Source organism: Scleropages formosus, chromosome 1, assembly GCF_900964775.1.
Source record: "Scleropages formosus chromosome 1, fSclFor1.1, whole genome shotgun sequence".
Classification (NCBI taxonomy): Eukaryota; Metazoa; Chordata; class Actinopteri; order Osteoglossiformes; family Osteoglossidae; genus Scleropages; species Scleropages formosus.
The window spans coordinates 24,742,975-24,866,617 of record NC_041806.1 but is presented as its reverse complement, the minus strand read 5'-3'; the positions used below and the strand labels follow the sequence as shown (position 1 = coordinate 24,866,617).

Below are 123,643 nucleotides of genomic sequence, written 5' to 3'. Positions count from 1 at the left end.
CGGATATGTAAATATACACCTGGAGGTTCTGCATCAAATTTATTTCTGGAAATTTCTTAATACTGATATTCCTATACTGTACAAAGGTAAAACTGAAGGCTCAGTGTAAAGGTGTCATGTAAAATGACAAATGCTGTAGCTGAGTGCTACCTTTTCTGGTGGAATGTAGTGTTAACAATTATATTAATTGATGCACATAGTTAAGCTCTGGCTTGCTGCGACCTTGCTCAGGATGTGTGTGTTAATATATCTGGCTATTGTCACAGGTGGCAAATGGTCTTGCGGCAAGACACCATAAGTTTGGAGTCCTGGGTCACTTTTTCAGCTAAATTTAACAGTTTGAGTAATATTTCCGGATGTGTCCCCTCCTCCTTCAGCCTGGCCACGACCCCACTTGGGGCAAGCGGTTTGTAGACATTGTATGTGTGTGAGGATATTTCTATATACATAGCTATAACTGAAGATGCATATTTAACTCATGGTATTCTTCTCCCCCCCGAAAGGTTTTTGGTCATGTACACTTTCACCTGAGACGTAACTGGGAGTTAAGAAACTCGGGTTTGAGGGAGATGAGAAGATGGGACAACTGAGCCCCGGTTCCCTTCCTCTCAAGTGTATCATGCACTTACTTGTGTGGTCCACAGGGGGGTGTAGGTTCTGTATCATTTCTCTTGTGTTCATGACTCTTCTGAGTAACAGCCTGACTGGGGTGGTGGCAGAACCCTCTGGAAAATGGTACAGCCCTGCTGGTGATGTCCATCGAAACCGACCTGCTTCTAGCATGTTTTTCATTGGAGGTTCAATCTGACCGTGAAGTCCTGTCCCTGAGTTGCCTTTTTTGGGGGCAAAGCATTTCTGTGACCTGTCATACTGTCAAGCTTCACAGCAGTACCTACCTGCCACCTGTGTGGCCTGAGATGTCATTTTACAAGTGCACATCAGTCAGGCCTTGACGCTGTTTGGAGTTTGATGCTCTGGTTCTTGCCAAGTGCTTGTTCTAGGACGGCACTGCATTACGGTGCGGCAGTGCTCCGAGACCACCAGTGCAGAAATACGGTGCGCTTGTCCTAGCAGTAGTTACCGGCAGCAAGATAATTACAATCTCACTGTGTGTGTGTGTGAGACATAAAGAGCCATGAGAGCTGTTTTTACTGCATAGACCAGTAACATGTCTTTATACATGAAATAGCCAAGGGTTCATGCAGCTTTACTGCAGGCTTATAGATGAAACAGTGGTCAGTAGAGGAAAGTCTTTTGACGAAGCTGCTGTTGTGAAATGCTGTCAACTCAGTTAGCTCATTGACAGGTATATCAGGGGGTGGGGGGGTTATTGTTCTGGGTGGGTAAGAGGATTGGAGTTTGCGTGTCCTTCTCAGCACTACGTTCCCTAGAGAGTCCAGTCAAACCCCAGCAATGAGTCAGTTTTCCTCATCACTTTATTCAGTCTACTGAAATCACTGGAACCAATATCACTGTCCCAACACACATACTGGCAGAACATTTGCAATGGTGACCTGTGTATTCTCAAAGGTCTGAACCTCTTCATTAAGTAAAGGACACTGATGCTTCTTGTATCCCCAGGTCCCCACTACTGCCATTTTTCTCCATCAGAAGTCAATGAACTCAAAGGTCATTTGATCTCCTGATGCTCACAAACATCTCTCCTGTCATGTCAGTGTTGGGCTGCATTTGGCTGTATTTGCGCTAATCGACTAAGTCCTTCACCGGGCCTCTTCAACCTTCTACCTATCCCTGATACACCCAGCTACTGCTGTTTCATCTGAAAACTTTTGCAGATGTCATGACTTGGTGTTGTACCAAAAGTCCCAGATACTTTAAGTCCAAGGACCACAGAGAATACTTCCAAAATGTTCTTTCCTACAGTTGTGCTCTTGTGCTTGAAATGGATGCGTCTGTGTTTATCAAATCTGAGTCCATCTGGTTGATGGTGCTCCCTTTTTTTTTTTTTTTTTTTTTTTCCACTAGTCTTTTTGAAGGAATCTAGCAGCTTGTGAGACAAAAAAGGTCTGATAACCTCAGTCTTGTTATTTGTGCTTCCAGTGAGAGTTCTGGCATGATTTGATCAGATCCATCTGTTTGTTTTCCTGGCTCTCCATGGTATCCTTGAAATGCTCCTCCATTTCCACAGTTCAAAGGAGTCCATGTTTTTCTAGCATACTTTTTTAGTGCCCAACTTCGACAGAAACTGAAGCTAAAAATACCCCAGTTCAGCAGACCATTCTGTGGTCTTATTTATCAGAGGTCCAGCAAGAAAAACATGCCAGACAGTGTCAGATGATGTTAAGTACTCAAAAGTATGGATGCTGGAATACTATGGAGGAGCTCTCTGCGAGTCAGAAGACTGGAGAGAGATGGAGTTTAAGCTCGGTGGGGTAATATCAAGTCACATTTTTCAGGCACACCTGTGACCGCTCAAGAGGGCTGCTATGTGGACATGGCCGAGACCTGGAGACAGGACAGAAAAGGGGGGGATTCTCCCATCTCAACATCTCATAACCATCTGGTAGACAAAAAAAAAAACTCATATGTAATACTGCATAAGGAATTTTTCTTCAACTCTTAATATGTTTGAACATTCATGGTAAGGTTTTCCAGCCTGTAGACCAGCCTTTCGACCTGACAGTTTATTATGTGGCTCATTGAGAACGCTTTTAGCAGACTTTATGGGGTGACACATCAACTCACCATGCACTATTAAAGAATACACGAGTAACATATTCTCAATGTAGCACTGTAATAATTGTAATAAACGGTACAAAACAACCAACCAATATCAACGACAGCTTGTCCTGAGGGGGGTTGTGGCGAGCCGGAGCCTACCTAGCGGCGCAAGGCTGAGGGGGGAGGGGACGCACCCTGGACAGGACGCCAGTCCGTCATAAGGCACCCGGAGCAAGGCTTGGCCCCCAGATACTCCACACAACGGGCACCGGCCAAACCTGCCGAGCCATCATGCCCCCTGCACACTACAAAATAGTTTTTGAATGTTCCATAACTGGAGCTCTGAAATGACACAAATTTATTTGAAAAATGAACTAAATATATGTAAAAAAATAATATTTTCACAGCTAATTTGACCTTAATAAACTTAAAAAGGTTGTAAATGTGCATTACATAATACATACTTCAGTGGCTTAAACTGGTTTTGGCTGATTTTTTTTTCTGAAAGCCATACAGAGGCCAATATAACATAGCTTAGACTTTAGTTTTTTCAGTATAAAATGATTTTAATGCATGCCCTAGTGTATTAAGTCACAATCTTGATTTACCTGAATTAAAAGAAATTACTTCAGTGATTTTGCTAATCAGAAAAAAATCCTACAAGCTCAAAGGAAGGCAAGGTATCTATACAATGGCCTGAGTGATGGAAAGATTGATCTTGCCTTAGGACTGAATCATTGTACATTTATTCATTTAGCTGATGCTTTTGTCCAAAGTACCTTACAGTGTTAAGGTTACAATTATTTATCCATTTATACAGCTGGGTAATTCTACTTGAGCAATTTACAGTAAGTACCTTGCTTAAGAGTACTACAGCGGTACATGGGGATCAAACCTGCCACCTTTGGATCCCAAAGTAGTAGCTATAACCACTACACTACCAGCTGTCCTTCATTGTTGTAGGAATAGTACATGTTAACACCCCCCGTTCATGTTTTATTGTCATTTTGCATCACTCAGTTTTCTACTCTCATGGTTGCCAAAATGTTTCATCCCCTTTGGCCTAAACTGAAAGATATTACTGAGCTTCTTAAGACCAAGAACTGGGGGTTCAGCACTTTGGTACTTCATAGTCACCTTAGACATATGTTTAATGGTAGCCCCTATAGCACCATCAATCATACTAATTCTCTTTTTGGAGATTATAGCATAATACAAAACTGAAGATGGCAAGCAGCCATTTGTCACCGATAAGCAGTTTGAAGGTCTATTTATGTATTCAGAGTCACACAGTTTTTTAGGCGCCTTCTTTTGACTCTCTGTGTCAGGACTTGAAATGTAGAGCTGAACGAGTGCTGTGGTAGGAGGTATTGTGTCTTCCCCAGATGCCTCAGCAGATCTGAGATGCAGTGAAGTAATCAAGAATTTTCTGCCTGGTGTTTTCAGGGGATGGGTTTGGAAAGGAGAAGATGGGAGATGGAGGCAGAGGTAGTCCAGACTGGAGCTCAGTGTAAAAGCAAAACCGCTGTGCACTATTTAGGGCTGCAGTCATGCAGCAAGGGACAAACACGTTTCTTTAAAAAAAAGAAACATTTTTGCCTTTAAACCAAGAACAATGGCCCCTGCACACAGGGAAATTCAGCTGGTAGGAGATGCTGCAGCGGTGACAGCAGAGCCCATCAAAAAAGAGACGGTGACAGAGGACTTGCTGCTTTTTGCAAGCAGACTGTCTGTTCGATTGTTCTTAAACCACCCTGAGGCCACAAGGCACCTCTCTGAAGCTCCATTGCAGTACAGCTGTCGGTTCAGAGCGCAGGTAACAATTCTGCTTATATATTAGTATGTATAAGACATACAGCATGACGTGTTTATGTTATCATCATCTTTCTATGTCAAGATTATAATTCTTATGGTTCTAGTCATACACATATCCCAAAACTCCTTAATTAACACTCAATATCCAGATATTCACTTACATGAAGATGAAGAATGAATACCCATAGAGTGCTGTGAAAAAGTATTTGCCCCCTCCCTGATTTTTTTTTTTTTTTTTTTTTGCATATTTGTCACAGTTAAATGATTTGAGCTCATCAAACAAATTTTAATATTACAGAAAGATAACCCGAGTAAATACAAAATGCAGTTTTTAAATGATGATTTCATTTATTAAGGGGAAAAAGCTGTCCAAACCTACCTGGCCCCATGTGGAAAAAGTAGTTGTGTCTGACAAAGTGAAACACATCTCAAAAAGCAACACATCATGCTGCGATCTAAAGAAATTCAAGAACAGATGAGAAACAAAGTAATTGACATGTATCAGTCTGGAAAGGGTTACAAAGCCATTTCTAAGGCTTTGGGACTCCAGCAAACCACGGTGAGAGCCATTATCCACAAATGGAGAAAACTTGGAACAGTGGTGAACCTTCCCAGGAGTGGCCGGCCTACCAAAATTACTCCAAGAGCGCAACGATGACTCATCCAGGAGCTCATAAAAGAACCCAGAACAACATCTAAAGAACTGCAGGCCTCATTTGCCTCAGTTAAGGTCAGTGTTCATGATTCAACAATAAGAAAAGAAAGAGACTGGGAAAAAATGGTATCCGTGGGAGCGTTCCAAGGTGAAAGCCACTGCTGACCAAAAAGAACACAAAGGCTCGTCTTACATTTGCCAAAAATATCTTGATTATCCCCAAGACTTTTGGGCAAATATTCTGTGCACTGATGAGACAAAAGTAGAACTTTTTGGAAGGTGTGTGTCCTGTTACATCTGATGTAAAATTAACAAAGCATTTCATAAAAAGAACATTATACCAACAGTCAAACATGGTGGTGGTAGTGTGATGGTCTGGGGCTGCTTTGCAGCTTCAGGACCTGGACGATTCGCCATAATTGATGGAACCATGAATTCTGCGCTCTACCAGAAAATCCTGAAGGAGAATGTCCGGCTATCAGTTCGTGACCTCAAGCTCAAGCGCACTTGGGTTATGCAGCATGACAATGATCCGAAACACACCAGCAAGTCCACCTCTGAATGGCTCAAAAAAAACAAAATTAAGGTTTTGGAGTGGCCTAGTCAAAGTCCAGACTTAAATCCGATTGAGATGCTGTGGCATGACCTTAAACAGGCCGTTCATGCTCGAAAACCCTCCAATGTAGCTGAATTAAAACAATTCTGCAAAGAAGAGTGGGCCAAAATTCCTCCACAGCGATATGAAAGACTCAGTGCCAGTTATTGCAAACGCTTGATTGCAGTTGTTGCCGCCAAGGGTGGCACAACCAGTTATTAGGTTTGGGGGCAATTACTTTTTCACACAGGGCCAGGTAGGTTTGGACAGCTTTTTTCCCTTAATAAATGAAATAATTATTTAAAAACTACATTTTGTATTTACTCAGGTTATCTTTGTGTAATATTAAAATTTGTTTGATGATCTCAATCATTTAACCGTGACAAATATGCAAAAAAATAAAAAATCAGGACGGGGGCAAATACTTTTTCATAGCACTGTAAGTATTTTATATGGAAAAAATTTGGATAAGGAATATTTTTGCGACAAATATTTAAATTTATTCAGTTTTCAAAAGCAATAACATTCCTGTGAGTTTATGTTTTAAGGTGTAACATAACAATATGTAAAAAGATTTAAGATTTTCATGTATGAATACACCAGGCACCCACATAATTCTTTTTGGACTTTATATCTATGGAGAAAGGTTGTGAGGCAGTGGCAAACACAAAATAGCGCTACATCTCGCTGGCGGCAGTCTGTCTTTGACCAAAGCAGGACAATACACACAGTGTGTATGTGGACAAATACATGTCCCCAATGTCACTGTGATTGAGCCCAGAGAGGGACATCTCTGAATCCATCTCCAAAGGGAATAACCCACAGAATAACATGTATGACCCAGATAGCTGTGAAGTCTAAAGCGTCTTCAGGAGTGCTGGAACAAAGGGGGGGGGGGGCGGATGCTGGAGAATGCTGCAAAAAATGAGGCCCCCTGAGAGACTGACTGTGGTGCATCTTTAATTCACCTTTGATTCCATGACTTTGACTTAATGACTCATCAGTGCAGTAGTCCCCGTGTTATAGGAAGTAGCTCCTAGACAATCCAACTGCGTATAAAAGCCCAGATTTTGATCACTTCTGCTTCTTGGAATCATGTTCACTTGTAACTTGAATGCGGTGCATTCAAACTCCTGCTCCTGCTGTCATTGTTGTACTGTTGAGTAGGAACTCATACTGAATAGCTCTCGCAATGAATATCATGGTGGAAAAATGGGTAGACAATGTAGATGCCTTGGATAAAGGTGTAAGCTAAACAAACAAGACTATCTGTGGATGTACTGCAATGGACTGGCATCCCATCCAGGGTGTACCGGAGACCTTACAACCCTATGCTTGTGGGAAAGGCTCCAGACCGTCACAATCCTTTGACAAACAGTCATCAGTAGCAAGTGAGTGAAGACTGAATGACACTTGTGGTGAGTTTCTTTGACTTTTGTTATGATGTGGAAATCCCTGAGTGTTGTGAATGTGGCTTTTCGAGTGAGTGCCTGCATTTTCACGTTTATTTACTGAGTCTCTCAGAATCAGAATCTCTCAGAATTTCAGAATCTGAAGTCTCTGACCTCCTGATATCACACCGACCCACCACCTGCTTGCTAGATCTGATCCCATCCTCACTTCTACAGACCATCTCCTTGTATCTCTCCACCTTCATTGCTAAGATCATCAACTCCTCACTCTCCTCTGGCTGCTTCCTATTTGCTTTTAAAACTCCCCTCATTTCACCTCTGGTAAAGAAACCCTCTCTGGATCTTGACTCGGTCCAAAACTATAGGCCAGTCTTCCTCCTCTCCTTTCTGTCTAAAACTCTAGAATGAGCAGCCTGTGATCAACTTTCTGAATTCCTCACCTGGAACCATCTCTTCAATGGATATTAGTCTGGATTCAAACTTGGTCACTACACAGAGACGGCGCTTCTGGCAGTATCTGATGCTTTCCAGTTGGCTAGAGTGGCCTCCCTCTCCTTGGTCCTCATCCTCCTCGACCTGTCTGCAGCATTCAACACTATCAACCACCAGATAACACTCACCTCTCTCTTGGGATCAAAGGAACGGCACTAGGATGGTTTGAATCCTAACTATCTGACAGATCCTATAAAGTGGTCTGACGGGGCTCCTGTTCTCCTCTGCCTCTCTCGACTGGTGTCCTGCAGGGCTCGGTACTTGGTCCTTTGTTTTTCTTGATCTACACCTCTTCCCTCAACCCTGTGATTACCTCCCATGAATTCAAATACCACTGCTACGATGATGATACCCAGCTCTTCCTCTCCTTTCAACCTAGAGCATCAGACATTTCCAAGCTCATTGCTGCCTGCCTGACGGACACCTCTGCATGGATATCTGATCACCAACTCAGTCTCTCCAAAACAGAGATCCTACACCTCCTAGCCAGCCTGTCTTCCTGTCATAAACACTGGATCAAACTAGACAGCTCACTCATTTTGCTTACCTCCTCAGCTAAGAGTCTGGGAGTGATGATTACCTTAAGTCTATCTTTCTCTCAGCACATTGAAGCCACATTTGGACCTGCAGATACATCTTACATGACATCCGTAGGATCTGTCCTTACCTCACAACTGACTCTGCGCAACTATTTGTCCAGACCATTGTGGTCATGCCGTCTGGACTACTGCAACTCCCTCTTGTCTGGCCTTCCTGCTACTGCCATCAAACCTCTACAGCTGATACAGAATGCTGCTGCCCGAGTTGTATTTGCCGAAGCATTTGCATGTATCTCTCCTACTCATTTCTCTGCACTGGCTTCCCATAGCTACCCGGATCAAATTTAAGACCCTGGTTATGGCCTACAAATGCATCAAGAGAACTGCTCCCACTATTTCTATGACTTGATCATTCGCTACACGCTAACCAGACTGCTATGCTCTTCTACATCTGCCCATTTGGTGGTCCCACACACAAAAGATGAAGCACAGAGGTTCTTGGTTCTGACTCCAGTGTGGTGGATCAACCTCCCCCTCATGCTCAGAACTGCTGAATCTTTGTCCACATTTAAAAAGGGTCTTAAAACTCATCTCTTCTGGACTCACTTCACCCATGATCTCTTAAATTCATGGAAGGTATAAATGTTCACGATCATGGTCAGATCAATCCTTTACAGATCCACTCCTGCAATGTAATTTAAATGTGTACGTGTATCTCAAAAGAAAATATTTGGAAGGTGATTAGGAATCGACGATATTCTGGTTAAGTTTTATGCAGCTACTTGTGTGATGAACGTCGGTGCATATGGTGAAGGAAACAAACTAACTGTACTTAAGAGTCACACATCTGCAGCTATGTCTCTTTCTCCTGATGTGATGCACAAATTGTATTTTCTATGAGATGTACATCGCTTTGGAGAAAAGCATCTACTAAATGAACAAATGTAAATGTGTCTCTTGTATGGTTTTTCCCACACTCCTCTCCAGCTTGCTGTCAGGCTCTCTCTGCACAGCCACATGCTCATGAAGTTACAAGTAATTTTCAGCAAGGCCAAACCTCTACTTTCTGTCTGCTGTCCATTTTTCACAAGCTGAATGTCTTGAATACTTTCCCAACAACTGATTGACTGGCTGTATTTGAAGACCACTCTGATAGAAGCTACAAACCGTCACGCTATTGGATACATTTTCTCCAGTTCCCCTCTTCTTATGCCAAAGAACAGACAGTGAATTTTTCTTTTTTGGTGCTCTGCAAGGACATTGCCAGCCTAGATCTTCACAGGTGAGCAGCTCAGTATCCAGGAGTGTGTATGCCTTTGTGTTGCACCACAGGTGCTTGTGTGTGTGTCAATGCAAGTACATGAGTGAGAGTGTATGTCTGAATACAGATCTACATGAGTTTCTCTGACTGTATTGCTTATGTACATTTCACTTAGAAGAACATGCCCTCAGTGATACGTCTTTATCCCCAGTCTTTACAGATTTCGGGATATGAGCTCAGTGCAAGGACATCTTGAGAAGTAGCAATTTATCTTAATTACCATGTTTAAAACCTGAGCAAAATGTGCTGCTACTGCAAGATTATATCTGGGGGGAATCTAGAGGGTTGTGAAATACCTGGAATGAGCTCTACTGGACAAATGAAAGAGTGAGAGGAAGGAAACAGACTTACTAGCTGTGCAGATGGAGTTCATGATTTTTGCTGCATGCTGTCTGCATCCCTGGTCCTTTTGACAGGTGCTGTGGGGTCACATTGCTTTTTTTCCTTAGGTCAGAGAGACACACACTGCACCACAAAACACAAAGCCATCTAATTTCTCTCTTTTGCAGATTAAACTTGTATAGAATGACATTTCAGTTCCAACTGGGCTATGAAGATCTGTTTTCAGTTTCTTTTATTTCTTTCAAAACACAGCACTCACAACAACCGATTTTTGAAAAATAAATAATATGTCCGTTAGTCACATTGCACTGTGAAAGGTAGTTATTCTCTTTTTAAATCTTACGAGCAAGATGCTCTTCTGCCAGTTAAGAACATGGAGCCATCGACTGGATGATAAATGGTGCTTGTAACTAACAGCAAATTCTTCATTTAAGCTTTGTTGACACTGTTGATGTTGGCAGCCAGAATTTTGACACCAGCAGGACTTATAACAAGAGGAACATCTGAAAAGGAAATCAGACAGAGACCAATATAATGGTTATGGTTCTGGAAAGGTGGAAAGCCCAAACAACACTCTTACATTTATGCATGTGAACAAGTTATTGAATCTAAATATCTTGATTTTATATCTAATTGTGCTAATGAGAAACATGTCAGGTGATCTTTAAGGTGATTTTATTGTATCAGTGGAGCAGACACCTCAAGATCAAACAGTCAAAACCCATGGAACTGTCATTAGGATATTTGACAGAATGGAACCTGTGTTGCTATGGCCTCATGCTAAGCAGGATTTTCAGCCATTCTAACAGGGAATTAAATGGGTTCAGTCTAGAAAGTCAGTTAAATACATGTCTTTGCTGCTTGGTTGGAACAAAAAACCTCCTGGAGTCTCCAGTCTACAGACAGATACAGAAAGCTGCAGTAAACAGGCCTGCTCAAAAGCAAATGATGCATTCTTATTTTTTCCTACAGTCTCGGAGGGACTTGGAGTGAATGATAATGTCATACTGCGGCGATTAAATATGTGGCAGGTTTCAAAATGTTGATTTCTTGGAAAAAAGACTGGATTAGCCTTCCCTGAGTTCCACTCAGTGAAATAACATCTATTCACCAGCGGCTCCTGTTCTGTGTACTCTATGCCCTTCGAACTATTCGGCGCTCACCTAATCGGTGCCTTCAGCTGAAACAGCACCCGTCCATCATTCCCCTGTAAAATGTATTGTCACAACAATTGTGGAGTCTAGCGTGCAAAAAATATGTCATTTGGTTTAAAAGATAAGTGGTGAATGCAGGAAAAAAGAAAATATACTGTGCCTTGAATTTTGGTAGAATTAATCGGAAGGAAGGTACTACGGTGTCATTCCCTTCCTGCTTTGACTGACAAATAGTACATTAAAGTGTTATTGCTCACTTTTCTCATGTTTTTTTCATGTGTCACTCAAAAACGGTATTAGAGGACCATTCCTACACAAAGAAACGCATTTTTAGGTCAGCATCTCTATTTTGCCTTTAAGAAGATGTGAAGCCTAAAATCCATGATGAGGTCTTTCATCATGGAAATTTTTCTTTGCTCCTCAGGTCGGCTTTACCCCCGCAGTGCTAATCTGTAGAGTGATGAGAATAATGCAGAAATTTTACTTCTCCTTCAAATACCTTTCTTTGTTTTTCAACGCATGATGCCATCCTGGATAAGGCGTTGCTGTAGTTGAGAAGGTTTTTTTTCTAATGACTTATCTTCATGTCTTTACCTTATGCTGTTCTCTTACCTTGTAGGAGAAAGCTTAAACTCCCTCCACTTGCATGCCATCTTTGCTAGACATGGAAATGGGAGACACATTTTTGGGGGGCGGGGGGGAATTTCTCTGCACTGCTGTTGTAAAACCTCACCACATCAATAGTAATTATTGTTCACTCGTGTAGTTCAATAAAGGAGGATCTTGCTTACATTTTACAGTGACTGCTTATGAGTGTTCATGGACAATAAGATGAGGAATGCTCTCTGTGGGGTCTGGGGTTTGAATCCCACTTGGGGTGCCTTGTGATGGACTGGTGTCCTGTCCTGCGTGTGTCCCCCCCAGCCTTACACCCTGTATTGCCGGGTTAGGCTCTGGCTCCCTGCGACCCTGTATGGGACAAGCGGTTCAGACAGTGTGTGTGTGTGTGTGTGTGTGTGTGTATATGTGGTTAAAATAAGCAAATTCAAGCCATTTCTTAGACTTTTAAGGAACCAAACCTGTAAATAAATAAAGACGGATGGGTAGAAGTGCCGTTTAGTCGAGTTGAGCTCATTGCCAAGTGGTTTCCAAGGCAAAGGAAGATTTGAAGTGATTTGCTAGTGCCTTCTTCCATGTGTGTCTGGGGTGCAAACACAGGGAGAAGCATGAAAGCTCTGCACACCCTGAGCTGCAGCCAAACCCACACCTACTGAACAGCTCAGGAGTTCTGAGGTTCCAGCTTAACTGGCTGTGCTGCCGTCGCAAAAAAATCTTGAGCTTTTAGTTCTGTAGATAATAAAGGAAGTTGAAAATACGACAGTGTATACCTGCCCATGCCCTGCACCCAGTGATTCCAGGACAATCTCCAGACCACAGTGACCCTGACCAGCCTTAGCAGTTCTCAAAAGTGAGGGAGTGGGTGAGAGTACTTTTTTTTAAATTTATTATAGCTTTATCTGAGGTTTTTTCACATGCTAACCAGCTACTAAATCAATAGATGTCTCTTTCATTACACTCATAATCGATTAAGTTGAGGAGCCAGCAAAACCTCAGAAAATGAAAGTTGGTTATAAGGGGTGATTTTTTAAAATATTCTAAAAGAAATCTAAATATATCATTTAATTTCAGATCATGGCCTATGTTTGATTACAAAAAATAATCACTTAAATATATAATAACCCTTATAAAAGAGAAAAATTGGATGTAATCATTAGAGGTGAATGACATTGTAACTGGAATAGGAATTTTACTCTTAACCCAAAGCAGCTTTGGGAAGCTTTTCTGATGGGGCTGAGAAGAGGAGCTGGCCCGGATAAGAATAAAATCCCTCCGAGTTGGTCTCCCTTTGAGAAGCATTAGCGTGAAGAGGCCCTTTGAGGTGCTCATGTCTCCTATCCTCAGCCAGGCTGACTCAGAGGATGAGGCAAACCTGCATCTTCTCATTTCTAGTACAGCAGAAGTGTGGGTCCTCTGTCAGCTGGCCGCATTAACTCTATTAAGGTTGACAGGTCTTTGATAGCTTCTCCAGTCAGAGTTTGAAGCTGGAAGGGGTGCATGTGTAGCACTGAGGAAGGAGGGAGTTCAGTCTCTTTATATACACTGCCAGCCACATCCATGGATGAGAATTAAAGGGCTGAATTACTGCCTCTGTTAATGGTTGACTTTCCTGTGTCATCAAGAGCAAATTCCTATATGCTGAAATCCTAGTCTGGCATGTCTTGAAATCTATGAGTGCGAATCTAGCTCTTACATCCCCACAAGCTGGAACTGCCAGTCTACTGCGAGAAAGGCTGACTTCATACCAGCCTACACCTCCTATCTCTCACTGGACCTCCTGGCCCTAACTGAAACCTGGATCACCCCAGACAACTCAGCCACACCTGCAGCACTCTCCACTAACTACTCCTTCTCTCACACCTTTCGTTCCTCTGGCAGAGGTGGAGGCACAGGCCTGCTCATTTCTCCTCGGTGGGAATACTCTGTTCTTCCTCTTCACCTGCATGATCTGTCCTCATTTCAATGGCATGCTGTCTCTATCACTGCCCCAGTCACTCTTGTTGTGGTTGTTTTTTATTGCTCTCCTGGCCCTCTCAGTTGCTTCGTGGATGACCTTGACATCTTGTTGAGCTCTCTGCCAGGGGACAACACTCCGTTGATTCTGCTGGGTTGATGACATTCATGCAAGCGGCCTTCTGTTGTTCCTACAGTCCTTTGATCTCTCCCTGTCTCAATCCCCTGCTACTCACAAAGCAGGCAACTGTCTTGACCTTGTATTTTCCCGCAACTGTGGCTGTCCCGTCCTCTCTGTCACTCCGCTGCATGTCTCTGACCACTCCTTCATTTCCTTTCAACCCTGCCTCACCACTAACTCCTCACCTCTTTCTGCACCTGTTGTCACCTTTCGCCACAACTTAAAATCTCTCTCACCTTCCTGCTTTGCCTCTGCTACTCTGTCCGCTCTCCCTCTGCTGCACAATTCTCGAATCTATCTATAGATGATGCCACTTACACTTTCCTCTCTGCCCTATCTTCCTCCCTTGACTCTCTCTGTCCTCTGTCTTCTAGACCAGCATGCCCCACTGCTACCCCATGGCTGTCTGATATGTTACATGCCAACAGGATCAAACTGCGGGCTGCAGAGCAAAGATGGCGTAAATCCAAATCTCCACTGGAACTGGATGCCTACCAGTCAATCTTAGCTGCTTTTCAATCTGCTGTCTCTTCAGCTAAAACCTCCTTCTTCCACAGCAAAATACAATCTGCATCTAAAAAACCACACAGACTCTTTGCCACCTTCTCATCCTTTCTGTGTCCCCCCCACCTCCTCCTCCCTCTTTTCTCACTGCTGGTGACTTTGCTTTGTTTTTCAGAGACAAAGTCAAAGCAATCACTGACAACCATCAACCTGCCCGGTTCACGCTGGACCTCCCTGCGAAGCTGTCCTCTCCAAAATCAAGCCGCTCTCCGAATCTGAAATCTCTGACCTCCTGATATTGCGCAGAGCCACCACCTGCACACTTGATCCGATCCCATCGTCACTCCTACAGAACATTTCCCTGCAACTCTCCACCTTCATCTCTAAGATCATAAACTCCTCGCTCTCCTCTGGCTGTTTCCCAGCTGCCTTCAAAACCGCTCTAATTTCACCTCTGCTAAAAAAATCCTCCTTGGATTCCAATCTGGCTGAAAATTACAGACCGGTTTCTCTCCTCTCCTTCCTGTCTAAAACCCTAAAGCGGGCAGCCTGTGATCAACTGTCTGATTTCCTCACCTGGAAACATCTCCTCGATGGTTATCAGTCTGGTTTCAAAGTTGGTCACTCCACTGAGATAGCCCTTCTGGTGGTATCTGATGCTCTCCAAGCCGCTAAAGCTGCCTCCCTCTCCTCGGTCCTCATCCATCTGTCTGCAGTATTTGACACAGTCAACCACCGGATTCTACTCTTCTCCATTAACCAGCTTGGGATCAACGGTGTGGCACTAAAATGGTTTGAGTCCTACCTATCTGACAGATCCTATCAAGTGGTCTGGTGGAGCTCTTGTTCTTCTCCTCTGCTTCTCTCAACCAGTGTCCTGCAGGGCTTGTTATTGGGTCTTCTTCTTTTCTCGATCCACACCTCCTCCCTCGGTCTGGTTATAGCCTCCCATAGATTCAAATACCACTGCTATGCTGATGACACCCAGCTCTTCCTCGCCTTTCCACCTGGTGCATCAAACATCTTTGCACGCATTGCTGTCTGCCTGTCGGACATATCGTCATGGATATCTGATCACCAACTCAACCTCTCCAAAACAGAGATTCTTTACCTCCCAGCTGGCCCGTCCTCCTGTCGCAATCTATCGATTAAACTGGACAACTCACTCATTTTGCCTACATGCTTGGCTAAAAGTCTGGGAATAACGATTGACGTGAGTCTGTCTTTCAGCACATTGAAGGCACAACCCGGTCCTGCAGATACATCCTGCATAATATTCGTAGGATCCGTCCCTACCTCACAACTGACTCTGCCCAACTACTTGTCCAGGCCATGGTGACTTCCTGTCTGGACGACTGTAACTCTCTCCTATGTGGCCTTCCTGCTACTGCCATCAAACCTCTGCAGCTTTTACAGAATGCTGCTGCACGAGTTGTGTTTGATTTGCCAAAGCGTTCCCACGTATCTCCTTTACTAATCTCTCTGCACTGGCTTCCTATGGCTGCCCGAATCAAATTCAAGACCTTGGTTATTGTCTACAAATGCATCAATATAACTACTCCCAGCTATTTACAGGACCTTATCAACCGCTACACACCAGCCAGACCCCTTCGCTTGTCTACTTCTGCTCGCTTGGTGGTCCTGCGGGCAAAAGGTAAAGCTCAGAGGTTCTTGATTCTAGCTCCGTTGTGGTGGAATGACCTTCCCCTCTCACTCAGAACTGCGGAAACTCCTGTCTACATTCAAGAAGGGCCTGAAAACTAACCTCTTCCGGACCCATTTCACCCAAAATCTCTCCAGCTCACGTAGGGTGTAAATGTTCATGCACTCTAACTGTGGGGGCATCCCGAGATATAGCCTTTATTCAGCCACTACTTCGGCATTGTATTTGCTTGTTTGTGTATCTTCTAATATTTAAAAAAAAAAAAAAAATTGGTAGGATGGTATCGGGATTTGTCTATCCTGTGTTTTATGCACCTACTTGCACGATGAACCTCGGTGCAGCAAGTGGTAGGTAACAAACTAGGTTTACTTGAGACTTGCATGTCTGCAGCTATGTCTCTTTCTCTTAATGTAATGCATAAATTGTACTTTCGCTGAGATGTACGTCGCTTTGGACAAAAGCATCTGCTAAATGAATAAATGTAAATGTAAGTTAGTTTTATATCATACTGGGTTTATGAACCCCATATGGAGATGTGGACTGTAGAACAGTTCCACCACATGGAGCAATCATAGACATCCTCTGCTCTCTGTAAGACCAGGATTGCCTCTAGAGAGCTTTAACATCTGATCCATTGTAAGAATCTTCCACACTAAGGTTACACTGACATTCCTGAGCTTGCAGTTGCTAAGGTGCAGTGAAAGGTGGGGAGAGGCGTCTCTAGGGTACAGCTAAGACATGTCACTGAAGCTAGTGACTAGTCACATTAGGCTGGATGTAGTGAGGGTATGTGGTTGGCTGGGATGCACTTTGTACTGACCTTTCACTTTGTTTTAACTGTACGCTTTGACATTACTCCTGTTCTCATGTTACTGGTGCGTGAAGGAATGACCTAGTCAGCAGACATCTGCATCATTGCCAGGTTTTCTTACACTGCAGCTGGGTTATGTGGTTATGTTTTGAAGTACAGTCACACCATAATTGTGAACCTTGACCACTATAAAGTAACAACTTACTTAAAATGAGCTTTCTAGTTATATTTCTTCAATCTCACTGTAGATTTTGCTAAGTTCCTTCTTGCGGTACAGAATTTCAGTGCTCTTTTGTGAAAGAAGCAAACCAGGTAAAGTTTACATGTTTCAAGTTCTACTCCTTGAAGGTACAGATGGTTTTATTTGTTCCTTGAATTCATACTCAGAGATGACAAGTGTGCTGCTCTCTTCTCATACTGGGGAGGGAACTGCTGATGCCAGCACTTGTCCCACAAAGTCCCTATCGTCGAATTTGCTGACACCAGCTCCATTCTGTGTAATGCCATCAAAAATCCCATAAGCAATACTACCTGTTTCTTTCCGTTTCATTCATTTTCTGCCAATATTGTGACTTGGAGCTTCGGTTTTTCATAGTCAAGATTTACATGAATATAAGTCTGTAGCCCATTTTTTCTTTTTTCTTTTCTGGAAATATAAATAATGCATTTGTTTACACACATAGCCATTGTATAAATGATCTGTTTATCTATTCACACTTATATTTTGACTCATCTTTGACTGAGTTCTATAATTTCTACATTTCTAAACTTGATTTTCTGTTAAACACCACAAGATTAATAAAATAAGTAGAAAAACCTTGATACCTGTCAAACATAATTTTTCATAATAAAGTTGTTTAAGTGAAAGACCTTCTTGTATGTGTGTGTCTCTGCTTTCTCGGGATCTCTATGCTGAAAGCACTCGGTTATTCTGAGAGAACAATGCTGACAAAATGACAACGGAAAGAAAACTGCATTCCAACATGTGAAGATAACAGGGTTTTTCCCCACAGTGATCTCTGCAGATTTCATAGTGTGATACATGTACACAGGGAGATATTTGCTAAACAGAATTGCACGGCAAAATCATAAACGTAATTACTTCTCTGCGGAATAAAATTTTTATAAATTGTAAAGGCATTTCTGGGGGCGTGGTGGCGCAGCAGGCTTGGTTGGGTCCTGACCTCTGGTGGGTCTGGGGTTTGAGTCCTGCATGGGGTGCCTTATGATGACTAGTGTCCCATCCTGGGTGTGTCCCCTCCCCCTTCAGCCTTGTGCCCTGTGTTGCCGGGTTAGGCTCTGGCTCGCTGCGACCCTGCTCAGGACAAGCGGCTTCAGCCAGTGTGTGTGTGTAAAGGCATTTCTTAGGTTTCGATGGCAATGGCAACATTTACAAAATGCTTTGATAATGAGTTATTTGGTGTTCAGCTTTCCATTGGATTTAAAACACGTGTATGAGAGAAAAACTACTTGTTTCTTTCCATGAGCTCTTTGCGTGTCTTGCTGTCAGTACTCCTTTCTTCCTCTGATCATTTCCAGAATTTGCAGCTGTAGTAGTCTGACTCCAAATATGAACTAATTGAAAATTCTTGTACTAATTTGTGCATAAGACCACACACACGCGCACACGCACTTTCAGAACCACTTGTCCCATACAGGGTCGCGGGGAACCGGAGCCTACCCGGCAACACAGGGCGTAGGGCCGGAGGGGGAGGGGACACACCCAGGGCAGGATGCCAGTCCGTCGCAAGGCACCCCAAACAGGACTCGAACCCCAGACCCACTGGAGAGCAGGACCCGGTCCAACCCACTCCGCCACCGCACCCCCCCTTGCATAAGAACAATAAATTATATTGTTGTGTTTGGATTCTGGAAATTCTCTCAGAACTCTCTCTGAAGCCGCTTGTCCCGAGCGTGGTCGCGGCGAACCGGAGCCTAATCCGTCAACACAGGGCACAAGGCTGAAGGGGGAGGGGACACACCCAGGACGGGCTCTCAGAAGCAGCAAGTTCCCCAAAATATTTCATTAATCTCTTACTTAAATCCTTATTCAGTCTGCCAAAAATGTTCAATATTGTTATTATCACTAACATGCTGAGATAGTGGACCACTGGCTAATGTGAAACTGGTGTTTCCACTGGTATCAGTGAGGCTTCCTGACGAATTAAACTTGCGAAATGGACAGCAACGATGTCACAAAGCAATTGCCGTGTGCCTGACCAGCACCCTTCACACCCGACAAAACGGTTTAATTGTGTACCAAGTAATACAAACATCTGTCCTCCTTTCCAAGAAACAGCTGATTTGAATTTAAATAACCATCTTTATCTGGTAAACCAGACACAAGAACTTAGCTGCAACCAGAAAGGTGAAAGCAATATGTACGAGGCATCCTTTCAGTTTCTCTACTACCAAGCAAGGAAACCGATATTTTGCTTTCTGTAAATGCTTATTTGTGGTAGTTTATTTGTATTCACACCCTGTTTCCATAATGTGATATTTTATACCACAGTACTGACCTGCAGTGCCTGTATTTTTCTGATAGTACATATCATTATGATTGTGCCGTCCCTATTTTTCTCATCTGTTTGCTTCACAGGAGATGGTTCTGCAGCTTCTGACAGCTAAATGGATTAAACAGGGTGTGCTGACTGAATACATATCAAATCAGCAGAATGGGCCCAGGCTCAGACATCAGCAAGGTATGCAACTTAAGCAGAGCCTTTGAATCAATCATGTGTTTTTATTCCTCCTTTTTTGCTGTCACCAAAGAGCTGAGAGCGCTTGATCACCTACTTTGTCTGTGGCGAGTCACCTTGTCACAGTATGAATAGCCAATATGTGGAATGTAATCTGCGCACTTGCGGAAACGTCCTCCCATTTGCATACCTGCCAGTTCCAAGTGATGAATCTTCAACCTCATACCTGCATCCCAGAGCTGCGATGCCTGCTCCTCACCCCCACTGCCAAAGAACACAGGTGACATAATTCACCAGTGTACATCTACAGAAGCTTTCACCAGACCACTTTTCAGATCGCTGTTCTTAAAAGGAACATCTTTTTCAAAAGGTGTGATTTCATGTTATTTTATGTTTTATTCCGTATTCTGTCACTCAAATTGGACCATCTCCAAGCCCAAGCTGTGACGTGATGCGGGAGTCCAACCTTTGCATCTTTATACCTTCAAGGTAACCTCTGTCCAATCATTTATGCTTCTAATGGGAGTTCTGACTTCATTTTATCCAAAACATATTTGTTTTCTTGGTCATCCATTCATAACTTTCTTTGAAGCTATAGCAAATTCCCATCTTCCGCCATACACTATTATGGATAAGTACAAATAACAACCTATGCAGATTTTTTTTCCTAACACTCATAAGTGAAATAAAAAGTAATGGCTCAAATTCAGGGGGGCGTGGTGGCGCAGTGGGTTGGACCAGGTCCTGCTCTCCAGTGGGTCTGGGGTTCAAGTCCCACTTGGGGTGCCTTGCGACAGACTGGCGTTCTGTCCTGGGTGTGTCCCCTCCTCCTCCGGCCTTACGCCCTGTGTTGCTGGGTAGGCTCCGGTTTCCCGAAACCCCGTATGGGACAAGCGGTTCAGAAAATGTGAGTGTGTGTGTGTGTGTGTGTGTGTCTCAAATTCATAAATATTATAATAATATCATATTATTTAGTTACATCAAGAAGGAATAACATGAAGTAATATGATGCTCCCAGCAATGATTATTGTTTAATTCTATTTGGCTCCAATAGTGCACCTCCTGGTCCAGTAGGAAAGACTGATGACATTGCATCTAGACAAGGTCTTTGCAGTGGTAGGATTGCAATAGTTGCTGTCAATAAGCAGCCTCCTGTTCCTGAGTCCTGCACGAACAGTCTTTAATGGGCCATTTAAAACATGGCCTGTGGACTCCTTGCTTACCTGTTGCCATCTTTCTTGCTCCAGGCAGATATACTATACTCAATCCTTCAATTTTCAGGGATAGGCTCATCCTGAGCTTTCTCCATTTTGTCATACACATACAGGTTTGCTGTAAAGCTGCTGTCTTTCAAAGTGAAGCAACTCCTGCACTCTTCACAGCTGCACTATATGTTGTCCCCAACTACCACCTTTCGCTGATGTCATATGGGTGAGTTGTATGGATGCACAACCATTTTCCCTTTGTGCTTCCGTCTCCTACAGCCCAAGACCTAGAAATCCATTTGTGAATGTTATCAGAAGGCGGCCACAATTATGAATGTGTATTTATTATCAGGAGGTCAAGCGAAGACTACATCCATAATTAACAGGTTTTGATACACGTAAGTTGTATGAGTATTATGGTCAGATAAGTAAGTCTTGCGGATATGGGTGTCTGAAAATGAAATACATCAATAAAAAAGTGCTGCATCGTTTAATAATCAATCTTGTATTTATCATATAAAATCTACTTTACTGAAATGAAATGGAGAATAAATTAGAAAACATTGCACCGAATTCTTCCCATATTCATTGAAGCTGTATGATGTCTGTGGAAAAAAAATCATATTTAAATAGGCAATGTAAGCATATGACATATTCTTAAAATCTCACCCCTCATGTTTGAGTACACCGCCTGCCCTTCCTAGACAAAAACGTCAGTCTCATATATTGTGAAGTGCTCTTTGAAATGTTTGTTACCTGAAATTTTAGCAAATTGCCATGGTAACCACCAGAAGTTCTAGAGAGAAAATCACAGGCATTCTTTTTTGGCCAGGCATGACAGACTGACACTACCTAAAAGCATTTAATTTACAGCAGAAGCAGAGTGAGAATGTCATAATTGATTGAGCCAAATACTATGGCACTTTGTGGTAGCTATTAGATGTATTTAGTGTACATCAGGTGCCCACTTGTGGAGTGAAAGTCAACACATTTTTGGAAAATTAAACTCATTATCAATCATTTGAAAAATTATATGTGCACAGGCCTAATATTATTTTTGCTCTATTTGTAATAGAGTGGGAAAACTATGGACTCTTAAGCAATTCATCTCAATTAGTTCACACAGATATTACATGAACTATAGTGTATGTACTGTATACTACAGTGAAAGTGCATCTGTTGTTCTCGTTTCAGATGAACGCTTTAATCTTAAAGCACTGCAAATATCTAATTATGCCATGCATTTTCTTGGTGTTCTGATTCAAGAAAGTTGGTCATCAAGAACAATTTATGGTGAGCCTGCTACTACTTCCAGCATTCAAACCAGTTGGTGTTTTTGGTTTACCCATAGAGTAATTTTGTTTCTGCATAACAAAATGATATGAGTAACTAAGATTGCACATGCTTCTTTTTCACCTCTGAAGAAAATCAGAGAATCTCATCTACATCACTGAACCGTTTACATCTCTTGAGATGCTGCATATTCTTTTAAATGCATTGCACCAGAAGCCCATGAAACTCTAGGTTTACCTAGGATGTCTGCAGCAGCAGTGTTGTGGTGGTGACTTGTGGATAGTAGTTTACTCTACAGAGGCTGCTGTGAATGGGTCACCAAGCACACTGGAAACAGTGTAGGCTATCAACACAGAGATGGTAGCACTGGCTGGTTCAAGGGAGTCAGGACCGCCAGTAATAACAAGCTCATCTTTGGTCATACTGAATACTTTGCTGGTGCCAACAGCTGCCATGGAGAGGAGACCAGTGCCCAACATTGTTTCACAAATTTGAAAGGAGAAGCTTGTTTTCACATTTCTAACAGCTGTTTCTACTAATCTCTACATTTTTAACAAAAGATGTATTGATAATGATATAAATGAGGATCTCAGCAAGCAAGTTAGCTAGCTGACTAAACAATGTAAAAAAAAAAAAAAAAAAAAAATCCCAAACCTCCGGGTATATTTTACCCAGTTAGTCTTGAAGTGTGCAGTTAGATGTCTCTGGTTATTTTACAAGTCAAAGACTAAACTCTGAAAAGTAGCTTCAGCAAAAATTTTATTGAGACATTTGTTTGTATGTTACAGTCAGGACAACCAAATAGTTCAACTGGTTGTAACTGGAAGACGGGTTAAGTTGAGCCTCACCAGTGATGTGGAGCACACCTACCACTTTTGGGCATTTCAGCCAACAGTGCACTCTCTGTTGTCACATAAACACACTACATATGACTTTGACACACCTGTTAAATATTTTGCCCTGCTGCCAATAAACAAGTTTTATTCATTGTGCAACTGGAGCCATGTTAATCCAACCTAAGGGATTCTACTCTCAGTGCATATGAGGACAGTTTTGAATAAATCTAGGTGTTGACATAGCCAGTGCCAATTTCATGTCACTAGTAACATCAGAATGTTAAAGCACTATTTTATCATTAATATCTTTCCATGTAATGGAAAACAGATAATAAGAACATCTTATTATTGCTAATACTGAGAATTGTGCAAAATCACTGCTGTATCCGAGTGGCACAGGCTGCTCATCATTGGACAGCTGTCAAAACAACAGCTACTCCGAGATGCCCAGAAGCAATTTGAAGTCATGATTAATTAATACAGATAGTAGTCCATGCTATAGCAAATAAATTTAATTTCACACTTCACAATATGAGTAAAAAATGCCATATAGATATAACGCCACTCAAAATTTTGAGTGCACTTTCTGGAAACAAGTTTATTCATGAGATATTCAGTTAACAAGGAAAATGAACAGAAATGTCTCCTGAGCTCTCCTGCAGCATTTTCTAAAGATGTAGGACACTTGTAGGTTGTTTTGCTCTCACTCTTCTGTCTAGTTCATCCCATGCAAGTATTGCCCTGCTTTCCCATTCAGCTACTTAAACTTTTGAGTGGTACAAGATTTTCATTTGACCTAGCAACATAGTCAAACAATAAATGATGAAAAAATATTTTTGAAGGTACTGCATATCTATTTCTAACAAGTCAAATTATGGTGTATCAATTTACATACCATGGTACTTCCAAAAGTTCAGCAGCTCAAGCATCTTGTCCAAACAAGTATTTTGTAAAAACAGCAACAGCTCCCTTCTTGGGGATTAACCTCGACTTGTGTAAGGGTAAGCGGGCTTCAGAACCTGCCGCCCAGAAAAACCAAGTCAGATTTTTCAAAACACCAAGTTGGATGTGAGGCAACTGAGTCCAGCACTCAGATTTCTACTGTTGCCAAGGACTGTCAGACCTTAGTCATCACTGTAAAAAAGAAACAAGACATCCATGCACAGTGCAGGGCACACTTTGTACCTTGTTTGCTGCCCAGGAGTCTCATGTGACAGGGAAACGTTCACCTTGAGATGCTTCCATTTGTTTGTTCTCTTAAAAGGAAGCCTTAGTCCAGCTAAGAATGATGCTAAACTCTACATTCACTGTAGTCTGACAGATTTCAAGGACCCCATTTTCCATGCACTTAACAATTGTGACACACAGAAAGCTATCAGGATGGGTACTCTTCAAACTATGGACATGAAACATGGACTATCTACATGTTTTTTCAGTTATGTTCTTGCTATATCTTTAGTCACTGCTTATTGGATCCTACTAAAGCATGTCAAGAAGGGCCTATTGGTCAGTTGCTTTTGGCTTATTCTGAAATGGACCCAACAGAGACCAGCGTGTCTTCTGGCCCTCACACACTGATCAGATCTGCCGGAAGGCCATATGTCAAACCAGCATGTTGAGCAGTGAGATCTTGGCCCAACCCAGGCAAAGAAACCAAGTACAGCAATCCATGATAAATCTGCAGTATTTACTATATGAAAGTGAAAAAATGAAATGATTAAGAGCAATACTGCCTATCTAATATAGCACTACAACTGCAATGAAGCCATACTTAATTTTCTTTTGTGTTCCAAAAAGAAAAACATCACCATGACTATAAACATCACAATTTGAGATTTGTTTTAGATACAAAAAGCAGTGAAAGAGAAGTGGTGTGAAAAGTCAGACCTTCATGTAGTCTGGCCAGACCTGGCAAATGCCTATGGTTCAGTTCCTCATCAGCTTATCAGATTTGCTCTTGACTTCTTCCATATACCAGCCTGCATCAGGAACCTGATGGACAGCTGTTTTGGGGACCTGAAGATCATCACATGACACAGGAATATACAACTGACTGGCAGCAGCTAGAAAAGGGGATAGCAATAAGATGTCTCATCTCTCTCATCCTTCTCATAGCTGCATTTGAAGTCATCCTGATGGGCACAAGGCAAATGGTCTGAAGAAGGGTCCTTGGACAGGCGCTGTGCCCAAGGTGTGGTCTTCAGCTTCCCGAAAGGAAAGGGGAGAAATGGTGATCTCAGAAGTTATCAGGATGGAATATGAGTGGTATAAAAACAAGGAAGTAAGGCAACTTGGCAGAGTGTGATGAACAGAGTCATAAACTGATCTGACAAGTGGAAGATGCCACAGGTCAGGCTAAACTTCCTCATCAGGGCTACCTACAAGATCCTCTAAAGCCACAGCAACCTGTGCATGTGGTACAGCTCCAAAGAGAAGTGCCCCCCGTGATGCCTGAATGCAGGCCTCCAGTCCCATCATGTCTAGCTGCAGGAACGCACTGTCACAAGGTTGGCACAGGTGGCACCATGATTAAGTTCTGTGGGAGCTGGCAGAGGTCCTGGAGACAAGCAGACTAGAAGCAGTAAAAGGTTGCACTCTTCCATACAAATGGCTGAGCCACTTGGTCAAGCAAGGAGAAGTAGCACAGGGCAAAACACAAAAGGAGAGCAGAATGATCTTTGCTCATGTGAACAAGCCCAGACATTGTGGAATGGTCTGCAATAGTCAGAATGGTCATAATGATCAAGCTGATCATCCCGTGGGATGAAGGCTTGGAGGTAGCCCACGGGAGAGGCAGAAGAGCTTGCAGCTGAATGCAGGGGAGGACCATGGAGGGCAATCATCTATCTGATGGAGGTAGGATGCTGAGGCTTTGTGGGGACATCTACTCAGCATTACTGAGGAGTGTCAGAGTGACAAGAGCGAAGCTTAGGAACATAGTGGAGGGCATTTTTACGGTGGTCATGGAGACATAATACCACCTGGAAGGGATGAATCCTGCAGCCAACTGTAGAAGGTTTGAAGGAGATATCCCTGCTGCTGTTAAACCACCAGAAGATGTTCTAGGATTAAAGAAGCAAAACATCAGTGAGGAGCGACTCCCAGCTGATGACCCTGCAGCTGGTCCAAAGGCACCGGTGGAGGTGCGACAAGCAGTGTTGCTCAACAGGAATACACACCTACTTGTATAGGTAGCCAATAACCGTGAATATAGTGTTCTCAGAATCAGTGCAATTTTTAATATACTGTACTCTGATCTGGATTTACTGAAAATTTCCACCTGATTTTTGCAAAAAAGAAAATGCCAAATCATAAAACAGAAACTTATTTTTGGCTGTTACACTATATTTGTAATATTTTATTTTCACATACTGTAATAAATTCCATGTCCAAAATGACCACAGTAAAAATACCCTTCACTACATTCCTAATAGAGGTGGTGTGGTGGCGCAGTGGGTTGGACCAGGTCCTGCTCTCCGGGGGGTCTGGGGTTTGAGTCGCACTTAGGGTGCCTTGCGATGGACTGGCATCCTGTCCTGGGTGTGTCCCCTCCCCATCCAGCCTTTTGCCCGGTGTTGCTGGGTTAGACTCCAGCTCCCTGCGACCCCATATGGGACAAGTGGTTTCAGCTGATGTGTGTGTGTAATAAATTCCTCTGAGATGAAAAAGTTACAATGTTACACTGGTGCAAAAAATTCACAAACCTTGAGAGTGTTTGAAAATATGCTTGCTCTGGTTTGGCTCAGTCAGCAGGCCTGGTAAAAAAAAAAGAACTGATACTCAAACAGAACTGTAATGTAACCAAAACTCCATAACATGGAATAGGTGCAGGAGCTGCTTGGAACTCAGAATGATGTGACATCAGAAGACATAGCAAAATAAATGAAATCTTAAATAATTTCTCTGATTGAAAGAAAATGATGTTGGGCAAGTATGACATTGGGTGCCATCCTATCATTCCGGTTCATAATCCTTCACTGAAGAAAAACTCCATTAAGAAGGGTGAGAGGGCAGCTATTCTCACCACCCAACTCGTTTAGAAGACAAAGAACACATGTAATTATGCAAATATTTCAATTAGCGGACGTGTACTCGGCCAATCAGTATTTAATTAAGGCGATGCCAATGAAAGCATTTCGACACACGCCCACGGTGCCGCTTCCATTCCGTGTTAAAGCAGGTGGCGGGATCTTTGGCAGCGCGCTTGGTTCACGAAGCCATGATGATGGGGGGCTTTTCTTTCCACCTCGCCGCCTTTCATAGCCGTATTCGCGGAGCTTTCGGGTGCCCCGCGATGACCATTGTCTCGCAGCATCGCAAACTCTTGCGCACCCCCTGGTGCTTAGCAGTCAGCCCGAGTTGGGCGCGCGCGCTGGCTCGCTGGCTCGCGGATTGTCTTCTCGTCTCCGCGGTTCGCTCATTATTCAGACACAGACGGATCTCAGGTCATCTGCGGCTGCGGCGAAGGAGAAGCAGGGAAGATGGCGATCATTCAGTAGACCAGGCGTACGCATGAGACGCGCGGCAACTTTGGGCAGAAGGAGCATTTTTCTCTGGACGAACCCGTAAGTACAGCTGCCCGGAATCGCGGAGATCTCGGCTTTGGTGATGAAGCAGGAGCAAGACGTCTCGGTGGTGGTGGACAGGAAATCTGGACAGCGCCTCGGCACCGCCGGGCGAAAGGAGTCAAGTGTGCTTTCTCCTTTCCTTAGTTTACCACCACCAGCCTGGTGACCTGAGGTAGCGAGGGGACATTTCCGCCGAAGGCGCATGTTGGAAGCCGAGCGTTTAAGGTAGTCGCGTCCTGACCTTCATTTTATTTGTCTATTCTGCTAACCTCCTGTCCGTAGCCTCTTAGCTTGCTAGCTAGCTGCGTGCTTTTTGGAAGTGGGAAGCTAACGCGCTAACTAGTTGGAACGGAGCTCGCTGGAGCCCGTGCTGTGTGCTCTGTCTAGTCTAGCAGAGCGGGACTGCTGTCTCATTGTGAGCAGGGAGAGACGTAATAAGCAGGGATTATTGTCCGTCGTCGTCCGGCGTTTCGTTCGTCTGCCGCCGGGAAGCAGACGCGACCGCAGAGTTCGCTCTTCTCTCCCCCGGGCTCCGGCGCGAAACGTCCTGCGCCTCCATTAGTGACAGCACGGCTTCGCAGCTGGTCCAGGTCCAGAGACCAAACGCTCCGTCCAGCCAGGTCTGCGTTGCCTTCCCTCGCTAAGCTACGCACCGAAGCGTCGGCACTTGAACGCGTTTTATTATTTAAACTTTTGTGGACGTGCTGCGGGAGGCTTGTTTCTCGCAGTTTAGCCTTCTGTCCTTTGTGTTTGTGTGTGCGCGCGCGCACCCGTGTGTGTGTGTGGGTCCGTTCGTGGCCGTGCGCGAGCGCAGGGCTGGAGGAGGCTGCGCTGTCAGTGCCATGAAGTCAGGTATGTCACTGTGGGCTGAATTCACCATAAAATGGAGGATGGCGCTTCGGTCTCTGAGGAGCGAGTGGTCGGACGGGGCACTTCGCACCAGCGTCTCGACTCCTGCCTCACACGAAGCGCACATATCGAGCATTGACACCTGAAAGAGACCAAATTATTAGAGCTTTTTTTTTTTTTTTTTTTTGGAAACCAGGCTTCCCCCCTCCTCCCAATTTTGAACCTGTCAAGTTTCTCAGTTCTTCCTAGTGTGCTGAATCTGAGGAGAAAATGGAGGGCAGTGGGGCTCCCAAACTGATGGGGGTGTCAGCAGACAGTGTTGCTGGAGGAGACTGGATGAGACGGGAATGTTAATGTCCAACAGTGCGGTGCTGGAGCCTACAGGTGATTAACATTCAGCCGTGTGCGAGCAGCTCCCGAAAGAGGGGTGTTGAAAGTTACTTGCAGGTGTAACGCTGCCGTGGCTGCCGGCTCTCCTGCTTTTCCAAGGTCTTCAAGAACTTTTTTTTTTGGGTTCTTCTGTACTATTTGATTTTTGGGCCATGCACTAGTTTGGTCTTTCCATGCTACCATTGTGCAATTTAATTATTGGGTGAGCACTGAATTTCTGCTGTTAAAGTTCAGTCTGGCTCTACCACACACACGCTGTCTGTAACCGCTTGTCCTGAGCGGGGTTGCGGTGAACCGGAACCTAGCCCCTGCAACACAGGGTGCAAGGCTGGAGGGGACACACCCAGGACGGAATGCCGGTCTGTCGCAAGCCACCCCAAGCGGGACTCGAACCCCAGAGCCACGGGAGAGCAAGACCCACTCAAACCTGCTGCACCATCGCACCCCCCGCTGTCCAGCTCTACCATTGGCAGTTAATGCATTAGGTGCTGCAAAAAGTATTGGATTCTAGATCTATGATGTCTATACACAGAAATAGATTTATGGGCTACGAAGACCAGAAGGTAATTTTGGCTCATTCGCAGGTGGTATTGAAGGTGCAGATTTGTTAACAAAATTTATTTTATATGCATGCTGGAAGCCTCAGAATTGAACCGTAGGTGTTCAGAGTCCTTTTTTAGTGCTTCCAGAATGTGACAGAGAAGAGCTTAACAGTAAATCTACCACATCTGGGTCTATTATGTCATCATGGAGCAGGGTCCTGTGGGGACTGTGGGACTTCTGCAGCATGGCTGACTTCAGTGAAATCTTGCCAGCAAGGAGAGCAGCATGTCTGCCACAAACTCCTGACTGAAGGCAATCAAAATGGAGGGTCCTCTAATGGGACACCAGGCTGTTTACACCTCTCCTTGTTCACCGTCCTAGGCTCCAGGAGGGGGGTGTGTTCTGGGCTCTTTGGAATTGAGTGTAGTGGCCTTCAGATATCATGCTTTTTAGGCTTGACATGGTTGTGGAACATTGTTTGATATGAAGTAACAAGGTCACACACAAAGATCTTGTCTCTTTGAAAATATTATTGCATTTCTGTTACCCCTAACTCAAAGTGGACTGTTTTTACATGATGGAATGACCTGATGGGTGCTTAATCTTTTTTAAAGTAAAACAGTGCCTTCTGTTACTGTTAGCTGGAGTCTTCAAACTTGACCTTGACATTTAATTTGACAGGTCACTTGGCTTCCAGTTTATTAGCATGTTTGCTACTATATAAAGTCACCCTTCAAATTCACAAAGACCCTAGGGGGTCAAATTATTTGCAAGTTCTTGGATTTGTAAGGGGGCTGTGCCTCAGCCCCTTGCGAATAGAGGGCTGACTGTATTGTCAAAATTGGGCATTTCATGGAAAGTGCTGAAATTGTCTAACAACTGGAAAACAGGTTGCTTCAGAATTAGCCTGCTTAGGCCTTGTGGGGAATTTAACATTTTGCTGGCTTTGACTCTTTTAGGCTTGAAATGTAGACCTTGAGATGGTTACATGGCTAAACATTTGAACTGCTTATGGCTATGCTTGTAATACTTAAACTCCAAGACTTTTTTTAAGCTAAACTTGAAGCATCACTGCCTATGGTGTAGGATGATTGTGTGTTACTGCTAATCTGAACATGATTTAAATCAAGTCTTCAGTGAACAGGCAATGGAAGGCAGAGTGCACCCTACATGGTTGTAAGTTTGTTACAAGGTGTGTGCGTGTGTGTGGTGGTTAGTCAGTAGTTCACCTGAAATACATATATTTTTCCAGTAGAATGGAGCCAGACCATGCAGACAAAATTCACATGTAGAACATGCAAATTTGGGTTTAAAGCCAACTTAGTGTCACATGTGAATGCACAGTCCAGTTGCTGTGGGATGTCAGTGCTACTGGCTTTACCATTTTATACTGATTTTCCTTCTTAAATATTAAAAAGGAAAATGGCCATCCCAGAGATATGACCATCTGTTACAAGATCTTGACTTTAGCAGGAGTTTTTAAAATACCTATTTTGACTTGCCTTTCTTGTCATTTACAAGGACTGAGTCTGTGCATACCTTATGAGTGGATGGATAGATTACATAAAATGAAGATTAAACCTAATTTAGATGCTTTAGCCAAAGCATGTATTATGCAGTATTTCACTGACCACCATAAACAAGGTGAATTGGTGTTACACTGCCCTAAATGCTTGTCACTGGCATATTTGTTGCAGAGCAATGTAAGATGCACACAAGCAGTTCAGTCACCAGTCCACCTGAAGCATGTCTGGGCTGTGGGAAGAAACCCATGCTTTTTTACAGTACATAATGGCTATAGAAGAGCTGAACAAGCATGGGTAGGCAGATATGGTGCTATTATTAATGAAGGGGAAACTTCCCTGTTTACTTTAGTATTTAAGTTATGTTTTCTGCATAGAACATGTTCTGACAGCTAGTGAAAACTTCAATTTTACATTATTTTGTAATTAACTTCTAATGAGAAGTCAGTGTAATTTAGTTCAAAAGTAAAATCTTTGAAAATTACTAAATGTTAAATTCATGTGTTCCCCTTTTTTGCTTCAACAGTGTGCAGTCTATGCCAGCTCAAGTGCCCAAGCTGGTGCAAAACCTGATGATCCATGTTATCCCAGCATGACTTGAGAATGTTCCAAAAAGAATCTTATGATATTGAAAGCTTGGCTTTCTTGGTCTTCAAATTTACTGAAATGTTCTGTGGGGTTGTGGTCAGGTGACTGTGGGAGAAAGTTTAGGACAGTCAGTTCTTCCAAAGCATGGAGGTATCTTTGGGCTCATAATCCTGTTGCAGTATGAATACTTCTTTGCAAAGATCCAAACCAGAGGGTGTAATGTATGTTTGAAGAATGGAGTGGTGGTTTCCTTTCTCAGGGTGTAATTGATTCCATACAGGTATCCAGCTTCAGAGTAGGTGAAATGCCTTCAGAATTGAATATTCCCACTGCCATGTTTGACTCATTCATGCCAATGTAGCAAATCTGTTTTCTCTCTTTACATAAACCCTTCTGCAACTACCATAAATCTCAAACTTGGATTCATCAGTAAAGACTTTCAGTGATGCACTGAACTGCTGGTATTGCTTGCCTATGCCAACTGTTTGACCTTTTCATTTTAATGAGAAACTTCTATTAGGAAATAATGCAACACGGAAGCATTGTCACTAGTGGTCTTAGACTTTTGGATTTAGTATTGAAACTGTCTGAAATGTGTGGTGAGGGGTTTTCAGGAGTTACCTTTTGTATGGCAGGAGGAAGAACAATATAAACTTGTAGTTCTACAACTGGCTGTACTCAGATTCCCCCCTTTCCTCAAGGGCTGGAATGGGTTTTATAAACCTGCTCTACTGGCTAATTGGATGTATACATTTGCTCAGCTAGATGTCTACAACATGCAGGATTCCTTCCAAGGCTGAAGGTCTAATGATCCTTTAGGTCATATTTAAAAGTGACTTGTACACTTTAACAGGAAGGTGAAATTAAATTACACATTACCATTTCAAATTTACCTTTGTATAATGGCAACCATGCAAACATCACTGCTCCCCACTCTGTTTTGATGTTGCCTTGCTACTGGGAAACTTTGAGATCAGCACCATGTACTTAAATTGGTTAAGATGTCATGGATAATCTTAACTGGACTTTTAGTTATCCTTTGAAAACTTATTCCCATACTTGTTAAGCAACTTTACAAGGTCAGCTGTTTATGGAGTTATTCTCATTAGGAAATGATTGTACATTACCTTTTGACATTAGATTAAAGCTGCCCTTAGTATTCAATATCAGTGACTCATTTTCCTTACCTCATGAGTGCTGCAACTTTTCCCTAAAGCCTGACACTGTAGGTAAAGCATTGATTTCTATGAATTCAGTCATCAGGAACAGTTAAATGTATTAACTAAATTGCAAACAAGTAAGTTTCTTCTCTAACAGGTTATACCCTATTCAGGTAACCCTGTCCAACTTCTGTGTTTTAGAGCCAGTTTAGATTCAGGCACTCTAGTTTACTCAAAACCCAATAGTCATAGGTGCCCTTGACACTGAAGTGTTAAGGAACACCTCACCAGAACTGAATTCTACTAGTGATGGAGTGGTATGATGACACTAATGGTGAATATTACCTGGTAAGTACTTAAGTCAGGAGTTGGTGATAAAGGATTTAACAGCATCTAAGTGAAAAGGAGTTGCTCTTTTACCAGTTCTAATTACCAGAGCCTTCTATCCAGACTTGCAGGTCATAAGCATACAGCCTCATTTTATGCACTTACTGCATCTGTAAACATGCATCTAAGAAGGGTAATATGTTTAAATGCTTTCCTCTCTCTGCACAGAGGGTGGTCAGTTTAAATGATGCCATAATGCATCATCCCAGATCAGCATCCTGGCAAAAGTTGCATCTAAACTTGCTCATTGGACAAATGAGTTCAAAGTAATCCCTAAGAACAATTAGTTAAATCTTCACAGCAGTTTATCTAATTCAGACCTATGAATTTTTATTTGGAGGTCACCCTTAAGTGACAAGCTTAGTTTCATGGGACTGAAATGCTTGCTTGGAAAGTCATCACAGGGCCTATTTTACTGTTTTTGTAAGGCTTGATGTACTTTGTCATATGGAAGTACACCCTCTTTGAATTCTGTGGTTTTACATATCAGGACAAATCTGGGCCATAGCAGGTCTTAAAATTAGGTAAATACAACTTCAGATTAACATCTTGCACCGAGTCATTTAACAAAAATAAAGCCACAATAGAAAAGCCATGGGTGGAAAAACTAAGTACACATGATTCAGTAGCTTGTAGCACCACCTTTAGCAGCAATAACTTGAGTCATACAGAAAATGATCAGCCTCACATCACTGTGGAGGAATTTTGGCCTACTCTTTACAACATTTCTTCAGTTCATTGAAGTTTGCAGGCATTTGTTTAGGCACAGCTCTAAGGTCCTGCCACAGCATTTCAATTGGGTTGAGTTCTGGACTTTGACTGGGCCATTACAGCACCCCCCCCATTCTGTTGATTTGCTGGTGTGCTTGGGATTGTTGTCCTGTTGCATGACCCAATTTCAGCCAAGCGTCATCTGTTGGACAGATGGCCTCACATTTGACACTAGAATACTTTGGTTATACAGGGTGTTTATGGTCAACTCAATGACTACAAGGTCTCCAGGTTCTGTGGCTGCAAAACAAACCCAAATCACCCTTCCACCACTGTGCTTGACAATTGTTAGGTGGTGTTTGTGCTGATATGCTGCATTTGGCTTTCACCAAATGTGGCACTATGCATTATGGCCAAACATCTCCACTTTGGTCTTGTCTGTCCCAAGGACATTGTTCAAGAAGTTTTGTGGCTTGTTCAGATGCAACTTCGCAAACCTAAGCCATGCTGCCATCTTTTGAGAAGAGGCTTTCTCCTGGCAACCCTTCCACACAAATAACACTTCAGTCTTTTCTAATTGTACTGTCATGAACATTAACATTTAACATGTTGACTGAGGACTGTAGAGTCTGATCTAACACTTTTTTGGGGAAAAAAGTGGTCTGACCTTCTGGTGAATTCACTGGGATGTCTTCTCCTGGGAAGAGTGGCATCTGTCTTGAATGTTTTCCCCTGGTGAATCTTCCTCACTGTAGAATGATGATTTTAAATTGTTTGGAAATGGCCTTATAACCCTCCCCAGACTGATGGGCAGTAACAATTGCTTCTCTAAGATCATTGCTGATGTCTTTCCTCCTTGGTATTGTTACCACACACCTGAATGCTCCAGACCAGCAAACTGCCAAAACTTCTGCTTTTATAGAGGTGGTCACACTTGCTGATGATCGGCTAATCAAGGGCATTTGATTAGCAGCCAGGTGCTGCTACTTACACTCAATTCCTATGGAAGCAATAAAGGTGTACTTAGTTTTTCACACATGGCTTCTCCATTTTAGCTTTATTTTTGTTAAATAAATCATGATAGGAGGGGGTGCAGTGGCGCAGTGGGTTGGACCGCAGTCCTGCTCTCCGGTGGGTCTGGGGTTCGAGTCCTGCTTGGGGTACCTTGCGACGGACTGGCGTCCCGTCCTGGGTGTGTCCCCTTCCCCCTCCAGCCTTCCGCCCTGTGTTGCCGGGTAGGCTCCAGTTCCCCGTGACCCCGTAAGGGACAAGCGGTTCTGAAAGTGTGTGTGTGTGTGTGTGTGTGTGTGTGTGTGTGTGTGTAAATCATGATATGATGTCATGTGCTTATCTGAGGTTGTATTTACTTAATTGTAAAACCTGCTAAGGACCAGATTTATGTCCTGATATGTAAAACCATTTAATTCAGAGGGTGTACTTTTTTCACATGACTGGCTTTCTTATAATGTGATCCATGTATAACTCCTTTGTCAGTTCTGCTCACCTATTAAGTTTCCATGCACACAACTGCTTTTTTGTGAACTTTTAACCAAACTCTCTGCATGTATGAGTAACTCTGTGCTTGTTAAGGAAGGTAATACTATGGCTTATGAAGGTTTTGATTCTTGACCTTTTTTTTCTAAGGTTGTGCTGTCAGGTGGATCCTTATCTTTAATCTTAATTCTGAATATACTATTCAGTGTAATTTTTAAATTTTAGACCTAATTTCAAGCAGGCAACTTTTAAAATGCAAAAAATACTGCTGCAGTTATTTTATATATCTGTTTTTAGACTTAGTGTTTGTGAATGACTCAATTGTCAGTTCAGCCTTGTCAGGCAGATTTCCTGATGCTACATTCTAATATCCTGTGAAACAGTGCAGAATTAATGATTTTATGAATGGTAATATGCTGTTCTGTTCCTGAGAATTCAGGCCTAAATGTTTGGACAAAAGCAGTATACTTTATTCTTGATCTAAAAGTTCTTAGCTATACAGAGAAACAACCAGAAAAGGCTACATAATTTATTGAACTACTGTGGGGTATAGCTCAACATACAGATGCACTGGGACACATCAGTGATGTGACTTGGGGTCATCAGGTGTTTTGGGTCTTTACCTGGGCAAGGGAGTCTGATGTTTAATCTAGTTGGGGATGGTCAAGCTCCAACTTGCATCCCAGCAGCAACTGACCATGGATCTTCCCTCTTAATATCCACCTGGTGGCTTTCAGCAACTTCAGTAGCTGATCTGATGGTCTTCCTTTTCACCTTGCCTATGATGCCCAGCAGTGTTAGGACTTGGCACAGTGAGTACCCTGCAAATCAAATGGATTTGCAGAATGTTTGCCAGCTTTGCCTCTTACATTGTTCTGCAAGCTTCTGGTACTTTGCATGTTTCTGCTCGTTGGTTTCCCCCATGCACTTTTCCCCACAGCACTGTAGGCTCCAACATGACAATTTGCTTGGTAGCTGCTGAAAAGATGGTCATGTCCAGGCAGGGTTGTAGGTAAGATGTTTTCTGGGAAACTCAACTGCTTGCCCAAGTTCATGGTCAGCTGCCTCCTAATCACAGGAGGCCTGTCTTTGCTGTAGGCTGTGAGTGGACCTTTTGGCCAGCCTTGACAAAGGGGATAGTATTCCTTGCTAGGTGGCAATGTTTTGTGACATTGGCTGTGGCAACATGGTCCACAACTGCCTTTAGCATTTGGCCATGTTAATTGTAGTGACCTTTTCCAAGAGCTTTTGAGCAGAAGGTGTTCTAGGTATCCTCTCCTGGTATAAAGAAGGTAGGAGGGCAATCCATTCCCTCTTCCAGCTAGATCCTGTAAGCTGTCATATACAGCTTGGACCAGGAAACTGACTTGATGCTAGATGTTTGACCAGGTGACTTCTCATTGCAATGTACACTCCCACTTTGTCTATGCTGCTTGGGCTCCGCTATCCTGCTGGCTTATTTCCTCTTGAATCCATTCGTGCATTTTTGCCATTGGCCCAACCCACCTAGTCTCTGGGAAGAAGCCTTACCCTGCTCTTCCCACTGCCACTGTGCCTACCAATACCTTCTGCCTCAGGTGCAATGGTCTTTTCTCCAACTCTTCTCTGCCCTCCATCTCCAGCCTGATCATACCTCAGTGCCAGCTGCAGCCACCATGGGGGTCTGTGGTCTCTACTGGAATGCTTCTCTTGTGCATGCCACTATGAACTCTTCCTGAACTCCTCAAAATAAGAGTTTCAGGGTGTTACTTCTCCTGTACAGGGCCACACTACCAAGACTCCAAGCCACCGGCGGTGGTAGCTGCTTATCTGCCTTTCCCGAGACTGCTGTTACAGAAACTGTATATATTAAGAGGCCCCAGAAGTCTAAGATGGCATGTTGATAAATCCAGCCTTTAAAGGTACCAGGCAAATCTGACTTGTCTACATTGGTAAGGCAGGTCTCTGGTTCTCTGGATGGCAGCAGTGTCTCTGCTTCAGTCAATCTTATCAAGACTTGACTGGTTGTTCAGTAATGGATGGGATGGCTGCTCCAGACAAACTGAACTTGATGACAAAATCATGTTGACTAAACTTTGAATAATTAATACATCTTGTGTGCAGCATTTACAGTATGAACAAATCTTAAAATTCACTGAGTGAATTTGTATAATGTTCAAATAGCTCCCAAGATACCATTCAGTCAACTTGAGGTCCCAAGTGGCTTCTTTTAATACACCTTGAGTTTATGAACAATAGTATTGATTGCCACCAACTGTAGACTGTTCAAGTCTGCTTGGTGACATCTACAGAAAGACAACATAAGCAAGGAAAGGCTTTTGTAGTAAATGCTTTTAAGGGATAGGTTGATGTCTGGAATTAACTTGAGGGAAGACAAGATGACATAAGAGGGGTTCTGGGTTGCAATGGAGGGCAACAATGGGTACAGTGCAGATAAGTCTTATGAGTCTCCAGTTATGCAGTGAAAGGAGATGAAGTGATCTGAAACATTATGTGGAATAATGGAGGACCAGAGCAAAAATTGGTAGTGAGGACAATGTCAAGCTAATTACAGCCTTGAGTGGCTCTGGATTCCATAGTAGCAACTTCTTCCAGTGCTCAAATGTAGTGAGTCTGCTGGTCTGGAATATTTTGGTGCTTCAGTACCTGGATTATCATTGAACAAATGTTCTGTTTTGTCAGCTGTAAGGTGAACAGTGAAATCAGGCAACAAGATACCTCTCATGTTAAACCAAAAATACATGGAAGTTATGTATGTGTTTACCCTTTTCAGCCAAAGTCCTTGTCTAAACCCAGTTTAGATGTGACAAGACCTGAAGAGCTGTTCATGGTCAGTCTTAAATTTTTAGTGGTTTTGCTTGGAGGACTAACCCAAGATTTCCCCACAATGATGAGTGGCCCTGGTCAGTTACAGGAAGTACTCTTTTGCAGTTGAAGGATATTTAGTGTGTTTGGAACATCTAACAGCATTTCATTCCTCTACAGATGTATTTAGAATACTTATTTTTTTAATTTACTTGTTAGCCAAAGACCTAAGTTCCCTATTTAAACTTAATACACTAAACTTTTTTTATATTTTGGATAAAGCTGTAAGCATGACTGAACTGGTATAGCTGTGGTAGCAAGTAGATCAATTTGACCCACTGAGTCTCATTGAGAGAGAACAAGAACTTTGGACTATAATCAAGAATATCAACAATGAAAGTGTAAATGGATGGAAAGAAGCCTTAATGGATGTTGGACAGTGCAGTAGAAATCATGCAGAAGGATAAGGGCCTTATGACAGTATGGAACAATTTCAAGAAGTTGGCGTCACAATATCATCAAAGTTGCAGATGGGAACAGATATGAGTGAGGAATGCATTGCTGAATTTCTAGCCTGAACTTGGAATGCTCACATATAAACATGCATGAAACTAATGCAGAGATGGCATCAGTGAGCCACACAGCAGACTTCAGCATTCAAGTCAGTTTGACATGAGCTATGCAGATGGACCTGTAGTAAGACTAATCTTTGAATTTACTATCAAAGGCCACTAAAACGGATGGCATTGCCACAGATTGTTGGCAATGGAAAGATCAATAAAGGTGCTTCAGTTTATTCCCAATACTAACAAATACATGATGGCCATTAGACTAAAGTTTAAATTGATTGATACTTAAGTAATGTGAAAACTAATGCCCAATTCTTCAAATTTAACATAAAAGCAAGGTGCTGTGCAAGGTTCTTCAATAAATTAGGGTTGGAGATGTTGTTGCTGTATGATGGATAAACAGTCAGAGAATACCAAAAAGCTGTACATTCTTTAGCTACAGCAAAGAATTTCTATGCAGTGTATTCAAAAAATGAGTACACTGGGACACCTGATAATCCTGAAGAATTTGTAACTGAGGCCTCCTGCCAAGTGTACATTAGGGAGAAACGAAATCCTTTCAGATTAGGAAAGACAGGTACATGCTTCTTTAAAGATGTGATTGCATACTTCTTCCTCGGACTTGTATACCAAACACTGACAAACTGCACTAGAAGTGAATTTTAGGTTCAATATTGGTACTGGGAATATCTGCCAACAATGAGGCTGTGTAAATGGCATAGTTTAAGGCCTTAGTTAAAATAAGGGGGGGGGGGACAGGAGTTGAGTCAGATATGAAGGAAATTAACAGCAGTGGATTTTGGTGTTAGAAGTGACGATGTAAAAATCTTAAGCTTTCTATGAGATGTATGCTGCTTTGAAGAAGTGTCTGCTAAATGAATAAATGTAAATGTAAGCTTAATTCCTACTTGGCTGACACCTTTTTCCAAAACCTCTTGGTGCTAGATACACTAAGCTACTTACAATGATCTGTACAACACAGGTTTGAACACATGCAGGATTGCATGCTGTTGGCAATGTACATTCACAGATTCATCTACAATGCATCTTTTTAGACAGAGGAAACCTGATTCCTGGATAGAAACCCACACAAATGCATTGAGTATTAAAACTATGGAGAGCTGGATTTTAACCCATATGTGAATATATTGTTAGTATTACACAAATTGGCCTTTATGTGTATTATGAACTTAGTTAACATGCTTTGTAAATACAAGACTTACTGGGTACACAAGGTAGTGAATTTATTCTGATATTGGCTTCTTTGCAGTTTCTTAATTATAAACCCAGGTGACTAGATTGTATTCTTTGTCAAACAATGCAAATGATGAAAATTTGTTTTTGCTGTAGATGTGACAGTTCTGAGTGCTTAGATGGCCATGCCACCTGTTTGCCATGCTGTTTGCATATAACTGACAATAACATGTATCAGTTGTGGGTAGTTGCTATAAAGATTCTTCCCTTCTCCCATGATGTAAATGGGGGGGGGGGGGCTTTATTTTTTGAGAACCACTAACTTGGGCAATTAGCACCAAATGGAAAGCTATGCTGTTTAAGCTTTCGGCAAGCATCATCACTAGGAATCAGTTTGCTGTAATATTTCAGCAGTGGAAATGTGGCTGTCTATGCCATTAATATGAATTCTTGTTTTAAATATTCAGACGCAGAATAAATTGAAGGATGCCTGTTGTATTGGCATACTTGTTCTGTGTATTGATGGCAATGTTTTCCACCTTTAGTTTTGCTAATTAATCTAGCATCAAAATGCTAGCATGACCAACTTTTTAAGATATGAGATGTAGTATTGGGGTAGTTCAAAACCATACTTCATTTTTAAAACATATTTTATATTCCTTGTACTCACTGCTCTATGAGAAGATCTTTTTCTTAAGGTAACTTACCAAGACTGCCCTGAGTGGATTTTTAAGGAGGGAATGTTGCACCTGATGGACAGAAAGATCTTCACAGAAGATGGGTTTAGCCTCACTATGCTACTGTGCCTCCAAAGCCTATCTTGTGAAACCGGTTCATCAAGTTGCAAGAGTATAATTGTCAGTTTTGTTAGTCTGAATGTGAGGAAACTCCAATGTTGCAAGGAGTTTGCTGTGTGGACAAAATGTGCTTGTCTACTACAGCAGTCTTATTTCATCTTTATCAGGTATTTTTGTTGTATCTGTAGTACAAGTTCTTGCAAAGAATATAATTGGTGGAGCTTTTTGTGTGTACACATGGTCCAATACAGTGGTGTTTCTGCTACTAAATTTAGAAAAGCTGTTCATTATATGAAATGTCACCTCTTGTACAGGGTTAAGTGGTTGGGGAGCTGACTTCAATGACACCTTTACACAAGTGTCACATTTTGTTTGAAATTAATGCTAGGGTTTTTTTTTTTTTTTTTTTTGCGCAAGTGTTACTGTAGCAGATGGGACTTAACTGTCAAACAGGTCTTTAGTCATGAAAATGACAACTAAGCAGTTTTGGATTTGAATATTTGACTGGTAATTTTAACACTTTATAAATGTTGGATCATAGAAACTGATTATATTCTAGTTAGTTATCGCAAATTAACTTTTGTTTTAACCAAGTAATTGGGCTCCATACATGGTGATGCCACATCTTGTTTTCCTACAGCAACTACTTAAAGCCTCATAAGTATAAATTAGATTTTACTAGTATACCAATACAAGCTAGACAGCAGCTTGCCTAAAACATTTACAAAAATAAGGTCCCAAAGTTCACCATGCATAGCAGACTAAAAACCAAACCATGAACTTCTTGGAAGTCTCCATAAACCTCCAAGATAGAGCTATGTACTAGCAATTCTAGAGAACAGTAGAAATTGCACAGTGCCTTCCATCATTGTCAAACGGAAGATGTTTAACCGTTAAGACTCCCTACAGTTGGACTCTGAGCCAGATTGGGTAGCAAGGACTTTAATGAGGCAACAAACCCATTGCAAAAAAGATCAAGCAATTTTGAAATGTCAACTACAAGTGTGGAGGAATCAAACTTTCTGAAGGCGCTGTATGCCTATATGAATTTTATACTGAGACATGGTAAATGACTTGCTCAAGGTAGTAACAGCAGTAGGGGAGAATGGGGCCAGAATGAACATCAGGCAGGTTTTTACTTCCTATCAATGTTTAACCAGTTTAAATTAAATGGGGAAACTGCCTATGGTATGGTGAAGTGATAGTCAGATGGGTTTCTAAAGTGTATTATATATGGATGGTGACAGTTTAGATATGAAAGGTCAATTTCTGAGCTAATGACTTAAGTTTTGGAATGTATTCAGTAAATGGCTCAAAAGTGAGTTCAGCTTGAACAAAACATAGTGGTCTATCAGGAACCATTGTCCTAGAAAAACTTAGTTCTTGTTTTTTGCAAACCTGAAATTTGCTACCTAAACTTTTTTATGCCTTGTTAAACCATATAGACTGCAATTTTTTTTTATTTTTTTTTTTTTTAAAAAGTGGCAGCTATGGTTATTTAAGGAATCTGGATGGGATCAAGATGGTTCACAGTAACGGGGGGGTGGAATCCAAGGTTTGTCTCTGAGAAGCTTAAAATTTAATCCTTAACTTATAAAGCTGCAAACAAGGTTGGCTAAAACAGATAACCAATATCACTTCTGCTTCTTGCTGTTGGTGGTGATAAGAAATGAGCTTATGTTTTCTTGTCTATATTTACATTGTTTTGCTGTTAGACCTCCTAGCATCTATGAACTTAAGTTGGTTCACCTTGCTGAAATGGTTCTGTCCTTTCTTGCTTGTTTGAATTGGATGATAAAAGATGGGAAATGGGCTCACCTTTAAGCATATTATGTTTTGATTTGATTAAACAGTGCCCCCTTTGTAAGGAGCTGAAGACAGGGACCCAGACACATTGCAGTTTCCTTCGATGATGGCAGAAATTATTTTGTTATTGAGGTCACCTTTCTGTAAATTTGGCTTTTATGACTACCTCAGCTGTAACACAAGATGCCACTTGTAAGGCTACAGTAACTTGCCAAAAAATTCACACCCTTGAGTCCCAGATGGCACATGTGAGGTTTTATTTCAAAATACTGAAAATCAAAACCATTTTAGGGTGACAGTTACATTAGAAAATCAAGTATGTAAATGTGCTGTTTCCATATGTATTCAGCATGTTAATAGCCACCTTTTGCTGCAGTAATAACTTTGAATCTTTTTGTGTTAAACATTTTAGCTGCTTTGCAACTGGTACTGATTCTTCTAGATGGATTTGGTTGTTCAGATTGGTTGGGAGGTGCTTACTGCTGACAATTTTGAAATTGTACTACAGACTAATGGAATTGAAATTCCTTGACTGGCCATTGTAGGACATTAACCTTTTTGTTGTTGCACCATTCCAATGTTGCTTTGGCCTTGTGCTTGGGATCATTGTCCTGCTGAAATCTGACCTTTCTCCCAAGGTTCTTTTTTAGTAGATTGAAATACTGCAGGAAAAACCACTCTTTTGCTCTCTCCATTCTTTTTCTTTCAAAGCAATGCCCAGTCCCTACAAGTGAAAACTTGATTACAGCATAATGCTTCATCCAACTTCACAGTTGGGATGGTGCTGCTTGAGGTATGAGCAGCATTAATTTTGTATCGTACATATTGCTCTTTTTTTTCTTTTTTTTTTTTTTTTTTGGCCTAAGAACTGTGTGTCTTGATCTCACCTGACCACAAAGGCTTGTCTAATATTACAGCTGGTTCAATGTCATAGTTTCTGGATAACTCTCAATGTGCTTTAAGATGGCTCTTCTCATATAATGGCTTTTGTGCCTCCATCCTGTGTAGGCCAGTGTTACACAAAACTCTTGATGTGGTTGACTGGTGAATCCTTACACTTTTTTTTTTTTTTTTTTTTTTTTTTTTTTTTGGGAACAGAGTTTTGAGAGGCAACCTTTTCTAGGCAATGCCTGGGTGGTTCTTTGTACTTTATGTGCCCTGACAATTGAACCACAAGTGCTCATTGGGATATCCAAACACTTGGATGATATTTTGTAACACACACACTTTCTGTGCTGCTTGTCCCATACGGGGTTGTGGGGAACCGGAGCCTACCCGGCAACACAGGGTGTAAGGCCGGAGGGGAGGTTCTAATGAAACTCATGTATTGCTTTATCTCTTATGACTTTTGTAGAATGCCCTACAGTCTTTAGTCTATACTCTATAGTCTTTTTTACATTTATTCATTTAGCCAACACTTCTCCAAAGCAACTTACAATGTTAAGGCTACAATTATTTACCCATTTATACAGCCAGTTAATTTTACTGGAGCACTTTAGGGTTAGTACCTTGCTCAAGGGTACTACAGTAGGAGGTGAGACTTGAACCTGTGGGTCCAAAGGCAGTTGCTCTAATCACTATGCTACCAGTACATGTTTCCTTTATATTCCCAGCCTGACTTCTGATCCCCCCCTTTGATTTTTAATCTAAAATTAGACTATTGCTTTAAGGATTCGGATACAGGTCAAATAATAAAGTACTTGTCTTCATTTGGAAATTGTTTGTTTTTTTTCAAGTGGTTAAACTTGGAATTTTCACAGTAATAGAATGCTTATGCAAATTTAATTTTTTCAAACAAAATGTGATCTTGTTTTGAAATGAATTACCACAGGAAAATGTACTATGTGCAACTGAGTAAAATTAATAAATTGGTTAGTGACCTGAACTTTCTGATCTACTGTATGTGGAGGGGCTTGTTCTACTGAAATGCAATACCTACATGGTGTACTGAGCTTGACTGGCTTAGAGCCAAAGTGCAAGGAGCATAGAAAGGCTGGTTTGGCCTACAGTGCTGGTACCTGGGGTGGTTAGGTAGGTGTCTCAACATGACTTTCTGGCTTTGCTTTTGAAGTTCCACCTCTCCATGTATATCAGAAAGGGAATTTTGTTACCCATTGTATGTGAACAGTAAGATATTTGACTTCCTAAAAGAGTTAAGTTAAAATATTCATGCCTTTAAAGGTTCCTCCATTAAAAAAAGTTAATGCTTCTGATAGTGATGATTATGGATCACAATTATGTACTGCTTTGTGTATACAGGGTGAGTCATAGGAGCTGTCTTGCAGAACCAGAAGTTGACTTCAGCTTTTGTGATCATGCAGAAAGGAACCATTTAGCCATCTAGATTTTTAGGGGATTATAATATGTGATGCTTCACCACCCCAGGTATAGATGTATAGGGTGGTGAGGTTAGCATCCTGCACTTATTTGTCAACTGCTGAGGGATCTATTATGACTACACTGTTAAAGTTGTACCATCATCTTGTGGTACACTACTAGTGTCCCAGTCACATCATTGGGGTAATTCTATGTTTGCAGTGTAAAGAGTATGGGGACTTGAAGAGCAGTTTTGTACTCCTATCCAAATGTCAAGCAAGCTTAACACTACTTGGGTTCAAGAGCTTTGCTTGCAGTCACAACAGAACTGTGTAGCTGCTTTTTTTTTTTTTTTTTTTTTTTTTTTTTAAAAAAAAAAAAATTTACACTTGTGTGTTTGTCTTAGGTCATGAACATAATGTTTCAAACATGGGCCTCTGTCACCTGTTGCTTCATTCACTGAGGAAACATCTCCTCATGACATTCTGTGCCTGAACAATAGTACTTTTCTGGGAGGGATGGAAACCTCTGGGCTAGGTTGTGCTGTGGTACACCACTGAACTCTGTTAATTCTTCCCTGAAATTGGGATTGGGGGGGAGATGGGAAAGAGGTTCTGTTATCTTTTCTGTCAGATGTCAATGTGTTTAATTCATTGAATATACTTGAAATATGGAGTACAGTGAGCAGTATGAAGTATTTAAGGCAGTCTGGGTAATGCTAGGTAACCATCTGTCAGGGCTTGCTGTGGGCTTTTATGCTTCTGCTTATAGCATGGGTGCCCAGATATCAAAGACCAAATTATTACAGATTTGCACCCCCCAATCCTCTGTTGGATTAACAGAATATTGCAGCCACCCAGATGCAATTTCTCATTCAGTTTAGTCTTCTGTTGCAACTGCATATAATGCATGTAACAAGTCTGATTGCGCTGAGTCTTTATCCTTGCAGTGTTCTTCCACGAGATTGTCAAGTGGTACATCATATGTGTTCTACCAAATGTCCAACAGACACTTTAATCCAGTGTCATAAGCATGGCACAACCATCAACTAGAGGTGTTTAATGTCCCAAAGCATGGTTGTTTTGCCCATCTGGACCCTGCAAATTTCTGTCTAGATTTCAGACACGGAAAGACTTGCTGCCATGAGTTAAATATAACCCTGTATCTAAGGCTGTGTCCAGAATCCAGCTAAGATTCCAGTCCAAGGTCCTTGTGTATTCTTCTGAGTGACAGAATTGAAGGTCATGTAGCACAGATCTGCTCAGTACAAGGACTTCTGTTGTATGTTTTTACAAATGTTTCCTGTTTGGTTCATGACTGACGTGTATCTGTTGCCATGTTTCCTGGAACCAAATCATAAAGCTGAACTTGGGAGTGGAATTCTTCATGACCTTATTGCACCCTTCAGATTGAAGTGACAAAGACTTGAAGGGATGGTTGCATATACCTGATATGAGAGAATGGGGGAAAAGGTTCTGATGTTGTATCTGTAACCTTGTTGTTGATGCTATTGAAATCTGATAATGGTAGATGTTGCAACCATTGAATATCTTCTACGTTCTTCAGCATAGCAGCTTCTAAATTGGACTATATGAGCTTAAGAATTCAGTTATTCATTAATATAAGGACTTTCCTCTATGTACTGCAGGAATTAATGTGGTGTAAATGTTCACTCTACATGACTTCCTTTATCCACTGCCTTGTGATAAACATCCTGAACAGCACATGTTTGCCTAGGTTGGTTTGTCTTAAGGGGGTATATGTTGGTGAAAGGCATAACTAGCAGTAAAGGATGATCTTTAGACCATGGCAGGCCTATACCTTGCCTGTTAGTTGTGCCATTGTTATTGCTTGGAGCTTCTGATGCTCACTAATAAAGATTGTTGGGGGGGGAGAAAAAAAAAAAAAACAGTTTACCTATGCTAGAAAACATGATTCAGCCTGGTATATGGATATGTTGAGTCCATCAGATCAACCATTCTGTTTGCCAAGTGTAATGAAGTTAACTTTTGTATGTATGCTAAATACTGCTTTTAAAAGGTATGATAGTCTGAACTCTGCATCATGTGCAGTCAAAGCTTTTACAAATGTAAGGATATATAGTACTATAATCAGAGGGGTTTTTTTAAACCCTCCAAATGGGAAGGCCTGTACTAAGAGAAGAAAAGGAGGATGAAGGCAGTGTCTTAGTTCAGCTTTTTTAAATTTGTATCTTAATATATTTTCAAGTAGTTTTTAACATGTTCTTGGACAGGTTAGGTCATTCCATTCCAGAACCTTTGTTTTTTGAAGTGGTTTGTGGTTGAGGTATGTTTTGAGTCACTGAGGCTAAAAAAAGGTTGGACATCATAAGAATTATTCCCCCCCCCCCCCCCCCCCCCCCCTTCACTGACTGTGGGACATTTGCTTCCAGTGTTTGACTACTAGAACTTCCACCCCCGCTGACTCCTATGCAACATTTCCTGTACTGCTGGCTGCCCCACATTGGAGTCACCATTATGGCAGGGTGTCTTTCACTTTTCTTCTCCCCCTCCAAACATACGTTTGTTGCCAAAGAATGGAATTTTTGTGCTTTTGGTTCCCAAACACCTCTGGCCCATCTAAGTGTTGTGTACTGTACTGCATACTTAAGACATCACTTTTTTTCTTTGGGGCAACAGCCTCAGGTGAGGTTTTCTTCTGAAGACTCTTCTGTGCAGATCATGTTTGTGCAAGCAATGCAATGGGGGGAAATCAGAAGTAGAGTGGTGCACCACTACTCCTGTGCTAGCTAAACCTTCCTGCTGATAATTTTGCTATGATAATGCTTTGCATACCTGACCAATCTACATAGAGTTCTGTCAAATGCTCCTTGGTCTTTTAGATCTTGTCTTCACTTAAGCAGTTTGCTTTAACTTCCATTTAAGACTTCCACTAGTGGAAAATACATCCAATAAGTATTTAGATGTTTTTGTAGCCTTCCCCTGCTTTAAGAACCAATTCATTTTCAAATCCTGTAATTTGAAGTGAAATTATTTCAAACTTCAATTACTTTGATTGTAGATCTTTGTTTCTAGGACTATGTAGACATGGTGTTGAATGTATTTTTTCCCCAGCAAGATGGCTGATTGGCGCTGCCATCTGATGGCTTTGCAGAAAGCTAAATGTCAACAGTACCGAAGACACCAGCTACTACCTTCTTGGTTTTGTTGCAGTTTTTTGTAGCTCATGCATTTTTAGGCATGAAAACTGTGCAAGATGATGCATAAAATACTGTACTTGGAAAATGAGCTAAATGTGCAACAACTCAATTTTTTTCAGTTTGTTTTAATAAGTAAATGTGGCCATTTCTATGGCTGACTGGCCAGAAACAGCCAGGCAAAAGTTTTTCTCCCCCTCTTCTAAAGTCTCTGGAATATGTATTCTTCACTATTACAATTTGTTTAAACAAAGTCTGTGCTAAATTTTACATTTTAGTACCTTTCCTGAAACTAAATTGGGTCCGGTACATCCCCATTTCATTAGCAGTGAGGTGAATTAAGCTAGCTCTAGAATGTAAAATACTCCATCTGTCCATCTTTAAACTGCTTAACCCCTGTGGGATCATGGTGGTTTGGATCCAGTCCCAGGAAGCATAGGGTATAAAACATGGTGTCCTCTGAAACATCACACCATCACAGGGCAGTCATCCACACAGTTGCTCAGAGTCACATACTACAGGCAACTTAAATTGACTAGTTCAGCAACTGATACATGCAAACTGCTGCTGTCGCTACCTCAATGCTTTAATTACAAAATGGAATTCACTTTGAAATCAGGTTATTTCTATTCATAGTGCTAACTTATTTGCCTATTATAGTTGACTCTACAACACATCTGAGCTACCAATACCTGAGGATAAATGCTTCCTGAAGATTATTCATATAACGGTCAAAATGCGGTTGTGTGATGCAACAGCAGTCACAAGGTCATGAAGAACACTTGCAGGATTAGAATTGCTCAGTTCAGTCAGCTCTAGGAAGACCTTGGAGATCAACTGAAAAATGTTACCACTGAAGTAGGGATCTATGCTAATACATCAAAAGGATAAACTACCCAGCAGAAGAGTGGAAACTTAGAAAAATGCAGACCACAGATGTTGATGGGAAGATTAATCATGTATATAAAGATTAACAGAAAGCTGTGAATGTCATACTTGAAAGGAAGGAAGTGGAAGGATCTGCTGCTGGCTAACATGATATGGGGAAATCTAGAGGGTAACCTCATGCAAGCGTGTTCCTTGCTCCTTCCTTGTGTGTCAGATATGCCCTGCCAATGTGGATTGTTTGCTCAGTACTAAATGCTGAGATGCATATTGCCTATTAAATGAATAAATGTAAACCAAACCTGCCCTTGGACTGTAAGGGTTTCAATGTATTGTAAGTGAAATGTGCAGACCCAGCTTGAACAGTTGGTGGCTTCAGTGACAGTCACTGTGGAGAATGTTTTACAAGAAATGCCATCTCTTTACATTACTGTGAGGTTACTGTTCTATGTCAGGTTAAACTACTGCTTGAACTGCATGTGCCAATGACATGCAATGGCTTCTTTTGGGGAATTTTTCTTTCATTGAAACACATGAGCACAATGGATTTCATAAAGCTTTTGTTTTTGATTCTATAGAAACAGTGCTAGAAGGCCAAGAAGAGGATGGTATTAATTACTTGGCACAGTGAAGGAACAAATACCTCCTTCAGTTATCTGCTTAGAGTGGGCCAAAAAACTTGTTTTAGTCACACATACTCCATAGTATAGGAGGAAGACCTCTTAATTGGGAAAGGCTCATAGTCTGATATTTGAGGCTACCAGCTGGCCATGCATTCTTGTCCTGAGCCAATTTCCCACTTGGGCAGCCATCCAGCTGTGGCTGTACAAGGAACTGCATGTACCTTTTGCTTATTTCATCATGTGGAGTTCATAGTTCATAGTTCATATTTGATCTTTCCCAGTCAAAAAAGGTCCTGTTCCTTGGACTGCCTGTCTGGGACTCTTTGTTCTGTGGGACATTCAAGATCCTGTTCCAGTACATGAATGTAGTTAAACAGCCTCCAGACTGGCAAGCACTCTGCTGAGCTCTGCAAGCAAGGGGACTTGGGTACATCTGGCAGATGGATTTCACTCTGATTGCTCTGCTGCCTGTGAGGATTAGATCTTCAGGGCCATGTTGTGCACTGGCTGAGAACCTTATCAAACATCTCCTTATAAAATGGCTGCCCTGCTACCTTGGAGGATCCACAGCTTATAGCTGGAGGTCTGGTGAGAAAGTCTGACACTGGAGGCACAGTTTAAAAAAAAAAAAAAAAAAATAAAAAATAAAATTTTTTTTTAATGCTAGCTTTTTTTTTTTTTTTTTTTTTTTTTCCCCCCCCCTTTCCATCAGGCTCATTGTATCTAGGGCAAGCTGCTTGGCAGCTGACTGAGAACTGGTTCAGGGATCTTAAAGTGGTCAGGTTACAAAGCTGGTCTCCACCCACTGGTTACATCATACAGTTGTGGCATCAGAAGTATCTTTCTGTAAATCTGAAGTGTAAAATGGTACTATATAACTTTGATTTAGCAAATATACGTGAAGTTGTAGTTCAAAATGGGCTGAACACTTTTGCTTCCACATAGAAATGTTGTATACATTTACATTGATCTTATTTCTCAAATGCCATTTTCATACAACTGAGTAAATTATATTTCAGCATTAATTCTATTGTAAGCTTCAGTATCTCAGATGAAGGGTTTTAATGTGATGCTAAGCAACAAATTTGGAATTGAAAGTAAATTCAGTGTAAGTAGTATTAAAATTTGGTATTTTGCAAGTATTCACCTAATTTATCAGCCTCTATAAAAGTATCTGAGAACTTGGTTCAAAAGTCTGCAGGTATGACCCTCCAGCACCAGGAGTTAGACCATTGCTCTGTATGATAGATGGCAGGGATTTCTCCATGAAAATGTTCAGATTTTTTTCTTGGGGCTCTTTGTAACAGGGTCCTCTTTGTCCCTGACAGTTTTCTGGGAGTCCTGACTGATGGAGGTTTTACAGTGCGATGGTTGTCATTTCCGTGCTGAATCCCATGATGACCTCAAGGCACACATCCAGGATGTTCACACAGCCTTCCTGCAACCTACAGCAGTTGGAGACAGAAGCCCAGAGCAGTCTGGGTCCAACTCACTTCGTTTGGGAGACCAAGGCGAGGACGACGAGCAAGCCGGTATTATCTGTGGATCGGAGGGTTGATATTGCTCAGGAATGGGTAAAATGCATAGTAAATGTATTTCATTAAATTTATTTAAATGTTAAATTGCAAATACACCCATTCAAAAGGTAATGGAAACAAAACGTAATATACTGTATATAAGCATAATCCCTTTATTGTTCCATTTCACCCATTCTTTACTTCTCCTTAACACTGAGAAACTTTCCAGAAGTATGGAGACAATAGCAAGTTTGACATCAGTCTTCACTAGCTTTCATTAAAAGCAACTGAGGTGTAATTTTTTTTTTTTTTTTTTTTTTAAACTGGGCTAAAATTGCTTAATGTTTTATAAGCACATGGAGGTTCTTATTGTACAGGTTGAACAGATTTTTCCACTGATGTTGTATAATACTTAAATGGAGTTAGGTGAGGAAATATACTGAAAAATATGACTTTCTCAGATTAGTATTTGTTTCAAAAGTCAATGTCAACCCCCCCCTTACCAAAAATGGTGAAAAGTGCAAGGTGCAATAAAGTTCATTTGCACATCTACAACTTCCCCCATTTTTAAGCTGTCTGACTTTGGTGTGCTGCTAAAACTTGCTTGAGTTGCTGTGCAAGGCATTGACTGTGGTCTATGGCTTTGTGTTGCAGAGAGCCATTCTTTGGACTTGGCACCTGGATCTTTTACCAGTTCAACTCAAATTACATGCAACAACTTGCTGAACCAATCCTCAAAGCCTACAAGTCAGTTTTTTCAGTGCAAATTCTGTGTCCGTTACTTCAGATCAAAATCCCTCCTTAATGATCACACCAGGAAAGTACATGCATTTGTGGCAGGATCTTCTGTCAATGATGGGAGTTTGTCATCTGCTCAAACTTTCAAGAAAACTAGCTACAGCATTGTCAGCCATGATGGTTTTGGGAAGGTATTCTCATGCCAGTACTGCACATACAAATCGCCACGACGGGCCCGTATTCTGAAACACCAGAAGATGTATCACAAATATAGTCTTTTGGACTGTGCAGAAACAGGCACAGACTCTTCCTCTATTGCATTTTCTAACCAGGAACCATGTGCAGAACTGCCTGAGGAGGTGGTACAGCGTAGTGTGTTGGAGTCTATGGTCAAACCCCTTACTAAATCTAGGGGGAATTTCACCTGTGAATGGTGTGGATACCAGACTCTAAGACGAGAGCGCTGGTGTGACCACATGATGAAGAAACACCGCAATATGGTTAAGGTAATTTCTTCACTTCAGCAGGAACAAGAAGGAGATGGTATTACGGATTCTTATAAATCTGCCTCGCCTCCTTCACCGAGAAACATATCCAGTTCTCTCATGACACCCAACCCCGTGAATGGCAATGACTGCTCTTCAGCTAACTCTTTTACCCTTGCAGAATCCTCAGTAAGTTCGGTGGTTCGGCCACCTGCTGAGAAAATGGAAAGTTTTTCTTGTGAATATTCACAAATTAAAAAGACACCCAGCAACACAGGAGCCTCAATTCTATCTGACAGATCAACATTCCTGTCTGATATGTCAAATTCAGGAGTGGACTTTGAGACAAGCAGTATGATAGATGATTCAAGAAGTAGCTCTGAGGGTGAGACAGAAGAAATGGATGATGCCACTGATGCATTTCTTTTTTCAGGTGAAAAACAGCTACTATCTGAGGAGGATCACAAAATGCTTGAAACAAAAGGAATATTGTTCAAGAGGCACATGAACAGGTTCAAATGCCCATTTTGTCCTTTTTTGACTACGCATCATCAAAGCATCTCTCGTCACATTGAAAATTTCCATTGCTCTGGAAAGACAAGTGTTTACAAATGTGGCAAATGTCCTTTCATATGCACTAATTCACTTAAACTAGATGCTCATAAGCAGAGTCATGTGGGAACATCCTCTGCATGGGAGAACATGGACAAAGGCCAGGCTATTAATGATGAACCAATGAATGGAGGCAATGTCACTTTTAAAATGTCTAGTAAGATAGCAGAGGTAACTGTTGAGGCTGACTCTCAAACTCTTCATCACTGCTCAATCTGCAGTTTCACTACCGCCACCTTGAAAGGACTGCGTGTTCATCAACAACACAAGCATTCTTTCTGTGACAGCATGCAACCAGATAGTGTTGAGATTTCATCCAATGAGCTACACGATTCAGAATGTGAAACTTATAGCCCTTCAAACTTTGTGCAGAAGACCCAAACTTCAATTCTTGGCTATTCATCAAAAAAGCATTTTGTCAAAACTGCAAGGAAGTCCATTAATGACACCCCTCTTGATCTCTCGCCAGTCAAAAAGAGAACCAGAATAGATGAAATTGCAAAGAATCTACAGAGTAAAATTAGCCAAAGTACACAGCAGGAGGATTCAGTCATTAATGTTGAGGAAATGGATGATGATGAGGAGAATGTTGTGTTTGAAATTGAGGACAGAGAAGACTCTCAGGAGAGGCAACATACGAAAAAGCGCAGGTTCTATCGGCAGCACTCCATGTACCCAAGAAAAATGGAGGATAATCAGGAAGAGGAAGTTGTGGGAAGACAAAAGCCCTCTATTCGGCAGAAACCGAATTCTAATGACAGGCTGCTCCCTTTCACACTCTCAGATGAAGACAATGAAAATGAACATGCAGTGTCTGTGGGGACCGAAAGCCTACTTGATCAAACAGATCAAGACAGCGGAGAGGCCTTCCAGAATAGTGCTGTTTACAGTGTTGACCCTGAGACACTGTTTTACTGCAAACACTGTGATTACCATAATAAGTCTGCTCGTAGTGTCAGTACTCATTATCAGAGAATGCATCCTTATATTAAATTTAATTTCAGATACATATTAGACCCAGAAGATCAGAGTGCTGTCTTCCGGTGCCTGGAGTGCTATGTGGAGTATACAACGTTTGATGACCTTAATCAGCACTACTCAGAGCATCACCCTGAAGCCATCAACGTGTTGAATTTTAACCAACCTGATTTGGTGTACAAGTGTCGATTTTGCTTTTACACGAGTCCAAATGTACGAAGTTTGATGCCACATTACCAAAGAATGCATCCGACTGTGAAAATAAATAATGCCATGATATTTTCTAGTTATGTAATAGAACCACGTTGCAAAGAGTCTGCTGAATCCCAGACGCTGAGAGAAATTTTAAACTCTGGTCCCAAGAGCTTCACTAATTCCTCAGCTGGATCAAAATCATCTGCATGTTTCAGCCCTGGCAAAAAAAATGTGAGAACCCAGGACTACTGCACAGAGACAGATTTTATGAAAGAAACTACTGTTAACAACATAGTGGTCTATGACTGTGATATCTGTTCCTTTGCTAGTCCAAACATGCACTCTGTCCTGGTCCACTACCAGAAAAAGCATCCAGAGCAGAAAGCATCATACTTTCGCATCCAGAAGACTATGAGAGTTGTGTCTGTTGATAGATCTTATGCTTCAAATAGTGCTACTCCTGATTTGACCACACCTAGCCCTCTGAACACATCCACTGCCTTTCATATGGGAAGGGATGAAGACCTTTTTTACTGCAAGCATTGTGTGTATAGCAACCGGTCTGTTGTAGGTGTGCTTGTCCATTATCAAAAGAGACATCCAGAAATAAAGGTTAATGCTAAATATATCAAGCAAGCTGCTCCTACCCCTGGCTTAATGAAGTTAATGGAAGAATTACAGATAGTGCCTCCAAGACAGTTCTTGAGACCATTCAGCAGCAATGGGACAGCCTTGTCTTGTGCTTCCCAACCCAGAACCAGTAGTGAAAAAGGAGAGGTAGAAATGTTTTTCTGCCAGCATTGTGACTATGGAAATCGAACAGTCAAGGGAGTGCTGATTCATTATCAGAAGAAACACAGAGATGTGAGGACAAATGCTGATTCCGTCCGCAGGCACACTGCTGCAGTCCGCTGTCAGCGAGAAAGGGCTCAGTCTAGCAAAATATCCAGTCCTGCTTCCACAACCAATACAGAGACAACTAGGCCACTTCGGGCCTTGAAATGCAGACACTGTTCTTACACATCACCGTATGTGTATGCTTTGAAGAAGCACTTGAAGAAAGAGCATCCCACAGTTAAGGCTACAGCCATGACTATTTTACGTTGGGCTTATCAAGATGGTATCTTAGAGGCTGGGTATCACTGTGAGTGGTGCATTTATTCCCATGCTGAACCAAATGGGCTACTCATGCATTACCAAAGGCGTCACCCTGAGCACAATGTTGACTACACACACATGGCCACCAAGTTATGGGCAGGGCCTGACTCATCAAGTTCACAGCCAGGCGTAAATTCTGACTTGAAGCACTACCGATGCAGGGATTGTGCTTTTGAGGCTTGTTCTATCTGGGATATCACCAATCATTACCAGGTGGTTCATCCTTGGGCTATAAAAGGTGATGAATCAGTGCTGTTGGATATTATAAAAGGTAACCCGCCGTTAGAAAAGACACAGTTGCAGCTGAATGATGTCCATGTTCCGATCTCTGGACGGGTTCTCGATCATTCTCGTGAGCATGGTCAGGAAGCTTCTGATAGCAGGGGACCAGCTCATCTTTCTTTTGCCAGCACCTCCATTTCAAACAACCCTTATCGATGCACTGTCTGTTTATCAGAATACAACAGCCTTCATGGTCTCTTGACTCACTATGGCAAAAAACATCCTGGCATGAAAGTGAAGGCAGCTGATTTTGCACAAGAAACTGATATCAACCCAAGTTCTGTTTACAAGTGTCGGCACTGTCCGTACATAAATTCGCGTATTCATGGCGTCCTGACTCATTACCAGAAGAGACATCCTCATGTTAAAGTTACCGCTGAGGATTTTGCAGATGACATTGAAGAAATGGTGGACATTAATGAAGGGGACGAGAAATACAAATCACAGAGGCAGGGCTACGGTGCCTATAGGTGCAAAATGTGCTCATATTCTCATGGGACGTTAGAAAAACTCAAGGTTCACTATGAGAAGTATCACAATCAGCCAGCTTCAGACATGTTTCAGCATTCCCTTGAGTCTGGTAGCCTGGAGGAGGTACAAGTTGAAGGCAGCTCTGCAGATATAGAGGAGGGTAGCGACTTAGACCCTACTTTCTCTCAGTACGAAATCAGGAAAGATGAAAAACACTCGTTATTCAGATGTCAGCTTTGCCGGTACTTCTGCTCCACAAGGAAAGGCATAGCGCGCCACTATCGCGTAAAACACAACAATGTAAGAGCGCAGCCTGAAGGTATGAATAATGTGTTTAAGTGTTCCCTCTGTTCATATACAAACCCCATTCGTAAAGGCCTGGCAGCTCATTATCAAAAGCGACATGACATTGATGCATACTACACTCACTGCTTGGCAGCATCCAAGACCTTCAGTGACAAGCCCAACAAAGTGGTGGTACCCATGACCTGTTCAAATGAAGGTTCTTTGTTGAGCGAAGAGCTAAGGCTGGCAGTTGAGAGGAGGAAATGCTCTCTGTGTTCTTTCCAGGCCTTCAGCAGAAAGAGTATTGTCTCCCATTATATTAAGCGTCATCCTGGAGTGTTTCCCAAGAAGCAGCATTCCAGCAAGCTTGGGCGCTACTTCACTGTGGTCTATGCCAAGGAGTCTGACAACATCTCTGAAGCAGTAGATGAGCATATGGAGGAGCCCTCTTTGGTAGAGCAGAAGGATGATTTAAAGTGGCTGCCATTTAAATGCAGCAAATGTTTCAAGCTGTCCTTCAACACGGCTGAGCTACTCTGCATGCACTACACTGACCACCACAGCAAGGACCTCAAACGAGACTTTTCTACACTTACGGGCATTGCAGGAGACAGCAGTGAATGCTACCAGTGTACCCGCTGTGACCTCAAGTTCCTGGGCCTGCAAGAACTCAGTGCTCACTTAACTAATCACAACGAGGATTTCCAGAAGAAGGCAGAGCGTCAGGAGAGGAGGAAACAGCTTGGCAAGCACAAGGGGACTGAACAACTAAATAGCAAACCAGAAAAGGTGGGAAATTAGCTAAAAATTCTCACACTGTGTTGTCTGTAAGTTTCTTAGTATGTCACTATTAATGTTAAATTTTGAGATTATATATGTCAAACTTAGAATATCCAAAAGCTTCATATTACAAAAAAGAAAATCAAGATAATTTTAGTCACTTGAACATAGAATCGTAGTTGTCCAAGGTCAGTTTCCATTGTGTAGTTTTAAAGTCCTCTTAAATTCATTCAATTTGTCGATGCTTTTCTCCGAAGTGATGTGCATCTCAGAGAGCAATGCAGATAGTGCATTACATGAACAGAAGGAGAGATTTGATTTGAGTACACTCAATTTGTCACATTCCATGCTATGAACCAGTGGACATCACATGAGTAGCTACATAAAGACTTTTCCATTATTAAATTAAATTATCATAGACGTGCAAGATGAGGGGTAAGTGAGTCTGGAAGGGGTGAGTTTTGAGACCCTTCTTAAATACAGAGAGAGATTCAGCAATTCTGAGAGGGGGGTCATTCCACCACATCAGAGCCAGAACCAAAAACCTTTGTGCTTTTGATTTTAGACTTTTTGTGCAGTCTGCAGTCTTCTGCAGTCTGGTTGGAGTGTTGCAAGTGATCACGTCTTGTAGATATCGGGGAGCAGATCATTGATGATTTTGTAGACGTAACTAGCTAGAATTTGATCCAGGCAGCTCTAGGAAGCCAATGTAGAGCAACTAGGAGGGGTGATATATGGGAGTGTTTCGGCAGGTCAGACTTCAGAAGGAGACGTCTTCACTATTTGTTCAACTGTGTTTTGAATCAAAATTGCTATCACTAGTCAGTTTTTGACTTTCTGCCCTGCAGCTTGAAAACCATACCACCAAGGCACCAGTAGGATACAGGTGCAACTTCTGCGTCGAAGTCCACCCAACCCTCAGGGCCATCTGTAACCATCTAAGAAAACATGTCCAGTATGGAGAAGCAAAGGCAGGGCATGTGAAGGTGCGTCAGCTACAGGACTTCCACGTGAACTTCTGTAAGGGTATCAAAATCGACAGCAAAGGACATGCTAACAGCTTTACTGATTATTACAATGTTTTGTTTAAATCTTAGGTATTCTTCTGGAAGTGACTTTAATAATTGAACAGCCGTGTCAATTTTTTCTAACTCTCTTCTCAATACTGATTGTAAACATTGTTTGTCATGCATGGAACTGAAAGCCATTATAGCCAAAATAATGGAATGGAAAGGACTAGTATTTTGTAATTCTAGTACAACTGCTGAAGCCGTTTTATATTTTTTACATTAAAGATGCATCACAGATAGTATCTCCATTAAATAGAGCCTATATTCTGTATAGGTTTTCTTCAAATATTCTTACTATAGTAAGTGTCTCTGGAGTTCTCAGGTAGTTAGCTACTCATAGTAGTGAGGGGCTCGGGTGGTCTCTGGGTCTTCCATGTGGCCTTTAGCAGGTGATTATCTTCTCTGGGGTCATGTGGCTGCTTGTAAATTTATGTGGAGCTTTTCAACTGGAACTGTTCTCAGGAGTAGAATAAGAAGCAGGAAAAGAGCAACAATCCATTTGGAGAGAAAAAAGCTGTAGTTCCTGTGCAGTGTGCAGTTGAAACATTTCAACCTGTCTGTTCTGGGGCCAGTGGTCTGGTGGAGAGAAGCAAGCCAGGGGATTTAGTGTTCCACTGAAGAGGAAGGCAAATTGAGTACTTCTGGCTTGGGCAAACATTTTGATATGCTATACAGCTAGCCAACACCTTTTCTGGAAAGAGACAAGATTATTTTTTTATTTTTCTGAGTAGAGAGTGGATGAAATAAAGGGAAGTAAGCTATGCGCTATATTGACAGCAGGTTTTTTTGGCAAATATATACAGAGAGTAAAATTATTTAGCCAAGAGCACACGTTTTGTCTTCATCAAGTTAATATTTTAAAACTGGTACCATGTAACAGTGGAAATGTCACATCAGAACCGCTTCTTTTCTCCAAATCTACATGCAGCTAAGCGCAAAATTTAAAATGTCCTACTTGTAAACTATAAAAAGCCATTTGGATATTTTATCAATGTGTCCTGTCGATTTTCTGCCTCCCGAGATATTTGATTTAAGTATTAAAAAAGGACTATTGCGCTATGATGGAAGTTCTTTTGTGCTTATGGCAGTCACATTTGTTTCTTCCAAGATTTTGAAGATTGATTCTGTCTGAGGTTTTGCCAGACAACTGTGGGCACATGCTTTTTTGCTCTCTAAATACAGGAATGCAGCACCACTAAAAATTTTGTGATCAAATGCAACGGTTTGGGGAATTTTCAGCATGAGGTCCATCGTGGAAAATTTCACCTTTAAAACATCAATCAAGTATGATAATTTTGCCTTGCCAAATGGGCTGGGCTCTAACACAAGTGATACGCTGAATGAATAACTGAATGAAAGGGCAGAACATTAAACCTGTAGTTACTTTAGTAGGTGCATCTAAACAAAACAAGTGCCAGTGGTGCATGCCTCAGCTTGCAGGATGTAAAAAGGTGCACAGTCATGAGGTCAGTACACAATTTAGATTTTCACCTCTGTTCCATAAAATGTTCAATTTCAGTTATTTTTCTTCCTTTTTTTGTAGCAAGAAGTGACGGAAACTCCAGTGTCCATCCCTGACAAGGCAGAGGCCAGTGTGGAGGTGGCAGAGGTGGAGTCTGTGGCTCTGGTGCCAAGCCCAGTGACAACTGAGGCAACCTCGGCCACCACAGCGGTAGCGACAGAACCAGAGCAAGGATCCAAGGAAGGAGGGGCGGCGAAGCAGAGGTCTGCAGGGGGACACCCATGCCGCCATTGCGACCGCGTGTTAATGTCCATGCAGGGCCTGCGTTCGCATGAGAGGAGTCACTCTGCCATGGCAGTGGCTCTGAGCAGACGTGAGGACAAATACAGCTGCCAGTACTGCCACTTCATCTCACCCTTCAGGCATAAGTAAGAAAGCACTAAAACAGGCTGTGCATTTGTTCATTTCCTTGTTTTTGATTTTTGACTTCATTCATTCATTCAATTACTCATTTACTACAGAAAATCATGTATTTGCCATTTTTGCTTTCAGGTTTGCTGAAGTGGTTGCCACCTCTTCAGGGCACTTTTAAGTTTGTTACTCAGTATGGAACCTGCTGTTGACTGTAATTACTTTGTATAATTTAATGCACTGAGTTGCAACATATGATTTATGCTGTAGTTGTTCAGTTTGTTTTAATGCTGCAGAACCAAAACTATGAGAGATGGGTCAACGATAATTCAGGTAAACTGTGCAGGATATGATTAATGGTGATGTTTCCTCTCTTGTTCCTGGTGCCTGTCCTCAGCCTGTATCGACACATTCAGTCTAACCATGGGCAACACAAGCTGCTTCGCTGTAAATCCACCTACCTGAGCCGTCTCAAGAGTCACTTAAATAAAGCCCACGCAGGTGAGAGCAGGGCTTTGCCCCATGGCTACAGGCAGTTAGATCCAGTACAATGACTGCTATTTCCATGGGCTCTCTAAGTATAAGACTTTTTAGACTTACAGGGAAGAAACACAAGATATGGTTTCTGCCTCACTTCTTCATTTTGAAAGCAGCAATAAATAATGGATTTTATTCACATATATACATGTCACAGATATCTTAACTCCGGCCTAGACCCATTACACATTATGGGCTCAGGCTTATTATTTCTGTTATGCTCAGTGGTCAGCAGCCTGCGGCTATTAGGATTATAATGTTTTTTGAAGATTTCCTGAGACTGAACACAAATATTGTGTGTGCAGCAGGCCACTTAGAACTTCATTCTGGCCTTTTCTATATATTAGCATTTGATTGTGTAATACAAGAAACTTTCTAGAAATACATTAGTTTGACCTTAACGGAGGGCCTTCTTTAGTACTGAAGTACTGACTGTAAGCCGTGAACTGAAAAAAAGCCTAAACATTTCTATATTGTTTCTGGTTTTAGTGTTTCAGTGTGAAATATGAATTACAGAAAAGGCCATTCTTGTTTTTTGGACCTGGCTGTCAGTTTTTTTTTTTTGATCTCTAAAGATACTAGAAGTTATGTATTAGTGTGTATAACAAGTTTCAGGGCCAAGATTAATATGTCTGACAGTTTCACTGTGATTAAAATACAGGGTGTCTCAAAAATGTAAACACACTTTAATGTACAAAAAAATGCACCTTACGTAATTTGTTGGCGGTACATATTTGGTTGACAAAACAGAAGGGTTGGGGACAAATACTGAATTGGGCCAAATGTTCAGAATGCTCACCATTAATATTCAGTTGGGTTTGTTTTATAGAGTGCTCTTCTCACAAGAGTTGTGGTGCTGTATAAGGTTGATGTAAATGATACAGTATTGCAGGTATAATAGATATAGATAGCAAAAGTAAACCATCTGGCTGCTGCAGAGTGCAAAAGAAGTGAACAAAACCTCCAAGTATTTCAAGAAATGTAGAAAAAGATTCTCTGAGGGTTTAAGTAACAGTAGCTGTTCACCCCTCCTGAGCATTTTACTGTGGTGACAGGGGAATCGGGGAACTTCGAAATTTGGCGAAAGAGTAAGTTTTAAATGTCAAATGTTTTACATATTTTGAGGTACCCCGTATATTGATTCATGTATGCAAGCACTTTCACTGTGAATGAGCACTTATTTCTTTGTGTGGTAGCAGCTACCATTTGGGAAAATAAACATTGTGCAATACAGTACAGGTATCTGAGAACTCTTAAAGAACTTTGTTTAAATTTCATGTCTACAACAATGAAGCAAATCTTTGTAGACATCTAATCAAGGTATCTTTGCCTACCAGGTGAGAACACCTACAGGTGCTTGTCCTGCCTTCACTCCTTCACGACAATCAGCCGGCTGAAGGAGCACTGCCAGGAGGCCCATGGGGAGACCCTCACTCTCCCCAAGCTCCGTGCTGCTGCTCACACCACTCTCCGTCCACATCACACTGCCACAGTGGACGAGAAGCCCCTAATCAACCTGGAACCAGACAGTGAGTGCACCTCCTGTGTTTCTTCTCAGACAAGATTGCTTCTTGTCGCAGTCTCTTAAAAAGACACTTTAATCCACAGGAGCTACATTCTTAATGTCTTTATTAATACACACTTTAATACACTGACCCATCTACACATTTTTAAAATTGCATTTTCCACACTATATGTCTAGATTATGCTGCTGATTCAGTGTCTACAAAAGATATGTTTTTTTCCCCATTGTGGGCACAGCACCGTGTTAATGTAGAGCTGTCAAATCTTTCCGACCTCACAGATACAGTGTCTCCAGAATGCTCTTTCTTACACTTGTGTCTTTAGGTTTGGAAAGGATGCATCTGCTTTTTTTTTGATTGAGACCATCCATCTGTTTGCCGTTTATCCTGCTCGTTTTCTGCCAGATTTTTAAACAATATTTTCTAGAGAATTCTTCCTTTACATGAATTGTATAAAGTACTATAAGCCTAGTCTGGTAATTTGTTCTTTCAGTGAGAGTTCTGGCTTCATTTGATCCAAGATCCATCTAGTCATTTTCTTGGCTGTCCATGCAATTCTATAAAATCTCCTCGAGCACCACAGTTCAAAAGAATCTATTTATTTCCTGTCCTGCTTCTTTAATGTCCAGGTTTTTAGATCCTTTTAGTGTTATAGAAAATGAAAGTTGCTTGAATAGTCCTAATTTTCAAAATTGCTGATGTATCAACACATTTAAAGACCCCCCCATATCTTTCATTGTGGCTTTGCAGAGTGCTAGTCTTCAGCATATCTCTGGAGTGCTAGGTCCTTGGGGTTGATTATTCAGTATTATGTCTTCACCACCAGCACAAAAGTTTGCTTGTTTGCCAGATGTTATGACTTTAGTTTGTTTGAATTTAGTAATAATTCAAATTTTTTGCTCTTCATTTTGGAATTTTAAATATGTTTATGTAAATATAAGGTCTTCACCCTCTTTTTCGTACTTAGTACTGCTCAGCATATCAAAGATGTTGTGTGCCTTCAATTTTGAAATGATATTTCTCTTCTGGTCTGCCTTTTGTAATATTGTGTTAATGTGGAATACAGCTATAGAGCCTTGTCTTTGCCAGCTGGAAATAATTATTTTTCTCCAAGAGATTAGTGATGTCCGCTGTGGACAAGTCTGATAAATTGGCAGTGGGTGGAGAGAGGTCAGTATGGAAGAGGAGAGAGAAGAGGGTGGGAGAGATCGTAATTTTCAATGGAATGTGACAGTGCAGTGGTGGAAGAATGGGTTAGTGGTGATGAAAGGCTGGGGAGAGGTAAAGAAATGTAATGAAACATGGTCCACACAATCAAAGGCTTTCCTCTAGCCAATGAAACGCGTTGAGCTTGTTTTGGTATTCACTGCGTTTTTCCAGTTAATTGTTGCACAATTGCAACAGTGTCTCATGTTCCATGTCCTTTTCTGAATTTGGCTTATACAGCAGGTCATTCTCTTTCCTTGTATGTCTGCAGTCTATGTTAAATGGCCTTGAGCACAGCCTTGCTGGTGTGTGAAATCTGAGGAATCATGCAGTAGTTTGCACAATCTGTTGCATCTGTTTGGTACTGGAATGCCAGTTGACCCTTTCTATTCTGTTGACCACTTGTGGATGTTCATACCTGTTGCCATAAATTGGACAGCATCTCGCATGGTTCCTGTTCTCTGGTTAACTAAATTTCTCTCGTAGCTCCATCTGTTCCAAAGGGCTTTTTGGCATTGACTACAAAGCTGATCATATTTCATTCTGTTACCCATGATTCTCTTGCATAGCTAATGTCTTATGTGTCTTGGATGTTGATATCTCTGCAGTACAGATCTTCAGTGTATTCTTTCTTTCATGGATCAGTCATTATCTGTCAGTTTGCATCTTTGAGCTTTCTGAGTTGTGGTTAGAACTTCTTTTTGATTTCTCAAATCTTTTGAAAGAACTCCCTTGGTAGTTCTTTGGAATTCTCTGTTCAGTTCCTTCATGACATCCTTGCTCTTTGGGGTTTCAGCTTTTCTTCTGGGCAATTTCTGTTGTAATGTCCGACAACCATTTAGGTTTCTTCTCTTCTCTTTTTTTCCCTCCTCTAGTATTGCCTTTTTACTGTCATCAATGATAATTGTATATGTACATTTAGATTTACACTTATGTGCTGGAGTGCTGTGGGGATAAATTGAGGATGGTCGTTTTTCCAGTACATGCCCATGGCAATGTGAAGTTATTGTAAAACTTGAAATCTCTAGTTATGATTGTGTGGTTGCCTAAAATAGGATGCTTTCAGTTGCTTTCACTGCTGTGATCGACAGGGGCACTGAGTCATAGATGAAGCACGGTAGGCTATGGAGTGTGTGCCTTTTGTTTGTCCAGGACTCTTTTCTTTAAAGAAAAGCTTTAAAGTTCCACACAATGTGAGAGCTTTTCTGGTCACAGAATCAAACATACAGAACTGTGTCTCAAAAATCTCAATACAATTGAGGATGTTATAAAAAAAATGTTTTTATACAATGGATCCTCAATTTATGGACACAGTTGAAACTGGAAGTCTATTTGTAACTCGCTTTGTTTAACTGCAAAGTTGCTTTTACCATCTTCTAATCAATAAAAGCTGAATAATACATACATAAATCTCTCCACTTTTTAGGTTCCTTAAAAAAGCTTTGAAACTGTAACAAATCAAGTACTCTAACACTTTCATCCTTCCATTATCAAAAACTGTTTGTCCAGTTTCTGTACTTTGTTGTTTTCTCGAAATAAGGTATAAGGCAGTGCAAAAACACCCAGATGTGAACCTAGTTCATTGCATTGTGACACCTTTTAATTGGCTTTATACTAAAATAAAATTAAAACACATTTAAAATTGCCAAAAATAAAAAGGGTCATCTCCACAATCCCTGTTCACCTTTTATAAACACAATCAATAAAAACTCGCTTGAATTTGTTACAGTAAGAATATGTTAAAGGCTTGAATAAAATAACAAAATACGTTGAAAGACTTCTCATTAACATTTTTATTAACTTCATAAATACATAAAAATCAAAACCACATAAAAAATTGAAATTAAAATGTTTGAAAATAACAGTTCATACTCCACATAACTGAATGTCAGTTGAATTGACTTATAAATTCCATCAAAATGCACACCAGTTCCCATATTCATCTGCGACACTGAACTGTACTCCAACACTCCAACTGTAAACACTGGAATGTTTCAGCTCTTAGTGTGTTTTGCTGCCAACTAATGGCAACATGTGGAAAAATAGCTGATTTTCACTATTTGAAAAATTTCAGAAAAGAGGTGAAGAAAATACTGCTTAAACTTTGAAATTGTTCCGTCTTCAAAAAATTGAAATTGCATGTTGGCATTTTGAGCAACTAGTGTATTAGGAAAAGATTAAGCTTAACTGAACTGCAATAAATCAATATTTCAATATTTGTGTGATCGGATCCCCACCCTGTTGTAATTCCACCTATTTACATGTCCTTAGGAAGCACTTGCTTTTGTCAACTCTCAATCATGTATTAAATTTTAAAAAATGAATTTAGTATTTTAGTAATTTAATAGCAATTAATTAATTCATTGATTAAATGTTTAGGGCAAGGGGGGCGCGGTGGCGCAGTGGGTTGGACCATGGTCCTGCTCTCTGGTGGGTCTGGGGTTCGAGTCCCGCTTGGGGTGCCTTGCGATGGACTGGCGTCCCGTCCTGGGTGTGTCCCCTCCCCCTCCGGCCCTACGCCCTGTGTTACCGGGTAGGCTCTGGTTCCCCGTGACCCCGTATGAGACAAGTGGTTCTGAAAATGTGTGTGTGTGTGTGTGTGTGTGTGTGTGTTTAGGGCATTGACATTACGAGGTTGCTAAATCAGGAATTCTGATTTAATGTTTGTTTCGGGGGGTGCGGTGGCGCAGTGGGTTGGACCGGGTCCTACTCTCCGGTGGGTCTGGGGTTCGAGTCCCGCTTGGGGTGCCTTGCGACGAACTGGTGTCCTGTCCTGGGTGTGTCCCCTCCCCCTCCGGCCCTACGCCCTGTGTTGCCAGGTAGGCTCCGGTTCCCCACGACCCTGTATGGGACGAGCGGTTCTGAAAATGTGTGTGTGTGTGTGTGTGTGTGTTTGTTTCTGGGAGTGCTATAACAGACCATTTCCCCCCAAAGGTATCCTTAATTCCTCCAACCTTAAGGGCTCTTATAGAACTGAATAGCCACTAAAGATAAAAGGCATATCTGCAGCATTGCACATTTAAAAAAAAAAAAAAAATTAAAAATTTAGTTTTTTTTTTTTTAAAAAAAAAGGCAGGTCTGGAGTTCAAGTCCTGCTTGGGGTGCCTTGCGGTGGACTGGTGTTCCGTCCAGGGTGTGTCCCCTCCTCCTTCAGCCTTGCGCCTTGTGTTGCCGGGTTAGGCTCCGGTTCTCCTCGACTTCGCTCGGGACAAGCCATTGTAGACGTGTGTGTGTGTGTGTGTGTGTGTTTTAAGAAATGATTAAAAAAAATATATAAAAATTCAAATAACTGAATCGTGGTTAGAAGAGTGGTGTACAAACTCACCTAGATGTGGCCACTCAGAAGCTCTGCATGAGACTCTACTGTGTATAAATTTTCACCTGGAATTTTAAGGATTTTATGGATTCACCATACTATGGTCTTCAATATGTAATCTGAGTTTCGCTTGAGCTCGACTCACATTCATTACTCTCCTATCCTATGACTACAGGAACTGCACACGCGGAGCTTCTGGACAACCATCAGCATCTCAGCGAGTACCAGCAAGAGACCCATAGCCAGGGGTCGGACAGCCCTATTGTTCCAACTGATGGCCTGCTTGTCTGTGAGCTTTGTGAGTTCAGCTCGGACTACATGGAAAAACTGTGCAGGCATTACCATGACCACCACAGTGACAAAAAGCTACACAAGTGCAAGGACTGCTCCTTCTTCACCTCCTACAAGTGAGACATTGCTCCTGAATGGGGTCACTGTCAGTGGGGTCTTTGGAATGCTTACGGTCATCTCTTGGGATTCACGGTCCAGTTTCATGCTTATTGTATTGAATCTCTTTCGTTAGCCAATAATATATAAAGGCTTTCCCCCATTTCTCTCATTTTATGACAATATTAAGTATGATATGTACTATGTTTTAGAAGTGTGTGAAAGCTCCTTGGTTGCCCTGCGCAGGTCCACATTCTTGGTGCATATGAAGGCAGGCCACTCAGTTTCCACGGAAGAAGGCCACAAGGACCTGCGATGCCCCTTGTGCTTGTACCGCAGCAAGGTCAAGAGTAGCATGATTGACCATATCGTCTTGCACCGCGGTGAGGACTGTAGGCTGTTCTTCATGTATCACTCTTTTTTTAAGTGGCCCTGGTCAATTCTGCCTTAGAATGCAAGGAATACTTATTTTAAAAGTACACTTAAGTGACCAATCTGCCAGACAAGGCAACCTTTGTGTTGTTTATGCCAAAGTGGCATGTCCAATACACAAGAAAGGGCAATATGCCTCATGTGATGGACCCATGACAGTTAGGTAAATTGTGACCTTTAATAAAAATAAAACTGAAATGTATTTAATTCCGCAATGTATATTCACATGAAGCTTTAATATTTCTTATCTCCAGAGGAGCGGATGGTACCACTGGAGGTGTGCCGGTCCAAACTGTCTCGCCACCTGCAGGGCGTTGTCTTCCGCTGTCACAAGTGCACCTTCACCTGCTCTAGCGATGAGAGTCTGAAGCAGCACCTGCAGAAACACAGTGAACTGAAGCCCTATAAATGCCAGCTGTGCTTCTATGACAGCAGAGAGTACGAGGAACTGGAGGCCCACCTGCGGGATGAGCACAAGGTCAGGACTTCCTTTCTTTTCCCTTTTTCCTCCCTTCACTTTCAACTGTGTGCATTATTTACATTTCCAGCCATTATTTTTCTATGTAAACTCTAAATCATGTTTTTTTTTTTTCTCAAGGTGTACCTAAACAGAAGGCTTAATCCAATTGTGTGAAAAAGCTTATGAACCCTTTGGACTTTTCAGAATGTCTACATGAATGCTTCTAAAGTATGATCTGATGTTCATCCAAATCATAGTAATAGTGACTCTCTCATGACACAAATGACACAAAAAATTGTGCATTTTCATGTCCTTATGGGGCATATCCCAATACTCAAGGTCATGGATGAAAAAAGTATCTGACGCTTCATTTAAAAATTGAGAACTTCTTCTGTTTAAACAACTCTGTCATTGGTTTCCTCTTATGTTTGAAATCATTTTCAGTTTCCTTGACCCATTTTCGTTTGAGATTTGGGTAGTGGACAAATGCTATAATATTACATATGCTATGATATTGCTATGATATTAGAATTTCCTGATAAAATTTGGATTTCATTGTTACCCTGGTGATTGCAAACCTTCCAGATCCTGAGACAACAAAGCAGTTCCGCACCATGATACTTTCTCTAACTTGTTTCTCAACTGAGATGTCATTTTGGTGTTGGCTTGTACTTTTCTGGTGTAAATATAACACTGTGAACTGTAGTCAAAAAGTTTAACACTTATCTCACCTGTCCCTAGAAGATTGTTCCAGTATTGTTTTAGAATATCCAGGCAGCCTTTACAAAATGATTTGGGCAGCAATTTTCTTTTTACAGGGTAGTAGTTTCCTATGTGCTAACCTCCCATGGACACCACTGTTGCGTGATGATCTAAATGCAACAAAGTGAAGTTGAATTAATGGATCCCCAACTCCTGTTTTGTTTGGGTGTGCTCTGCTGCCACACATTGGCTTGGAGTATAAACACATATGAGAATCCTTCTGCTACAGACAAATTTCATCTGATAGTTTTTGTAGCAGACAATACTATCAAATGTCATTGTTAAGTCAGAGGAAGTGTCTCAATTCTCAGTACATCATTTTCACAGGAGGTACTTCAGGTCAGGCTTGTCTTAAAAGATTATTGTTGACATTTTTGAGTTAATTAACACTGGAATCAGAAATTTTTTTTTGGAATACTGATAAACCAAAGGAATGCTGACACTGAAGTGTTCCCCGGGCAACTGAAGGAGACTGTGGGATATGAAAAGTATTTAAATACTGATCAGTAATCTGAGCCAGATTGATATGTTGATGATAAAATCTTGGACGTTCTCATCTTTGTCAGTAAGTGTTTTGTTGAACGATGCAAATGTATCAGTTGCTGATTGTTCTCCCTGGGGCTTACACCCATATTCAGAAAATGTTAGATCTAACTACGGCTTGTGTTTAAGGAGCCATGCATGTGTAGAGCTGGTCAGCGTTCTATGTTTTCATGATTGTACTGACCACCCTATCTTTAACCCTGTAGGTGATCTGCAATTTTGAGCTGGCAGGCCAAGTAAACCTAGACCAGCTGGAGGCCATGAAAGGAAAACTGGGCAGCTCCAGCAGCACAGAGGAAGAGGAAGAGCCTCATGAGGAGGCAGAAGGGAACCAGGAAGTGGAGGAGGAAAAGGAGTCAGAACCAAATGGTTAGTAACAATGAAAACAGTGCTGGGTGAGAGTGTGTCCCTGACGCCCTAGGCCTCCCTGTGTTCCTGGGCCTCATTGAGTCTCTTCTACACAGACACCCCCAGCTCCCCTGGCAGTGCAGCCTCAACTTGTGGTGAGCGACGATTCCCATGCCAGTTCTGTGGCCGTGTCTTCACTGACAGCACTGAGTGGGAGCGCCACGTCCTTCGGCATGGCATGTAAGTGTCTCATGCTCTCTCTCCTCACCTCTTTATTGTAAAGCCTCTCTACAAAGTCTCTCTACAGTGTCATGTGAACTGTCTGTGTACAGTCCTCATGTGCTTTATTTGTTGCTTTTCTGCATTAATTGCTTCTGCTGGCAACACCTAACTAGTTACTAATGACAATTTCTGAAATTATGTAACTGATCACTTTGAATGTTTGATAGAAAACAGACCTTTTATGTTTTTGATAGTTATATGCAAACTTTTGAACATTTTTAATTCCCTGAAAACAGACAAATTTAATCCTCCTTGTCTTAGCTTGTCACTTTTTTCCTTTCATCTCTTTCTTACGCTCACATTGGCTCTTGACATATCTTGTGTATGATTTCAGTAGTGATGGTGCCACTTGTGATCCTCAGCCTGTGTCTTCTTGATGTAAGGGTTATAACCAGCAGCAGGACCAAAGTAAGTCATGCTCCAGCAATACAGGCTTCCAGCCAGTCTAAGGCGGTCTCCCCGGTTGCCAAGTCAGACGGACATTACCCTGGAGACAGCATGGAAGTGGAGTGTGACCCTCCTTCAGACCAGACAAAGAGCCAAACCGAAAACATGGAGGAAGAAAAAATGCAGAAGAGCAAAAACTGTCCCTGAACAGGAGCTAGAGGACCAGATCTCCAGCAAAAATGTGGGAGATGCTGTGAGTGGGAGTGGGGCTGACAGAGCTGCTTTAAACTAATTCCATAATGAAAATATTCACATGCAGTCTAACCCACAGGTTTCAGAAAATATATTTTGAAGTCTTATGCATTGGAAATTACAGGTTGTATTCATCCTACTTTTCTTGGTCACCCTGAACCATACATGTTTTTCCCCCTTTTTAAAGTGCTAGACCCTAAAAGAAAACACTGTCTTCAAGGACAAACACTAATGTATTGGTATTTGGTTTGGACAATATGTGGTAATGTACTGCAGGTCAGATGCAATCTTCAGACCATTTGTGGAGTTCAGGCCAACATAGACGTCTGTGTATTTGTAATTTTTGTAGTTCTGTTGCTAAGCCCTGTCTTATCGGAGCGTATTGATAATTGATACTGTCTCTTTTCCAAATTCACCAAAAAGTTGGATGAAGTGTTATTTATTTGTTTTGGATAGCTGATGGAAAATTCACAATTTGCCCGCTTTCATCATAGTGAGGCTGTAGTGGAAGCGTGTAGAATGGTTCTGCGGTATATTTCCAAATTAAGGATCCATCCACAGGGAATGTTTTACCATCCACTAACAAAGGTCCTGGGGGATATATTGTTTCTACTTTTCTGTGCATATGGATATATGTGCTGTTTTTTTTAGATTTTTAAAAATTTTTATATTAACTCCAAGAAAAATTCAGTTTGGGGTCACTGGTTTAGAAGAGTGTCATCCATTGTAAAATGATTTCCCTGCTTGTTTAATTCAAAGCTCTGCTACAGACATACAGAGAACCCCCACAAAACTGAAACCTTTCCAAAAAAGGATTCGATATGAGTTGACTGCCTTTGTGAGCTTTTGGTAGTGATTATAGATTATGTATCTAATCACACACTCTTATTATAATGAACCATTTCCATACCACTTAAGAGTCAGTGCCCAAAATCGAAAAGAACAAAGGACATACAATAAGCAAATAAAAACATCAAATAAAGTAAGAAGCTGCTGACCTCAGGATGTCCCTGCAACACTTCTGGAACTGGACTGTTTTGGGTGCGCGCGCACACAGACAAGATCCTGGACAGCAAGCGTCAGACATGCGCAATTATTTGATGAAAAGTTTGTCTACTCCTTGCTGTGGCTACATTGCTACTTCAGATGTGGTATAAGAGTGGGCTGGTAAAGAAGAAATGTTTAAACCTTCTTTGTGTTTCATTTGTTCATACTTTGTTATTCAGTTTTTGTCCTGAAGCTCCTGAGCCGTGTCATTGTTTCTGATTAGATGAACATTATGACTTTATGTTCAAATTGCTGCTCAAATACCCTAAAGCCTTAAAAGAAATCAATAACTGTTATTTAGTATTTTGGCACTTTATTTTTTCAACACCAGTGAGATCAGTAAGAAAAAATGTATTGTGGAAATAATTTAGAAGCCTGTTTCTGCTATGATTGTCCCTTCGCCAAGGCCCAGGCCTGTGCAGCTGGTGAGGGATGGACCCATTTAGACTTCAGCCCTGTTCAGAAAGCCTGGCTGCGTGTTGTCAGTTGGACAGTCTTGTCTGTGAGAGGAACTGTCTTTGTTTTCGTTGTCAAGAAACAGAAAGGGATGCATCTGCTCTAGGCTATTTATTGTCTGAATACGTTACGATTGTTTCTTTGTTACTTTTAGGAGGGGTGAAAAGAGAACTGTGGGGGCAGTTCCTACTTACTCAAACATCCTCCACATCCACCCCTCGTACTCCAGAAGGCATACCTGCCTTTTAAAAATAAAAATGTATTAGAATGTGTTGAAGACGTAAGCTTTGAAATGGCAGCTCCTTGCTGGTAGTTCCCTTGATAAAACACACTGGAAACTTGTATATATTTTTGTTTTTATGTTTTGTTTTTGTCCTCTTAAGGTTGTTGGAGTTTCACTATAGGTTGACTTAGCCCCTGCATCTTGCCTTTTGTCCTGTGGGATTTGGATTCCTGAAGGCAGATTGTAATGTTGCCTAGAATGGTTGTTTACACTTTTATTCCATTTAATTCTGGATACTTTGTAAATACTGTAATTTGTTTGTCTTTTTTAACTTGTTATTAAATATACCTGATGGCGTTATACTCTCTTGCTGTTTTTTTTTAATTTCTTGTTAGTCTCTTACGTGTGTCACGCGTGAACCATGTCACAGAATGGTGCTCAGATCAACTGACTAGAAACCCGCTGTTTAGCCAGTTTAGCTAATGTTTCATGACAAGTGAGCATGGAATCCACATAGAATAATTCACATTCCATGTTTGTCCATAGATGACCACTGACTAGCAGAGAATGCAAAGAAAATGAGCTGAACTGCTGAGTTGTCAGGCCAAGAACACTAGAACATAACATGTTATTTTCCGAAGCTGCAGTCTTTTAGATGGTTTTTTTGTATTCCAAGAGGGTACTGTGTATGGTCATACCAAGGTTGAATGTTTTTGCATGCATAGAGGTCTCATTGTTGAACCTGTTTAAATCTGACAATCTAGTTTACAGACCAATTCAAAGGAAAATGCTTTAAGTAAGTGAAGATCTCGGCATCATCACTGAAGACTGTAAACTGAAGGTTGCATGCTTAAAAACTAGACGACATCCATCTGAAATATTTTTTTAGAAAATTCAGCTGTACGTGGAGGATTATCATTTGAAAAGCAAATGTTTGTCCAGGCAATAAGGATAATCACTGTGCTATTTTAAAATTGTGGAAATGCACACGGCACTCTGCCAAGGACTCACCAGCTGATGCAACAGCCTACAATCTTCGGGAAATCAAGAAACGCCGTAACAATTCTCCAGTCTGTGGCTGAGTGACAAGCCGCACCTTTTCTAGCGCACCGCATTAGCATTAGTGTCAGTTAGAACCCCGGAATCAGGCCAGGGCATCAGCTGGAGTCTTTCGTCCTGTACACATGAAACTGTTCTGCTGAGAGGTGTCCAGTGCTGCTCTCTGATGGGTGGGTCAGCTGGATTTGTAGTGTTTTCCATTCTGTCACACATCTCTGGTCATTCTAAACGAATTTTAAATTGAATTTCGCGTGAAGTCCACAGATTTCACATGCAGCTGAGCTCACCAAGCCAGTGTGTTACAAATGATGACATCACTCCCTAGAGTCAAGGGAGGAGTTGGGATTGTTCCCTTTACTGAGGAATATGTTTATCTCAGCAAGCTAATCCTCTTTCTGGGGTCTTTCCTAAGATCATGGCATGGTCGCAGACACACATTGAGAGCCAGGTTTAACAATTCTGCTACACAGAATTACCCAACTGTATAAATTTTTAAATAATTGTACATAGCCTAACACTGTACTTTGCTTTGGAGAAAAGTGTCATCTCAATGAGTAAATGTAATGTGTTAAGAGCTCAGACTTCTTTGACCTTAGAAGTAGACGACACCTTTTGTGCTCGCTTGTGAACAGGCTGTTGGTGCTGATCTTTTGAATAAAAAGTCTTGGTCAGGTGGCATTGGATCACTGGATAAAACCACCTTGACAGCTTTTATTGTAAACTGATAACTATTACTAGTGAATACAGCTTCTACATTTCTTGAATGTTAAATTCTATCCAAGCGAAGGTGGTAGTTAATTGCCTCTCTACACATGCAAAACTGATACTTGAGTGTAGAGTCTCACTGACAGTATTGAAAATGGTGTGGTTGCTGTTACTGGCATGGGTGGGAATGAGCTCTCCAAAGCATAACAAGAACATGCCTTTTACATAACCTTTCATTTAGTATCAAAATACTTTGTGATTTGTGAGGCAATGCCCGTAAAGTGTGTTGTCTCACAGCCTCCTTCCATGTTTAGACATTTCATAACCAGTTTATGCTAATCATTTCTTTTTATTATTGATAGCTTCAATTTCCCTTTCACTTTTTTCCCCATAAATTGTGTTTTTAAGAATTTATTTCAATTAACTTCATCTGATTAAGAGGTTCTGACTGTTGCCATGCATATTTAAGAGTTAAGTTTATTATGGTCCCAGAGTAATTTTATCCTAGAGGTTACCAGTCCTTGTCCTTCTGTGTCATTGAGTTTAGAAATTTTTGTCCCTGTTGTCAGTGAGGACTCAGCTACGCCTAAGATAAACATTTTTTTTGTAACTATACCATCTTACCCATGAAGAATATGAAAAAAGCAGCTGCTAGTGTGGTGGTTACAACTGCTGCCTTTGGACCCAAAGGTCACAGAATTGTCTCACCTCCAGCTATAGTACTCTTGAACAAAGTACTTATTCTAAATTGCTCCAGTAAAAAAGTTGCCAGCTGTATAATGGGTAAATAATTGTAAGATGCTTTGGAGAAAAGTGTTAAGTAAATGTAAAAATGCAGTGCTGCTTATACTGTTTGTACAGCAGAGCTTATTTTTGCTAAAAACCAGTCCCCGATTAGTTTCTAACTGTTCTGCTGGAGAGAAAACCCATATACTCTGTTGCCAACGTCTGCCCACAATCCTGGAAGAAGCCAATGTTGTTTATTGTTGAGAGCAAACAAAGGAAAAGTTTGCAGAATTTGGCCACATGAGGGTGATACACAGTAGGACACCCAAACTTCTTTGTAAGGCCATATCTTGCCATGTATTGGAGGAACCAAAAATATTAGCGGTAGTTCTCAGTGGATTTGTCCACACATACTGGAGGACACATTCGGGTTGGTTCAACAGCAGAGGGAATTGTTCAGGCAGCGAGCTAACTGCTAACTGCTCACTGCATAGACACTTCAGCCTCAGTTTCACTTAAAATGAGTACATTTGTTATTTGGGGAAAACATAATAAGTGCTGAGACAGAGTGCAGTCTCACCTTGCACACAAACCATACAAAGCAAGGGCTCTGCAGCTGTAGTCCATCGAAGGTGGGACCTTTGGTCCCAATAAACTATAATGTATATAGTATAATGAATGTATAAGTATAATGTTTTCTGTTACAGCATTCAGGATCATGAGGTAATTTAATGTGAAGTTAACTATTAAAAACATCTGGAAAACCTTTACACATCTTTGATACACCAATGGATGCCAGATGTTTTGTGTGACATTTTTTATTTTCATGATTTGGTCAACCGTGAAATCTGTAAGGCCACAGGGTATGTTAGGAACTTCCTTTACACCAGTTGTGTTTAGATTTTTTTCCCTCAACACAATCCTATTATGCCCGGATACAATTCATACTTTTGTTGAAAAGCGGCAACATTAAAACGACTAAATTACAGGAATGCAATGACACATGTACACAAACAGCGCTGGAATGTGATGTATAGACACTTCCGGGTATACGGCACTTCCGGTATTTGAGAAGATTCCTCTAAATACCGCGGTTTCAAGGTTGCGTGGCGCATGCGCAGTGGACGCGAGCAGAGTCCAGTCTGTTTATGCCTACGGGGTAAATGTCGGACGACAGGACGTGATGAGCTAGCGACAGCGGACAAAAGCATACCAAAGAGCTCCTGTAGAACAAGGAAACGACTCTTTACTGTCACCAGAATGCAGATCACCTTGAAAACTCTTCAGCAACACACTTTCAAAATCGACATTGACGGGGAGGAGACGGTGAGATGGGAATTATTGAAACCGCCGCGGGTTCGAGGGGGAACGTCCGGTCGGTTGGCGTGACTGTAACGTTGTGTGAAATATATATTGCTGATATATACTATCCAGTGAGAACGCCGAAGAGGAGCTTGCTTGTTGCAGACAGCAGTAGGGACTTTGAATTGAGTCGAAAAGTCGATACTTTTGTTTCGCAGAAAAAAGTTTGTTCTCCGACTGAGTGTGTGACTGTGTCGGAGCGGAGGCGCGCGCGGCGCTCGCGGCCCGCTCGGGGCTCCAATTTTACTCAGTTTTTTTCCTCAGTCACTCTCAATAGGAAGTGTAATATACTGTCGGCTGGAGGAACCAAAAAATGTTAGCAGTACTAGCCACACTTACTCTGAGAGACACTTTGACGTTTGAACTCGCTAACTCTGCTGCTCGGCCCCGAACCAGATGGCTGTTTCATGGCAGCTCGTCTGTGTCTCAGCGTCCTGAGCCTCTCTGTTGTACAGTTTGGTGCACGTGTCTTCAAAAGGAAAAAAAAGTTGACTGGACCGGGAGCCGCAGTGTAAAAGTTACATTTGATTTACATTACTTTTCATTTAGCTGACACTTTTCTCCAAAGTGATTTAATTGAATGTTAAGGTTACAATTATTTACCCCTTTCTTTATGCAGCTGGGTAATTTTACTCAGTAAAATTTTAGGGCAAGTACCTTGCTTGCTCAAAGGTACTACAGCCATAGGTGGGGCTCAATCCTACAACCTTTGGATCCAAAGGCGGTAGCTTTAACAACTATGCTAAAGACAATGTGATTGTGCTCAATCCTTTGGACTGACTGACTGAGACACTGATTTGATATTTCTTGGCCTTTCTCAGTGATTTACATGAAATAGAGTAAAAACTCAAAAAGTAGAATGTGTCAATAGATTTGGGGGGGGGGCACCCTTTATATTTTACATTTATTAATTTAGCAGATGCTTTTCTCCAAAGCGATGTAGATCTCAGAGAAAATACAATTTGTGCATTACGTTAGGAGAAAGAGACATGGTTGTAGACACACATACACACATTTTCAGAACCGCTTGTCCCGTACGGGGTCGCGGGGAACTGGAGCCAACCCGGTAACACAGGGCGTAAGGCCGGAGGTGGAGGGGACACACCCAGGACGGGACGCCAGTCCATCGCAAGGCACCCCAAGCGGGACTCGAACCGCAGACCCACCGGAGAGCAGGACTGTGGTCCAGCCCACTGCGCCACCGCACCCCCCAACATGTGATTCTTAAGTAAACCTAGTTTTTTTTTTTTTTTTTTTTTTCCCCACCTTATGCACGGATGTTTATCGCACAAGTAGGTGCACCAAGCTCAGGATAGGCTAATCCTGATCACCTTTCTACAATTTTTTTTTTTTTTTAAATCAGTCACTTTTGGTGACTTTGTGTTAGATTGTCAGCTTTACAGTGATTTACTCATTTGTACAGCATGGTATTCTTTATCAATGAAAGGTACAGGAATCTTGACCAAGGGTATGACAAGAGGAGTGGGATTTGAACCAGGAACCTTCAGACTGAAAGGCAACAGCCATGAACACTACAGTGCCTGCTTCTCAAAAAGGAGGGATAAACATTTTAAAAATTTAAATATTTGCTTTTCCTGTCTACACCCAGCAGTGAGTGAACTTGCTTTGGTGGCACTGTAGCACCTGTGGCCCAAGCGCCGCAAATTGCTGAATCATCTTTGTCATCATGTTTCTGTAACAGAAAACTGCTGCTTATCTTATAATTCAACAGTTTAACTTTTGCACTTACCGATGCTAATGAGTAAAGGGCACTCAAGGTAATGTTAACACAAAGGAATCTGTGAAAAAGAAATTACTTGTTTACCTTACAAGGCACAGTCTTAAGGATACTTTTATGGTCTTTACTGTCAAAATGCAGAATCTCAGGCTATTATGTCAAACTTATATTGTGTGGTAGCTTGAAGCTCTTTGACTTGTTTGAAGATAGATATGTGTAACAGTATGAAAGCCATAGTTCTGGGAATTGGAGGCAAGGGTGCTTGATCTGCTTAAAAAAGTCATGCAGAAATGACTTGACATATATGTATTTATATACATATATAAACTCATTTTAAAATGAATGGTGAGCTGTAGTGCTGAGAGTTGTACATCTTCAACCCTTTATTTGCATTGCCATCTTTGCAAGGAAATCCCAGCTGGTCTGTACTGTGTATCTGTCATCAAACCTCTCTGACACCTGCAGGTTGCCAACTGCTGTTTAATGTTGTAATCATCTGTCAAGAGAAGTTATATATATATACACACACACACACACACACAGACACAAGTAGTCCTTGACTTGCAACAGGCACAGCTGAATGTGCAGGTAGTTAGCCAGTCATTTTATCTACCTGGCTTTATCTTTGTCATGCTTCTGGATTATTGCTGGAAATCTGACTTATTTCTTGAGGGGAAAAAAGGTAGTGTCGGTGATAATGTATAGAAGTCATAAGGGTTTTGGGCACTGAGTTAAGGTGGGACATATACTGGGAAGATGAGGCCCTGTTTTGACTAAATTGATTTTGTGTGAAGTCCACACCTGTATTTCTTTCTTGTTATGGTTTCAGCTTTTGAATAATGTTGAATTAAGTAAAAGAATGAAATGGATGCTGCAAGTGAAAATGCATTGATGGACTTAATTAATGACAGAATGAATATGGGGTCTGGGTTTGATCACCAACCCGTTTTATTCCATACAGGGCCATTCAAGATTTAACAAATGCAAATTGAAAAAAGTTAGATGTGCTATTAGATGAGTTAACAACATAATTTAATAATTGTATCAGGGATGAAAAGCAAAACAAATGAAAAATAAATTTTGCATAGTTCTTTTTATATGGGTGCATTGTCTGACTGCTTGATTTGTGTTTTTCCACTTTGACAGGTAAAGGCACTAAAGGAAAGGATTGAGAATGAAAAAGGAAAAGATAGTTTTCCAGCTGCTGGACAGAAATTGATATACGCAGGTATGTTTGGCTACAGTTAAGAGCTTGTTTGTTGAACTGAGCAGAGCTGTGTAAATTGCTCAAAGTTAATTATGGCACTAATAGTTTGTTTTATGTTTAAAATGCATTGCATAACCTTGTTTTTAATATCTTCTTTGCTTCATTCCTCATATATAAAATGGTGTCTTTCTTTGGTATCAAGGCTCGGTAGGAAGTATAGTGGTTCAGGGCCATTGCCTTACACTCTGAAGATTCCTGGTTCAAATTCTGTTCCCTCTTAGTGCCCTTGAGATGGCTGCTTACCCTGAAATATTCCATTAATGAAACCCTACTGCTTAAATGAGCAGAAAATTGAGTTATAGATCTGACATTAATATACCTTAGATAAATCAGCTTTAAATATATAATTGTGTGTATGTATGTGTGTGTGTGTGTGTATATATATATATATATATATATATATATATATATATATATATATATATATATATATATATATATATATATATAAAAATAAAAATATCATTCTTGGTTGTCTCCTCTTCACTATTCAGAAAGGAACAAGCACTGTAATGGTTTAAAACCCTCCACAGTTTTACTTTTCCTCACAGCTGGATGTTTTTCACTTGAGCTTTGTTGTTTTTCCTGCTAAGTTGTACACATTGTTTACAAGTTCTATTGTAATACTGTGCTTATGTAGTATGTACTGTGCTTATCAACCCAGTTCTGGTTCTGTCTTCAATGTGCCAATAATGGTAGATGCCTAGAGAGGCCTGTTCTGTAGCTTAATTGAGGGTTGAGGCCTCCATTAGGGAGTTTAGCTGTTCTTCTGGATGGTTTTAGTCATTTTAAGATTAAACTAAGATTGATCCAGTGTGAATTTATTTTGCTCTCACTTCCAAGGCAAAATTCTCAATGATGACACTGCACTCAAGGAGTATAAGATTGATGACAAGAACTTTGTGGTTGTCATGGTGACAAAGGTAAGTAAAGAGGCATAGCAGATGGAGTAATAGGCCTAAACATTTCTGACCACCTCCTTTGTTATGCAGTGAAAATCTTTTAATCAATTCTGTTCCTTCTTTTCCATTTGCCAGTTGACACATCTGATGCTTAGACACTTCTTCAAATTTCGTTAAATATAAAATCCTAACTTTAGAATAATCCATGTACCTACAGTAATGGCCCTGTACATGCTCTCTAGCCTAAAGCAACCCCATCAACCAGCCAGCCTACCCCCCCTGCCACAGCAACAGCACCCAACAATGCAGCCCCCACACTCACTACTGCCCCTTCTACCGCATCTGATCAAGTGAGCCAGGAGGACAAACCTACGCAGGAGAAACCCCCAAGTAGTACTCCTCCTGTTAGGTAGGTCTCTTCTGCTCTGTTACCGGATACTGTTTAAGCCTCTCCTCTTATGAATCTTCTTTTTATTCAGTGAAACACTCCATGTTTTACATTACCATGCCATTCACTGTTTGAATTGTTGTGGATTGTTGTATTATTTTGCAATTTTCTGACAGCTGCTGTTTTAACTTCCTTTCAGTTCATCTGGTGGCTTAGCAAACATTTTTGAAGAGGCTACTTCTGCCCTTGGTAACTGTAAAATATAATGTGTTGTGTGGGCATTCTGCTGTTTGTGAATAAATTAGCTATTTTAGCAATTTGAAACTGCAGTTATCACATCTCTCTTTTTAGTGTTATTAGTACTTCAACATCACTGTTAAAAGGTTTAGTGTCTTCTATGGATATTTTCAGTTTTATTCTCCAACTGCTTATGTAATTTCATTAATAATTTACTCAAAAATCAATTGCCTTTGTTTAATACACAGCTGCATGGTTACTGTGTAACTCATATTTAGGGGTCTAGTTGGAGTTACCATGGGGCAGCAGGTAGTGTAGTGGTTACGGCTGCTGTCTTTACACTCGTCAGTCGCAGGTTAGAGACCCACTTCCTGCTGTAGTACCCTTGAGAAAGGTACTTGCCCTTAATTGCTTCAGTGAAAATTACCTAGCTTTATAAATTGGTAAATTCATAAAGTTAACATTGTAATTGGCTTCAGAGAAAAGAAAAGGCTAAATGAGGAAAAAAGATTAATGTGCTGCATTGATAGTACTGGAGGGAAGTGCTTTGAAAATGAAAAACGAAAAGCAAGCAGCCCTATTGTTTCTGTCCCATGTCTTTGTTACCCTTTGTATAGTGACTGGCCAGCAGTATGAGAACATGGTGTCAGAGATCATGCTGATGGGCTATGAGAGGGAGCAGGTGGTAGCTGCGTTGAGAGCCAGCTTCAACAACCCAGACAGAGCAGTGGAGTACCTGCTGACGGTGGGTGCGGACACCTTCACCTGTTGAACTAAAGCATGCACATCCTCATCAGTGTCTCCCCCCCCCTCTCCTCCAGTCTATAGTGTATCTCAATTCTGGCCTCCCCCCCCCCCCCCCTTTGTTAGCCAAGCTCCTTCACTGATGGTGTACTATTACCCCTTTCCCATTAGGGTATTCCAGCAGAGAGAGAGCGCCACACAGTGCATGGCTCGGCTGTGACCCCTGCAAGTGGAGCTTCAACTGTGTCACCAGCCTCAAGCGGTACTCCAGTGCAACCTGCTGCTGCTACAGGGGGTCAGTACCACCAGCTGCTCTTCTCTTCACCTCTTCTACAGCTGCATTGCTGAAGTCTACAAAAACTGATTTCGCTTTCACTTCTACATGACCCTGTTCAAAAATGCCTCAAACATTTTGACCAAAGACAGTGCATCATATCATAGTTCATACTGAAAATGTTCTCATTAGATGAAGTTTCAAAGAAACGAAACTGCTATTAAGTGAGGGGAAAATTCAGTTTTTTGCCAAATGTGCAAATTCCTTGCTTTTTAAAAACAAAAAAAAAAAAAATCTAATTAAAGCCCAAGTCTAGAATATAAAAACCATTTTGACATTTTAAAATGCAGGTTTCAGACCCTGAAAATTGTGATGTCTGTGCTCCTTTTTCCCCCTTTATCCTTTCAATCTCATATCTCATGTTGTTTTCCCTTTTTATGCTATTTTATTCTGATGATTTGGGCTGTGAATTTGAACCTTGCTTAGTCTGTGCAGAGGTTTTCTTTTAATTTTTTTTTTTTTTTTGCATAAATTTCTTCCAGTTGTCGTAAGGTGTTTCTTCTTAATTGGTTATTTCAAATTGCCCTTGTGAGTGAGTGAATGTGTGTGATAGCCCTGCAATGGACTGGCATCCCCTCCAAGGTGTACTTTGCCTTATGCTGTCCCGGTGTGTGGTCGGTATCATCAAGGATTATATTTTGAGCTGAAATTTTCTTTTTTTAATGCCATTTGTTGTGTGAGCTGATAGTTCCTCATGTGGATTTTATGGCAGAAACTGTGTTCATAACTGTTAAAATAATTCTTGCAATGTGAGTTTATGCACCTGTACATTTCTTTTTCATTCAATATACTATACCAGTCAAAAATTTGAGTACACCCGCGTAATCTGACGTTACTGGTATGGGACAAATTGGACAGAAGATGGAAAGCCGGGCAAACCTCCAGTGTCCTGCATCCTTTGGTATTGCTGCAGAAGAACTGTGAAAACATGTTGCCTTCTTACCTGCTCTAAAGTAACCAATTACTTTGCGAGAATTAGTTGCAAATTACAACTACAACTAACAAAGTATTGTGTATTACGAACTACACAACTTTACTGTTGTGTAGTGTGCTGCTCCTGTATATTGCATTTAATAGGGTAAGTCATGGAGCCTAATCTTATCTTCTCCTACTCTCCTTAACAGCCAACCCACTCGAGTTCCTGCGTAATCAACCTCAGTTCTTGCAGATGAGACAGATTATCCAGCAGAATCCATCTCTGCTACCAGCCTTGCTACAGCAGATTGGAAGGGAGAACCCACAACTTCTACAGGTACTCACAATACTAAGGTTGACAGAAAATGTCCTCTAAGTGAATTAGAGGGATGAATGAATTGGGGAAAAAATGTCTTCTAAATGAATAAATGTAATATTACTTTAAAATATTTAAGCTCTGTCATGTATATACCGATACTGCTGTTGTCTGAAATTTTGGCCTGCTTAAATTCTTAGAACTTCCCTAAATAATTTATGTATGTGTGAATCAAGAACTATGATTTTCCTCATATCTTATGCCCTGCCTAGCAAATCAGCAGTCACCAAGAACAGTTTATCCAGATGCTGAATGAACCAGCCCAAGGGGTGGGAGGACAGGGTGCAGGTGGGGCTGGATCTGAGGCTGGGGGTGGAGCCATGAACTACATCCAAGTTACACCACAGGAAAAGGAAGCCATTGAAAGGGTAGGCTTGTTAGGCTGTAATTGTTTTGTTGACTTTTTTGAAGCTTTCTGACAGCAGTATGCAAAGGTTAGTCCTATGGCTTACACATTGAAATAATGCACTTAATTTCAAATTATTTCAAGGGTAACTTGACTTGGGTCGTTTTGGTGAGAAGTCAAGTTACTAAGCCGCAACACCACTTTGTACTTTTGTGCTACATGTCTGTGTAGATACTTCAGTAGATGTTTCTGGTCTTATTTCCATCATTCTGAATTTACTGTTCTTCTAGTTGAGTTACATGGTGTCTTGAATGGAAATTTTTAATTAAGTAGAATAATTGTCACTAAATGGGGTTATTGCAGTGTGCTTTGCAGCTTGTTAGTGGTAGGTGGTCCACTAGTGCATATTTGTGGTGAAAACTTGAATACTTCTTGACCACATGAGTGGACTACTCTTCTTTTTGTTCCAGCTAAAAGCATTGGGATTCCCAGAGGGACTTGTTATACAAGCATACTTTGCTTGTGAGAAGAACGAGAACTTGGCTGCAAACTTCCTTTTGCAACAAAACTTTGACGACGATTAAAGAAAGTTGCTTTTTTTATATATATTACTTGGGGAAACTATGGTCATTTGCTTAAATTTTACAACAGTACATTGCCTCAGTAACACTGGATTAACTTCTCTATGCAGGATATGGACTGTCCCTTAGTAAAGCTGCCTTGCTTCTACAAACACCGAGCATTATGTAACCTGTCTGCCATTTAACTTGAACCATCAGATATATCTTCCTTATGAAGAAACTCATTGCTGAATAAGTTTTGGGATTTTTTATTTTTTTTTTTTTTTTTTTTTTTTTTTTGAGAAAGTCATTTGAGAATGGGAACACTGTGCACAGTTATGGTGTATGAGACATTTTCCTGTTTACATTTTTTTTTTTCCTTTTTATTACTGGTTCAACAATAGGGAGCAAAATGCTGATGAAAACTATTTTAAAGAACATTAAAAAATTTGAAACCAAACATTTTGTTGTTCATTTAGGCACCGAAATGTTCATGTAGATCAGTATTACGTGCATTTGCAGAGTCAAATGAATTCATGTATTTAAACCCAACAATTTAAAGCATGTTGGTGTAGGTGTAATATAAATGTTTAAAATGTACACAAAATGGTTTAATTTTGTGAAGAACTGGTGTATTTTGAGTTTCTGGAATCCTTAGTTCCTGTAGATTAACTGAAGGAATTGAAAAAGGAATTATTTAATGTAGTCTGATTATCTCCATTTGTACTGTAGAATGCTGAAAGTTTGGCTTTGTTAAATAGTGAAAGGTCTGTTGAACTCATTCCTCACAACTGCAGATGATGGAAGGCTGTATTCTTACTCTCTGTTTCATTTCATTAGGTTCTGTTAAGTTCCCTTGTATGTGTTGGTATTTCAGCTGTGCTAGTGTGATTGGATCATTAGGTCCTCAGAATACAGATTGCAGTAGATGCCACTCAGGTTTTCCCATATGCTTTAATGAAATGGCTATTGATGCTGAATACGATTAATCACTTGTGTGGATTTCCGCTTCTGGCTGGTGCCTGCATCTCATATTGGGGGTATTGGCACCGTGTTTATTTAAACAGCCATTGGCTTTAATTATGTAGCAACCTTTGATGGTGTTTTTCATTGTAGTTTAGATAGTTCTATCACATTTTGATATAAAAAGATTGCACCCCTTTGAATTGTGAATAGCACCTGAATGATTATTAATTCTAATTTGATTTTGGTATGTATTACATGAAATACTCAGTAGCCTGTACAGCACACTCTGTAGTCAATGTGTTTTTCAGAGTTCATATAACTGGAATCACTGTAACTGATTATTTTCCAGGTAGAATTTACAATTTGTTTTTCTCATTCTAAATCCTAAATCAGATTTAGCTGTGCTTATACAGTTGTATCTGATTTGCAACTTTATTTTTAAATGTATTGGAGGTACAAATTGGTTTGGTTTGCCTCGTGATCCTAAGGGGGTAGTATGAGGATGTGTGCATTTAATTTCCTAATACAGCTTTTTCCTGCAGCAGAAATGTATGCTTTTTGATTTCTGGGAACCTGAAATCGACCAATGCAAGGGGTCCTGAAAACAAGCCTTCGCTATGCTGGGGAATGTGTTGCTGTCTTACTTGATGGAAGCACCTGGATATTTGTACTTTTCTTCATCCACAAGTGGCTCATTCCGTTTCAAAGGTAACCTCTCTGAAGAAAATGAAATGAGTATAAAATCTGCCAACAGTATGAGGAATTAAGTACTCTGTGTACTTACCTCTGGGGGAAACAATTGTATTAGTATTTTTGGATGATATCTCAGTTTCAGCCTGCAAAAATCTGGATATCCCCCGATCTATGCATTACTTGTCCTGAAAGAAGGAGCCAAATCACAACACTTGTGTTTTTGGATAGCAACAGTGAGCTTTGAAGTACTTTCAGAATGCATTAAGGTCCAAGCTGAGTTTTTATTTAAATCCACAGGGTAAGTGCACCAAGGATCAGTCATGAAAGGGAGTATAATTGGCAGGACATCTCTAAGTCAATGTTTTAATGAGACAATGTACACTCACCAGCCACTTTATTAGGTACACGGTGCTAGTACCAGGTTGGACCCCCTTTTGCCTTCAGAACTGCCTTATTTCTTCATGGCATAGATTCAACAAGGTGCTGGAAACATTCCTTAGAGATTTTGGTCCATATTGATGTAGTATCACGCAGTTGCTGCAGATTTGTCGGCTGCACATCTATGATGCAAATCTCCCGTTCCACCACATCCCAATGGTGCTCTGTTGGCTTGAGATTTGGTGACTGTGGAGGCCATTTGAGTATAGTGAACTCATTGTCATGTTCAAGAAACCAGTTTGGAATGATTTGAACTGTGTGACATGGCACGTCATCCCGCTGGAAGCATCCATCAGAAGATGGATGCACTATGGTCATAAAGGGATGGACAGGGTCAGCAACAATACTCAGGTAGGCTGTGGCATTTAAACAATGCTCAATTGGTACTAAGGGGCCCAAAGTGTGCAAAGAAAATATCCCCCACACCATTACACCACCATCACCAGCCTGAACTGTTGATACAAGGCAGGATAGATCCATGCTTTCATGTTTACCTCAAATTCTGACCCTAGCATCTGAATGTTGCAGCAGAAATTGAGACTCGGACCAGGCAACATTTTTCCAGTCTTCTATTGTCCCATTGTGGTGAGACTGTACAAACTGTAGCCTAAGTTTCCTGTTCTTAGCTGACAGGACTGGCACCCGGTATGGAGATGGGCTACAGCAGCACAAGACCTTCAAGGTTTGATGTGTTGTGCATTCAGAGATGCTCTTCTGCATACGTTGGTTGTAATGAGTGGTTATTTGAGTTACTATTGCTATTCCATCAGCTTAAACCAGTCTGGCCATTCTCCTCTGACCTCTGGCATCAACAAGGCATTTTCGCCTACAGGACTGCCACTCACTGGATGTTTTGTCTTTCTCTGACCACTCTCTGTAAACCCTAGAGATGGTTGTGCGTGAAAATCTCAGTAGATCAGCAGTTTCTGAAATACTCGAACCAGCCCGTCTGGCACCATGCCGTGTTCAAAGTCACTTAAATCACTTCCCCCCCCCCCCCCATTCTGATGCTCAGTTTGAACTTAAGCAGATCGTCTTGACCATGTCTACATGCCTAAATGCATTGAAATGCCGCCATGTGATTGGCTGATTAGATATCCGCGTTAACGAACAGGTGTACCTAATAAAGTGGCCGGTGAGTGTACATAACTACTTTTTGGAAAGGTAGGGGGCGCCATTGTAACTCCACTGCTTGGCTGTAAAATGGTGTCATCGTTTCAAGGGTGCAGCGATGGCGCTTCTGGTGCCTGCTCTGTCAGCGCCTTCTAGTGATGTGTCAGCACTAAGTGGGCTGAGAGATATGACTCTCCCAAAGTGTCCCATGTGGTGCAGAGCGGAATGTAGCTGTCGCCTCGCAGTGCGGTGCAGCAGAGGTCTTCAGTCTATGTGATCTGCAGCCTGGCTAGTAAAATGGATGCAGCTGGAGGATAAGGGCAACACACTCCAGGGTTATGCAGCACTGCTGTCCAGCAGGGGATAATAGGACTCGTTAATGCTGGAAAGGCTCTGAAATGGAAGGGGAAGCGGGAGAAATGGACAGGTGCGCAATAATGGATGCTTGGCTGTGCATTCTGGTGGGGATGAGCACTCTCCATAGTAGCACAACTCTGCATGTGAAGGTGAATTCTGATGAGCAGCATCCAGGCCCCTGGTGACACCGACCTTCACTTGCAAGACAGTCATCCCTCCAATGCTGTTAATGACGAGTCACAAACGTCAGATGTGATTGTTACGTAAATGATTATTTAATGAAATGATTGCCCACAAATTCTGAAATCTTAGTAGTGGTGCGCTGATCTTACTGCACTCAAGTTTATGAGCGCCTGTGAATGAAGGCTTTCACAGCATTGTTCTTCAGGGGCTGGGAAAGTCATGGATTTGTGCCAAAGGGGCAAAGAGAAAATGATCTGAAAGTTTAATAGCTTCATATCATCATTTTATTAATTCCAGAAAACATGAAGTCAGGTGTACAGTTCAGTGACAAGCATATGCATTCTAGGGCCATACATAGTAAATCAGTCCAATTACAGTTGTTGACTTGGGATCCACTAATATGAAGCATATTTGACCATACAAGCAGCAGTGTGTTTAATTATCTGAGTCAAATTCAGCATCTGCATACTAGCAAAAGTTTGGTTCTAATCATTAAAATTGAGGGGGGGAAGTAAAAATGTATCTGCCAGTAAAGTAATGTAAATGTGCAGACAGCTTTTGCAACATTTTCAAAGAACACAAAATTACCAGATAAACAAATGTATTTATTTTAAAATGTACAAATCTAAAGTTCAGCTCAGCATTATATTATATAATTTGTCTGCTTAAAAAATGTTCAACTTTTTTGGTAAGTGCTTCATATCGTGAGTAAATAAAGTTTATTGCACTTTACAGTCACAATGAAGTGGAGACTGACATTGGCATGCAGAAACTCATGTGGAAGGTTTCAAATAAACCATGCAGAGCTATTAAAAAAAAAAAAAAAAAAAAAAAAAAAAACTGAAAAATGAGTTTCCTTTTTTTTCCCCTTTGAACATTTAAATACGTTTATGCCACCAAAGACTACTGGATAAACTTTAAGTTACTTCTGTACCTGATATAAAAATGTTTGTAAAAAAATAATGAACATTATAAAAATAGATGTCTCATACAAGATGTTGAACAGTGCGTTGTAGGAAAAGGCAAATGGAATGTGGCTGGTGGAAGGCCCCTTCTCTTCGGGTCATCCGGGAGCTTCTTTCCGTTTCCTGTCCCCTGCTTTCCACGCTTTTCCTGTCATACTTTGGCACTTGGTCTTCCAAGATTTGTCAATAAAAATACAAATTCCAGTTCTTCAGATATTCACATAAAAGAAATGCGATGGCTGACAACCGAGAGGTGGTCCAGTGACTCTCAGCTCTGTGGAAGACGGTATGTTAATCCTTCGGACGTGAGTGCCTCTCGGACTCCACGGGCACCACCGCGGCACGGGGATTGTTCAAAGGCAGCGTGTGGGCGTGTAGTCAAAGTGTTTGCCAGTCTGCTATGCTCCCCCCCCCAACCTCTCCCCGACAGCACCTCGCCTCATAGGTGTCGCTTCATGTGGAGGGCCAGGTGGTCCGACCGTGAGAAGGCCCGGTCGCATTTCTGGCATTGGAAAGGCCGATGGCCAGTGTGCTTCCTGTAGTGGCGCGTCAGCTCATCCGACCGGGCGAATCTCCAGCCACAACCCTCCCAGTCGCAGTGGTAAGGCTTCTCTCCTTCACAACAGCCAGCAATGGGGGGGGAGGGGAATTTTTAAAAAAAAAAAAAAGGTATTTACAACCTATTTCACTCCAGATTTAATAAAGACTACAGGTCATGCGGTTTTACCACCTAGTAGCACGGAACATCAATCTTGTGTTCGAAGGACCATGTGCAACAACGCACATGTCTATAAGGGACAGCTGGTTGTGCAGTGGTTAGATCCACTGCCTTTGGACCCAAAGGAAGTAGGTTTGAATCCCACCTCCAGCTGTAGTACCCCTGAGCAATGTCCGTCCGTCCAAACCACTCGCCCCACAGGGGGCATGGGGAACCAGAGCCTAACCCGGCACACAGGGCGTGAGGGGGAGGGGACACACCCAGGACGGGACGCCAGGACGTCGCAAGGAATCCCAAGCGGGACTCGAATCCCAGACCCACCAAAGAGCAGGACCCGGACCAACCCACTGCGCCACCGCACCCCCCATCCTGAGCAATGTACTGACCCTAAATTGCTCAGTAAAATTACCAGGGTAAATAATGGTAAGCAGCTTAATGTAGTAAGTTGCTTTGGAGAAAAATGTCACATCAATGTTTGTATTCTACATGTACAATAGAGCTTCCTCAGAACTAAACTTGCCTGTGTGCTTAAAGAAGCATTATCATATAGTGTATTAAAAGAAAACTGCAATAATGAGAAATAAGAGCTCATACAGCTCATAAATAACTTAAATGGTATAAGAGTCATGTAATACATTTTCACTGACTGAAAGTGACTTGGGGATTTCGAACTAAATGGGACTGTTTACATTTTTCCTCTTCCTTTTAATCCAACACACCCTTCTTTGCAAGTAATTTTCAAGTCTCCTCACCTGTATGTGTTCTCTGGTGGGCCTTCAGGTGGGAGCTCTTGGTATAGGTCTTTCCACAGCCAGCGTAGTCACACGTGTGGGTGGCTATCCTCTTCCTTGGCCAAGAGCGCCGACCCCTTTTAGTTTTGGGCTCCTCCGCCAGGCTGCCTCCAGGAGATGCAATTTCTAGGAGGTAAAGAGGATAGGGTGAGCATTGTCTTGGAACATCTCAGCATTCCTCAGGTGCTCTCAAAACAATCACTCACCTTGGTACTGCATGGTCGTCTGCTGCTGGAAAGCTGGGTAGCTGGGTGGCTGGGCTGGGTAGCCTGGGGGAGGGGGTAGTGGTGGGCAGCCTGTGGCCTGAGGGGTGGCTCGCTGTTCTCTGCTCAGTGCCCCCTTAGGGGGCAGCGGTGGCCCCGGGGAGAAGGTGTGAGGTTCAAGTGCAGGTCTGTGGCTCCCCCCAGGGCAAGTCGCGTGAACATCCGCTGGCCGGGTGACTGTGCAAGTGCTGTGGTTCTCCTGCTTGATTCGCCGGGAGGCGAAGGGCATGGTGGGGTCTGATGCCATGCTACCCCCACTGACACTAATGCTGTGACTGTAGTCGGCCAAGTCCATGGTGGTTTTCACCACAAACTTCCCGTGCAGGTTGGTGGGGTGCAGGTAGGCCGGGTCAAGGTCCGGCCTCATGAGCTCAGCTACAAAGCCACCAGAGGGGGACACATCATCGATGTCCGGGATACCGAAGGGGATGTCGCTGGCCGTGGCCTGAGGGGATGGTAGGTGGTACGTGTAGGAACTTGGAGAAGGGGCTGCATTCCGTGGAGGACAGGGCGGGCCATCCTGCTGCTGGTGCTGCTGCATGGTGTTGGACAGGATGAAGTCGTAGTCCAGCAGCTCCAGGTCCTCAGGTTCCTCCTTGGCAACCGGAGCTGAGGGGTCTTGGTTGGCAAGGCCACCGCCGGGGGCCACAAAGGGTCTTCTCAGATGGGACAGCTCTTCCTTCCATCCCTGGGAGAAGAACCCCGAGCAGAGTGTTACGAACCTCACCGTCACGCCATCACATCACAGAAAATAAAACCATTTACTAAACTATTTTTTACCTCCTTTCCAGTATTATTCAGTACCTAGAGCTGAAGCAGAAACAATGGTGGGCACATGAATTAAAAGGGTTAGACTTTACCATGATGACAGGGTTAAGTGCAGATTCCTTTGGCTGAAATGGGTACTGTGCACATGTAAACTGTCATTATGTGCTAGCAAAGCAACAATTATGTACACTGCAAAATGTGCAAATGGTTATTAATAATAATTCTGATCGTTCACTCCCTAAGAAATAAAATTGTCCACAGCCTGTAGAACAGTTCAATTCAAGCTGTAGTTTTCGGCTTTTTTTCCCGCCCCCCCCTTTTTTAATTTACAAAAGTTTTCATTTTTAAATCATGCTGTTGTAGAGAAAGGAATATGAGCCCTAAGACATGAGCCGTGTACAGTGTGTCCCACACGGACCTGCAGAAACACTCGAGGCGAGAGCAGCCAGGTAAAAGACGGAGGGACGCGGTCCACGCCCCGGCTCGTGCTCGGCTCAAGGTTCCAGTGACAAGAGAAGAGAGCACACACCACTTTACACTCACTCGGGCGAGGCTTGCTCAGGGTTAGCAAGTCGCCTGCACGTCCTTACCGAGTTAACTACTGTTCCTGTGCCCATCGCGTTATCCTCCACACGGGCGCCGTTAGCAAAGGGACGAACGGGGGGCAGAAGCACTCCGCTGAGCGCCATTCGAGCCCCAGCGCAAAGCTACGGTCCAAACGCGGTCGAGAGCGCGCGCCCAGCCCAGGTGCTCCGGGCCACCAGAGAAAGGACGGCTAACGTGAGCTAGCGCGCGCGAGAGCACACGAACAACACACCTCGTCCATGAACACGAGCGCTTTTGTTTGCGTGTCTTTTCTCGGTTCTTGGTTGGTTAAGAGCGCAAGCCGCTCAGAAGGGAAATGCACGCGGGCTGGGGGCCGCTGGCGCTGCTGGCGGAGAGAGCGGTGTTCCCGGTGTCCCCCGGTGTCGTCTCTCGTCGGGCGGGGTCGCCCTCGCTGCTACGGCCGCGCCGTGTCTGCGGAAGCCGCACATGGAGCGGAGGGAAGCGGGAGCGCGGCGCCGGACCGAGGGCGAGGATGCTCAATGAGCGGGGCGGAGGCAAGCGGCGGGCGGCCAGAGGGATTCCCTTCACACGGCGTCTGCGCCGCAGCCATGGAGAGAGCGCGGTGACAGGACAGGACAGGACGGGTCGGGTCGAGACGCGCGAGAAGGGAAAGCCCTTATTCCTTAAATCGCCGTCTAGACACGCCTTCTTGGTCTCCACGGCAACAGCGGCCGTAAAAACAGGCCGCTCGCTGCGGAGGGCGGGCAGAGTGACGTCAGGTCCCCGGACGGCCCAATGACGTCAACGGTTACTGTTTGTGTCCAAACAACGCGATGGCAACAGAGGGGCCCTTTGTACCGCGCGGATGGGGTCTCTCTCGATCACTTTCACGGTGAAAGAACGGGAATCGGCGGGATTGCCTTTCCTTCGGAGCACGTGGAATTGGACGTGAACCGAACTGGAATTAATAGAGGCTTGCTGTTTAGGCACAGGGGATGTGTGGCACACACTTACTCATTTAGCCGGCGATTTTCTCCAACTAAGGCGACTTAAAAGTGTCAGACTCAAGTATGTGGAAGTTTTTGCCCCTAGTACATCTCGGTAATTTTAATCCTCACTACAGCTGGGGGTGGTGGGCTTCAAACCTGCATCCTTTGGCTCCTAAGGCAGCAGTTCTAACCACTACACCACCAGCCAGCCTACTTAAGATAGAGTTATGAAAAGGAAAGACACAGTGGACGGTTCTGCAGTGTTATTAGAAAGTGAAAGTCCGCGAACAGTCAGGTAGAAGTACCCTGCCAGTGCCGTAAACTGTGGTAGACTGTGGTGTGAAGCACAAGTGTGAGTAGGTGTAGTAGTGTTGGAACCTAATGCATAATGGGTCCCACCCAGCTCTGCTCAACAACTCCTCTCAATACTATGGCTAATATTTTTGCTGCAGTCCAGCGGTGACAGTACTCTTCCCTGGACAGGCATCAGAGTCTGTAGGCAACAAGAGGTGTTCCTTGGCCGCCGCTGCCTGTCTTTTGCGGTCTAGCACTAACCAACCTGCCAATTATTTAATAAAATTGCTTAATTGTTTTTTTTTTTTTTCTGCTCAGAATGTTACACACATCTTTGCATTGCAGTGGGAAATAAAGCTCTGGAGAATGCTGAAATGGGTGGAGCAGAACTACAACCAAGATGAGTCTCTTAAACACAAAGATAGACCCTGCACACCAAACCACAGGTCATGGACCAGAATAATGTTTTTGAGTTACCTCTGGTAGTATGATATATATCTGTATTTTCAATAAGTTCAGTAACTTTGTAGTTTCTTTGTATTAATCGCTGCCTGCCTGTCGGACATCTCTGCATGGATGTCCGATCACCACCTCCAACTCAACCTCTCCAAAACAGAGATCCTGCACCTCCCAGCTGGCCTGTCTTCTTGTCATGATCTCTTGATCACACTGGACAACTCACCTATTTTGCCTACCTCCTTGGCTAAGAGGCTGGGAGTGATGATTGACTCAAATCTATCTTTCTCTCAGGACATCGAAGCTACAACCCAGACCTGCAGATACATCCTGCATAACATCCGCAGGATCCGTCGTTACCTCACAATTGACTCTGCCCAACTACTTGTCCAGACCATTGTGACATCCCGTCTGGACTACTGCAACTTTCTCCTGTCTGGCATTCCTGCTAGTGCCATCAGACCTCTGATACAGAGCGCTGCTGCCCGAGTTGTGTTTGACTTGCCAAAGCGTTCGCATGTATCTCTCCTACTCGTTTCTCTGCACTGGCTTCCCATAGCTGCCCGGATCAAATTCAAGACCCTGGTTATTGCCTACAAATGCTTCAATAGAACTGCTCCCAACTATTTACAAGACTTGATAAACCGCTACACCCCAAGCAGACCCCTTCGCTCTTCCACATCTGCCTGCTTGGTGGTCCCGCACACAAAAGGTAAACTACGGAGGTTCTCGGTTCTGGAACCGTTGTGGTGGAACAATCTCCCCCTCTCACTCAGAACTGCTGGAACTCTGTCCACATTTAAAAAGGGTCTAAAAACTCACCTCTTCCAGACTCACTTTGCCTATGAGGTCTTAAACTCGTGTATTGTGTAAATGTTCATGCACCATAGCTTTATGATTATACCCAGATAAGCCTTTATGCAGCCGCTACTCCTGTATTGTATGTCAATGTTTGTGTACCTTTAAAAAAAAAAATTGTAGGGTGATCAGGAATCGTCTGTTCTGAGTTTTATGCAGCTACTCGTGTGATGAACATTGGTGCAGTTGGTGGAACGAAACAAACTAACTGTACTCAAGAATCACATGTCTGTAACTATGTCTCTTTCTCTTAATATAATGCACTAATTGTATCCTCTGAGATGTACATCACTTTGGAGAAAATCGTTTACTAAATGAATAAGTGTAAGTGTGTGTGTGTGTGTGTGTGTAAATGTGTTTTGATGAATAAATTATGTGAAGATGCATAATTCCTCATGCTTGATTGTCTTTGTTTTCACTGCACATTTTTTACTGTATGTCCACCATTTTTTCCCCTCCAGGTTTTGGATGCAGCACTGGTGTGGTTTAAAAAGCCCTGGAATGAGAATGCATTGAAGATGTGCTCTGTTATGAAGGACTGGAAGCATTTAGAGCCCCCTCCCGCCCGAGTGGAGCCAAGCCAAGGCCAGGCATCCAGAGCCACGGGCTTCCTGGCTCCAGCGTTTGCGTCACGCTGATCCCAGCAACGTCAGCGTTCGGCAGTGGAGAGGGAGCTCCAGCAGAGCCGCCGGCAGGACTGGCCTCTGTCTGCTGTGGGATTCCGCAGCTGCTTTAAGTATGCGAGTTATTTTTAACTTGTGACGCGGTGCGGAGGAAAGCCGTCCCACTTTTAACGACAATGTTTCCCTTCAGCTGGGAGGGGAAGTGGACAGCGGCCATGCTTCCTGGTCACATGGTGCAGCTGAGCCAGAGATCCAGCAGGCATTGGGTAGGGGGAGCCATGTCTGACCTCTGTCCAAGTGTAACCCCCCTCTTGGCAGAGGCGTCTTGGCCCCAGACAAGGCGGGCTGTTTTTAATCAACAACTTGGACGATCGGAGCAAAACAAACAGCGCCGGCCACAGGGTCCGGTGTCTGCGGATGGAGGAGGAAATGAGCGCAGGGTACGACACATGGGCCGACAGTGGAGAGGCATGATGTCAGCAACCCAGCCCGGATTAGAACCCTCTATAAAGTATGCAAGGCGATTACTGTCCCGCCCGTGGAGCCCGTCCAGGGAAATACCGACTCCTTTCAGAGGCTCACCTTTTTTTTTGTAGAGAAAGACGCGATGACTCCTCACTTACTCTCCCTGCATCAACACGAATAAGTAAAACTGAGAAAAGTGCCTTTGTCTGGTACCTTTTGAGCAGCAGCGATTACGGCTTTATGGCGCCGCCGTTCAAAGGAAGGCCTGTCTTCTGCTTCTTAATCGTACATTAATTCTGCACTGCAAAGAACAAAAGATGCTAGGTTGTGTAGCCGTGAAACATTGTAGGCTTTAGGCTCATATGAAGCCAGTCTTGTGAAAACACAGTAACAGCATACTTTCAAGATTTAACAAGTTCTGTTTATCTGAGGGAAGCCACAGCATGTTCAGAGTGGCTTAAGGAACTCATTTTATCTTCATTGTGAACACTGAATTTTTTTTTTTCTCATTAAAATATCGGAATCATGTTTAATGTAACCTCTTTTCCTCAAGGCATAAATTTAATCACCTGACCTAATGTCTCCTGATCAATATTTCTGAAAACTAGTTCTGACTGCCCGCTGTGTGGGTGAGCACTTTTTTCCGGGGAGATAAATAATAAATAAATAGCCTTGGCCGAATATTTTACTAATAAATTGCACAGTCAAATCATGTTGGACAAATTGGGTTTTTCAAGGACTTCAGCTTTTGTTAAACCAAATTTGTGTAACTTGTGGACTATTAACATTTTTAAAATGATTAAATTAAGAAAGCATATTGAATTAGCACCAACACCCAGGCCATTATCTTTTCCCCAGTATAAGTATTGCTGGTTTAAAAATAATGCATTTGGCTGCACATGATCTGATATGCTTATACAACAAAAAGCTCAGTCACACCTAATTAGCTAAGACTGAAATAAACAGATAAATTAAAAAAGCAAGTGTGAACTGCTATGAATCTAAACAAAAAAACTACTTCTTGAATTTCTCATTTTTCCTTGTGCTCAGTCATAAAAAATCAGTTACCACAGCTGTACCTTTACTGTGTTATAGTGTAAGTTTTCATCATTCCTTTCTGGTTCCAGAGTGCAAATCCCCAGCAGGACTCTCAGGGCACTCTGAGATTTACTGGACGATTACAGCTTCAAATGACTCCTTGCTTTGGGTTGTTTCTGAAGAACTCCACAGTGGATCGTTTCCCAGAAACCAACTTTCTCATTAATCCTCCTCAAACAGAACAGTCCTTTTTTATTATTACATACTAGCTTTATTAAGTGGTTTTATCATTTCAGAGGAATTCATTATGGGGTAATATTGTCATCATCATTATGATTCTAATGTGTTAAATGTACATTTTCATTTATCTTTACACATATCGTAAGTTTGGTGCAACTGCCTGAGGAAACCGCATATGGATGAGGCATCTGCTCACCTTGGAGGGATGGGGGGGTTAAATGATACTTTAACAATCAGACTGAAATTAAAATGTGAATTTAAAGCCTGAAATTAAAGCTGTAACACTGAGTCTTTCACTGCTGTTAAATGCTTTTCCATGCCAGGGTCGTGGTGGGGCGGGACTTATTATGGAGTCAGCCCTATGCTAGGAGAAGTGCACCTTGGATTGGATGCTAGTCCGTCACAGGAAGCTGTAACAGTAAATTTCAAATCCTCTCAGCCTCATGAATTCTTGCATTACACCCTCATCTGATATCTCAGGCAACTTGTGGAAACGTGAGTCACACCCAAAATGAAAGCTCTTGGATTCACATAGAACAAGGATACAGCAGTGCCTTTAATGAATTTACTCCAAGTATAAGAGGCCAAACTAAAGCAGCCAATTGCTTGCTTTGCCTGGACTGGTTAGATTGTTGACCCAGTAGTGACAAGACTTACATATGTGAGGAAAAGTTTGTGAATCCCCGTGAGTAACCTGGATTTCTGTGTGAATGGCACCTAAAAACCGATCTTCATCTCCATCCATCCATCCATCCATCTTCCTCCGCTTTTATCCGGGGCCGGGTCGCGGGGGCAGCAGTCCGAGCAGAGTCCTCCAGACTTCCCTCTCCCCGCACACCTCCTCCAGTTCCTCTGGGGGACCCCCAAGGCATTCCCAGGCCAGCCGGGAGACATAGTCTCTCCAACGTGTCCTGGGTCTGCCCCGAGGCCTCCTCCCAGTGGGACAAGCCCGGAACACCTCACCAGGGAGGCGTCCAGGAGGCATCCGGAACAGATGCCCGAGCCACCTCAACTGGCTCCTCTCGATGCGGAGGAGCAGCGGCTCTACTCCGAGCTCCTCCCGGGTGACTGAGCTCCTCAACCTATCCCTAAGGGTGCGCCCAGCCACTCTGCGGAGGAAACTCATTTCTGCCGCTTGTATCCGCGATCTCATTCTTTCGGTCATGATCCAGAGTTCATGACCATAGGTGAGGGTAGGAACGTAGATCGACCGATAAATTGAGAGCTTCGCCTTATGACTCAGCTCCCTCTTTACCACAACAGACCGGTACAATGACCGCATTACTGCGGACGCCGCACCGATCTGTCTGTCAACCTGCCGCTCCATTTTTCCCTCACTCGTGAACAAGACCCCGAGATACTTAAACTCCTCCACTTGAGGGAGCAACTCCCCCTTACCCAGAGGGGGCAATCCACCTTTTTCCGACTGAGAACCATGGCCTTGGATTTGGAGGTGCTGATTCTCATCCCCGCCGCTTCGCACTCGGCTGCAAACCTCTCCAGTGCACGCTGTAAGTCTTGATTCGATGAAGCCAACAGGACCACATCGTCCACAAAAAGCAGAGACGAGATCTCGCGGCCACCAAAACAGACACCCTCCGTTCCGTGGCTGCGCCTAGAAATTCTGTCCATGAAGATAATGAACAGAATCGGTGACAAAGGGCAGCCCTGGCGGAGTCCAACATGCACCGGGAACAGGTCTGACTTACTGCCGGCAATGCGAACCAAGCTCCTGCTCCGGTCATACAGGGAACGAACAGCCCGTAGCAACGAGCCCCGAACCCCATAATCCCAAAGTACCCCCCATAGGATGCCACGAGGGACACGGTCGAATGCCTTCTCCAGGTCCACAAAACACATATGGACTGGTTGGGCAAACTCCCACGAACCCTCCAGCACCCTAGTGAGGGTATAGAGCTGGTCCAGTGTTCCACGGCCAGGGCGAAAACTGCATTGCTCCTCCTGAATCCGAGGTTCGACTATCGGTCGGATTCTCCTTTCCAGTACCCTGGCATAGACTTTCCCAGGGAGGCTAAGGAGTGTGATCCCCCTGTAGTTGGAACACAACCTCCGGTCCCCCTTCTTAAAAAGAGGGACCACCACCCTGGTCTGCCAGTCCAGAGGCACCGTTCCCGAACTCCACGCGATGCTGTAGAGGCGTGTCAGCCAAGACAGCCCCACAACATCCAGAGACTTGAGAAACTCGGGGCGGATCTCATCCACCCCCGGAGCCTTGCCACCGAGGAGTTTTTTGACTACCTCAGCAACTTCAGCCAGGGTAATGGACGAGTCCCCCTCCGAGTCCCCGGCCTCAGTTTCCTCTACGGAAGGCGTGTCGGAGGGATTGAGGAGATCCTCAAAGTACTCCTTCCACCGCCCGAGGACATCCTCAGCTGAGGTCAGCAGCGCACCACTTCCACTGTAAACAGTGTTTGTGGAACACCGCTTCCCCCCTCTGAGTCGCCGGACGGTTTGCCAGAATCTCTTGAGGCCGACCGAAAGTCTTCCTCCATGGCCTCACCGAACTCCTCCCAAGCCCGAGTTTTTGCCGCGGCGACTGCCAGAGCCGCACTCTGTTTGGCCCGTCGGTACCCGTCAGTTGCTTCAGGAGTCCCATGAGCCAGCCAGGCCCGATAGAACTCCTTCTTCAGCTTGACGGCATCCCTTACCTCCGGTGTCCACCACCGTGTTCCGGGATTGCCGCCACGACAGGCACCGGAGACCTTATGGCCGCAGCTCCGAATCGCTGCCCCGACGATGGAGGCGTGGAACATAGTCCATTCAGACTCAATGTCCCCCACCTCCCTCGGGACCTGGTTGAAGCTCTGTCGGAGGTGGGAGTTGAAGACCTCTCTGACAGGGGCCTCCGCCAAACGTTCCCAACAGACCCTCACTATGCGTTTGGGCCTGCCAGGTCTGTCCAGCTTTTTCCCCCTCCATCGAATCCAACTCACCACCAGGTGGTGATCAGTTGACAGCTCAGCCCCTCTCTTCACCCGAGTGTCCAAGACATATGGCCGAAGGTCAGAAGAAACGACTACAAAGTCGATCATCGACCTCCGACCTAGGGTGTCCTGGTGCCAAGTGCACTGATGGACACCCTTATGCATGAACATGGTGTTCGTTATGGACAAACCGTGACTAGCACAGAAATCCAATAACAACTCACCGCTCGGGTTCAGATCAGGGAGGCCGTTCCTCCCAATCACGCCCCTCCAGGTGTCACTGTCGCTGCCCACGTGGGCGTTCAAGTCCCCCAGTAGAACGACAGAGTCCCCAGTGGGAGCGCTTTCCAGCACGCCCCCCAGGGACTCCAAGAAGGCCGGGTACTCTACACTGCCGCTAGGCGCATAAGCACAAACGACAGTGAGAGACTGTTCCCTGACCCGAAGGTGCAGGGAGATGACCCTCTCATTCACCGGGGTAGACTCCAACACATGACAGCTGAACTGGGGGGCTATTAATAAGCCCACACCCGCCCGCTGCCTCTCATCTTGGGCTACGCCAGAATAGTGGAGAGTCCACCCTTGATCGAGAAGAGTGGTTCCAGAACCCAAGCTGTGAGTGGAAGTGAGCCCAACTATATCTAGACGGTATCTCTCAACTTCCCGCACCAGCTCAGGCTCCTTCCCCGCCAGTGAGGTGACATTCCAAGTCCCAAAAACCAGAGTTGGCGCCCGAGGTTTGGGTCGGCTGGGCACTCGGCCCCGACCACCGCCCAAATCACAATGCACCGGCCCCTTACGGTTTCTCCGGCAGGTGGTGAGCCCACTGAAGAGCGGCTCCACGTCATGGCTTCGGGCTGAGCCCGGCCAGGCCCCGTGGGCATAGACCTGGCCACCAGGCGCTCGCATGCGAGCCCCCCCCCCCCAGGCCTGGCTCCAGGGTGGGGCCCCGGTGACCCCATACCGGGCGGGGTAAACGAAAGCCTTGATTTTTTCTTCATAAGGGGTTTTTGAACCGCGCTTTGTCTCGTCTGTCATCCAGGACCTGTCTGCCATGGGAGACCCTACCAGGGGCATATAGCCCCAGACAACATAGCTCCTGGACTCATTCAGGCACTCAAACCCCTCCACCACGATAAGGTGGCGATTCACGATCTTCATCTAACTTACAGAAATACAGAAATACAGAAATAAGGTCTTGAGAAACACACACAAGATTTCATAATCTCATGTTGAAGATTTTTAGCACCGTTTATAGAAAAGTCAGGATAATTCAAAAGTGCTCACAAACTTTTTTACACTACTATGTATTGACGGCTTTGTTTTGATGCAAACGGTCCTCACAAAGAGCTCTGGAAGTCCTCTGTTGCTTTATCTCTGAGCTGCAAACTGCGAGCATGCTCATGAGCATGGTACCCGCACGTGACCACCTACCACCAACGCACCAAACTAATCCTGTTAAGAACAGGACAGGAGGTCAGGTAATCCTCGATTCATTCTGTACTGTGCACACTGAGTTAACTCTCCTCATGAACTCTGACTAATTCTCACGATGCTCTCCAGTTGCCCGTTCGCACACATTTTACAGAAACAGGTCCTACAGCATGACACTCAGAATACTGCATAATAACAGGAGTGATTTGTGGTGTATGAATTCAGGACATTTACTGTGACCAGTTGAAGTAGATCAACACGCTGCTGTTTATTTCAGGCCCTTTAGACAGTTTTAGACAACAAATCGAGAAAACAGATTAGAGATGTTCACCGAAACATATGGACATAAAGGAATTATTAGGAAATAGTTTAAGACATAATTTGGGGAACATGGAACATTCTTCATACAGATGTTGTGGCATTTTGATTAACTAGAGCTGTGGACATACTGTTATTTTTAATGATCACTTTGTGTAATCTTGTAATGATTCCGGAGCAGCTTGACCACTTGTTGATCTGTTGACGTACTTTCGGTGGTCCTGTGGGAGACAGCAGTGCTTTTGGCTGGTGGAACAGGCAGTGACGGTGACTTCCTGGGGTCTGTTTTAATGGAATATGAACCGTTTAGCCTGGGGACTGTAGGACTGTTCGGAGCCAAATGCTTATGGCTCTTTTGCCAGGAAGAAGTGAGCCAATTTTATTCAAAACGCTATACCTTTGGACTTAAAAAAAACTTTGCTTCATGCAAAATAATTTCTGTGTTTATCCTAATGTTTGTGATTGATATAGTAAGAGAAATATTCTCTTTTTAGGCCATTCAGCTAGAAAATGCCTGATTGTTTAGTGGAGAACAGTAAACGCTTGGAAAGCAACAACCAAAAAAAAGGTTTTAGGTTCCAGGACTATATGCAAAAAGGCAGAGACTAATTTGATCATTTCATGGAGATAAATATTGTCTATCTAAATATTGTCTACAATATTTGTCTGAGAAAGCCGAGTCCTGATTTAATTGAGAAATAATTTTCACGTTTGGTTTTTAATTATAAAGAGAACCATTATCATGTTAATGAGTGCACTCATGATTCCAGATTGCTATGATGGAATCTGCCTTCTGTTCGCTCATCTGCCTTTTTCATGAGATCATCATTGAGCAATGATTAAGAATTTATTTTCAACATGTGATCTCTTGCAAGTTGGTATCTTTGAATGAAAACCGGTGATTTAGTCACTTCTGGTTTCACTATGCCAGTCTGGAATCAGTTTGCATCTTATATTCATTGTTTGCATGTAATCTTTCTAGCACACTTATTTTTATGAATTAATTTTATGTTAAAAGCCAGTGATTTTACCAACATTATGTTGGTGTTTTTCCCATCCCATCCAAGTCTGGATTGCTTGCATCTTGCTCAAGAGTAGTGTGTGGCCACTACAAAAATATTCTTACCACCCATTATATTAGGTACACCTAGTCATTTACACATGCAATTTACCCCCAGCAGTTGGTAAGTCATGTGGTGGTGATTCAGTGTATAAAACATTCAGACAGGGTAAAGCTGTCCAGTTACTGTTTGAATAAAAGTTAGAACAGACAAGATGTGATCTAAGTGACTTTCAACATGGCATGATTGTTGTTACCAGGTGCAGTAGTTACACCATCTCAGAAGTATCCATACTCCAGGGAATCTTTCACTCTACAGTGTCTACAGTTTATAGAGAATGGTGCAATAAAGAAAGATAATCCACTCAGCAGCACTTCTGTGGCCACAAACACCTTATAATGAGAGGTGTCATTGGAGAATGGCCAAAGTTGTTAAAGCTCACAGAAAGGCCTCAAGTGCATGGACAGTGGAGTGGTGTACACAAAGGCTACTGAGAATGTGCAACTTGTACTTTGAAGCGGATGGGCTACAGCAACAGGAAACCACATTGGATTCCACTCCTGTCAGCTAAGAATGACGAGATGAGGCTACTTTGGGCGCATGATCTCAAAACTGGGTGACTGATCAGTGAAAATATTTTGCGTGGTCTATAAAATCTCGATTTTCTTGCAACATTGTGATAACAGGGTCAGATATTGCTGTATAAAGAATGAATCCATTGAGAGATTATCATACAGACCGGTGGTGTTGTAATGGTGTGTGGAATGTTTTCTCGGCACACATAACATTTTTAGTAAAATTGAGTGTCCTTCACATTCATCTGGCAATTTTTTCCAAATCAGCTTGGAATTTTAAGGAACATGCAACTATTTATCCACTTGTACAGCTGGGTAGTTTTTACTAAAACACTTTTAGAGTAAGAACCTTACTTAAGTGTACTGAACCTGGGATTTGAACCTACAATCTTTGGGTCCAAAGGCAGCAGCTCTAATCACAATGATACTAGCTGCCCTCCATCACACCCTCTCATAAAATATACATAATTTCAGGATGGTCCCACAAGCATGACAGTGCCTTTATTTCAATGTCCTGCACAGTCCCCACCTCTTCAACCAACAAGGCAAATTTGAGATGATCTGCAGTGTTAGCAGAGTGAAGGTACGGCCCAAAAAAATTACTAAAGCTGTTTGAAACTCAATGGCCCAGGAACCATATAAAATGTGTCTAGCAGTTTGTTATGGAGGCAAAAGAGAATCCCACCTGATGATACCTATTAAAGTGTCCAGTAAGAGTATATTTTTGAATAACCCCAAAGCTTAATAACAGCAAACCCTTCAAACCCATTTAATGAGAACAGTTGTTCTATTTTTTTGTTCTGTTTCTTATTACAGGAAATTGTTTTTAGCCGCCCCTTACAAAGCCCAGAATTTTACAATGCCAACTCAGGGATGAGTACTATTAAGGGGATATGTCCTTAACCAAGCTACTGGTGCCTGTTTTTCAATATAAACCAACCAAACAAACAGTATGCTATTATATGAGCTGTTTAACACCTGTAACTGCAATGGAACACCACCCAGCCACACACATACACGAATAACCACGTACCTGCACACGCCTATATCTATACCTAAATCACTGAAACACACATGCAAACATGTTCACACCCAAAACACACCCAATATACACACACACACACACATTTTCAGAACCGCTTGTCCCATACAGGGTCACGGGGGAACCGGAGCCTACCCGGTAACACAGGGCGTAAGGCTGGAGGGGCAGGGGACACACCCAGGACGGGACGCCAGTCCGTCGCAAGGCACCCCAAGCGAGACTCGAACCCCAGACCCACCGGAGAGCAGGACTGCGGTCCAACCCACTGCGCCACCGCACCCCCTGATACACCCAATATAGTGAGTTCCAAATCACGTACAGTATATCTCAAGATGGAATTGTAAGAAGGCATCTCTCATCCCCATGATGGAGAAACATTTGTGATCAACAGAAGGTGATCACTCGAAATCTTTCACACATGGGTTTTTCTGTTGCCTGATTTTGTTGTTGGACCACTTTCATGACTTACTGCCAGAGGCTCCCAAAGTGCAGTGGCAATGATATAACTGCAAAAAGAGGAGAAATGGCATTGCAATGCTGCCGTTTACTGTAGTTTGTTGGTGGAGGTGTCACCCTGAAGTGGGCATGATGAAGAGAAGAAGGGACTTCTGTTACTTACCAAACATTGGATATGGTTGTGTAAACCCAGTTTTCTCAGTTGTAATTATTAACATTTACAAGCCTCAGATGTTGATGAATGCAGAAACTCAGCAAATCCATACAGTATATAAAAAGCATTTAAACATTTATTGTTATTATTTGTTTCTGTTCTCAACAGTGAGTTTATTCCAATAATGTATTATGATATGTTGTGATCCACCTTCCAGCAATGTGCAGTGGTATTATTCTCAAGTATGGTGTATATTCAACAGTCAAATGTCTACAGCACAGCTCTTAAGGCTTTTCCATACTAAAAAAACTACCACTTTTACCAGTCTGACATTATTTGGTTCTGGCGGCAGGACAATTGACATATACCCTAGGCCAGGAGGTTAATACCCCAACAATGGAATACTTAGTTCAAAGCGTTCCTGAAATGCAGATGTTGAACAACAGAATATTTACTGTTAAGTTCCAGCAGTAGGTTGAAAGCCAACTCCAACATTACAGCACAAGTTCTGCTACTGGAAAGAAGTGTAAAAGCGGACTACATCTGTCTTGTTTTGAAACTGAGTTCAGGTCAAAGGTAGCATGGTGGCACAGCGAGTAGTGCTATGGTCTCACAGCACCTAGATGGGGTGAGAGGATCTGGATTTGATCCCCACTCAGTCTGTGTAGAGTTTGCATGTTCTCCCTGTGTCTGTGTGGGTTTCCTCCCACAGTCCAAAGACATACTGTTCAGGTTCCCCCATAGTGTGCGAGTGAGAGAGAGAGTGTGTTCCACTGATGTGTGGATGAGTGACCCATTGTAAGTAGTATATCTAGCAGTGTAAGTCACCTTGGTGAATAAGGTGTGTGTGTGTGAGTTCACTGGAAGTTACTTTGGAGAAAACTATCTGCTAAATAAGTAAATATAAGAGGCAAATGAAGGATACTTTTTGTCAGTCCCTCTTAATTGGACTGCAGACGATGTCTAATTGGAAAATAGCACGCTTTGGGACCAGCATTCCGATGGAGAGGGGCCAGCTGTCAAATTCCTGTAAATGCTTTAGTGTTGGTTCAGCAGTCCAATCCCGCCGTTGTCAGAAATCAACATCCACCACAATATCAGTTCACTCCAAGGCTGAATTTCCAGAGAGAAAGTCCATCTGGACTACATTTTAGCATTACAGGACAAACATTATTTTTAACTGGCATTCAGTCAAGCAACAAATCATTTTGGCACCACCAGATAAAAAGTATATGTGTCTCCACGATTAATTTCATTTAAAGGGAGAAGCAGCAACAGTGAAGTGGGGAATCTCAATTGGGAGGCTCACACACACAGACACACAGCCAGGAGCAGCAAAAGAGAAATACTTAACACCTAGTAAATCCTTACATTGTTGGAAGGAATCAGAAAACAATCGAGACTGGACCCTTTATAATGCACAGGGAACAAAGAGTGTGCCATATGTGTCCCCTACTTTCCTTTGCTGTGAAGTTGCTCTGACAGCAAAGTCAGATCAGACAGATGAATACAAAAGAGCATTTAATGAGGAAATATTTGTATTTATGTTATTTCGGAAGTAAACTGGTAATGCAAAAATGATATTTTCTGTGAGATGTACTGTGCTTTGGAGAAAAGCATCTGCTAAATGAATAAATGTAAATGTAATGTAAACTAACCAAGCTCACTGACAATACTAAAACAGAGCAATTTTTCACCTTAAAATTGAGACCATATGTTAATTTACTTTATCCTTATTAATAATTTACTGTTAACTGAACATTCTAAACAGTAGTAATTGTACAAAACACTAAAAAAGACTGAAATGTACATGCGTTCGTTTATGTACCACATGCAATATAATCAAAGGCACCATGCTATGCAGCAAATTTTTACCATACAGTATTATGCTGGGGAACTGGGAGTCGCTGATGCTGCAGGCAGCACCATATTATAGGCAAATAAAAGAGTAGCAGATGTTTGCAAGCAACACCTTCCTGGTTTACAACCAAGACCTTCAAGGTGTAGGTGGCCAACTTGTGACGCTCGTAGCGTCGTTTCTCATCATGCAAGGAGCATGTTTTAAATTACTTTAACTGCACAACTGGATCTGGGGTAACAATGTTTGTTTTTTCACTCTCTAATTTGTTAAACATAAATTCCCTCCAATATATTTTGCCCTTCACAGAATTAAAGCTTAAAATACTCATAGTACCTCATGCACACATCCACTAAGCTATCACAATTATCAGTACTTTTGCCAGCTTGAAAACTTCCATGATGTGAGACCTCCCTCTTCTTTCCTTCCTCTTGCTTGTCCTCTCTGTGTATGTGCGTGTGTACATGCATTTATTTTTTCCATTAATTTTCATTGGCTTACATACAATTTTTTCAGACATGAACTCTTTGTTTCAAAGTTAATCCTTTTACACAGCATATGAATTTTAACAAAGTAGTTCATGAAAGCAAGACCCATCCTGAAGATTAGACCAGAAATTTGCTCATGACCTCATCAGACAGGCTACTCTGACACATTGTGGTGAGTTTGGTCTCTGCTGTGTCACTTCCAGGCCTAGTAATGAAAGCGAGAGCACATACTTTCCTCCATTTATATTTATCTGACCCTTTTCTCCAAAGTGACTTACAATCTTCAGGTACTTAAATTTTTTTAACATTCCCTACACCTGATCAATTTTATTGAAGCAATTTAGGGTAAGTGCCTTGCTCAAGGGTACTGTAGGTGGAGATGAGATTCAAACCAGCAACCTCTGGGTCCGAAAGCAGCAGCGCTAACCACTACATTCCCAGCTGACCAAGTTGCCTAATAGTTCAGGGCTGACAAGGAACTGAACTGTATTTTTGCGCTCATCACTATCCTGAAAGGGATAAATACCCTCTTCCGGACAGACCGAGCCTGTCTGAGTGTCGGGAGGCAATGATGTAATCAGGGGGGCGTGTCAATAGATATTACATCACTCTGGCATCACAGTTATACTTTGGGCGTCAGCACATCTGCATGACCATAGGAACAGCCCATGGTGTATGCTTTTGAGTGGGAGAATGACATATTTTCCCTAATTTGAACAAGCTGACCTGGGCAGTGTTGCAGCATTTTGTCCTTTGTGTGTTGTAAAGGTTCCCATGATATAACTGTGTCATGATTTTTGTAATCCTCCTTAATAAATGTGGTCATAACTCACTGTCAGGTGAATGCATGCTGCATGTAGCAGAATCCATTAAGGATAACAAGCATAGAAAATGATGTCAGCCTGTGGGTGTTTGGTGATTGTTGGTACTGGCTCTCTGTGGTATGGCTGCATATCGCAGAGGTTTGTCTCAGAAGTCTATGGCAAGCATGTGCCTTGTGCTTTTTTTTGGGGATATTAGCCAGAATAAGTACAAAAACACAAGATTGCCTGGATGGATGTGGATCCAGCTGAGTTTTACTGTGTTCCTGACTCATTTCTGGGGGCTGGATGTGTTACAGCAGAAATGAACACAGTAAGGAGGACCATGTGACATACTGCAAGTTGCCTCATTTCATGGATGTCTGCAAACATTCTGTTTAGAGGAATGGGTAACTCCACGCTGTGTAATAAACTTGCAGAAAACTAGAAAATAGCTATTTAAAAAATAGTTCTATTTCAAGAAAACCGTAAGTATTATTGTTAAGCCTATAATTTTGCTTGATCCATTTACAAGTAAGAGCTCCGTGTGGCTACACCAGTGTTGTAGGACTTGCGACCGTTTAGCTGATCATCTCAAAATTTTACAGTTCTTAATTGTTTGACAACGCATGAATAATACATTCACGTTTTCTGTACCACAGAAAAAAAGAAGTTATTAGCTTTAGATGTTCAGGTGTTTGTTGAGCTTGTGAGCTTGGCATTTGGACTGCAAACGTTTCATCATCAATTCAAACTAACTTAAGCTAACTTATTAGCTTTTCGACAATTCCATTTTATCCCGTGTTTATTATGCAGTGAAAGAGACACTGCAGCAAATGGTGAGGATGCTTGGAATGGTGGAGTTAGCCTTCTTTCTGAAAAGGCAGTCTGGGCCAAACAGGAACATTGCTCAGCTCCGTGACTCCTTCCGCCAGGCCTTGTTATCGTGAGTGCACCTCTGAGAGCTGCCGCTAGTAAATCTCCACCAGTTAAATGGTGATGGTGTGGGGCAAAGTGGTTCTCTAATGGGAGAAGCTGGGCTTCAGTTTCCAGTTAAATGAAAACAGATGTAGGAACATTATAACTCTGTTTATTATCCATTTTACAAAAGCCTTTATAGAGCAGTTTTATTGACCCCAGCTATGTTTGATTCATACATTTCTTGTGTCATCTCTGTGATTTCTTGTATTTTGACAGGGATTCGACCCAGGGTGGTAGATCTCTCATTAGACAGCACATAGTTCCTATATTATTAACTTCACAAGTTTTATCTTGAGAAATAATTCCTATCTATTGGCTCAACTGACACTTTTATCCAAACATTTAAATAACTCAGGATATTACAACTGAGCCTACTCAGCATGGTTGTATGTACACTAAAGCAGATCACTTTGAATGTTTGGCTGAAGGATGTCATGGCGGCACAGTGGGCAGCGCTGGTGCCTCGCCATCCCATTTGGGTGTGGGTCCTAATCCAGCTCTGTGTATGGAGTTTGCATGTTCTTGCAGTGTTCATGTGGGTTTCTCCATGTGTCTACATCTGTTTAATATAGTATCACCGATGCTGAGCCATGCTTTGTCTGAAGGCACTGGGAGACTCTAATGAGTCATGACATCTATGGAGTGGAACAATGTGTGATGACAAAGCGAAGAACGCCCTGGGCATGATTCTGAGTTTTAGTCACGTCTCCTCTGGATCCAGACCAAAGTTATTCTTAGGGGGCTTGAGTATTGGTGTTGGTCAAAGCTCATCCTTCTCTCTAAAAACACTGCTTTGGCCATGCGGCTGATGTCATACTTTGGACGAAAAGTGACGCTGATGTACTGAGTGCCGCATGTGAACATAGTGGCAAGATGCAGGGAGTGAAAAGGATACAGCGGTGAAAGACATGTGACAGTAACATCATTGGTGTGTTACAGTACTTTTACATTCACGTTTGCACTTAATTCATTCTGCAGATGTTCCCCCATTTCTGATGCTTTTTTCTCCAAAGCAGTTTGAAGGATAAAAGAGTGCACTGAACACCAAAGAGTTTTGTGAAAAGACACATTTTGACATTTTAAGTACATATTAAAAATGTACATATAATCATCAAAGTTTAGATTTTTTACTGTACCCTTATTATATTGGTACTTTTTGTCAATGTCATATAAATTTAATTAAGGATATACATTATATGTATTTATGGTGCTGCCAAGCAATTCAGATGATTTTTTTAAAAAAGGGTTTTGAGTTCCCTTGGAGGCTGTGAAGGTTTCAGATGGAAGCTCATTCCTCTTCAGTGTGGCCAGTGCTGAAAATGGACATGCAATTGATTTTGTACCCTTAGTGAACCAATAAACAACCTGAGGTGGAGAAGCATGGGGATCTTGGTGGAGGTTTGAGTCAAGGCTTGGTGATTACATGGTGCTGTTTACTTGACTCGTTTCTTGGTTTCAGTCAGATCTTTGAACTTGATTTAGAAATTATATAAGAAGGGGAGACAAATGTTGCACACAGTGGCTTTCTAAATCACCTGGACAGGTTTGAAGATGGAGGCTGGAGACCAGATAGGAGGAATATGCAGTTGTTCAGAGGAGAGGTTCCTCTACAGTATGGACCAAGAGCTGGGCAAATGGTGTTGTGTGTTACAATATAATTGTTATACTTGGCAAGACATCACATCAGCGTTTAGACACAACACAAATGAGACAAATGTTACGCAGATCTGACTATGATGAGCACAACTCAGAAAGCTTCACTTTCCATAAGAGAGTTGAAGCCCATACAGAGCAAAAACATGTGACTGCTAAGATTTTTGTGTACGTTTGTGTGTGTGTGTGTGTGTGTGTGAGGTGCTTTTTTGTGTTTGAGTGTTGTGCTGTTGCTCTTTGCTAATGTTTATTTCTGTTACTTATAATTCCAATACAGCAACTTGTTGTTTTGCTAAACCTCTGGTGTTCCCAATGGTTACACTGTCCATAGCTATGTTGCTCTTCTCCTTGGTTATTAGATTATTAGTTATTTGGTTATTCTCTTAGGTTATTCGATTGTTCCTGGAAGGAAATTGTCTCAGCATTGCTCCACCTCTTCACTTCTTTGTTGTTGGGCAGTGTGGCTGAACCCTAAAATACATTGCCACGCCAGCGCTACCGGCACAACGAGCTGCACCTGGGAACCAGTCAGGGCGGGAGCATAAAAGGCAACGGCGAAACCAAGTCTGACGCGGAACCTTGTTCACCTTGCGCCCAAGCTTACCATGAGACACTTGCTCTACTACTCCCTGCTCCTTGTTCATCGTTCCTTGCCCTCGCTCCTCGCCCTGTGTTCCCTAGTCCTTGTTCCCCGATCCCTGTACCCTCCTACCTGGTTGGCTTTCCTGTGTACCGGCCCCTCGTCTTCCTCTTGACTTTGCTTCCTGGATCATCCCCTTGAACGACGTTAGCCCCACGGTGACCCTTGCCTGTCTGAGACTATGACTTTTGGATTTCCCTAGTAAACTTCCTGTTCGCCCTGCACTTGGGGCCATCCTTTCTCATCCGGACATGGAACATGGCATACATGTACTTGTTCAAGAAACACCTCTGACAATAAAGGCACAGATGTGAAGAAGATCCATTTTGCATTATGGTCTTGTGACTAAAAATTTATCAGAATGTGAATGATGCTATCAAAACATTATTTAAATGCACACACACACACACACACACACACACACACACACACACACACACACACACTTTCAGAACCGCTTGTCCCATACAGGGTCACGGGGAACCGGAGCCCAACCCGGCAACTCAGGGAGCAAGGCTGGAGGGGGAGGGGACACACCCAGGACGGGACACCAGTCCATCGCAAGGCACCCCAAGCGGGACTCAAACCCCAGACCCACCGGAGAGCAGGACTGTGGTCCAACCCACTGCGCCACCACACCCCCTTAATTGGAAAAACAAAGACAAAGAAAATGCATAATTCAGGAATAAAAGATACAATATGCTATATTTGTGTCAAAACAAAGTACTTCAACTTGTCTTTCTTATGTCACTTATGTCACTTATTGGTCACTTATGCTTCTAGATTTGCAACATGAAGTATAATTTTCCTGCTAAAACATATAAGATAGTATTTCCAGAATGTATGTGTTTTCTGAGAGTAGTACATGCTAGGAAAATATGCAACACTGCATTAAGTTTAAGTTGTTCAGACATTGTTCAGACTACAGCCAACTTTGCATACTTTCAAGGGTCATGCTTTGTTGTAACATGGACTGATCAGCCTTCACAGAAAGTTCCAGAATATGACCTCACAAAGTGCCTATATAAACTAAGTTGCCATGGCGCCGACGTCACTGTGGAGGCCTCAAACCACTAAACTCGAGTGGAGCCTGTTGTTTGGTAAACACATCTTTAGAAACCACTCTGATCATAATGTGGCCAGCAGTGGTGCCAAAATTAATACGAGGGTAATGACTCGGTTTGGCGCCCTGCCTCGCTTTATTGATCAAATGTGGGTTTCTCCACCACTGCTAAGTGCCTTAATGTAAACCATTCCCTGATATTTAACGGAAAGAACACTGGCTGCATGGAAATGACTGCATGGAAGTACAGACCCTTTTGGCAATCTTCGATTTCCCCTGACAGACGTCAGATGGCCCTTCATGGAGCTCTCTAGAAAAAAGACTTGGCCCCTGAAATTCTGTCCACTTATAAAATGCCTCGCGCAAAGGAGCTGAGACTGTGCCAGACATCCATGTATCCAACACTTAAGCCATTAATAGAAACCATTTTAAACAAATCTTGTTTTGCCCCTCTCCAGGGGTTTGCCTACAGTCCGGTCACTTGGCTGATGTGCTAAGTAATGACATGAAAAATGACTGCCTGACAGAGAATTGCCACTTTTATTTAAATCAAGAGGGATTTTTGTGACAAGGTGCTGCACGTAGCAGATCCCACTTGATTTAAATATGATATTTCCCAAACCGAAGGCAACAGCTTTCTGCAGGACATATTTGCAAACCAAAAAAACATCTTGAGCATTGAACATAACACAAATGTGACATGTCCACAAAATACGAGATGGCTACAAAAAAACAGGAAACCTATGAGAAATTGTGAATTTTTTGATCACCAGCCCATTTTAACACAGTATTGCTCTAGTTTTAAATAAGTATACACCAAATAAACCTTAAAAAGACTGAAGGTGCTGTAATCGGTGGTAGAAAGTCCACATTGTTCCACTTTCCAGTGTTGACTGCTACAGCCGTGGGTAACAGATTCATGAACATTGCTGACGTTCTTCTGTGATGGCATGTTGAATATGTGACACTACACCAATTCTGAGTACGTCACTAAACAGGTGAGATTGCGGAGCTGTTGAGCAAATTCCATAGTCTCACGGTTGCGATGCTGTTAAACTATGAGTCAATCAGTCTTATTGTCAGATTAGAGCTCTGGGTCATTGTTTCAGTCTTCCACTAAAGATATGGCAGTTTTTTAATTTCCGAAACTGTGTGCACACCATAAGATAATGTAATCATTAATTGTATTAACCCATACCATAAGGTAATAATTATCCTATTTTGGCATATATGAAAGTGTGAATTAGTCATTTGATTCACTGTATCATTATTTTTATTCTTTTTCCATATATTTCTGGTTGAGGTAGAGCTGTGTAACCATTGTAAGAGGACGGCATATGCCTTGAAACGAAGGAGATAAATGGAACTGAACAAAAGGAGCCCAGTTTCAGTTAGCGACGTCACATAAATCATGAGCCATGTTTACCAAAATGGCATTCACTGCTATCATGAAATGTGCAAATTCAAACCAGATAACTTGTGCTAATTCTTAAGAGATTTTTGTGGAGAAGCACACAAACAGGCTTTTCTTGAGTAAGTAACGTTCCGTCCCACAATGTTGCCTTCATTGCAGTACCAACCAGGTCATGGTACTGCTGTTTTGCACTGAGGCAGATGTATATTCATAAGAGAAAAGAAAGACTTTTTTCTTGGCATCGTAGCTCAACATTTACTTAAACCACAATTATTTTAATCATTAACACTCTCTTATACTTTATTTAGTCCCCCCAACTTTCATGTACTTGCTAACGTAAAGACATTTTTGCTATGCATTTTGTTTGATAAAGGTACCAGTTTGCGGAAGAGGCTCATCTAAAGGGATTAAAACATGAGAAACATTAAATGTGCTCAGATGTACTTGTACACGTTGTCAGAAGGTCGTGATGATATCCTGACATTGATGACTCAACAGCAGGCTGGTTCAACTGTTCACCAAGAACAGGCCCCAGTCGGATGAGCAGGACCCATCCACACCTCCTACATGTAAATGTTTTTCCCAGCTCCCTGCCACAGTTTGCATCTCAGGCCGCCATCCAACAGGGAATGGGCCACCTGTCCAGAATTATCCATCCTTTCATAACGCACAGGAAACATGGGAATGCAGAGACTGACCATAGCAGGATGACTCTTAAAGTCCTGCTCTCATGATACGAGTGGGCTCTGGCTGCTTCTGGGAATTTACCTCTTTACACTTTTTGATTTAAGCAAAACACAGGCAGAAAAATCTGTTATTTGCACCTTTAATCTCAGTGAATAAACTGCAATTTAGATGGCTTTTTCGAGCAAGCTGTTCCAAACCTGTGTGTTTACATACATGATTAGCATTGTGTCCTCACAATAAATTTATGCCTATTTTTGCTAAACCTAAACCAGATGCTAAATGGCTTGACTTAATAAAACACATTTCAAAGTTTATACTTAAAGCGCAGTTAAAAAAATACAAATAATGGAATTGGGCGGCATGGTGTCACAGCGAGCAGTGCTGCTGTCTCACAGCGCCTGCGTGGTGTGAGAAGACATGGGTTGATCTCCGCTCAGTCTGTGTGGAGTTTGCATGTTCTCCTTGTGTGGGTTTCCTCCAGGTGCTCCAGTTTCCTCCCACAGTCCAAAGACATGCTGTTCAGGTTCACCCATAGTGTGTGAGTGACAGAGAGAGTGTGTTCCACTGATGTATGGATGAGTCAGCCATTGTAAGTTGTGGCATTTGTGGAAATGATCTTAGCAACCTTCTGAACAGCCAAGACACAATGGCACAGACAAACCTTTCGGCTAATTGTCCTCCAGGCCTGGGAACACCTGACAGTTCATCCCGTGCTGCCCACAAGTGCACCCTGTGTACTTCGAATGGAGTGTCAGCACATACACGATGCTCCTGTGCTGATCCTTCGTTGCTTGTCTCCAGCATGTGCAGGGTGGTTTGTTCTGGAACCACTAATTGAAACCTGATTCCTCATTCGACTGCATTTCATGCCACGATCCAGTACCGCAAGTGGCTTTGAATCCGAGTTCAAAGAGGGAATTTGACACAATGAATTCATGATCATATAGAAAGGATAACACAGAACCTCTTTTATGTCATTATGATAGCAGCTGAAGCAAAAAAAAAAATTAAATTATGTGCTTATCACTCAAAACCAGTGAATCAGGATGCATAGTATTTATAGAAGAATCTGAACTCTGGATAAATAGGCTAAGGCACTTTGGGCAATTTTGCTCCTTTGGATAAGACTATTAAACCATGAAATAGTAGCTATACTAAATCATGTTGCCCTTTTCTGCCAAAGATTCTTGTAATAGTTCTGTAACGGTAGAAAAATACTGGTCCAATTTCTAATTCCAATGCGAAGTCTTTGTTAGAAAAGCATAACTGTATATTAAACCTCCCAAATTGCACCATTGCATTCTTCAGAATCTTTAACTGCACCAAGTCACCAAGATGAGTATAATTGTAGCATTATCTGACATAAGAAAATATAGTAATTGCACAGACACAGCAAAGTCGTAAACACTGTGGAAATGAGCTGAATCAAGTTGGTGCAATACCCCAATTCTGTTAGGGTGCGTTTTCCTGCCAACTAACAGCAGACCTTAGAAAGAGTATTTATTTATCATTATTTATATTAGTATTTATATATTTCATATGTCTGAAAATGCAAGTCGAATATCCACAACAGGAGGTGCCAGTGAGGTACTCCATACCCGTCTGCAAAAAAGCCTGAACTGACTGGTCCGAAGGTTCGAATCAAAGTTGGTCAGGTCGTGGGCATAAAGAGTGTCTCCTTAAGGTTAAAGTAGAATAAACACAAGTCAAATGGACTTTACTGGCAGTTTCAGTCCCCTTCCAACCTTGAGAACAGTTCAGCTGTGTGTCGAGCATCAGTATTCGTGGGGACACACTGATACTGGTTCCCACATGCAGTGATGCTGGACAGCTTATTGGCTGGCTTCCTGTTACGAGAACCTCAGCTATTTGAGAAATTAGCCTGTATTAGTGAGACCGTCACCCAAGTGAGACATCAGTAAATTCAGCCCAGTCCCTCATGCCTGAACGCCAAAACCTCAGTGAACATAGCTTTGCCAAATTTGAAACCGCGTAATTGTTTCCATTTTAATGTGAATTATGTGAACAATAATAGTCCTGGCAGCTATTTCAAGATCTGTTACAAAGGAAGCTAAGGGTCTGATTACAGTACAATTTACCCAGCTTAATTTACTAAACTTTGACGCTGTATGCTTCATAGCAGTTTGGAACTTAAATTTTTTTGAATGTTTTATAAAAGCCAACTGTATCTCCTTTGCACTTGAGGCAGACAGGTAAAAACTAGTGATGTATGTAAACATACAAGGTGCAAAATAATTTGTAATCATGCCATATTATTTCCTGTGGTCTCTGACACCCATGTGCAGCAAGCATCAGTGTGTAATGATCACACACATTCCATTGCTGATTTTCCCCAGTCCTGTTTATACAAAAACTTTCCCTTAATTATCTATGCAGGAAATAACTGCATGTTCTTTCACGCCATTAGTTTAGTTTATAATTTGGTTTGCTGCTCATTATTTGACACTAATTACAAAGTGTTTTTTATGGGAAAGGCAATTGAACTTTAGAGCAATATTTTCTTTAAAAAAAAGAACATACTGGCAAAATCACTTACACTTAATTTATAGTGACTTCAAGCAAACTTTGAATTTTTTATTTGATGCTTTTTTGTTGATCCACTGTAATGACCTTACAATGTATAAGACTTTCTGGAACCAAGCAAGGGACAAATTATTTTTCTTCAAAATCCAGTGGAGAAAAAAAATCTGTTACTTTCTAAACTGCAGAACCAATAGCACACATGATCCCAACACATACACAGTGGCTGAAACCACTTGTCCCAAGCAAGGTCACAGCAAACTGGAACCTAACCCGGCAATACAGGGTGCAGGGGACACACCCCGGATTGGACGCCAGTCTGCCACAAGGCACCCCAAGCAGGACTTGAACCCTAGACCCACTATATGGCAGACCCCCGGCCAAACCCGCTGCACCACCGCACCCCCATGAGCCCACCAGGAGACTGAAAAGTCAATCTCAGATTGAACATTGCCTTCTGCTTTTGACTGTTCAGCTACGCACATAGACTGAAACTGCTTATCCCAAATGGAGTTGCAGCAAACCAGAGCCTAACCCAGCAACACAGGGTGTAGGGGGAAGGGACACAAACAGGACGGCATGCCAGTCTGTTGCAAGGCACCCCAAGCAGGACTCGAACCCCAAACCCACCAGAGGGTGGGACCTGGCCAAACCCGCTGCGCCACTGTGCCCCACACTGTTCAACTAATTTAACTAATTTAGCAGCTCAAAACAGAGTCTTTCACCTAAAAGGTACGGTATGTGTCCATTTAAGTAACTAGTAACTTGTGAAAGTGCAAATATCCTGAATATTGCCATAAACATGGAAAGTCTTCTTTCTTTATGTTTCTAGTCATGAATCGACCAAGCTTACCTTCCAGGGGAACAAAACCATGTCCACTCTTAAAGAAACATGTTCTTTTTGTAGGTGATATACTCAATGATATTCGGAAACCAACAAGTTAAATCATAAGAGAAATGCTCCACACATGTAGCGGCCTCAAAATTTCCACAACCATTTCCAATCGGGTCGTATATGTATTCTATACCCGTTGCTGAAAAATCCAATAAAACAAATATACTGTAAGTTGTACTGTGGTTCCATGATTTTGGACCACTGCCTCAGACCCAGTCCTAGAATTCGGTGACCCCAGGCAAAATCTTGCAAAGAACTCTCTACAGATCCCAACATAAAATACCTATAAGTTTTAGAAAAATGAAAATTAAATGTACTCAATGAACAAAAATAAACTTTAAGGAAAGGTGAGGTGAGACCAGCACAGGTTGGAAGATGAAGTTTTACATCACCGAAACCACTCTACCTCTTCTTTTGTCCATACTTTGTGTAGGTAAAACCTTGTATTGCAGCATATGATAGCTACTAACCATCACCAGTGCTTCTAATAAGTTCATTGGGACAGTCTTGTTGTGGGTAAAAACTATGTGCAAATTTGTCTATATGGCAGGTGCTACAGCAAATGGTTGTAATGCCTCGCAGGCTCTAGGATGTGTGTCTGGATGTGGAGTTTGCATGTTCTTCCTGTGTTTGCTTGGTCTTCTTCCTACAGTCAAAGATGTTACAGGTGAGCTGGTGAGTTGAAAATGGTGTGTGTGTATCCCAAAACAGGCAGTATTCTGCCTCATGCTCTATGCTTCTGGGATTGGCTCCTAACCATGACAACTCTGCAAGGAGTTAGTCTTTCCTGTTTTCTTAAACAGCACCACACATCTCCAAACTCAAGGAGACTGAGATTCCCTTGTTTGTGATCTATCTGGAAATTTTTAAGATGAAAATGAGTATATACTTCTAATAACCAGCTAGGTAATGTTACAGAAAACAGCAATCTGTGCCACACAATTGGGGTCAGCCAACATCACCTATATTTGTTCGACATTCTAACAGCGAAATTAAATGTAAATGCATTTTCATGATGACTCAGTCCCATGTCCTCCCGAGACAAAAACGAATACTTGCTATGCTGCGTATGGATGGATTCTGCTATTTATGACAATCCCACTCTCAGCGGTGATAAATGCACACGAGCTCTACAAACAGTTTCCTGTGTGCCGAAATGGAATGTGTGGCGTGTCCCACACAAATGAAAAACATGCTTTGTTTCACTGATGATTCAACAGTGGAGACACCTCCTTTTAGCCTCGGGACTCTAAGCAGTGCTCATTTCACCTGTGCCTAAGGATAGCCCTGAGCTAGAAAGGGAAATTAAGGCCCATGATAAAACTCAGTTATAAAACTGCATGTGACACAAAGTGTTAAAAAAACATTCAGCCGGTTCTGGAGAAATTCTGTGCTCTCAGTTCAGAAGAGGTTGAGGAATAAAATTACAAATCTCTGGTTACACCCAAGATGGTCAAAGGATTTGGACCCGAATACCAACAGGGCATGATCACTTTCAACACCCCAGGAAAAACACTACGCTCACCTACTGTGGCCACTTAGGGGTCCCTCAAGGGGTCCAAAATAGAAAGTTTGTAGCTTCTTGGCTTTGGCAACAACGTGATTGAAACACAAACTATGTCCTAACTGTTCCATAAACTGTCAGGATCACCCCCATATTTCAAATAAATTCTACAAAGATTTCCTACTAAAAAGAGAAATGGAAAGTAAATGAGTGTATGAGTAAATGAGTCTTTCCACACATTGTAGACATTTCTCTCGGACTGCGATGCAGTGAGGAGTCTGGGTACCAGGTAAGGCTGCATTCCACCGAAATGTAAGCTGCACCCGGGATTGTCAAACCTCCTCTTCAAGAGCTCTTGTCTCCAAATGAGTCATAAGGTGTAATAACTGCCCTGTTTATTGTAGCTACTTACCTGGTCGAAGGCCTGGCCTCTCCGACAGATCATGTCCATGAGATCATCCCAGTTTAAACAAGTCTTCTCACAGCCAGAGGCCATTTATCTGAATTTTGTTTCTGAATGACTAACTGGTAGCAGGTCAACAATTGTTAAGCATTTGGCTTTGGCACTCAAGCAATGTGGGTACAATGCAGTGCTGTTACACCTTCAAGGAAAGCACTTTCCTTCATTGTATGACCACCTGTGAAAACAGTGTACAGAACCTGTAATCAGGGGATTGCAGGTTTCAAATTGGAACCTCTCTTGACTGATTTCAATGTAAAACAAATGCAAATGAATACATATGACTGTGCTCATAACCCCCAAAACCAAACTTGCCCCATTTCACAGGCTGATTTCTCAGACTGCTCCTAGCCCTCAGCAAAGCAGTGGCACTTTTTGATGGTGAGCTTGAGCTTTTTGGACGGAAGAGGCGCGAGCATTAATGGGAACGTCTGCAAGCCCACAGTGGGAACCCTACGCACTTCAGCAATACAGGGGACCACATCAGAGATGAGAAGCACATGGAACAGCCCCTCTCACTCTACAGCATCTGCTAATAATACCAAAAGTTTGAAGAAGATATTTATATTTAAATTTACATCAGTGCATTTTGGGAACACTTTCCTCTAAAGTAATGTGTAGCTTTTCACTTTTCTTGTATCAATTACATAAACATATACAGTATTTCAAATACTGTATATTCAGTTGACTGCACATGTTAACACAGCTACTTTACACATCTTTGTAACAACATAGGAAGACAGCTGGTGGTGTAGTGGCTAATGCTGCTGCCTTAGTCTCTAAAGTTTGCAGGTTTGAATCCCCTCTCAACCTGTATTACTCTTGAACAAGGTACACACGTACACACACACTTTCTGAACCGCTTGTCCCATACGGGGTCGTGGGGAACCGGAGCCTACCCGGTAACACAGGGTGTAAGGCCAGAGGGAGAGGGGACACACCCAGGATGGGACGCCAGTCCGTCGCAAGGCACCCCAAGCAGGACTTGAGCCCTAGACCCACCGGAGAGCAGGACCTGGTCCAACCCACCGTGCCACCGTGCCACCGTGCCCCCCTCTTGAACAAGGTGCCTGTCCTAAATTGTTCAAGTAAAATTACCCAGCTGTATAAATGGATAAACAGTTGTAAGCTGCTTTAGAGAAAAGCATCAGTTAACTGAAGCTAGAAATACTAAGATGAATCATCCAAAAGAATTTCACTGTGTTAATTCTGGTACTTATCTTTATATGGAAACTTGTACCAGGAGGACTGGTATTACTTGGATTTATACTGTACATAAATCATGTTGAATCTCTTCAAAACCCAACATTGTTCTTACTCTGGTTCAGAGGCAGTCTACCATGTTGTTTTCAGGTGTACTGTGATATAAGCAGCTGATTGTGGTGTAACAGTGCCTTTATGTATCCAGAGGTCCTGTTATTGTACCCTTGGACAAGATACAGGTCTTAAATTGTTTCAGCAAAATATAAACAACTGTTAAATATACACATAGCATAAAACTTAGGAGAAAAGTTGGGACACTGGTGGTCAAAGACAAGCATATTTATCGAGCATTTGCTTGGGCAGATAGCTACTCAGTAACAAAGGGTAGGTCTTCACCTAAAGCTAAATAAATGATGGAAATACGGCTCCTCCCACTGCCTCAAAACAGATGAGCTTTCTGAACACCACTGGATTTCCACATGCTGGTGTGATAATAGGACCACAGGCTACAGTGGGTACAGTAGCGTTCAAAAAGTTGTGGTGAAAGCCTATCTAACCATCATTTTGTTTTTTCAGAAGTGGACAACATCTGGACTATAACTGAGTCCACAATAGAAAGGGTGTTTTGAAGACATGAGGGAAAATATAACATGTGAGCGACCACACGCTGAAAGGACTTAAGATGCTGCTTCGTAAAGCAGCTGAAAAAACTACTTGTCACATACTGAGCCGTGACGGGTGTGCTGGTTGCAAAGATTCTGCAAGATGCCGGCAAAAATACCATCAATAAAATACTGAATTTTGTTGCTGCTGCTGTCTGTTCACATGCATTCACTTTGTACTGTTACAGTTTGTTTTGGTCCATTATTTCACTTAACATTTTCTGTTTGAACCAGGTTGGATGCCGGGAAAGGCCTATCAGTATCCATGTTTGTCATTAACGATTAACATTTGTTTTATTAAGTATGACAAGTACATGCAGTTGGTTGTTGGAAGTGAACGTATTTCTGTGATCTCTTTGCTTACCATTCAGCAACTCAACATTTCCATTGTGCTGGTTAGCTTGTATTGCGAAACCAGGAGTGAACCACTTGGGGTATTTGTAGGTGCGAGTCTTTGGGCACAACCAACTTGACAGGGGTGTTTTACTGTGTAATGGGATGAATGTTTTTATATATTGTAAAATAGGGTTACTTATAAAAAATGTTTTGTATATTTTTGTATTTATGTTGTTGGGTGTTATTATTTCTGGGATATATATATATATATATTTTGGAATTAGTTGTTGAGGATGTAAGGGTGGAGTTACTGCTATAAAAGGTTGCATTAGGTCACTAGTTAGAAAGACACACACAGAGGAAAGGAGAGCTGTGTATTGCTGGTGGTGCAAGGGATTTAAGCCCATGCCTCATATGTCTCATTTTCTTTTGTAACCCAGTGTTTATTTCTGAAGGGGATGTATGGCGCAGCAGGTTTGGCCTGTGCCTGCTCCTGCTCTCTGGTGGGTCTGGGTTTGAGTCCTGCTTGGGGTTCCTTGTGATGGTCTGGTGTCCTGTCCTGGGTGTGTCCCCTCACCCTCCAGCCTTGTGCCCTGTGTTGCTGGGTTAGGCTCCGGCTCGCTGCGACCCCGCTGTGTGTGTGTGTGTGTGTGTGTGTGTGTGTGTGTGTGTGTGTTTGTATTTGGCTTCGGTTAAGTTTTGTTATTACTGAAGTTCAACTTTTTAAGTAAAGAAAAATAAATATTTTTGGTCCAACTACTTCAGTTCTCCACTGCTGCCTCCATCTGTCGTCCATACCTTTACACTACTAACATAACATAATAATGGCAGTTTAAAATTTCCATGGGTTGTACCAGATTATAAATGTTGTCATTTAACAACGCAACATTTCTTAACAGACTCAAAACAGAAGCTTAACTGTAAAGTTCTGTCTGGGAGTAGGTACAGCTGCTGCTGAATGCTGGCTCTAAATACACTCTTTACTGTGGCTCAACTGTATCAGTGCTTTGTTGAGGGAAGCAGGCAAGCAATACAGCACCTTTTGCACAAAAGTCCAGCTCTACACATTGGTACTGAAAATTGAAATGGAGCAAAATGCCAAAAGAACCTGAAACATGGCAACAGACTCTGAAATGTCTTTCTCATGATGAGTGCATCAGAGCTTCTCATGAACATTCAATGTCTTTCTCATGGCCCGTGGTTTAATAACACACACATCTGCAAGAATATTGCAAGAAGCATCCAGAGACCTTGTGGGAAAATGCACAGCTGAAAGGGCAAAAGGGATGAACAGATGCTTTCTTCAAATGCACCCCTGAGTCTTCTTGGTAACACTAAAAAAACATCCTCTTTCAACGCACAGAGACCGGCAGCTGCGGGAGGAAACCATTGTTAGTGCAAGAAATAGAACACAGACACAGACGGAACCGTAATCACAGTGATCACTGCAAGCCTCTGACCAAAATGGGTTTGGACATGAACTTGCTGAATAGTTGTGTAAGGAAGATGGTCCCATGAAGCCGTGGTCTTACAAAGAGTTCGTTCTAGGGCATCTTCGTCACAAAACCAGAGCAGTCAGAAAACAGACACGTTTTTTTATTATTATTATTATTATTATTATTATTATTATTACTACTACTACTACTACTACTACTACTACTACTACTACAACAAGGTGACTTCCCACTGGGGCACGGTGGCGCAGCGGATTTGACCTTTGCCTGCTCTCTGGTGGATCTGTGGTTTGAATCCTGCTTTGTGTGCCTTGCGATGGACTGATGTCCCATCCTGGGTATGTCCCCTCCCCCTCCAGTCTTGTGCCCTGTGTTGCCAGGTTATGCTCTGGCTTGCTGTGACCCCCCTTGGGACAAGTGGTGTGTGTGTGTGTGTGTGTGTGTGTGTGTGAGCATTTTCCAAGGTAATATAGTAGTATCATAGGATGGGGTATGAACTTGTACAATGCTCACATCCATAACTACAAAGCTACCTGCTTATGACTGTTAGTCACAGAGTTTTCCTGTGGTTTCCTGCTCCACTGCCCTCAAGAACAGAATCTGTGTGCAGCAAACATGATCAGAGAGGTGCTATTGCTTTTACCTTGTTTCTGCGATGCGCACCAATCAGCTTTTGATTTACCCTGACCGCAGGCACGTGTTTACTTCTTTCTCCCTTGTCTCTCCAGTGCTGCCACTGCTCTCTGTACTGTAGCATCTGTCACTGGTGCTCTTCATACTGTCCTTAATGCAGTACAAAAGCTGACTGAATAACAGCTTTTATGATCTACATTGG

General features: G+C 42.3%; 3 protein-coding genes across 7 annotated transcripts; 2 read left to right on the top strand and 1 right to left on the bottom strand.

Moving 5' to 3' along the window:
* Window positions 1–26,922: 26,922 nt before the first annotated feature.
* LOC108930974 (zinc finger protein 462-like) lies at window positions 26,923–72,099 on the top strand. Of its 4 annotated transcripts, XM_018746484.1 has the most exons (14): window positions 26,932–27,335; window positions 27,483–27,563; window positions 50,485–50,688; window positions 51,328–56,666; window positions 57,506–57,643; window positions 59,271–59,617; window positions 59,998–60,101; window positions 61,475–61,666; window positions 66,358–66,589; window positions 66,816–66,952; window positions 67,256–67,479; window positions 68,973–69,135; window positions 69,231–69,354; window positions 69,780–72,099. In XM_018746484.1, the coding sequence occupies exons 3-14, from the start codon at window positions 50,505–50,507 to the stop codon at window positions 69,988–69,990; spliced, it is 7,395 nt and encodes a 2,464-aa protein (XP_018602000.1). In that variant the 5' UTR covers window positions 26,932–27,335; window positions 27,483–27,563; window positions 50,485–50,504; the 3' UTR covers window positions 69,991–72,099. The 4 variants fall into 4 exon arrangements, with proteins under 4 accessions (XP_018602001.1, XP_018602000.1, XP_029106698.1 ...); XM_018746485.1 differs by lacking the exon at window positions 27,483–27,563 and having other exon boundaries at window positions 26,923–27,335; XM_018746487.1 differs by lacking the exons at window positions 26,932–27,335; window positions 27,483–27,563 and having other exon boundaries at window positions 50,668–50,730.
* Window positions 72,100–75,340: 3,241 nt separating this feature from the next.
* On the top strand, window positions 75,341–83,880 carry LOC108930940 (UV excision repair protein RAD23 homolog B-like). Its single transcript, XM_018746436.2, has 10 exons — window positions 75,341–75,577; window positions 78,498–78,579; window positions 79,462–79,541; window positions 79,763–79,929; window positions 80,108–80,157; window positions 80,763–80,890; window positions 81,061–81,184; window positions 82,348–82,475; window positions 82,727–82,882; window positions 83,331–83,880. Exons 1-10 carry the CDS (start codon window positions 75,365–75,367, stop codon window positions 83,442–83,444), a joined length of 1,242 nt encoding a protein of 413 aa, XP_018601952.2. The 5' UTR covers window positions 75,341–75,364; the 3' UTR covers window positions 83,445–83,880.
* Window positions 83,881–87,994: 4,114 nt separating this feature from the next.
* Window positions 87,995–91,930, bottom strand: LOC108930942 (Krueppel-like factor 4). 2 transcript variants are annotated; one of them, XM_018746442.2, is made up of 4 exons: window positions 91,493–91,930; window positions 89,851–90,595; window positions 89,606–89,770; window positions 87,995–88,750 (listed from the first exon to the last, which is right to left on the bottom strand). In XM_018746442.2, exons 1-4 carry the CDS (start codon window positions 91,499–91,501, stop codon window positions 88,575–88,577), a joined length of 1,095 nt encoding a protein of 364 aa, XP_018601958.1. In that variant the 5' UTR covers window positions 91,502–91,930; the 3' UTR covers window positions 87,995–88,574. The 2 variants fall into 2 exon arrangements, with proteins under 2 accessions (XP_018601958.1, XP_018601957.1); XM_018746441.2 differs by lacking the exon at window positions 91,493–91,930 and adding an exon at window positions 91,266–91,484.
* Window positions 91,931–123,643: the final 31,713 nt, after the last annotated feature.

Excerpts from the sequence above, each read along its gene's own strand:
- LOC108930974 (XM_018746485.1), top strand. The coding sequence starts at position 50,505 with ATGGAGGTTTTACAGTGCGATGGTTGTCATTTCCGTGCTGAATCCCAT. Across the intron at positions 60,102-61,474 it reads CTTAAATAAAGCCCACGCAG|GTGAGAACACCTACAGGTGC; the intron begins GTGAGAGCAGGG and ends TTTGCCTACCAG. Across the intron at positions 61,667-66,357 it reads AATCAACCTGGAACCAGACA|GAACTGCACACGCGGAGCTT; the intron begins GTGAGTGCACCT and ends CTATGACTACAG.
- LOC108930940 (XM_018746436.2), top strand. The coding sequence starts at position 75,365 with ATGCGCAGTGGACGCGAGCAGAGTCCAGTCTGTTTATGCCTACGGGGT. Across the intron at positions 75,578-78,497 it reads ACATTGACGGGGAGGAGACG|GTAAAGGCACTAAAGGAAAG; the intron begins GTGAGATGGGAA and ends CCACTTTGACAG. Across the intron at positions 80,158-80,762 it reads AGAGGCTACTTCTGCCCTTG|TGACTGGCCAGCAGTATGAG; the intron begins GTAACTGTAAAA and ends CCCTTTGTATAG.
- LOC108930942 (XM_018746441.2), bottom strand. The coding sequence starts at position 91,364 with ATGGCGCTCAGCGGAGTGCTTCTGCCCCCCGTTCGTCCCTTTGCTAAC. Across the intron at positions 90,596-91,265 it reads CAGGAACAGTAGTTAACTCG|GGATGGAAGGAAGAGCTGTC; the intron begins GTAAGGACGTGC and ends TTCTTCTCCCAG. Across the intron at positions 89,771-89,850 it reads GACGACCATGCAGTACCAAG|AAATTGCATCTCCTGGAGGC; the intron begins GTGAGTGATTGT and ends TTTACCTCCTAG.